Below are 121896 nucleotides of genomic sequence, written 5' to 3'. Positions count from 1 at the left end.
ATGGAGTTAAAAACGAAGGGGATGGCTATCTTCCTAGGATATCTTCTGCATCATTTCTTGGGACGCTTATGGCTACAATAATAGAAAGCTTAAATCAAAAATGTTTGTGCAATACAAAGAATTTATTATCTCATATAGCAAGAAGGTCCAAGGTAAGAATCTAGGTTTGGCTAAGTCAGTGGCTCATTGACATTACTAAAAGCTCAGCTTCTTTCTCTTAAAAAAATCTTTTTTAATGTTTATTTTTTTGAGAGAGAGAGAGAGAGAGAGAGCATGAGCAAGGGAGGGGCAGAGAGAGGGCAACACAGAATTTGAAGCAGGCTCCAGGCTCTGAGCTTTCAGCACAGAGCCCAATGTGGGGCTTGAACCCATGGACTGTGAGATCATGACCTGAGCCAATGTTGGCGCCCCTAGACTCGGCTTGTTTCTACCTTCCAACCCTAGCAAAGAAGTTTTGTCTTCATGGCCTGAAAATGGCTGACATGATTTGAGCAGTTCCATCATGACATAAGATGCCCAGTTCAAGAAGACATGTCTTCTGATGATGAAGAATGAAGGATAAAGAAACCTTTGCCTGAAGTCATGTCTATCAAAATACTTTCCTTCAGGATTTATTGTCCCCAAATATGTCAGATGTCATGCATAAACCAACTGCTGGCAAAATGAAATTAAATTACCATTACTAACCTAAACTAATTAAGATTCATTCTCTGAGCTAGGGATAGAGATCTCTTCCTGAAGGACAGATTTCTCTAGATAATAGGGGCTTTGGTAACAAATGTGGTTGGTAGTCAGTCAACCATGTCTTGGACAACATATACCAATTATATAATTGAATTCCTCAAATTAACCCTTGAACATAAGTGGGAAGTTCTTGAAGCTTATGGTTTTTTATCTTTTAAGAATTTTGTTGAGCTCTTCTCTCCATGTGTTGGATTAAGGCAGACCGAAATACTTCCACTGCAAAATGAACATCTGGTTTAGTGATGCACATCGAGGGCGCGATGCGGAAGGTCTGGGGAGACAAAGGAAAATAGAGCAGCAGATCATCCTAGAATCAAATATAACTCTGAGAAAATGCACCAAGCTAAGAATCTAAAACCTTATTTTTATGACATTTCTTGCGTTTCCCTCCTGGGTTGGTCTCCTTCCTTCCCAATGCCATACCCAAGCCATTCATCTTTTAGTCTCATAAAAATTCTGGTACCATCTGGCTCTGCCCCTCTTCCTTTTTTTTGTCATCTGCTCACCTCCTGGTTTTTCTACCTCCTTCACTGAGGTCTTAGGCACCGATCTACACTCCATTTCTGCAGGCACATGAGGGTGACCTCCATGTCCTGGATACAGCCCTACAAACTTTCTTGATGGCCACAACTCCCAGAAACTTCATCTCTGCATCAGTTCCCACCCAAAGCCAGTGCTGCGAGCTTCCTCTTTGCCAGGGATAACCCAATTTCTGACTCCCATGACATCTATCCTTTTCATGAAAACTTCAGTCTCCTTAATCCTCCATAGCTTCAGGTCTTTGCCCCATTCAGTGTCTTCCCTTTTCCTGCCCAGCCAGTGTCATTGATTGTTGGAACTACTTTCTCACTTGCCCCCTCATTTCGTGTGCACCCCACCCTCTGCTGCTGCACCCACACACACAGGTTCCAACCTTGGTCAAAGCTGTGATTGAACCACACGGCTCCAACATGGCAGGCGGGAAGTGTTGGAGAAAACCTTACTGCTGGGGAGACTGACACCATTAGATTGTCAGTCTCCAACTTCTGCTGGTCCAGAAATTTCTCTGGTCTTCTGTCAGCTTCCTTCCCCATTCTAAACCTTTATCATCTTTCTCAATTTTCTCCAACTCCTACGCCTCTCACTCTGTTTCATAGACAACCTTGCCTCATGCTTCTCAGAAGCTGTCAGGAAAGATCTTTCTATAAACTTGTTTGCTCCCACATCCATTCTTCCATCCCCGCCTGAAGGTGAACAGAACTAGGTGTCTTTACTATTTAACTCCAAAATTTCTGCCTGTGCCCTTGGCCCTGGATACTCCTGATGAAGGAGCAAAAGGCAAGCTGAGGGAAAGGCACAAACTAACACCCTGTAACCCTCTCTCCCCAGGTGGGATATATGTGTCATTTCTCACGCACTACTGGCTGCCCAAGAACAAAGGAAAGGGAAAACATGGTTAACTGATAGAGATCAGTTAACTGATGATAGTCTCGTCAGTCTGCAACCGTCTTAATGATTTAAAAGAAAAACGACAATCTCCAGAAGCCTATAGACTCAATTTCCTGGAGCCTTAACATCACCCTCCCCTCCACAGGATAGAAATTCTTTTTTTTTTCTTTTTAATATTTTTATTTTATTTTTGAGAGAGTGCAGGCAGGGAAAGGGCAGAGAGAAAGGGACAGAGGATCTAAAGTGGGCTCTGAACTGAAACAACAACAAAAACCCGAAAAACCTCTTTCTGAGCTTTTCATTTTATTTTTTTTTATTTATTTATTTTTCTTTCTGAGCTTTTTAAACAAACTTCCCCAAGATTTAAATTGTAAAGGAAGTCTTTTTGCCCAATTAGGCTTACTTTATTTGTTGTGTTAATTTACTGGTTTACATATTTGGTGTGATATTAATATCTTTAAGATCATAAAACTAAAATGGGTAAGAATTTCTAGAACTAACTAAAAGCTGCATTCAAACTGAGTAAGAATTAGTAACATGGAACTAAATGAACTGAAGAAGATGGTGATTGATAGGTTTTTGTGACTCTGGTTTGAAACATTGCTGGTTCTCTAACGTTTGCTCTTCCAGATTAAGGAAACTTTCTCTTAAGATATCCATGAAATACAGAAGTGTGATAAAGTATTCCTTTGTAAACAAATTGAAGCATTTAACTTTTCTTTCTACCTGAACCCTCTGAAATTCAAAAAGTCTCAGTGAGTATTCTTTCTTCCGTGGCAAAATCACAGTTATTTGCATTAAGTTCAATAAGCATCTGTTCTCCTTGTAACAGGACACCACTGGATACATTGGTCATTTTATCCAGACTTTGACTGGAATGTCATGTTTGAGAGCCATGCATAGACTCAGCTATGACCAGACAGCTTTAAGGAACCAAGGTTGACTTTATGAAACAAGGAGCCATAAATCCCCTTGAAATGTTGGCCTGATACTTTGCTTACAGCAGCCTCACCAGGTGAGTAAAGAAGGTCACTTCCTGGCAGGTGCAGGAACCTCAGGATATTTGGGGAACTCGAGAAGAGGAATTTGCCCACATCTGCAGGTACTGCAGTCCTGTCTGATGGCCTGTATTTGGCTTGGCTTCTGCCTAGAGGGGCTACTAAAAGTTCAGTCGAGATTCCTTACGAAAAGTTCCAGCAAAGCAAATTTTAAAAGGTCTTTATGATCCATCACTGTACTTGCTGAGCTTGTGTATATCATTTTACAAACAAATTAGTCTTAATTTTGGTATCTATGAAAATGAGGGTAATTATAGAGAAAAATTATGTTTCAATAACGCATCTCCGTAGATATTAAATTTTAACACTATTTATTGTAAACTAGACTAGATCCTGAATTCTTCTGGTTTCCTCACGTATTTGGCTATGGCTCTCCAACTAAGATTTCTAATCTTCTTCTATTCTCTTGACTTAAAGTCATTAAACACTAAAACTATCTTTTTCCTAAAAGCCCTAAGAACTGATGCTGGACAACTTGAGGTAAATTTCAAAGAAACTGCCACAATAGCTCACAGACAGACAATTTTCTTGCTTGTCATTCTCTGAGGATAATAACAAGACCCCATGGGCATAGGATTGTTTGAACAACTGGAAAATGGGATGGATTCCCCCAACAGTTGTATATGAAAGGCCTTTTTTCACTATAGACCTATAAGTAGATAAAGACCATAGTGCTTTATTAAATTAGTCGCTTGAAGCCAGGTTAATGAATAAAGCTCTAAATGAATATGCAAACCATATCCTCCCTAAACCTGATCTGACAGTAATGAGCAACTGACCCCATATTAACCCAGGGGACATGGTTTATTTAAAAGAGTGGAAATCTAATACAGCAGGAGACTTAAATCTGAAATGGGAAGGCCCCTACTGGGTCGTATTATGTACCCCCCCCAGGGCCATACAACTAAAAGAACAATTCATGGGGTGCCTGGGTGCTCAGTGGGTTAAGTGTGTGATTTGGCTCAGGTCACAATCCCACAGTTCATGGGTTCCAGCCCTACATCAGGCTCCATGTGAGGATGCTTCAAGCCTACATCTAAACATCTCACTGGCAGCGCTCGGGACTTTGACACTGGGCTTGTAATTTGCTCCAACCATTAACCTATATTTTTCTTTTGTTTCTATAAAATGCACCTCTTATTAATTACCTGATTGCTTACTAAACAAAACAGAGACTATATGATGGCTAACATGAACTGTTACACAGTTAAAGCCTCAAATGACTCTCAAAATAGCATTACATTATTATACACTGAAATAACCCAAATGCATAAAACAGTTCTACGAAACAGAATGGCATTAGATGTTCTAACTGCTGCACAAGGGGGAGCTCGTGCTCTCATAGCTACAGAAAGCTCTGTATACATTCCAGATTGTCACAAAAATATTTCTGGGTTTCTAACTGACATGAATACTCAAATTAGCATTTTAAATGATCCCTCTCTTGCCTTTCATGATTGGTTATACTCCTGGACTGGAAGAGGATTTTTGTCCACTACCAAAGGACTCTTATTTGTGCCTTTTGTTATTTAATTATGTTTTGCTATTTTCTCCCATGTCTCCCTTCCTGGTGCCAAGACCCCATCGCTACAATATCTTCAAGCCAACAGATGATCCTTTCTACTCAAGGAGGTTCATGTATGTTGCCCATGTTGGATTCAGCTGCCTCTGTCCTTCATAACTTTCCTATACATTCTCTGACTGACCAATGTTGACCTGTAGATAGAAATGTCTCTATGCTCCCACTCAGCAGGAAGAAGTTACAGAAGATAAGACCTTCCGCCTTCAACAACTGTAAAGATTTAAGGGTCAGAATTGTTCAGGAGGAAATGCTGAGGGAGCAAAAGTCAAGCTGAGGGCAAAGCACAATGTGTGGCTTTCCTCAGGCACTCCTGACTGGGCAAGAACAAAAGAAAAGGAAAACCAAGTGGTTAACTGATAGATATCACAGTCTGGCAGCATGTAAGTCTCCCTCAGTCTGAAACTGTCTTAATGATTTACAAGAAAAAAAGCAAACTCCAGAAGCCTATACACTCAATTCCCTGGAGCCCTAACATCACCCTCCTCTCCACAGGATAGAAAATCTTATACAACCCCAGTGCAGCTCTTTCTGCCCATGGGTCCTTTCCCTGTGCTTTAATAAAACCACCCGTTTTGCACTGAAGATGATGGGGTTTTGGGTGATGGTGGGGTTTGGAGCTGACGGCCAAGAAAGAATTCTTGAAGACATCTTTGGTGCAAAAAGGTGAAGAATGACCAGTTACATACTGTGAAGTTGGGGGAGGTAAAGTCAAGAGGAAGTTTCTTAAAGGGATTTTCCATATGCTAAAGGCTCATAGATTTCTGGAAGCCTAGCCATTGTCAAGTTAAGGTTGTTTTTCCTCCTGCAAAGCATTAACATTAAGACAGTGGGGGGGGGGGGTCCTGGACTTTAGGGTATTGATAAGATTGCCCCCCTTTTTTGTAATTGTACTAAGATATTAGTACTGATGGAGACCCTATCAGTTTAACCATTTGTTTTCTGTCCTTTCCTTTGTTCTCTGGCAGCCAGGAGCTCCTGAGGAATATTACATGTACCCCACCTGCGGGATGGGGTTGAGGGGTGGGGGTGGGGTGTGTACTAGCTTGTGCTTTTCCTTTAGCTTGCCTTATGCTCCCGCATCAACGATGTCTCAAGCATCCCGTTCTCTTAAATCTCCAATTTCTCAATCCTCCTCAGCCTATAAACAAGCAGACGTAAAGCTCTGCTAACACAAATTCAAACCACACCAGATACAAATCTGTCGACCCCCCCCCCCCCATTCTAGCTACCATACGAATGCTATTGTCTCTTTTCATCCAAACTTACTAAAAAGACTGGTTAATGCTTATTGGCCACTATTTTTCACTCTGCCCTTCATCCCAACCCACTGCAGTCTGGCCTCTGCCTCTGTCAACCTTCTGACAGCACTCCAGCCAGAGCTGATGGGGTTTTGAAGCGTTGGTGGGGGTCTGGAGCGGACAGCCAAGAAACAATCCTTGCGATGTCTTCAGTGCAAAAAAGGTGATTTTATTAAAGCACGGGGACAGGACTGTCGGCAGAAAGAGCTGCGCTGGGCTTGTGAGGAGTGACTGGTTACATACTATGGAGTTGGGGGAGGTAAAGGCAAAAAAGGAGGTTTCCAAGAAGACTTTCATATGTTAAAGAGGACTCTGAAGATGCCAGGGCCCTTGCTATTGTCAAGCTAAGGTTGTTTTTCCTTCTAGCAAATCATTAGCATTAAGACCGTAAGGAGTTCCTGGAGAATACTCTGTATTTGCCTCAAATATTTGTCAGGGGGCTGCAGGTCTTAAGGAAATTTGATTTTATCTACCATTTCCTTCTTGCTTTCATCCCCCACCTTGCTATGGAGAGGAGGGTCATGTGATATGGGAAACAAAGGCAGGAGAAAATGGCAGATAAAATTAAATTTCCTTATAACCTGCAGCCCGCTGACAAATACTTGAGGCAGGCAGAGTAAAAGGTCTCTCCAGGAAGGCCCTCCTGTCTTAAGGCAGCATGTTCAAAGCTGCACTCATCCCTGACACCTCAAAACCAAGTTAGACATGAAGCTCTGTCCTCCACTCTCCCACAGTCTTCATATCCCAAGGCCGTGCACTTCACACTTCCGGAACTGTGCTCTGAATGTGTTCTCCATCCCACCACTATGGGTGAGCTCCAGCAGCATCATCAGCCGCCCCTGGACTCAAGGCCCCCAGGCTTGCCCCCTTGGGTTCTTCTCTTCAGAGCAAAGATTCAGAAATCAGACCGCCTGAGTCTGGATCCTGGTTCTGCCACTCACTGGCTGTGTGACTGGGGTAATTTACCTGACCTCTCTGTGCTTCTTTTGCTTCATCTGTCACATTAGAATAATAATAGTATTTCTTTCATAGGCTGGTTGAGAGCATTCGCTGTGTCAATGCAAAGTGTTTTCAAGAGTGACAAGCATTAAGGCTTTGTGTTATTACCATTCACTGCCTCCCTTCTGCTTCAATCACACTAGTGCCCTCGTAGCTCTTTGCCCTCTGTAATGTTTCTATACATGCTTTGAGTGTTTATCTCATTGTGTAACGCAGGCTCAGCTTAGCTAGAAAGTCTGGGCTGGGAGTCCCTTCTCTTTCCTCCTGTAATACCCCTTTCTATAGCTGTCCATGAGCTTGCTACATTGTATTGTAATTTGCTCTTTCTATGTCTTTCTCTCCTGCCAGCTCCAGTGACTGCATTTTATCATTATAACTTTCGTATCCAGCGTAGCAACTGCTGTCTAGCACTTAATTGTTTTCCATATAACTAAGAGATAACTAAGTAGGTAAACAGTTGTTTCATGTTGATAAGTTACAGGTCTTAGGATTTTCAATCATTAAATTGCTCTGATCTGTACAGAAAAATATTTGTGACCAGGTCAAGGAAAAAAACGTATCAAGACTCTCCCAGCAAAAGTGCTCATTCTGGTTTTGCTTGATGGCCTTTTTTGGGGGGTTATTTCTTAACAGGCTTCAGGGGAAGTTGAGGAAAACTTATAGACACAAAAGAACACAGTGATATCCCCTTGAACAAAGGTAGAGAGTGTCAAGGGTCAAGAGCACAGGTAGAAGATCTAACTCTGAACAGGAGAGACTCCTCATTCCCCGAATCTTCCAGAAAGGAAGTAAACAATGGATGTGGGCTGGGGCGCCTGGGTGGCTCAGTCGGTTGAGCTTCCGACTTGTGCTCAGGTCATGATCTAATGGTTCATGGGTTCGAGTCCCACTCAGACAGCTCAGAGCCTGGAGCCTGCTTTGGATTCTGTGTCTCCCTCTCTCTCTGCCCCTCCCCTGCTCTCTCTCTCTCTCTCTCTCACACACACACACACACACACACACTCTCTCTCTCTCTCTCAAAAATAAATAAAAAATTTAAAAAAATGGAGGTGGGGACAGATGAGTTTACAAACAGACCTTCTTTAAGAGCTTCCATTTTCTCAGAGAAGTAGGAGGCAAGAGTGTTCACTGAACTAGAGAGAGAAGTAGAAATGGAGTAAGGAAACTGGGAAGAATGATCGACGTTGAAAACGGGAAAGAAGACAAAGGACAAAAACAAATTAAGGGAGGAGAAAGAGCTATCCTAAATCTTAAATTTCTGCCCTGGAACCACGTCAGGGGGAGGGCCCCGCTGGTATAAGAGATTTGGGAGAGGGCTCCAGTGACAGCAGCAGAGCATGCCGACAGGGCAGGGTCACACCAGGGGCCCACACCTGACTGGGGCTGTACTTGGCCTTTCCAGGAAGCAAGCAGGGAGAGCTGGTGCCTGCGTCTCCAGCCTCAGGGTGAAGGGCACTGCGAGTGGCAGGTTCTGGGTTCTCATTAGGGACCCAACCAGTGTGGTCCCCCACCTGTCCAGCAGGGTCACCTGGGCCAGCACGTTCAGGTTGCTCCTGGGCACAGTGGCCACTATGTCCCAGCAGGTTTAGGGTCCTCAAAGTCAGAGCCCAAGGCTGGGTTAAGAAGGACTAGCATTGCTTTTACAGGATTAGAACCAATTCATACAGGAGACAAACTAGTTATTGCATGATTGTGATGACTCTACTGTGACCTATACTGGAAATCCTCTGCTTTGCGGGTGCATCTTTTTGTGCCTTGTGAGACCCTCCTCGGAGAGCTGCCATAATGAAACCTCTTGGACACAGCGCCCTCTAGTGGTCTGAAGGCCTCCCTGCACTTTTCTCTTGAAAATACCTGAGCTTTGTGCCCAGAGGAAGTGGGGCCCGGTGGTGAAGCAAAGTGACCAGCACTGGGACATCAGGGAGACGCCTAACTAAAGGGGTAGGTAAAGACCGGTCTTTCTCTTACCTGGGCAAAAATGCCACCTCTGCCAATTATAAGCCCCATGCGTTTGCAGTCCTCATGGATTTGATTTACTTCTTCCTGGGGAAGTGGTTGGCGACCCATCTGCAAACAAAAATATCTCCTATTTGGATTTGAATTGTTAAAGACATCATCTATCAGAGAGAGAGAGAGAACAAAAGCAACTCAAGCAATGAATATTAGTTTTGATTCCAATTCATCCCAAATTCTCAAAAATAAAACTGAAGGCGAATGCAGATGGCCAGTGACTCTTGGCTCTGCTAACGGGTATCCCGGGAGCTTGGTTCTTTCGTAGCCCGATTTGGAGGGGGCTTTATTCTCAACTCTTCACTTTGTTTTGCTCATGTAAAGGGCTCATTTCAAAGTCCAGGAGATGGCTCCAAAGTTATACCAGGGCAGGAACAATCCAGGCCTTCCCTGGGCCACAGCTTGGCCTGGGCAGCTGGGGTGGGAAGACTGTCTCATCTCCCTGGCTTGTGGAATTTGCTCTTTCTCCCCCAACACTTAATCCCCCAGGGTTAGGAAAGGTAAGCACTTTGGGGTGGGGGTGGGGGGCAAGAAGCTCTTTCAGGTTACCAGGCATCTGAAGTTGGTCTCTCCCTGGGGGTCCAGACAGGCCAGTACCGCTTTGGTGGCACTGGGCTGGGGGCCGGTGCCCTTTCTATGTGTCTGTCTTCCGAGCCTGATTCCAAATGCCTCCTGTTGACTTAGTCGTTTCAAGTCTGTGTATCTGCCTGACCTGGAGGCCTGGACCGCAGACATTCGGGGCTCAGGCTCGGCCTATGGGATGAGGAGACTTGGGGCAGGCCTAGGCATCTGGGTTTGTAAAATGCCCAGCAGGTGCCCACCCTGGGAATTACTGCTGCGATCCTGTCTTGGGTGCTGAGCACGGCCACTGCCGCGGGTCTCTCTTCTGTGGCACGGCTGTGGTGAGACATGAGCAGGGGTCTGGTCCTCTGGTTCCAGATGCATGAGGCTTGATCCTGGCTCGTGGACCAGCTCCTGCCATCCTTGTGAGGCAGAGGAGAGCTCCCTCCAGGGGTCCCAGCTTTGTGCTCCTCGGGGCTTCCTACCCACCCTACCTCCAGAGTTCGGTACACATCCCCTCCCCACACTGTCCCCCAAACCTTCATTCTTGCTTAAGTCTCAGTGTCCCAGCATAGAGTAAGGCCACACCTCCCGGAGATGCTCACATTTTTGCCTGACTCAAAGCTTTAAGATAAGGAAAATCATATTTAAACTTGCAGAGTGCTGGTAATGAGGACCTGGGATCAGGGACAAGGCCAGGATCTTCTCATCGATCCTGAAATGTCATCACGCACTCCTGCCTGTCGCTGATGCTCTCATCTAGTGGACTGGGAAGACCAAAATATGACAAAATAATTGAGGTAAACTGTGAGAGCCATAAAGTGGGCAGACGTGGTGTGGGAATAATGGGAGGTCAGAGGGTGCTCAGCACCCTCTAGAAAGGTTTCCTGCGGGGAAGCTGCGGGGAAGCTGGGGCCTTGGTGGCTAGTGAGGATCTGGATAGGTGACATTTAGCCTCTGGACTGGGCCAGCCCCCTCCCTGCTCCCTTGCCCATTTTCTCATCCCCTGGCCTCAGCTGCCATGACTAACTGAACATCTTGTACACATGCCGCAGAGAAAAGCAGGGCTGGAAACTCTGCGGCAAAGCCCAGGACAGCCTGCCCAGGCCCCGTGCTCAAGCCTATGTCCCAGCTGCTTGATAACCAAGTGGGAATGTTAGTAACGGACCTCTCGTTGGGTGTGGAATGTAGCTTCATGTTTATCTTTGTTGCTGTTGTTAATCAGCATTTAAGTAATTATAAAAGTAATCCATGGTTATGGAGAATAAAGCCTTATACCAGAATGGAAGTACATAAAGGAAAAATGGAGCTTCCACTCCCCCAATCGTCCTCCTAGGTTCACCTCCTGTTGATAATTTCATGTGAACCAGACTCTTTTTCTCTCTGCACAAATATATCCCTATGCATATTAAAAAAAAAAAGAAGTCATACTTTATAATGTCTTTCAGTTTGCTTTTTACAATTTACAATATATCATGGACATCTTTCCATGTCATCTTATTTGGACCTCAGCTTAAAGGTTACCTAGTATTTCAGTTCTTTGGCAGAGTAATTTGTTTCATCATCTAACATTCGACAGTTATGTCATTTCCATTTTTTTTATGATTGTAAACAGTCCTGCAAACAACCCTGCTCGTCTATATCTTCACACACTTCTGTGAGTATTTGTTCAGGACATATTTCTAGGTGAGGAATTGCCAGCTCAAAAGGCATATTTAAAATCTTGATAGATTTTTAGGGGCAGGAGTTAAGATGGCAGAGATGTAGGGGGACCTGGGCTTCCCGCTTCCCTCAGACACAGCTGTGTTGAGGTCAGAACATTTGGAATACCCAGGAATACAGTCTGCGGAGTGACAGAAACATCTCCCCAGGTGGACGGAGACAGCTTGGCGGGACAGAGGTGCACGTATGCAGATTGGAAGAGATAAAACAGGTGGGGTAGGAATGGAGGGGAGGTGATCCCTTCTGTGGAGTGACAAAAGGGAGAGAAAGAGAAGCTGTGGATTGTGGTTTTGTGGTTTTGTTAAGACGAGAGAAAAACCTTTCCACACCATGGACCGGGGAACAGGAAATACAGAGGGAGCCTTCTCTGTATTACTCTACTTTGCAAACCACCATAGGAGCTGAAGATCAGAGTTTTCAGGGGTGCCTGACTTTCTCTGGACCAGAGCCACCACCATGTGTGTGGGCCTGGGGCGGGGAGGGGAATAGCAAACTCGGAGTGCCCAGGGAGAGAGCAGTCCCTTCCCTTGAGTACTGTGGGACTGGAGACCATTTGTCAGATGGGCAGAGTGGCACTACCCCAGAAACAGGTCCTCGTGCAGCAGGATCCTTTAAAATATTGGGTTTTCAATCCCAGCCGAGTGCCTGGGAGGTGCTGTAGATTGTGGAGCAAGACAAGCCCCTGCCTGCACGATTCTGTGAGGGCTGCCTGAACGACGTGGCTTGAGACACCTGGTCCGGGGAGAAGAGACTGGGGTGTTGCCGTCTTTCTCCCCATCACCAACACGGGGGGGGGGGGCTTCAGGGAACAGGACAGCGGCCCTCAGTGGAGGTGGGACCTGCTTACATGAAACCCCACCCCTCCGTGCCTGGTAACCACTTATCTACTAGAGCAGGACTGGTGCTGACCAAACCAGATGGCCTCTCCTCCAGACCAGCACAGCTACTGGTTCCAGGCACCAACAGACAATTGTCTTGTGGTTTTGCCTGTTAGTCTGATTGTTTTTTTTTTTCCTCTTTTCTTTTCTTTCCTTCTCTTCTCTTTTCCCTTCTTTTTCTTTCTACCCTCCTCTTTTTTTTTTTTCTTTCCTCCCATTGGAATCAGGCTCATACTTTCTGATTTGATTTTTGGCCAAATCTTAATATCTACCTATCTTTTTCTTTCTTTCTTTCTTTCTTTCTTTCTTTCTTTCTTTCTTTCTCTGTTCTGGTTTTTTGTTTAATCAGGCATTTTTACTCTATTATTATTACACCTTTTCTGTGTCTCCTTCTTTATTTTCCTCTCTCTCTCTCTCTCTCTCTGGGTCAAACTTTATAGTTTCTTTGATTCTCTGCCTGGTCTTTTTCTCCCCCTTTCATTTTTCTCTTTGTGATGGGATAAGGTCCCCCACCCTTTCCTTTTTTCCAGGGTTATTTCAACGAACAAAGCAAAAGCACATGATGGAAGATGCAAACAATCCACCATCACAAGCAGTGGGATAGAGCAGCCCAAGTCACAACAAGAGAGTGCATGCAACACACTCCAAAAACACTTCCTAAAGTGCCAGACCTTGGACAATATACGACCCCTACGACCCCTTTTTAATATAGTAGTACTCACAGATGCAGGATATATAACAAGCTATTAAAACACGTAAAATACAGAAACCTAGCCAAAATCTTGAAATGGAAGAATTCTCCTCAAAAGAAATTCCAGGAAGAAATGACAGCCAGAGAATTGCTCAAAACAGATATAAACAATATATCTGAACAAGAATTCAGAATAACAGTCATAGGACTAGTAGCTGGGCTTGAATAAAGCATAGAAGATGGCAGAGAATCTATTGCTGCATAGATCAAAGACCTAATAAAATAGTGATGATGGGTTAAGAGATGTTGTAAACAAGTTGAAAAATAAAGTAGACGCAGTGACAGCAAGGATGGAAGAAGCAGAGGAGAGAATAGGTGAAATAGAAGATAAAATTATGTAAAATGATGAAGCTGAAAAAGAGGGAAAATGAATTACTGGACCCCGGGGAGAGAATTAGAGATCTAATGATTCAATGAAAAAATAATATCCCTGTCACAGGAGTTCCAGAAGAAGAAGAAAGAGAGAAAGGGGCAGAAGGTTTATTTGAACAAATTATAGATGAGCTCTCCCCTAATTTGGAAAGGAAAGAGACATCCAAGTTGAAGAGGCACAGAGAATTCCTTTCAAAATCAACAAAACAGGTCAACTTCATGACATATTATCGTGAAACTGGCAAAATACAAAGATAAAGAGAGAATTTTGAAGGCAGCTAGGGACAAAGAGGCCTTAACTTACAAGGGTCATAGTTTCTTAACCTACAAGGGTAGTCACATAAAGGTAGTAGCATACCTGTCCACTGAACTTGACAGGCCAGAAAAGAGTGGTAGGAAATGTTCAATGTGCTGAATAGGAAAAATATGCAGCCAAGAATTCTTTATCCAGCAAGGCTGTCATTCAGAATGGAAGGAGAGATAAAGACTATCCCAGACAAACAAGAACTAAGCCAGCCCTGCAGGAGATCCTAAGGGGGATTCTGTGAGTGGAAAGCATGAAAGACCACAAAGGACCAGAGACATCACCACAAACACAAAATCTACAGATAACACAATGACACTAAATCATATCTTTCAATAATCACTCTGAATTTAAATCGACTAAATGCCCCAATCAAAAAGCATAGGGTATCAGAATGGATAAAGAAAGAAGATCCATCTATAGGCTGCTTACAAGAGACTAATTTTAGACATGAGGACATCTGCAGATTGAAAGTGAGCAGATGGAGACCATCTATCATGCTACTGGATGTCAAAAGAAAGCTGCAGTAGCCATACTTATATCAGACAAATTAGATTTTAAAACAAATACTGTAACAAGAGATGAAGAAGGGCATGATATCATAATTAAGGGGTCTATCCATCAAGAAGAGCTAACAATTATAAATATTTATGCCCCTAATGTGGAAATATCCAAATATATAAAACAATCACAAACATAAATACATAATTAGATATAATACCATGATTGTAGGTGACTTTTAATACTTCACTTACAACAATGGACAAATCATCCAGACAGAAAATCAATAAGGAAACAATAGTTCTGAATGACACATTGGACCAAATGGTCTTAACACATATATTCAGAACTTCTCATCCAAAAGCATCAGAATATACATTCTTCTTGAGTGCACATGGAACATTCTCCAAAATAGATCACATACTAGGCCTCAACAAAAAAGGATTGAGATCATACCATGCATATATTCATATCACAACTCTATGAAACTTGAAGTCAACCACAAGAAAAAATGTGGAAAGCCCCCAAATACATGGAACTTAAATAAAATCCTACAAAGAATGAGTGGATCAACCAGGAAATTAAAGAAGAAATTTAAAAATATGTGGAAGCCAATGAAAATGAAAACATGACCGTCCAAATCCTTTGGGATGCAGCAAAGGCAGTCTTAAGAGGAAAATACATTGCAATCCAGGGCCATCTTAAGAAGAAAGAAAAGTATAAAATACAGAACTTAACCTCACACTTAAAGGAACTAGAAAGCTAGCAGCAAAGAAAGTCCAAAGGGCAGAAGAAGAAGAGAAATAACAAAGATTAGAGCAGAAATAAACTATATAGAATCTGAAAAGACAGAAGAGATCAATGAATCTAAGAACTGATTTTTTGGAAGAATAAACAAAATTTATAAACCCCTAGCCAGAGGTCACAACAAAAAAAGAAAGAAAGAGGACCCAAGTAGGTAAAATCATGAATGAAAGAGTAGAGATCACAACCAACACCACAGAAATACAAACAATTATTAGAGAATACTATGAAAAACTATATGCCAACAAACTGGACAATCTGGAAGAAATGGACAAACTCCTAGACACCCCACACACTACCAAAACTTTAAACAGGGAAGAAATAGAAAATTTGAACAGACCCATAATCAGTGAATAAATTGAATTAGTTATCAAAAATCTCCCAAAAAATAGGAGTCCTGGGCCAGATGGCTTCCCAGGGGAATTCTATGAGCCATTTAAAGCAGAGTTAATACCTATTTCCCTCAAGTTGTTGCAAAAAAATAGAAATGGAAGGAAAACTTCCAGACTCATTCTATGAAACCAGCATTACCTTGATTCCCAAACCAGACACATACCCCACTAAAAAGGAGAAGTACAGGCTAATATCCCTGATGAACATGGACACAAAAATTCTCAACAAGGTACTGGAAAATCAAATTCAACAGTATATTAAAAGAATTATTCTGGGGCGCCTGGGTGGCACAGTCGGTTAAGCGTCCGACTTCAGCCAGGTCACGATCTCGCGGTCCGGGAGTTCGAGCCCCGCGTCAGGCTCTGGGCTGATGGCTCGGAGCCTGGAGCCTGTTTCCAATTCTGTGTCTCCCTCTCTCTCTGCCCCTCCCCTGTTCATGCTCTGTCTCTCTCTGTCCCCAAAATAAATAAACGTTGAAAAAAAAATTAAAAAAAAAAAAAAAGAATTATTCACCATGATCAAGTGGGATCCATTCCTGGGCTCCAGGGCCGGCTCAATATTTGCAAATCAATCAATGTGATACATCACATTAATAGAAGAAAACATAAAAATGATATGATCTTGTAAATAGACGCAGAAAAAGCGTTTTGGAAAATACAGCATCCTTTCTTAATAAAAGCCCTCAAGAAAGTCGGGATAGAAGGAACATACATTAACATCACAAAAGCCATATATCAAAAGCCCACAGCTAATATCATCCTCAATGGGGAAAAACTGAGAGCTATCCCCCTGAGGTTGAGAACACAACAGGGATGTCCACTCTTACCACTGTTGTTTAACATAGAGTTGGAAGTTCTAGCCTCACCAATCATATAACAAAATGAAATAAAAAGCATCCAAATTGCAAAGAAGAAGTTAATTTTCTTTACAGATGGCATGCTACTTTACATGGAAAACCTGAAAACCTCCACCAAAAAAACTGCTAGTACTGATACATGAATTCAGCAAAGCTGCAGGATATAAAATCAATTTACAGAAATTGGTTGCATTTCTATACACCAATAATGAAACAACAGAAAGTGGTATGAAGGAATCAATCCCATTTACAATTGTACCAAAAACCATAAGATACCTACCTAGGAATATACCTAACCAAAGAGGTGAAAGATCTGTTTGCTGAAAACCATAAAAAGCTTATGAAAGAAATTGAAGAAGACACAAAGAAATGGAAACATATTTCATGCTCATGGATTGGAAGATCAAATATTGTTAAAATGTCGATACTACCCAAAGAAATCTACAAATTCAATGCAATCCCAATCAAAATAGCACCGGCATTCCTCACAGAGCTAGAACGAACAATCCTAAAATTTATATGGAAACAGAAAAGACCCTAAACCAAAGTAATGTTGAAAAAAAAAAAACCCAAAGCTGGAGACATCACAATCCCGGACTTTAGCCTGTATTACAAAGCTGTAATCATCAAGACAGTAAATTATTGGCACAAAAAGAGACACATAGACCAATGGAATAGAATAGAGAATCCAGAAATGGACCATAAATATATGGCCAACTAAACTCTGACAAAGCAGGAAAGAGTATCCAGTGGAAGAAAGATAGTCTCTTCAGCAATGGTGCTGGGAGAACTGGACAGCGACATACAGAAAAATAAAACTGGATCACTTGCTTACACCATAGACAAAAATAAATTCAAAATGGATCAAAGACCTAAATGTGAGACAGGAAACCATCAAAATCCTACAGGAGAAAACAGGGAGCAATCTCTTTGACTTCAGTCGCAGTAACTTACTTGACATGTCTCTAGAGGCATGGGAAATAAAAGCAAAAATGAACTATTGGGACCTCATCAGGATAAAAAGCTTCTGCACAGCAAAGCAAACAACAAAACTGAAAGGCAACCAACGGAGTGGGAGAAGATCTTTGCAAATGACACATTGGGTATCAAAAATCAATAAAGAGCTTACCAAACTCAACACCCGAAAAACAAATCCAGTGAAGAAATGGGCAGAAGACATGAAGAGACATTTTTCCAAAGAACATACCCAGATAGCTAAAAGACACATGAAAATATGCTCAACACTGCTCATCATGAGGGAAATACAAATCAAAACCACATTGAGATACCACCTCACACCAGTCAGAGTGGCTAAAATTAACAACTAAGGAAACAAAAGATGTTGGCAAGGATGTAGAGAAAGGGGAACCCTCTTGCATTGTTAGTAGGAATTCAAACTGGGCAGCCACTCTGGAAAACAATGTGGAGGTTCCTCAAAATATTAAAAATAGAACTACCCTACGACCCAGCAATAGTACTACTAGGAATTTATCCAAAGGATAAAGGAGTGCTGATTTGTAGAGGCACATGTACCCCAGTGTTTATAGCAGCGCTATCAACAATAGCCAAATTATGGGAAGAGCCCAAATATCCATCAACTGATGAATGGATAAAGAAGAGGTGGTAAATGTATAAATGGAACACTACTGGCAATGAAAAAGAGTGAAATCTTGTCATTTGCAACAACATGGGTGGAACTGGAGGGTATTATACTAAGTGAAATAAGTCATTCAGAGAAAGACAGATATCATATGATTCACTCATATGTGGAATTTGAGAAAGTCTTAACAGAAGACTATAAGGGAAGAGAAGGAAAAGTAAGTAACAAACAGGGAGGGAGGCAAACCATAAAAGACTCTTAAATACAGAGAACAAACTGAAGGTTGATGTGGTGGGGGAGGAGGTTGGAGGGTTGGAGAAAATGGGTGACGGGCATTGAGGAAGGCACTTCTTGGGATGAGTACTGGGTGATGTATGTAAATGATGAATCATGGAAATCTCCTGAAGCCAAGACTACATTGTATGTTGGCTAACTTGTGTGTGTGTATATATACATAATATATATAATACACGTATATATTATATATATGTGTATATACATATTATATATATATATATATAATGCTGATTGACACAAATTTCTGTCTAAAGGGCTCTACTAATTTATGTCCTCACCAACAGGAAATGGGGTTTTAGTTTTGGTGGACAGTGGACAGTGTTAAGGCAAGTTCTGAGCTACTTAATTACATGAATATAGTCTGAAGTGTTGCAGGACCAGAACTCACTCAATAAACACTTTGAAAATACTTATCATCCACATGATTCCTGGACTCAAAAGTGTATAACTTAGGAAAAGAAGGTATTTCTACATGAAAACCAAATCAACAAATACGTGGTTTGAAAGATGTTTTCAAATGAGATTTTTAGGCAGTGGATGCTACAGGGATTCTCTGAGGCCTGGAGCCCCTGTCTAGGGGAGAATCAAAGGCAAGCTTTAGGGAAGAGGTGTGATGAAGAACTGGATCTTGAATAAGGCTAAGATTTCCATAGGTAGATATAGAGAGGAGAGTCTTGCAGTCCATGCTCGGAGAACAGTTTGGGCGACATTGGATGTAGGGAAGTGAATGGCATTGAGCGGGCGTTAAATGGAACTAAGGAATGGACTAGCTGGGATGTAAATCTGGGTGGTCTGCCTTCAGAGTCCATGCTTAAAACTACCAAGTGGCAGAGGAAGAGAAAAATAACTCATTCAATAGATAGTATCGGATAGCCTATTTTATTCTTTCCATAATAGAGTTTGCACATTTTTCCATGTCACACATATATCACTATTGTGGGATGGATGTACCATAATTTAGCTTGGACTGTATCAATGGCCATTTAGGAGGATTCCTATGTTTTACAATGACAAGTGAAGTCCTGATGAACTTTTTTGTTCATGAGTCTCTGAGCACACAGAAGCTAGATTTGGAACAGTGGGAAAGAGAAGAACCCTTCCCCTCTTGTTGGGTTTTCCTCTGTGGAGTCTGGACTTTGGAGCATAGATAGCTTTGAGGGGAGTCCTCGGTTGGGGCCTGGGATGGATTCCCCTGAGCCTTAACACAGACCTTGACTGGGACACCAGGTGAAGATAAGGATGCTGTGACCTGGGAGCCAGAGGGCTGAGTCTCATTTTACTCTCATTTTGCTGTTGTCTTCCCTTGGCTTTAAAATCTTGTTTAAACATTCCAGCTTTGTATTGGCCCCACTGTGTGGCATTAATGGAAGAGTCTTATATCCATGGTCTGGTGTAAACCCTAAAATAATTGAGCATCAACCATCCTAAACTAGGATGCTGTGTTAAGACCAAATAGCAAGAAGCCACTTAGGAGAAGGCTAGAAAAGGGGTTAGTCTGACTCTTCAGCTTGGTGCTAAGATTCTCTCCCTGTTGCTTGCCTCAGTGAGTCTAGACTTTGTGTTTATGGAGGGGAGGGACTTGGGTTGTAGGGGAAGCAACGGAGACACAGGGAAGTATTTGAGAAACATGGTCAAGAAAGGATCAACAGGACTTGGCACTAGAAACAAGGGAGAGAAGGAGTCCCAGGCTATTTTCTGGCATGGAGAATAGGGAACTGGGAGAAGAGTGGAGGGTGAGAAACAGAAACAGTGAACTTGGAGGAATAACTGGTTTGGGGGAAAATGCTAAGTACAGATGTTGCTATATTGAGTTTGAGGTCACAGTGGGGAATGTCATCGGAAAGTCACACCCTGCCTGGTTACTTTGGAGATTGAAAAATATTCACAAACAGACAAACACAAAACCTTATAGATCCTTAACATCCTCACCCCAAACCATCATCACAACCCACTCCTGGCCTTCTCCTTTACTTCCATGAACTCTCCGGGTCACCTGCCCCTCCCCAGATAGCTTCCTCCCTTCCCCATATGTCTAATTCTAAATATTCAGTCATCACCAATGCTCTCTGCCTACTCTGGCAGGAAAAATATCAGCTCCCTGTTCCAAATGCCCTCCCTGACTCCCCTAGAACTCTTGATGACGTGCTAGCATATTGTACTCCCTACTTATCTCTGATGGGCTTTGCTGAGCGCCCCTGGCCTTGTGTGTTCTCTCCCTGAGAATGAATGAAGTGACCTTGTAGTGACCATGCTTCCGACTTTAACTCTTGCTGTCCCCAAGAAGTCACAGAGAGCACAGCAGATCAAAACCTACCTTATCCTTCACCATTTCTATTCCTATCATGAGGCCTTTGCCTCGGACATCTCCAACAATCTCAAATTCATCCCGCAGCTCAGCAAGCTTCTGTAGCATGTAGGTGCCAACTTCTTGACTGTTTTCCTGTAGATTTTCTTCTTTAATCACCTGTTTAGAGAAAAGTCCCAAGTGGCCTTGCATTAAAAAAAAAAAGTTTTAAATTGACTGAGAAACACAGAACAGTAGATGTGCATGACTTTCTTTGTGGAAACTTGACCACACAAATGGAACCCAAAGTCTAGTGTGACCATGCCATGTACTACAAAAAGATTTGCTGTAAGGTGCAAAAGAGTCTTGGTATGGGGAATACTTTCCCCAAACCTTTCTCATCTTCAGGGGTGGTTAAAAACTTAGGAAAGAATAGGGGTGCCTGGGTGGCTCAGTCTTGAGGGTCTGACTCTTGATTTCGGCTCAGGTCAAAGTTCTGGGGTCATGGGATCAAGTCCCACATTGGGCTTTGCACTGAGTGTGGAGTCTGCTTAAGATTCTCTGTCTCTGTCTCTGTCTCTGTCTCTGTCTCTCTCTCTCCCTGTCACTTTGAGTTCTTCTTGCACCTCTCAATTAAACGATTTTTTTTTTATTTTATAAATTTAGGAAAGATAAAAGACATTTCTCAATGCAGTGTATAACACAGATTCCATAATCCTGAGGCTCGTTATTGCCAGGCTTTGCTGAGAACTGGGATACAGTGATTAAGAAGACAAACTCTCTGAGGAAAGATGTCACAGGTTCTTGCCCCACTGGGAGTTTACTGACCTTTGCTTCGTCAGCCCTCAGTCAGACACAGGCTGTCATTACCCAATTGTCCTGCCACAGGGCCTAGGCCTCATGAGCTGAGGGGAGCTCTGTGAGGGCCCTGAAGATATAAAAATATTTTCACCTACTTCCACTCATGGCAGAGACCATGATTCTTGACTACCCACAATATACTACATCTAGATTTAGCTGATAATAATTGCATGAATCCATGACTCTCGATGTTTTTAACCTATTTGTTCACCTATACCCTCTCTACCTGGTCAAGGTGACACAACACTTTTAAAAAGTTGGCAATGTCTACAAAATGAAGTCAATGACACATTCCTGACTGCACTTTTTCATTTTGTGATTTTATCGTATTTGAAGATACTTTTTAATTAGCAAGGGAAGCTTTTACTTACTTATTTTTATTTAAAAATACTTAAACAAAATAAAAATACTTAAAAATTTTTTGAATAGGTGAATCATGGGCCTAGTTCAAAAATCAGTAGAGGGGCGCCTGGGTGGCGCAGTCGGTTAAGCGGCCGACTTCGGCTCAGGTCATGATCTCACGGTCCGTGAGTTCGAGCCCCGTGTCCGGCTCTGTGCTGACTGCTCAGAGCCTGGAGCCTGTTTTAGATTCTGTGTCTCCCTCTCTGTCTCTCTGCCCCTTCCCCACTCGCACTTGTCTCTCTGTCTCTTTCTGAAAAATAAACATTAAAAAAATTTAAAAAATCAGTAGAGGGGCGCCTGGGTGGCGCAGTCGGTTAAGCGTCCGACTTCAGCCAGGTCACGATCTCACGGTCCGTGAGTTCGAGCCGCGCGTCAGGCTCTGGGCTGATGGCTCAGAGCCTGGAGCCTGTTTCCGATTCTGTGTCTCCCTCTCTCTCTGCCCCTCCCCCGTTCATGCTGTGTCTCTCTCTGTCCCAAAAATAAATAAACGTTGAAAAAAAAAATTTATAAAAAAAAAAAAAAAATCAGTAGAATAATTCTCATTGACCCCTGCCCCCCAGCCACCAAATTTCTCTACCCACAAACAACCATTGTTACCCATTTCTTGGACATTCTTTCAGTAATACCTGACACTTTCTTAAACAAGTGCTGTTGTGCATATCAGCAAGGGCACTTAACAGATAAGATACCAGGGAAAATCAATGGAGTAGGGCTGAACAACAGCTAAATTACGTAGTTTGTCCCATAAAACTCAGTTTCTTGTTAGTCTTTCAGCTGATAACTGTACAAAAAAAGGAAGGAAGAATATATAAAGAAAAGGACCAAAATTAGCCTGAAGTCAAAGATGGCAGTTGGTAACTATCCATCAAATACCAGAAATATAAAAAGGAAATGTCAGTGTTACCAGCTAGCTAGCTTTTCTTATATTTCCTAGGCATGTGAGATGTATTATGTATTATTTTGTATCTAATACTTCAAGCATCCCAAATAGATCTTAAAAAGGGGGTGAAGGGGCAGAATAAAAACTGGAAATCTAAATTTGTGGAGTGGTAATGAACTCTTCACGTTAATAATGGGATGTCATAGAGTTTGGATAATGTGTCTCTGGTGCTGAAGTAGTCATTTTGTGAAATGAGAGGAATGACGTGGCTGCTGGAACATACCTCAAGCACGGCTGATCCAATGGCACAGGCCATGGGGCTCCCTCCAAAGGTGTTGAAATGATACATGCATTTAGCCAGAGACTTGGCTATCTCTAGAGGGGGAGAATGAAAAGTGGACAAAGAGTGACACATTCCTATCTATAATCTCCTACCACATCACTTGAATTATATTTACTATCATGTCATATTAATAATATGTTTCATGGCATCGAATCCAATTCAGTCTTCATTCACCAGATAGTGGATGTTATGAATGGAATTATGTGTGTGTCCTTGCCCACCCCCCCCCCCCCGCCCCCGACTCCTCTTCGACTATGTGAAAGCCCTACTCCCATTGTGAATGTATTTGGAGATAGGGCCTTTAGGGAAGTAATCAAGGTTAAATGAAATCATAAGGGTGGGGCCCTCATAATACTGGTGTCTTTATAAGAAGAAAAAGAGACACCAGAGCGCTCTCTCTCTCTCATGTTCTCTCTCTCTCTGAGGAAAAGGACTTGCAAGTACACAGCAAGAAGTTGGCCATCTGCAAGAGAGATTTCACCAGAAGCCAACTTTGCTGGCACCTTGATCTTGGACTTGAGCTTCCATAACTATGAGAAAATAAATATCTGCTGTTTAATTCCCTCAGCGTGTGGTGTTTTGTTATGGTAGCCCCAGATGACCAATCCACTTACTCTGTGGATAAGGAAAAATTGCTTATTTACTGAATTAGAAGTGTGATGACAAAATCTTTAATGTGTTGTGTGAATTCAAAAGTACTTTAACACTTGATTTATGGGAATTTACATGGGACCTTCACTTGGTAACCCTCTTTTCTGTATTATACTCTTGGTTTCAATCTTTAAAAAACCTCGCATCGAGGTTTTAATAACATAATTCCTGGATTGTTTCAGGGTGAGCATATATTTGGTTCATTACATTTCCCTTTCTACACCCACATTTTAGCACCTAGAACAGGGAGAAACTTAACATGTCTGACTCCATGTTGTTTCTATTCCCCTTGCTGCTGTAACCTGTATCTTAGAAATTTCTGTTTCACTCTTCCAGTAGGCATGTTAATCGTAGAAGGAATTTTGCTTATAGCTGAGATTTGCAAAGACTCCTTTTTTGTTTTTTCACTGGAAACCTATATCACTTGAGGAGATAAGGAAGTGCAGACAGAAATGACTATGCTATGTTCAAGATTTACAGGAATGGCATGACCAGATTCCTGTAGGCAAAGATAAAATGACCAAAGACAAAGAGTTATAAGACCTCTTCAGATGTCTATAGACATCAGTCACCTTTGTCTTCCCCCTTTTGCTAACAAACAAGAAGTTGAACATTGACCCGAGGGGAGAAGTTTCTTTAGGATGATAAGCCACCATCCTCTCAGTTTGTTGTCTTTTCTGACCCCAACATCCGGCCACTCAAATGATTGGTTTGTCAGGCAGCGAGCATACCAACTTGGACTCAGTATCATACCTTTATTCATTCAATAAAACAGCGAGATATCACAGGGTACTTAATTATCCTTTAGTATCGCTGAAGCGGATACTACTGGTGGAAAAACGGAACAATTTAAAGATTTTTAACAATAAACTATTCATAAAAACCATTTTCTGTAAAACTTCACCAACATTGAAAATATGGCTCATTCTTATGTTCGCTTTATAGAATATTCTGGCTAAGTGAGATTGTACTGCATTTGTCTGTTTTGTTGATGAGACGTAAACAGAAACCTGTCACTCTGGACCTTGAGTTTATAACATATTGGCATAGTTAGGCCAAGGAAGAGTCTCCTTCAGAATAAGACTCCTCTGGAAATTTCACAGTTAGCTCCAGGTTGGTTAAAAAGGATCTCTTGTGTGGGATTTGTTTTTGTGGTACGGTTGCTGATACCTTGTCAGTGTGTGAGAACCTTGCGCTTCATTGTGGGGGTAGGAGAATTCATCTTCCCTACAGCAAGAGCACAAAGGGCTGGGATTCTTCCATCCCTTCCACAGTCTGACAGGTTGTTTCTCATGATCATTGCTAGGGAAATGCACGTGTAGTTCCCATCGCTGTCTTCAACCCACAGAAATTCCCAACCCCGTGTTTTCTGCCGTCACGGTTACAGGAAACCCAGAAGCAAATGCAGCCTGCCCATAGGCTCTACCTGGAGTTGTCACAACTGCTGCCATGGGAAAGCCATTTCCAATCCCTTTAGCCATGGTGACAATATCCGGCAGGATGTCGTGGGTTTGGAAGCCCCAGAAGTGAGAGCCCAGCCTTCCAAATCCCGTCTGCACCTGATGGAAACAGATCCAAAATCATTTGAAACGTTTCAAGTATGCTGGCTTTTCTGACTCTGATCTCTTCCCTTTCCTCCACTTCTTCTTCAGTATCATCATTGCCGGCCATCATCTTCACCATCTTTGTACAAACATGGACACAGCACTTAATCTGGGTCTGAGCTTTTAGTTACCAGAAACTGTTTACTAGGTTTTTGGATTTTGGATCCCCAGTGCTGCACAAGTTTTGTTATTAAGATGAATGCTGTTAGGCTGGTTTATACTATTTTGGCAAATCGAAGTTGAAAACTTGGTTATGAGGTGAAGTTCTCTATGTGGGTTTTGAACTGTCCCTGATGCAATCCATAATGGGAATTTAAAAAGTGTGTTGACTGATAGCATGTCACCTGTGATGACAGCATCAGCTGTGCCTGTTAGCCACTTATTTGATAGACTTCATTTTGGATATTTGAGTTCTGTGCTTGTTAAAGTTCTATACTTGTTAATCTACTAACCAACCAGTCAATTAGCAAAAGCTTCATTATCTTGGGTTGCAGAGGAAGGTTTAAAAAGTTTTCTCCCTATGCCTTTCCTGTCCTGGCTGCCCTACACCACACTTATTCCACAGCCACTCACCTCATCCGCGATGCACACGCCTTCCCGCTCTCGCACCAACTTGAAGGCTTCCTTTAGAAACCCCTTTGGGTACTGAACAACTCCATTCACCCCCTGCAAAAGACCAAACCAAGGAGTCCTATAACAACAGCATAGCCCTTTGAAAAGAGTTGAAAGAAAGAAAGAAAGAAAGAAAGAAAGAAAGAAAGAAAGGTCATTATCATCATTAGCATTAGTAATACTAGCAATTTTTAAAATGGTCTTTAGAACTGTTCCAACAATGTGTGAAGAGAGGGGCCATTACTCTTATGCCAAGCCTTTTGGGAAAAGGATGCAAATGTTTATTCTCTTCTGAGATTAGAAACAAAGTAGATTAAGGGGATTTGGTAACACTGAAGAAAATCACCCCAGGGCAGTGTGGGTATTAAAGCAACTAAACATTGGTAGGGTTTCCTTTTGTTTAGAATTTTAGGAATTCAATTGTTTCATCTATCTTTTCAGCCGGGCAATGCAGGAGACAGTTTTTGAAGGTCAGTTGAAAATCAGGGCCCTTCTCTTTCAAGGGGACTGAGAAAATGAATTGAATTTGGAGAGAGACACGGCAATGGTCACTTAAATATTTTGGAATTTTATAGAATGTATGAATGTATGAATTAAAATTCTCTGATAATTTAAGCCCAATTAACGTCTAAGCTCAATATACCCACTTGAATTGGCTCTGCAAAAAATCCAGCAATTGATTTGGCCACAGAAGTGTTCAGAGTATCTTTGAACTGTTCAATATACTGGTCTCTTGCTTGGCAGCAGTCTGCGAAGAACAATAAAAACCACAAACAAACAAACAAGCAAAACATAGCATTTGAAGATGTAAGAATGACATTCAGAAGAATGGGAAAAGCACAGAAAAAAAGAATATCCGATGAGTAAATTGACTAGAATCTTTACAACACAGTAAACAGGATATGAGGGTATAAATTTCTGAAGGGTGAACTTTCTTTCAGAACAACCTGTACTTTGGTTTGAGCAGAGAGACGAGGATAGTTGTAAAGGCATAAATGAACCACTTCAGTCATGTCCATCTGGGGGAAAAATGCCCCAAAGTGTCATTGAGTCTGATATACACAGCTGTTTCACCTAAGGATACCATCTTCTCAACGGGGTAGATTTAATTCAGATGTAATTGGGGAGTGGATTTAATCTATTTGATAATAACTCTATTTACCTTTTATTGCCACTTAATCTGATATACAATTTTAAAACTACAAAGTGTCTCAATCTTTCGAGATAATAAATATGGTTACAGAAGAACTAGAATCCAGTCTAAAGAGGAATGTACTGGAGCCGGATCAATTCCATCCATGGTAGCAAAGGAGAGGAAGCCTTCTCTGGAATACTAAGGGTCCCAGATCTATGGCGTCCATACATGACTGAAACTTCAGAATTTTTACCCACACCTCTAATTTGATTCTAAACAGCACCACACAGTTTCTGAACTTAAACTCGTATCCTTGAACAGCAGGAGAAGCACAGAGGGAGATGTGGATGTGACGTACGCCCTGGGCCCAGTAACCATGAGAGCAATTTGAGAGGTGAGTCACCACCTACCATCCTAGCGCTTGCTTAGACGCATGGATACAGACCTGTCTCCTGAAGTGGAGAGATTAGGGACAGAAAATATCCGTCATCGTCATCAAAACTGAAGCATAAATATATTTTATACTTCAGCTTTTCATTTAAAACTGGAAAAAACAGAGGAAAAGGAAGATGGCGGCGTAGGAGGACGCTGTAGATTCCACCTACACCTGCCTAAATAACCCAGAAAACCGCCAGAGGATTAGCAGAACGGAGTCGCCGGAGCCAAGTGCAGACGAGAGGCCCACGGAAGAGGGTAGGAAGGGCGGCGAGGCGGTGCGCGCTCCACGGACTGGCGGGAGGGAGCCGGGCTGAGGGGCGGCCCGCTGGCCAAGCAGAGCCCCCGAGTCTGGCTGGCAAAAGAGGAGGGGCCGGATGAGTGTGTTCCGACAGCAAGCGCGACTTAGCGTCTAGGAGGTCATAAGTGAACAGCTCTGCTCGGAAAGCGGAAAGGCTGGAGGACAAAGGGAGGGAGAGCTGCTGAGCCTCCGGCCGACAGAGCTCAGTTTGGCGGGGAACAAGGGCGCTCGCCAGCGCCATCTCCCTCGCCCATCCCCCAGCCAAAATCCCAAAGGGAACCAGTTCCTGCCAGGGAAATTGCTTGCTCTGCGCAAACACCCAACTCTGTGCTTCTGCGGAACCAAACCTCCGGCAGTGGATCTGACTCCCTCCCGCTGCCACAGGGGCCCTCCTGGAGTGGATCACCTAAGGAGAAGCGAACTAAGCCTGCCCCCCTGCCGCCGTGCACCTTGCCTACCCACCCCAGCTAATACACCAGATCCCCAGCACCACAAGCCTGGCAGTGTGCAAGTAGCCCAGATGGCCACGCCACCCCACAGTGAATCCCGCCCCTAGGGGAGGGGAAGAGAAGGCACACACCAGTCTGACTGTGGCCCCAGCGGTGGGCTGGGGGCAGACATCAGGTCGGACTGCGGCCCCGCCCACCAACTCCAATTATACACCACAGCACAGGGGAAGTGCCCTGCAGGTCGGCACCACTCCAGGGACTATCCAAAATGACCAAACGGAAGAATTCCCCTCAGAAGAATCTCCAGGAAATAACAACAGCTAATGAACTGATCAAAGAGGATTTAAATAATATAACAGAAAGTGAATTTAGAATAATAGTCATAAAATTAATCACTGGGCTTGAAAACAGTATAGAGGACAGCAGAGAATCTCTTGCTACAGAGATCAAGGGACTAAGGAACAGTCACGAGGAGCTGAAAAACGCTTTAAACGAAATGCAAAACAAAATGGAAATGACGACAGCTCGGATTGAAGAGGCAGAGGAGAGCATAGGTGAACTAGAAGATAAAGTTATGGAAAAGAGGAAGTTGAGAGAAAGAGAGATAAAAAAATCCAGGAGTATGAGGGGAAAATTAGAGAACTAAGTGATACACTAAAAAGAAATAATATACGCATAATTGGTATTCCAGAGGAGGAAGAGAGAGGGAAAGGTGCTGAAGGGGTACTTGAAGAAATAATAGCTGAGAACTTCCCTGAACTGGGGAAGGAAAAAGGCATTGAAATCCAAGAGGCACAGAGAACAATCCAAGAGGCACAGAGAACTCCCTTCAGACGTAACTTGAATCGATCTTCTGCACGACATATCATAGTGAAACTGGCAAAATACAAGGATAAAGAGAAAATTCTGAAAGCAGCAAGGGATAAACGTATCTCACATATAAAGGGAGACCTATAAGACTCGTGACTGATCTCTCTTTTGAAACTTGGCAGGCCAGAAAGGATTGGCACGATATCTTCAGTGTGCTAAACAGAAAAAAATATGCAGCCGAGAATCCTTTATCCAGCAAGTCTGCCATTTAGAATAGAAGGAGAGATAAAGGTCTTCCCAAACAAACAAAAACTGAAGGAATTTGTCACCACTAACCAGCCCTACAAGAGATCCTAAGGGGGATCCTGTGAGACAAAGTACCAGAGACATCGCTACAAGCATGAAACCTACGGACATCACAATGACTCTAAACCCATATCTTTCTATAATAACACTGAATGTAAATGGATTAAATGTGCCAACCAAAAGACATAGGGTATCAGAATGGATACAAAAACAAGACCCATCTATTTGCTGTCTACAAGAGACTCATTTTAGCCCCGAGGACACCTTTAGATTGAGAGTGAGGGGATGGAGAACTATTTATCATGCTACTGGAAGCCAAAAGAAAGCTGGAGTAGCCATACTTATATCAGACAAACTAGACTTTAAATTAAAGGCTGTAACAAGAGATGAAGAAGGGCATTATATAATAATTACAGGGTCTATCCATCAGGAAGAGCTAACAATTATAAATGTCTATGCGCAGAATACCGGAGCCCCCAAATATATAAAACAATTACTCACAAACATAAGCAACCTTATTGATAAGAATGTGGTAATTGCAGGGGACTTTAACACTCCGCTTACAGAAATGGATAGATCATCTAGACACACGGTCAATAAAGAAACAAGGGCCCTGAATGAGACATTGGATCAGATGGACTTGACAGATATATTTAGAACTCTGCATCCCAAAGCAACAGAATATACTTTCTTCTCGAGTGCACATGGAACATTCTCCAAGATAGATCACATACTGGGTCACAAAACAGCCCTTCATAAGTTTACAAGAATTGAAATTATACCATGCATACTTTCAGACCACAATGCTATGAAGCTTGAAATCAACCACAGGAAAAAGTCTGGGAAACCTCCAAAAGCGTGGAGGTTAAAGAACAACCTATTAAAGAATGAGTGGGTCAACCAGGCAATTAGAGAACAAATTAAAAAATATATGGAAACGAAAATGAAAATACAACAATCCAAATGCTTTGGGATGCAGCGAAGGCAGTCCTGAGAGGAAAATACATTGCAATCCAGGCCTATCTCAAGAAACAAGAAAAATCCCAAATACAAAATCTAACAGCACACCTAAAGGAACTAGAAGCAGAACAGCAAAGGCAGCCTAAACCCAGCAGAAGAAGAGAAATAATGAAGATCAGAGCAGAAATAAACAATATAGAATCTAAAAAAACTGTAGAGCAGATCAACGAAACCAAGAGTTGGTTTTTTGAAAAAATAAACAAAATTGACAAACCTCTAGCCAGGCTTCTCAAAAAGAAGAGGGAGATGACCCAAAGAGATAAATTCATGAATGAAAATGGAATTATTACAACCAATCCCTCAGAGATACAAACAATATTCAGGGAATACTATGAAAAATTATATGCCAACAAACTGGACAACCTGGAAGAAATGGACAAATTCCTAAACACCCACACTCTTCCAAAACTCAATCAGGAGGAAATAGAAAGCTTGAACAGACACATAACCAGCGAAGAAATTGAATTGGTTATCAAAAATCTCCCAACAAATAAGAGTCCAGGACCAGATGGCTTCCCAGGGGAGTTCTACCAGACGTTTAAAGCAGAGATAATACCTATCCTTCTCAAGCTATTCGAAGAAATAGAAAGGGAAGGAAAACTTCCAGACTCATTCTATGAAGCCAGTATTACTTTGATTCCTAAACCAGAGAGACCCAGTAAAAAAAGAGAACTACAGTCCAATATCCCTGATGAATATGGATGTAAAAATTCTGAATAAGATACTAGCAAATCGAATTCAACAGCATATAAAAAGAATTATTCACCATGATCAAGTGGGATTCATTCCTGGGATGCAGGGCTGGTTCAACATTCACAAATCAATCAATGTGATACATCACATTAATAAAAAAAAAGAGAAGAACCATATGATCCTGTCAATCAATGCAGAAAAGGCCTTTGACAAAATCCAGCACCCTTTCTTAATAAAAACCCTTGAGAAAGTCGGGATAGAAGGAACATACTTAAAGATCATAAGAGCCATTTATGAAAAGCACACAGCTAACATCATCCTCAACGGGGAAAAACTGAGAGCTTTTTCCCTGAGATCAGGAACACGACAGGGATGTCCACTCTCATCGCTGTTGTTTAACATAGTGTTGGAAGTGCTAGCATCAGCAATCAGACAACAAAAGGAAATCAAAGGCATCAAAATTGGCAAAGATGAAGTCAAGCTTTCGCTTTTTGCAGATGACATGATACAATACATGGAAAATCCGATAGACTCCACCAAAAGTCTGCTAGAACTGATACATGAATTCAGCAAAGTTGCAGGATACAAAATCAATGTACAGAAATCAGTTGCATTCTTATACACTAACAATGAAGCGACAGAAAGACAAATAAAGAAACTGATCCCATTCACAATTGCACCAAGAAGCATAAAATACCTAGGAATAAATCTAACCAAAGATGTAAAAGATCTGTATGCTGAAAACTATAGAAAGCTTATGAAGGTAATTAAAGAAGATATAAAGAAATGGAAAGACATTCCCTTCTCATGGATTGGAAGAATAAATATTGTCAAAATGTCAATACTACCCAAAGCTATCTACACATTCAATGCAATCCCAATCAAAATTGCACCAGCATTCTTCTCAAAACTAGAACAAGCAATCCTAAAATTCATATGGAACCACAAAAGGCCCCGAATAGCCAAAGTAATTTTGAAGAAGAAGACCAAAGCAGGAGGCATCACAACCCCAGACTTTAGCCTCTACTACAAAGCTGTAATCATCAAGACAGCATGGTATTGGCACAAAAACAGACACATAGACCAATGGAATAGAATAGAAAACCCAGAGCTAGACCCACAAATGTATGGCCAACTCATCTTTGACAAAGCAGGAAAGAACATCCAATGGAAAAAAGACAGCCTCTTTAACAAATGGTGCTGGGAGAACTGGACAGCAACATGCAGAAGGTTGAAACTAGACCACTTTCTCACACCATTCACAAAAATAAACTCAAAATGGATAAAGGACCTGAATGTGAGACAGGAAACCATCAAAACCCTAGAGGAGAAAGCAGGAAAAGACCTCTCTGACCTCAGCCATAGCAATCTCATACTCGACACATCCCCAAAGCCAAGGGAATTAAAAGCAAAAATGAATTACTGGGACCTTATGAAGATAAAAAGCTTCTGCACAGCAAAGGAAACAACCAACAAAACTAAAAGGCAACCAATGGAATGGGAAAAGATATTTGCAAATGACATATTGGACAAAGGGCTAGTATCCAAAATCTATAAAGAGCTCACCAAACTCCACCCCCGAAAAACAAATAACCCAGTGAAGAAATGGGCAGAAAACATGAATAGACACTTCTCTAAAGAAGACATCCGGATGGCCAACAGGCACATGAAAAGATGCTCCACGTCGCTCCTTATCAGGGAAATACAAATCAAAACCATACTCAGATATCACCTGATGCCAGTCAGAGTGGCCAAAATGAACAAATCAGGAGACTATAGATGCTGGCGAGGATGTGGAGAAACGGGAACCCTCTTGCACTGTTGGTGGGAATGCAAATTGGTGCAGCCGCTCTGGAAAGCAGTGTGGAGGTTCCTCAGAAAATTAAAAATAGACCTACCCTATGACCCAGCAATAGCACTGCTAGGAATTTACCCAAGGGATACAGGAGTACTGATGCATAGGGGCACTTGCACCCCAATGTTTATAGCAGCACTCTCAACAATAGCCAAATTATGGAAAGAGCCTAAATGTCCATCAACTGATGAATGGATAAAGAAATTGTGGTTTATATACACAATGGAGTACTACGTGGCAATGAGAAAGAATGAAATATGGCCTTTTGTAGCAACGTGGATGGAACTGGAGAGTGTGATGCTAAGTGAAATAAGCCATACAGAGAAAGACAGATACCATATGGTTTCACTCTTATGTGGATCCTGAGAAACTTAACAGGAACCCATGGGGGAGGGGAAGGAAAAAAAAAAAAAGAGGTTAGAGTGGGAGAGAGCCAAAGCATAAGAGACTGTTAAAAACTGAGAACAAACTGAGGGTTGATGAGGGGTGGGAGGGAGGGGAGGGTGGGTGATGGGTATTGAGGAGGGCACCTTTTGGGATGAGCACTGGGTGTTGTATGGAAGCCAATTTGACAATAAATTTCATATATTGAAAATAAAAATAAATAAAACTGGAAAAAACACTACCTGGCCCCAAACATGTTTTAAGGTACATGTGATGTTTGGGAAAAGCCGCATGGCTAGGTTAGTTGGAATTAGGGGCTGGAAGTGTGAAGAAAGAAGGAAGGAAAAGGATACCAAATCCAGAAAGCACATTTTTAGCATCGCTTATGTTGCTTGAGGAGAGGATATACTAGACAAGTAAACCCATGCCTGTAGAGAGTCCATTTTTTAGTTTTTATTAAGAAAGGCAGAGAGCCTGGGATGACTCTAAAGGATGGATCACATATGAAAAGAAATAATTTGGAAATTTAGCATGCCCATCTGTAAGGAGAGGGGAGCGTGGAGCAAAGTCAACCCCAATGGCTGACATCTGGCCAAAACCAAACTGAGAGCAGGCTTTGCGTGAACCTGTGATAGACCTTTCATGATTTGTCCCCTGCTTGCCCACGAGTTCAGTGACGAGAGGGGTCACCTCCTGTAATCAGCTGTTTACTTCATTTCACATTTACTTCCTGAGCTCATTGATGTAACTCCAGGTCAGGCTGCCTCTGGAGAGAGACATGGTGCGGTGGCATCACCATGACAAGGGTGTAACGAGTGGATGTTCCCCGTATACCATTCAAACAACTGAGTGGAGATGGAGAGTTTTTATTTTAGCTGGTGGTATAGAAACAGTTAAATAGAGTGAAGAGCCAAGGAAGAACAATGTTTCAGGAAAAGGAAGCTCATCTTGCAAAAGGTGAAGAACAATGACATGACGAGGACGAGGTCTGGGGCATTGTGGGACAGTGGGCTTTGGGAGGTGGATGTCGTCACAGCTTCCGTCCTAAATTCAGGGCCCGGAATGAACACTTGGCAAGACAAAATCCCGGCAAAAGGATAGAGGAAGGTGATGTAATCTACCACAGAAACATCTATATCAACTTCACAACCTGGACTCCTGCTTATGCCCATGTGGGCAATGATGACCTAATCCTGAACTGAAAGAACTTCCACCAAGATTGGTACCTGTAAGCGCCCAGTGAACGCATCCTAAGAGGAACGGAGAACCGGAATCTTCTACACTCAAAGTACTTTACGAGCTGGGTTGCATTTGCAAACGTGTGACTACACCTTTTTGCAACAAAGACCAAACACTACGCAGTTCCCCAAAGCCCTGAAGGAGTGTGGTCTCTTTTTGTATTGCAATTCTGTTTGAATACATATTTCAGTTGTGTCTCTTGAGGATGTGAATTAAGAAAACAGCTGACTTCAGATATGCCAAAGACAACAGTTCAGAGGAGCAGAAGGGTATGTCTGTCACTATCATTAAGCCTCCAGAGGCCACTGGAGAGATGACCATGGGGTTCTAGTATTTTCAAATTGGCCTAAGCAGAGAAAGCCTCGAAGAGGGAGGAAGCAGAGAGGATGGAGAAAGGCAGGGACACAGAGTAGGGAGGGAAGGAGATGGCCAGCTCTTGAGTGCTTCTGCTTGCTAGGCTCTCTGCTGCCCGCGTTGTGGTCAGATTGAGGTCGATGAGGTGCATGAAACCGAGTTTAGTTCTCGATGCCTTCCAGGTAGGATATGTGGGTCCGGCTCTACAGGTACCCTTGGTATTGCTATTATCTGCCTTTCTGTACCCAAAACTCTCCTCTCTTGATCTCATGAAGCCTTGTAATGACGGGTTGGGGGCAGCTGCTGCCATCTGTATCTTACAAATGAGAAAGCCGAGGTGACAGATGGAGCCTTTGCTTGCAGCTGAACCAGCTGGGGCTGGGACTGGAATCCAGGTCTCCTGACTTCGTGGGTCCCCTCAATCCTGGCCAGAACAGGAATTATTATTTTAAGGAATTATTGAAATTATTAATAATTTTAATAATTATTTTGATTATTTTAAAATTATATTATTTTAATTATTTTAAGCAGGTTCATCCTGCTGACAAGCCAGTGTGAACAGGGGTGGCCATAGGTAGGGAGCAGTGGTTTGGAGTCAGAAGGCTTGGGGTCAAGTCCTAGCTCTGCTGCCTCTCAGGTGTGGACCTTGGTTTCCCGATTTTTTAAAGTGGAGGGGGGAGGGTTTTTTTTTAATATAGCTTTAAATTTCCTTAGAGTTTCAAGTTCTGTGACCACGGCATCCTATTTCAATGCTCATTCTTTTATCCCCCTGTCTCCATTTTGCCATTATCCTATCTGAATTTTAAGGTGACTGTGAATCTTCTTTCTTCCTTTCAAAGCTGATTTCTAAGACTTCCATTTGCATTTTTTCAACCCGAGTGACTCAAAACTGTTCCATTAAGCGTCTTGGGCAGAAGCATTGAGCTCTTTCTTTCAGCACTACTTAGAAGCAGCTATTCGGAGGTCCTGAACTGTGCTGACAAGCACAGGGGAGACTGCTGATTAGCAGAGAATTGCTGCTTCCATCCCTCCCCTCTGGTAAGAATAGGTAGAGAATGCAAATATAAATGCGGTTGGTAAATGGGAACTCTCCTTTTGAGAATGCCTTTAAAACATTTGCCAGAGATGTCTACAGACTTTGGCAATGGCCTCAAGTTTTGACAGATGTCCTCATTTTGGCTGGCATTCTGAGTCCCTTGGGGGAACTTCCTGACCGGAGTTTTGAAATGGCTGAAAGTATTCTTTTCCCTCTCCCCCTCCACCGTTGGGAATTGGTAAACAATCCCACCAACCTTGTTCTCTTTTCAAGCTGATAGCAGGGCTATTGCTAACAGAGCTGACGGAACTCCTTTAATGAAGTACCAAGTGGGAGTTTGTTTAGCTTGGCTCTGATGGCCAGAGATGCTCCCCTCACAGCCAGAGAGCACAGCGGTAGTAGGCATGATGCATGTTGACGCTACGAGGCCTTGCTTTCCAGTTTTGTTTCCTTTGGCTCTTCCCTTTTCCATTGGTTCAAATCTGTTCACTGAGTAACGGTTCGGCCTTTCTCGGTTTCGTTACCCACCCTCCCGGCCACCCCGCACCCCCCTCCCTGCCCAGTTGAACCTGGTGCACAGCTGCATTTTCTAATTGTTTGCACTGGAGAATCTCGACAGTGGCTTCCTCCCCAGGGGCCCCGGAAAACATCTGGGCACATTGTCTGCAAATGACAAAAGAAGGCATTTGGCAAAACTGTGAGGACAAGACACATATGATACCAGTCAGGATAGGAGGGCTTCTTAATTTGATATTGAGATTCCTCCCATACTCCTCTCCCACTTAGGACAAAAACCTAATACTTTGGTTTGAAAAGATAATTTTTTCTTAGAAACCAGTTATGTGGGCACTTTACAAAGGAAACTGACTTCAGTGCCAGCCTGGAAACAACTTGCTCAAGAGTTATATGGGTAAGGCATCTGAAAGAATCGGAATAATTAGGTATCTGATTTGATGTTCAGGTGGGTACAGCAAGTGAGAACAAAAGGTGAGTACAAGAATGGCTCTGTAGAAATCTTATGCATTGAAGGCTCTGAGAACTAATCTCAATGCATTCATTTGCGGTTTACCTGATTTTATTTTCAAGCAAAACGAATTGTAAAAATCCCTGTAATTAATTGCTCAGAGTCTGAAGGCCTTTCTACTAAAGGTTTCCTCCAAGGGGGCTTTGGTTCAAGTAAGTAAAATTTGGCCCCTGATGAATGATATTCTTCATATGCGTTTCTGATCCTGATACTGGGAAAATCTGATCGGTCATACCACGTGCAGAGCAGACTTTAGAGAAACCAGACCAAAATCTCAAAACTCACTGATTGGCAGCCCAGCCCACTGGGGAGCTCCATCCTGAAGGACCCTACATTTGTCAAGCCAAGTGTGTATGGGCTGCACCCATGGTAGGCACCTCTGCAGAGAAGAAACAGTGAGAAGATGGGGTCAGGTTCAGTTTTCTTTGATTGCTGGCCTGTGGACTATTGTGTAGGACAAAAGAGAAGATCCGTGAAGCCTATGGAGACAACACAGAACACCATTAATGTGTAACTCCAATGATTTCTAAGAAACCTTCTGAGCCTATGCCAGGAGAATTTACTTATTTGTCTTTTCTGATGGTGTCATAGACATGAAATTGTGAAAGGAAGATCTGGAGAGTATCTGGGCAAGAACTCTGACCTTGGCACCTGCCCTACTTAGTCACTCTTAAGCAAAGAGACTCATCTTTTAGCAACACATCTGGAATTCTATTCAATGAGTATTATTCTTTTAAGCAGTCACCTTGAGAAACCAAATATTTGTTCTGTGATGTTGCTGTTGTGCAAATGCCTCATGAGCCACTTTATCTGGTGTATAAAAAAAACAACAACAGGGGCGCCTGGGTGGCGCAGTCGGTTAAGCGTCCGACTTCAGCCAGGTCACGATCTCGCGGTCCGTGAGTTCGAGCCCCGCGTCGGGCTCTGGGCTGACGGCTCAGAGCCTGGAGCCTGTTTCCGATTCTGTGTCTCCCTCTCTCTCTGCCCCTCCCCCGTTCATGCTCTGTCTCTCTCTGTCCCCAAAATAAATAAAAAACGTTGAAAAAAAATTAAACAACAACAACAACAACAACAACAACAACAACACAGGTTTTGTTTCTTTTTGAACCTGAAACTACCACAGTTAGTATAAATCATTCTGATCACCTGTCTTGGCTTCAAATGGGTTTTGATAATTCTCAAATCAAAATCACCCTTAAATGAGGACTTAGGATTATTAAGACTATTCAAAAGGATGGTCATCTATCTTGAAAGAGGAGACACAACTGTGTGTTGAACCCTAGCAACACATGTCCACTTTGAATAGATCAATACTTATCTGGACATGTATATTCTGGGAGGTTTATTTGGGTAAAACATCAGTCACATTTTTTATTGCCATATTTCTTTGACAGTAAATGTTTCCTTATGCCTATAGTTACTGTGGGGCATATTATATGGAATGTGCAGTATTGGATGTGCTGTCGTCATCAGATCTTCTTTGGAAATGAGACAGAATCTATGGCCAGACAGGTAAAAGAATGGGACTATCTCTTCATTCCATGTACTTTTACTATAAGTCACCCTCTGACATAAACCTTATTAAAAGATAATGCTTGAAAGTGCTATACAGGGGCACCTGGGTGGCTCAGGTAGTTAAGCATCAGACTTTGGCTCAGTACGTGATCTTATGGTTCGTGAGTTTGAGCCCCACATCAGTTGTCCGCTGTCAGTACAAAGCCCACTTCAGATCCTCTGTCTCCCTCTCTGCCGCTCCCCATCTCATGCTCTCTCTCTGTCTCAAAAATAAATAAACATTAAAAAAGGTGCTATATAAAATTACCCAAAGGAAGAAACTGCAAACAAAATGCTAAGTTTTCTATTGTTTTTAATGCTAATATAGCTACCAAGGGTTTATAATTAATCTGTTACGTTGCCAATTTTCAAAAGTCACCCAGAGAAGTAGAAATATACAGGTTCAATATGTATCCTCTGAACTTAGGGAGGAGAAGAGGTGAAAATTTGGTGCCATTGGCACTAGGAAGTAAGTAGAGGGCTCCTGATCATAAGCAGAGATGAAAATGTGTCCACTGTCATATGGTAGAGCTGTGAGCATCTACGCATATAGACCAGTTATTCACCACTTGGCATATATCGTGGTCAATACCACACCTTCAGAGTCCAAAAACTGTCAAATGACCATCTATTTAATTTTATCAGATGATCTATGACATAAGTAGTACTCCAAGCTGTTTTTTACCCCAGTCAGGGACCCCTACCTTGAATGAGGCCAGTTTAGATGGGGTTATCCCGTCATAAAATTCATTTCACTGATACTGCTGTAAAATCAGAATGATACTCCCGGGAAAGCGCCCCTCCGCCTTCCCCATGCTATATTTTAAAGACGCACATTTAGTATTGGGGTAAGTCAATGTTATCAAAGTTGAATATTCCAAGGTGTGATTACCTGAAAGAAATAAGGTCTGTGCGATTTGTGTGTGCTCTGGCCATCAGCATGGCTAGGTCATTGGCTTCGGAGCCACTGTTCACAAAGAAAATGACCTGGAGGGAAACAGAAGACACAAGGCCTCATACATTAATTTATGTCCTTCTTCCCCAATTAATGCAAAATTGCTAAGACTGTGCCCCAGCCTCTAATTAGGAAGGAGGGTTCCTTTTAGAAAAGCAGTTCTATCACTCAAGTACTATATTAATTCTACAGCTTTTCAGTGAGCAGCTGCTAAGTGCTAAAGATACAAAACTGGCTAAGGATTGTCCCAGTTGTGAAACTTCTCGACTTTCACTGGCTTTATTCAATGCTCTACAAAATGCCAAGATGGGGAGACCCGCTGAAGGGTATGTAGTGGTTAGCGGGTGAGTGGATCTGAGGACCGGGTTGCTTAGCTCCTGAACCACAACCACCCGACAGGGTTCTGAAGGCTTGCACAAGGCAGGCTCCCTGGTCCTGTAGCCTCAGAGGATGTCCCTGCTTGTCTGTTTGGTGTGTGTGAATGTTGAGAAAACAAGCGAACACACAAAACATGCAGCTCCTCTTGGCTAAGAGAAAGGGGAGAACTGAAGGGAACTGGGTCCTCCGGGCTCGGGGCCTGGGAAGCATGAGCTTGTGTCCTTGCTAATGTCCCTGCTTCTGTGCCTCTGTGAGCATGACTGGGCTAGACTTAGGTTGCCTCTAGCCCAGCTTTCTTCATCTCTTGCAGAGGGTGAAGTAGATAGAGAAGCTATAGTAAGAAAAGCCAATACCAGGTACTGGGCACTATACATATATTATATATAGTACTATATTTACATGTTATACATCTAAATTATATATATCTACAGGTACTATGTATATTCTTATATATATACTAACTTATTGAATCCTGAAGTGCAAATCTTGGCCGACATTTTAACATCTCAATTCAGTTAAAAACCAGTCATTTCTGATGCAGAAAAACATCTCGTTTAGCAAAAAAATGTCTAAGTGCATCTTAGAGCAAATGAACTGAACAGGATATTAATTTTATCAAAAAATGGCTCCACTTTGGGGGCGCCTGCGTGGCTCAGTTGGTTAAGTGTCTTACTCTTGATTTCGGCTCAGGTCACGATCTCGTGGTTCGTGAGATCTAGCCCCACGTCGGGCTCTGCGCTGATAGCCCAGAGCCTGCTAGGGATTCTCTCTCTCCTTCTCTCTCTGTCCCTCCCTTCCTAGTGCTCTCTTCGTCTCTCTCAAAAATCAATAAATAAACATAAAAAAATTGGCTCCACTCTATAACAGGAGACATACAAATGAATTCGTAGAGGAGCCCTGGAGCAAAGAGATGAAAAACTCTTGAGGAACATAGAGGAGAGTGTCCATAAAGGAGCTCTGGGGCTTCTGCTAAGTGATTTTGCAGAGATGTGGCAGTGAGGAGAACTTCGAGAAGAGGCAGAGGCTTGGAGGTGACGAGTGAACACTGGCTGGCTTCACCAGCAATTCATAATTCCCGCTTTCTCCTCAATTGCTCTCAGAAATGGCTATTAGCTCACTATTTCAGATGTTCGATTCATGGACCAAATTCCCTGTTCATAGTCCTGCTTCCTCGGGAAGCTCTCCTGGGGTCATGAGACCCCTGTTCCTTTAAGCTGGGATCATCATACCTTTAGAGGCTCTGGAAGAAGTGCCAAAAGCTTCTCTGCGAACTCATGGGTTGGAGAGTGGAAAAAGAGGGCGCTTGTGTGCCACAGGCGTCCAAGCTGCTTTTGTGCCACTGCGTTCACCTTCCTGGATAAACACAAGAGCTGAGTTCCCCATGCAACCAGTGGGCACGTTCCTCCAAAACACACACACACACACACACACACACCAGCCATTGACCCTGAATCTATGGCTAGTTCTCAAATAGTTTCAAGAGGCTGGTTTCATCCACATGTGAGGAAGAACTGTAGCCAGTAGAGCTGTCAATGGGATGGGTGCCTTGAAAGGTAATGGGGTCTTCCCCAAGGGAAGTGTTCAAAAGGAGACCAAATGATTATCCCTTACAGATTTTAAAAAAGAAAGTCCTATTTTAGGAGGGAGTTTGGGACATAGATTCTCTTCTGATTAGGATTTCTTATTAAATACCCTTTGAACAGGTTCCAAACTAAAGAGGACTATATCTAAGCCCAGGTGTCTTTTCATTTTATTCTTCTAGAAGTTACAGATACATCACACACATGTATACAAGAGCAGGCCTTCTTCCTTCAGAGGAGGTTCCAATATCTGCTTCCTAATAGTGGTCACTTTGGATGAACGCTTTGTAACTATGAAACCATATCCTGTGAAGGATCAGAAGGTTGGCATTGAGGGATAGTAAGAACTTAGGGTACATAGAGAGGTAGGACCTGACTAGGAATGCCTTGAAAACATAAGCCAGGATGTTTAAACTTGATCCAAAGGGCATCAATGGCTAAAGGTACACACCAGTTCTGTTTGTTACTAATAATTTTCTCTCAAAAAAGAACAGTGAAGTGGTTAAATAAATAATGATTAAGTGATTTTGAGAAGTACCAGTTCAAACAGATTTCCTTACTGCAGGACTTGCCAGTGCTTTTATTAGACAAATACATACTATTTCTCCCCAGGAGGGAGATGGAGTTTACAGGGTTTTTAAAATTTATTTTTTCATGGGGCCCTTTACCAACTAACTTCTCCTGTGGTCTGGGTTTTATGACTCATTTTAGAAAATTGCAGACAATCAATGAACTCTTACAGTTAACAGATAATTGATGAAAGCATTTTTTTGCAAAGTAAATATGTGAGCCCCATGAGGGTAGATTGAAAAGGGTAAGACTGGTAACGGTGAATCCAGTCATGAGGGCAAGGTAGCCTTCCAGGTGTGCCAGAAAGAGAGGTTCTAGAGACTGGGCTTGGTGGGAACCAGCAGGGGCCAGTAGGAGAGGCATTTCAGTGGAGGGAAAGCTAGATCTCAGTATCAGGTTGCCTCTGGGCAGGGAAGAGTCAAAGATGACTTCACCATTCTTGCCTGTGACATTGGGGAAACTCATGGATTAGTTGAGACATGCAGCCAGTGGCCGCCCAGCTCCTTCACATGGTAGGAGGCTCACTTGTGCACTTTGAATACATGCATATGGAAATAGAAATATTATAGTAGAGGGTTTGATGGATTTGGCGCTAATGTTGGATTTTAGCTGATGGTGGAATATCATGGGGTGTGTGTGGGGGGGTGTCCTGGAGGCTGCAGGAAATGTGGGGCGCCTTAATGCCCACTCTGGGCTTATTAGAGTTATTATAGTAGCTTGGCGAGGGAGCAAGATGAAAGAGAGAGTTGGGGGAGGCTGCTGAAAATGTCACAAAATGATCAGGATGGGGAAAAGGGGTGGAGCTGAGACTATGGGCAGAGTATTAATGCACGAAGAGGGTATAGAGAGAAGAGCAGAGGGTGAAGGGAAGAGGCTGGGGCCCCTTGAGTCAGGGGGTCAGAGGGCAAGCTTCAGGGTCAGAGGGAGATCAGGAGAAGCACAGAGGTCATGAAAGCAGTGAGTGGTGGACTAACAGGGACGATGCCAACATTATTCATGAGAACGTGTAAAATGTTTCACTACTTTGTTTACCTTTTCCTTCCTTCATGTGTGTTTATTGTGTGTTTTAGACTGCACCAGAATTTTATCTTATATGCTCCTTAGAACCTCGCATGGGAACAGTGACTCCCGGAGACAGAAATAGGAAGGCTGTGGGAGGAATTGGTGAGGCCAGACCCTGGGATTACAACTCACTCCTATCACCCGACAGCGTCTCCAGAAGACCCTTTGCTCCTACTTTTGACAGAAGGACCCAAACTTATTCAATTTATTTTGGCTTGCTGCTTTATTTTGGTCCCGCTTCGCATGAGTTTTGTTGGTCAGATTATGAAAGACAAGAGAAAAATAGGCATTAAAATGAGATAATGGCATCAAAACCAAGAAGACCACAGAAGACCCTGCCGAGAACATTTGTGTGGGTGCACTGATGACCAAAGATCCAGAGAATCTTAGGATTGATGCATCCATATGTTTCTAATGTAAATTTCCAGCTCTGATTCCATCTTTCTCTTACCATCCTTTCTTGCCTCATCTATCAGTCAGGGGTGATGGAGAGCCTTAGGCTAGAAGTGATTTCTCATTTCATCACCCCACACCCCACACACCTGCCCCATGACTCTCTGAGAACTGCCTCCCTTCCTTTCTTTCTGCCTATTCCTCAGTGTGTTGCTTTTCTTTGGGAAGCTGTTTCTAGCGAGGGCGAACACACACATACACAGCAATGCTCCCATCACATGGTACACGCCATGCTGCCTGGGAATGAACAACCCTTGCCTTGTCAAGAAAACAGAAAGTGCGGTGCAAAGATTTTTTTGTTACCCAGGAAATAGCAGGGAGCGTGTCAGCCAGAAACCGGGATATGCCTAAGGAGAGAGAATTTTTAACCAGGGTTCTGGATCATGAACATGAGCATTAGCCTGTACTCCATATATTCTTCTGGAGTAAAGAGACTGGAATTTGAGGACACTCACGGGTGGCAGTGACCAACACTGACGGTGACAATCCCAGAAAAGCAATCCAGGTATCTGTTTCCCTCATGGTCAAATAGCCATTCCATGTGACCCTGGTGGAGCAGCAAAGGCTTCGGAAAATATGCAGTCGGGACAGGAGGAAGATGCAGCCTGTGGACCTCCAGGATGCGGTCATAGGCGAGGGACTGCGAAAAGGCAAGATTTCAGTGTTTAAGATCTCCCTTTTCCTTAAGAGCTCCACATTTCTTACAAGATCAACAGCAGGTCACATGCCGTGTGCCTTGCCTCTCTACTGACTGAGCATTAGGCTGCTGTGATGTGCCCACAAGTGGCTGTATTTGCCCCATGTCCCCTCTTTGCCCCAGGTCCTTTCTCTCAAGTACAGGACATTATTAATGTGTCCCTTCGATCCCTTTTTAGATCACACATGGAAGAAGGAGGCTGAAATATTCTACCTCTAAATGGAAAGTCTTGTCTTTGAATTCCTTTTAGCTGTAGAATAAAATAAAAAGACTTTGGAAGTAAATGTCTACAGTAATGTCTTTTCTCTCTTTCTTTTTTTCCCTGCAGTTTTTTTTGAGAATAAACAAATGAGGCGCTGGTGGTGTTCATGTCTTTAATTATCAAAATTTTCTCCTATACTGCTCTTCTCTGTGGGCCCGTCCCGACTGCTGAATCTACAATTTCTAATCTATGAGTGTCATGTAGAATAAAGGGTATGGAAAGGAAGGGAGGGAGGAAGGGAGGAGGGATAGACAGAGGGAGAGAGAGCATGAGAGCGCCTGATATTTCTTAGTCTGAGAGCAAAATTATAACTTCCTAGTTTGGAGGGAAGGACTCGTGAAGGTCAGATCGCGTAGTGCCATATGAGGTAATCAAAATCAGAACATTTTATTTATTTATTTTTACAGTTTATTTATTTATTTTGAGAGAGAGACAGAGAGTGAGTGGGGGAGGATGAGAGATGTGCTCTGTTGGTGCAGAGCCTGATGTGGAGATCCAACCCATGAAACCGTGAGATCATGACCTGAGCCGAAATCAAGAGTTGGAGGCTTAAATGACTGAGCCACCCAGATGCTCCCAGAGCAATATTTTATTTTGCTTTTTAAAAATGTTTTTACAGAGAGGGAGGGAGGCAAACCATAAGAGACTCTTAAGGACTGAGAACAAACTAAGGATAGATGGGGGGGAGGGTGGGGGAGAGGGGAAAGTGGGTGATGGGCATTGAGGAGGGCACCCGTTGGGATGAGCACTGAGTGTTGTATGGAAACCAATTTGACAATAAATTATATTTAAAAATGTTTTTAAATGTTTTTATTTATTTGTGTGTCTGTGTGTGTGTCTGTGTGTGTGTGTGAGAGAGAGAGACAGAGCGAGAGAGAGAGAGAGAGAGTGGGGAGGGGCAGAGAGGGGTTTGTGGACAGAGAATCTGGAGCTGGCTCCGCACTGGCAGCAGAGAGCATGATGCGGGGCTCGAACTCACAAACTGTGAGGTCGTGACCTGAGCTGAGATCACGAGTCAAGCACTTAACCGACTGAGCCCCACATGTGCCCCTAGAACATTTTAAAAAGCAAATCTGTGGCACCACAAATGTGATATATGTATTTGTGTGTGTGTGTCTACATCTGTGTCCTTGTGATACAGATGGATCGTCTCTTTCTCATACTCTAGGTCGCTCAGTCTCTGCTCTGTGTCTCTCTCACACACGCCCATTCATGCAGCAGCACGGAGCAGAGTAAGAGGGTTCGGATGCTCCTAGTGACTTGTAGGTAGAATATCTAGGATGCCCTGGCTAAGCGGCAAGCAGGACCTTGGCGGGTTTTTCTTGAGGAAACAATTTTGCCCTTTCAAGAAGAACCACCCTCTTGGGTTTCCCTAAAATTCTGACTCTTACCTGGTATTTTTCAGGTGTGAAGTCACATGGAGGCATTCTGGGTTTTGTGTGGAGACCAAGCTTGGTCACAGACGTCCAGAAAGCACCTATCAAGGGTAAAGTGAACTTAGGGCCCACAGTTGAACAGCAAACTAGCCTGCTTGTAAAAACCACCTATACTAAGTAATCTGAATCAAGACCCTTAGGCAATTTCGTTTATTTCTTAGTTAAAACAAATACTTCAGGGGCGCCTGGGTGGCTCAGTCGGCTAAGCGGCCGACTTCAGCTCAGGTCATGATCTCGCGGTCCGTGAGTTCGAGCCCCGCCTCGGGCTCTGTGCTGACAGCTCAGAGCCTGGAGCCTGTTTCAGATTCTGTGTCTCCCTCTCTCTGACCCTCCCCTGTTCAAACTCTGTCTCTCCCTGTCTCAAAAATAAATAAAAACGTTAAAAAAATAAATAAATAAAAAAAATAAATTTAAAAATACTTCGAATCGACCTTTAGTTAGGACTTAAAAACTAAGGTATCTCAATAACACATTTTCTGAAGGAAAAAAGGAGAATTTCTTTCAACTATAGTAAAAAAAAAAAAATCATGGAGGATATTGGAAGAAGCCATCGTTTTTCCCACTGCGGTCCCTCACAATCTCCCCCCACACCCTGCCAGGTGGACTAATCTCTCTCTTCAGTTGGTCAGACTGCTGCCACTGTGGTGCATGGATCGAATATATCGTCCGTGTCAATAGAGGTGCTTTCTAAGCTTTGAGCTGCTTGGTGCCTGAATCCTGGTGCCAATTTCAGTTCCTGACACCAGGTTGGCTCTCCGTAAACAGTGAACGAATGGCTGTTCACTAGTCTTGTAGAGAATCAGGAGAGTCAGGTGCCAGGCAGTGTCCCATAATAACAAATGCGTGCATAGAGACGTGTAAGACAAAACACAACACAAAGACCTTCCTCCCAAACACAACACAAAGACCATGAGGACCCAAGACCAGACCGTGGCAAAGCAAAGATGAGGTCAGTCAGAGGAATCACTTAATATTTGGGGCTGGAAGGGGCCTCAGGTTTTTGTCGTCAAAATGCTTATGTTCTAGATGAGGAAGGCAGACCCAAGTGGTAAATTAATTTGCTTAAGTTTGCCAAGCTAGCTAGCTGCAGAACAAGAGTGAAACTCCAAATTTCAGGCTACCAGCCTACTTCTCATTCATTGGCCACTTTGGCCCTTCCTTTCCAGCACAGATCTTGACCTGTGTATAGCAGTGGGATGGGACAATAGAGTTAAAGAATATCACAGTGGGAGGAGACGTCTAGAAACCTTGTAGAAAAGAATACAGCTAATTTTGAAGACTTAAGGTCAGTGTCAAGATAATATTACATGTGGAGAGAGCTGAGAAAATGATGTCTCTTACTCAGCATAAAGGTCTGAATCCGTAGATGAAATGTTGGTATTTTGTGTGGCTGTGAAGTCACAGTCCTGAGAAACACAATGAACAATTGTGTTTTAAATGAAGCTGGAAAGGAAAAGCTCTGAATATGTTTTCTTTCAAAGAGGTCCCATTCACTTTTCTGCTTTAAATAATCACTAATGTCATTAATTTGCTCTTACTTTAAAAACAAATGGCTTTCGGCTAGCCAGCAAAGAAATGAGAAAAAAATAACACCTTAAGTTTTCTGAGAATTTCACCTTTTGAAAAGCTTTTCATTGTGTCTATCTACATTAATTACTCTTCTGAAACGGCAACAAAATAGACCGAGTGTTTCTACGAATTCAAATTCCCTTCACTCCTTCAGTCCCGTATTTTCCTGCCTGCACAGTTGGAGCAGCCCATTGAGAAGGCTGGAAGCTCTCTTGACTCCAAACCTATAGCGACTCTGATAGTAGGCTGGCAGTGGGGACAGAGTGGGGAAGAAGGACTGCATAAAGAAGAGCCTAGATTTTAAACAGTCAAGGCAGGTCGATTCAGTCATTGGTTCACCTAACTGAATGGAATGTGACGGTGGAGTGAGAGCTCCAAATGAAATACATAAAATCATGTTGGAAGCAAGGAAGGAAGGGAGGAAGGGAGGAAGGGAGGGAGGGAAGAGGAAGGAAGGAATATTTGAAAATACACAATGGACATAGTTCATAGAACATTAAGGTGATTTATTAAAGTACTAACTATGCCTTATTCCTGCATAGTGTATTAGGTAACCTTTATGTATTTATTTTTTAAGTTTATTTATTTTGAGAGAGAGCGAGCGAGAGAGCGAGAGCATGTGCAGGCAAGGGAGAGAGAAAGAGAGGGAGAGAGAGAATTCCCCACGGGCTAGGCACTGTAGGTGGGTGCTTGAGGCAATGATACTACCTCCTGGGGCATGGTGGACATTCATGAGGAGGCTTTATATCTTTTAAAGTCATCATCCTTGAGTATCTGCTTATTGCAGTTAATGCTTAATTTTGAATTGCTTTCATTTCTTCTTTATGTTACAGCTAAAATACCGCATTGTTTTCATTCTGAAATTGTGCATAGTTGGGTTTTATTATCCATGGGTTTCATTTCAGGGCAAGAGCAGGCCCTGAAAAATACTGGGCACGGACAGGGGGCATGGGGCTGCTCGGGGAAGGATCGCTCTGTCAGATGGCCTGAATCCAAGCCCCCATGCAGGCCTAATCCCAGAATCCCAGGCCACAGACTCTGAGCCCAGCCCAGCCCCTCTCGCCAACGCTCAGCTCACCCCCGTGCCCCTGGTTTCCACTCACGGCTCAAGGAAGGGCACATCTTGGGGATCCTGGAAGAGGAGGTCTGCAGGTGCAAAGCTCTCAGCAAGTGTCTCCCGGCGGGAGTCCTCCCTCCCAGCCAGGGAGCCAGTGCCTGTGGAAGCAGGTCGGGGGAAGGGCTCAAACTGCTCACTGGCCAGATGGACTTTGAGTTTAGGACGGAAGGGGAGGAGCTCGAGGGGGGTTCTGGAGCCTTCACTTGGGCCAAGCCCCAGAGCTTCCAGGGCAGGCACTGGTGCCTTAGGGCAGAGAAAAGAAAACGAAGTGGGAGACAGAAAGGAGAAAGAAGGAGGGCAGACAAAGTATAGGTCTTCTGGACTAGTTTTGTTAGTTTTGTGTTCCAGCAGGTTCTCATCAGGACGCGCGTCACTCTGTGAGGGTGGTGGTGGCTGTGGGGAAGGCTCAAGGTATCGTTGAAGGGGATAGAGATTGAGAAATGAGGGGTGTGAATAAGAGAGAGAGAGAGAAGGAGGATGTGCATGGAGTGGGTAAATAAATGGGTGTTGGTATTGGGGTTCTCCTGGAAGAGAAGGAGGACAAAAGTGAAGGGAGTTGGTACTCTCCAGGGAAGGAGAAGGGAACCCAATAGCGAGGAAGGCCCTGGACAACTGTGCATCTGAATAGGGCAAGAAGGGGAGAGCTGAGGAGTTAGGGTGTTTTAATTTTATTATATTTCAATTTCTAAAATTCACACTTGGCACTCCTGTTGACCCCGCCCTGAATCTCCATGGGCAACTATTTCATGGGGTTAATATATGTCTTTCTGTTGCTTTGTACTCTTGGGAAATGTCTATAATGTTTGCAGCAGAGGCAGTTTTAGTTTATCTAAATGTATGCTTTCTTTTTCGCTCACAGCTATTTTTTTAAGACCCATCCGGGCTGCTATAAGTATCTCTCTCCCAGGTTTTCCACCACTGTGGCCCAGGAGCCCGCGTGCCTGGGCATGGCAGTGACAAGTGGGGACAGCAACGAGGGCAGGTGGAGCTTGGTGGGGAAAAGGTGTTGGTTCACAAACTAGCCCCTGTATGCGGAGGGCGCGGACAGACTGATGGAAGAGGCAGGCCGCTCCAGATTTCTAGGTGGCATGTTTGATGCGAGGGGGGTCACTTAAGAGGCTTGTCCTGGGTGGCAGCCACGAGACCAGTAGGTCTCTACCTCTACCCGCTGGAGTCTTGGAAGTTTACATAGGGGCCTTAACTAGATTCACTGGATTCTTTCTTAGAATCTCCATCTCTCAGGTGTCCCACCCAGATGCTCTCAACAACACTCTCTCGAGGCAGCTGAAACCTTGGCTGTGTTCTTTTCTTCCTCCCTTAGGTGAGGTAGGAAGCAGAAAGACGGCTGGAGTTGGAGAGATGCCCTTCTCGCAGCTGATGCAGGGCTCTGTCCAAGCCGTTTCCCCCAGAGACTAGATCTTTGGGAAAGTGAAGTCTCTGGACATATTTCACAATGGTTACTCTTCTGCTTCCCCGGCCAGCGCGATGAAGGGACCTTCACCAAGACAGCCTGGCGATATTCCTACTGTAGGTACGGCTCATAGCACTTGGGGGTCGTCCTCTGACTCTGGCAACCAGCGAGTTTCTCACTCTCATGCTGGTCCACCCTCAGCCCCCAGCAATTTGTTAAAGTTACTGCGTAAGGTGTTTCTACCAGTAATGGCTCCAGTGGCTGCTGCTTCAGGTAAAGAAGGTCTAGGCTGTGACTTTCAGGGTTTGCCTGTATCCCTAGATTTCACCGTGACAGGTCACTCGGCAACTTCCCTTCCCCGATGGGCTCCAGAAAAGCCATTGGCTTTCAGTTTGTCCAGCTTCCTGTTGTCAGGGTGGTGGTGACACTTCCAAGCTCTTTACGTGTTGAAGTGGAAACTGGAAGTCTCTGTATACTTTGCTTAGTGAGTCCCTATTGACAGACAGTTGTGTTTTCTGCATCATCCTGGGGTGTAGAATCTTGTGCTCTAAACTAACTGTTTTGTTTTTTTCCCTTGGGATGAATCCTTGAAGAGAGGTTTCTAGGTCAGAATGTATGTACGTTATGCTAAGCAAAATAAGTCAGTCAGAGAAGGATAAATACCATAGGATTTCACTCACATGTGGAATTTAAGAAACAGAACAGATGAACATAGGGGAAGGGAAGGAAAGGAAGGGAAGGAAAAATAAGATAAAAACAGAGAGGGAGGCAAAGCACAAGCGATTCTTAAATACAGAGAAGAGACTGAGGGTTGCTGGAGGGAAGGTGGGTGGGAGGTTAGGCTACATGGGTGATGGGCACAAGGAGGGCACTTGTGGGGATGAGCACTGGGTGTTATGTGTAAGTGACAAGACACTAAATTCTACTCCTGAAAACATTATTACACTACATGTTAACTAACCTGGATTTAAACAAAATTAAAAAAGGAAAAAAAATAATGTACGTCCATTTTAAATGCACTCCAGTTAGATGTCATCAACTAACATTGCACAAGAATGTTTTCCAAGATGTTGGGTCTTTGGATCACTTTAGACTTACAGTGATGTCCACCGAATCTGAAAGCTGGGGGGAGGGACAAGCTTAGACTCCCTCAGATCTTCACCGTCTGTCCGGGTGTCCCTTGAAATAGCAATTCAAGATCTTACCCGAGGTTCACAGGCAAAATTAGTATTCAACAGATGTTGCCTCTGACTTATCAGGGACTTTAAGAGACCTGTGCCCTGAGTCTGTTTCTTCTCTTCCCTTCATGCAAATTAGTATAATTTTCTCCATCATAAATGAGATCAGAAAGGTGAGGAATGACCCCAGTTTACATGACTGGTCAATAGGAGGAGCCGGACGTCAGTTAAGAGGGTTTTGCCATCACTATTTCTCAGATAATGAATTACCTTGAAGCTTAAGAATATGTATTATCAGCTAGGGAAATATTAGAATCTCTCTTGAAAAAAGATAATTGATAATTATGGAAATAATCTGGAAATTATGGGAAAGTAAGGGGGAAAATTATTAACTTGACAAATTCGGTTGTCCAGTTGATAATCGTAGGGGATTGTTTTTTTGTGCACAGGTTCACTAACAATTTATCAGTTAACTGTGAGTGAACTTTGCTCTTTGATCCAATGACACAGCAGGGTCCCTGAGAATGACTGAGGATAAATAACAACTCTTGCAAAGTGATCTTTGAGCCGTGGAGTTGAAGAGGAGGGAAAATTCTGGAAGGATTTCAGATAAATCCAATTTACTAGAAATCTCATATTTCAGGTGTCTCATTTCATGGTGACGGCATGTTCAGAATGCTCGGAATGAAGGAAAGAGATGGTTGTGTTCGAGGAGAATAGCTGCGTGGAGATGTGCTCACATACTGTGACCCTTAGAGTTTCATGCAATGCTGATTTTCTTGAAAAATGGTACAGAGTCCAAGTCTTTAACTTATTTAGGAGGAAGAACTCTTTGGACCAAGTTCATTTGGAATTATTAGACTTCGTATTTTTTTAAATTCAATCATTTATTTTTTTTAATTAGAAAAATGTGAAATTTATTTGTTTTTGAGAGACAGAGAGAGCCAGAGTACAAGCAAGGGAGGGGCAGAGTGAGAGAGAAGGAGACACAGAATTCAAAGCGGGCTCCAGGCTCTGAGCTGTAGCACAGAGCCCATCGGGGGGCTTGAACTCACAAACCGTGAGATCATGACCTGAGCTGAAGTCAGACACTCAGCCAATTGAACCACCCAGGCTCCCCTATTTAATGCTTATTTATTTATTTTGAGAGAGACAGAAAGAGAGAGAGAGAGGCAGAGAGAGTGGAAAACAGAATCCCAAGGAGGTTCCGCACTGTCAGCACAGAGCCCAACACAGGGCTCAAACTCAGGAACTTCGAGATCATGACCTGAGCTGAAATCAAGAGTGGGTCACCTAACCGGCTAAGCCACCCACGCCCCTGAGGCTTAATATTTTTTAGAAGTCAGTCTGGAGAGCTGGACACACTGTGATTACCCCAGCCTGCCCGCCTAGACTGTACCGCCCAAGAGGGCAGAGAGAACACTTAAAACGCTTCCTGTATCCCGATATAGTGCCAGGCACAATGCTCATCAAGCGTTGCTCAGTAAGGGGTATGGTCAAGTGATTGACAGATAATTGAGGAAGATTCGTATTTACAAGGAGGCTCTTGAGCATCCAAATTAATCTCTTTGTGATAAAATGTGTATGGAAGACAGTTTTTATTTTCTCATTTTTTTTGCACAGGCCACTTAGCGACTGGACTTCTCAGATTGTTCATTCCCTTGAAAGTCACAACTAGAGAAGAGTCTCTTCCAGCTGCAGCTGGAATTTGGTTCGCTGTGACGGTGGTCGTTCCTGACTGGGAGAAGAGCCACCTCTACTTAAACTTAAGCCCTCAGATACAGTGCATTATCTAACTAAGACCTTTTATTTACATCCCGTTCTTATAATTATTATTACAAAATTGGCTGATTAAATTGCAAATGGCAAATTGATTCACATTGCAAAATAAAAACGAAGGAAGGGTGCACTGGAAGAGCGAAAGGAACTGTCTTATCCCCTAAAGGAAAAAGTTCTCAAATAACATGGGAAAACAAAATCTATCTATGTGCTGTTCATAGAGATGCCCTTAAAACATAGTGACATAGGTCAAATGAAAGTAAGAAAAATGAAAGAAACTCACCAGAGAATTAACCAGTGGAAAGAAAGCTAGTGGAACAATATTAATATCAAAAAAGGAGACTAAGAATCATTCAGGATAAAGGATATCATACTTAACAATGAAAGAGATAATTCTTTAGGAAGATTGAATATTTAAGTCTACATACACCTAATAATATACCCTCAAAACAAAAACTGATAAAATTACAAAGATTTTCTTCTAAAATTTTATTTAAAATCAAGTTAGTTAACATACAGTGTAGTATTGGTTTCAGGAGCAGAATTTAGTGATTCATCACTTACATACAGAACTCAGTGCTCATAACAAGTGCCCTCCTTAATGCCCATCACCTATTTAGCCCATCCCCCACGCCCCTCCCCTCCTCCAGAAACCCTCAGTTTGTTCTCCATAGTTAAGAGTCTCTTATGGTTTATCTCCCTCTCTGTTTTTATCTTATTTTATTTTTCCTTTCCTTCCCCTATGTTCATCTGTTTTGTTTCTTAAATTCCACATGTGAGTGAGATAATATGGTATTCGTCTTCCTCTGACTTATTTCACTTAGCATAACATACTCTAGTTCCATCCAGGTTGCTGCAAATGGCAAGATTTCATTCTCTTTGATGTCTGAATAATACTCCATTTTGTATGTGTATGTGTATGTGTGTGTGTGTGTGTGTGTCTTCTTTATCCATCCATCAGTGGATGGACATCTAGGGAGAAAGAGGAATTTCTATAACCCTAGAAGATTTTGACTTACTTATAAATCACCTCAGAAAATTAGATCTCAAGCAGCAAAAGAGATGAAATGAATGAAGCACGCTTTGTAAAAATATACCATGATGAAGTAGAATTCACTCCAAGAATGTGAGAGTAATTTGACTTTAAAGAATTTTCTCCAAATTAATTCTCTACAATATTTGTGTATTAACTGAGTAAAGGAGGAAAGCCACATTTTTGTATCAGTAGATATAGAAAAAAAATTGGTATCAGTAGATGTAGATGTGTTAACACCCATTCAAGATATGGAATTATTAGCAAATTAGGAATAGAAAGGAATTTCCTTAATATATCTAAGGGTGTCTGCAAAAATACACAGGAAACCCTATACTTAATGGCAAACTTTTAGTAAAATTCTCTTTAAAGTCAGGAATAAGAAAGAATATCCACTACAATCAATATTGTACTGGAAATCCAACTCCAAGAAACAGACCAAGAAAAACATATGAGAGGTATAAAGACGGAAAGAAGAAACAAAGTTGTGTCATTCCGATGATATAAATAAAAATGGAAAATCCAAGAAAAAGTACAAATTACCAGAACTAATAGATTAGAGTTCAATGAGGTTTCAGGATACAGAATCAATATTTAAAAATCTGTGGTTTCTATATATAAACAACAACTTCTCAGACTACAATAATTTTTAAAAAGATACCATTTACAATAGCAACAAAAGTTATATGGCGTCTAGGAATGGATCAACTAAAATGCATGCAGACATTTAAAAGGATAGGATAAAGTGTTACTAAAGACCAAAGTAAATGAAATGATAAACCATGTTCATCATTAAGACACAATATTATAAAGATGTAATTTCTCCCAGAAATAACACATAAATTCAATGAACAAAATCTAATTCCCGGCACAATTTTTTAAAAAAAGTTGATAGGCTTATCTCAAAATTCACATAATGAATAAATGGCCAAGAGTATAGCCAGAATAGTTCTGAAGAAGAGAGAGAAGTGTAGGAATTAATTTCCCTGATAACAGGATTGCATAAAACTAGAGTAATAAAACAGGGAACATCAAGGCAGGGATAGATCAACCGACCACCGACGCAGAGTAGAGGTCCAGATGCAGACATATGGAGACAGACAAATGGAGAAACTGAGCAGATGACAAAAGATGGCATAAAAGATAAGAAGGTAGAGGATGAGTTATTCAGATACTGAGGGAATTCATTAGGACAGTGAAAGTTAAAACAGCAACAATGTATCCTTTATTGCCCATCAAGTTGTCAAAAATTAAAATGTCTGACAACCTCAGGTAATGATTAAGGAAAAAATGGAATCTCCTGCACTGCTGATGGGATATTTATTGGCACAGCTGCTTTGGAGAACAATTTATCAAGTGTGAGAAAACGTTAAGGTGTGTGTTCCATGTGACCCAACACTGACACTCCTAGATGTATATCCTAGAGAAAATATGGCAAATACTTAAAAAAATGAAGCCTGCATAAAATGTTCTTACATAGCCATTTATTTAATTTATTTTTTTATTTTTTATTTTTTATTTTTTTCAATATATGAAGTTTATTGTCAAATTGGTTTCCATACAACACCCAGTGCTCATCCCAAAAGGTGCCCTCCTCAATACCCATCACCCACCCTCCCCTCCCTCCCACCTCCATCAACCCTCAGTTTTTTCTCAGTTTTCAAGAGTCTCTTATGCTTTCTTACATGGCCATTTATAATAGTGGAAATGAAAAGTTGATTAATAGAGGGATTAACAAAAAAACCCTGTGTATATATCCAATAAACTGGAGCTATTTGGATTTCAAAAACCCAATGCTGAAAGAAAAAAATCAACATGCATACGGCATATGTTATTACCTGTGTAAAATAATTCATAGGCACCCACAATAATTATATATATATTTCTATGGGTGCATATATTCAAGGAAAATGCATTTTTAACATGCCAGACAGGATAGACATCTGTAGGAATGTAGTTGCCACTGGAAAGAGGGAGAGAATTTGATTATTATTATTATTATTTTTTTTAAGTTCAGCATTTTATTTTATTTATTTATTTTTTTTATATATATGAAATTTATTGACAAATTGGTTTCCATACAACACCCAGTGCTCATCCCAAAAGGTGCCCTCCTCAATACCCATCACCCACCCTCCCCTCCCTCCCACCCCCCATCAACCCTCAGTTTGTTCTCAGTTTTTAACAGTCTCTTATGCTTTGGCTCTCTCCCACTCTAACGTCCTTTTTTTTTTTTTTTTTTCCTTCCCCTCCCCCATGGGTTCCTGTTAAGTTTCTCAGGATCCACATAAGAGTGAAACCATATGGTATCTGTCTTTCTCTGTATGGCTTATTTCACTTAGCATCACACTCTCCAGTTCCATCCACGTTGCTACAAAAGGCCCTATTTCATTTTTTTTCATTGCCACGTAGTATTCCATTGTGTATATAAACCACAATTTCTTTATCCATTCATCAGTTGATGGACATTTAGGCTCTTTCCATAATTTGGCTATTGTTGAGAGTGCTGCTATGAACATTGGGGTACAAGTGCCCCTATGCATCAGTACTCCTGTATCCCTTGGGTAAATTCCTAGCAGTGCTATTGCTGGGTCATAGGGTAGGTCTATTTTTAATTTTCTGAGGAACCTCCACACTGCTTTCCAGAGCGGCTGCACCAATTTGCATTCCCACCAACAGTGCAAGAGGGTTCCCGTTTCTCCACATCCTCTCCATCATCTATAGTCTCCTGATTTGTTCATTTTGGCCACTCTGACTGGCGTGAGGTGATATCTGAGTGTGGTTTTGATTTGTATTTCCCTGATAAGGAGCGACGCTGAACATCTTTTCATGTGCCTGTTGGCCATCTGGATGTCTTCTTTAGAGAAGTGTCTATTCATGTTTTCTGCCCATTTCTTCACTGGGTTATTTGTTTTTCGGGTGTGGAGTTTGGTGAGCTCTTTATAGATTTTAGATACTAGCCCTTTGTCCGATATGTCATTTGCAAATATCTTTTCCCATTCCGTTGGTTGCCTTTTAGTTTTGTTGGTTGTTTCCTTTGCTGTGCAGAAGCTTTTTATCTTCATAAGGTCCCAGTAGTTCACTTTTGCTTTTAATTCCCTTGGCTTTGGGGATGTGTCGAGTAAGAGATTGCTACAGCTAAGGTCAGAGAGGTCTTTTCCTGCTTTCTCCTCTAGGGTTTTGATGGTTTCCTGTCTCACATTCAGGTCCTGTATCCATTTTGAGTTTATTTTTGTGAATGGTGTGAGAAAGTGGTCTAGTTTCAACCTTCTGCATGTTGCTGTCCAGTTCTCCCAGCACCATTTGTTAAAGAGACTGTCTTTTTTCCATTGGATGTTCTTTCCTGCTTTGTCAAAGATGAGTTGGCCATACGTTTGTGGGTCTAGTTCTGGGGTTTCTATTCTATTCCATTGGTCTGTGTGTCTGTTTTTATGCCAATACCATGCTGTCTTGATGATTACAGCTTTGTAGTAGAGGCTAAAGTCTGGGGTTGTGATGCCTCCTGCTTTGGTCTTCTTCTTCAAAATTACTTTGGCTATTCGGGGCCTTTTGTGATTCCATATGATTTTTAGGATTGCTTGTTCTAGTTTTGAGAAGAATGCTGGTGCAATTTTGATTGGGATTGCATTGAATGTGTAGATAGCTTTGGGTAGTATTGACATTTTGACAATATTTATTCTTCCAATCCATGAGCAGGGAATGTCTTTCCATTTCTTTAAATCTTCTTCAATTACCTTCATAAGCTTTCTATAGTTTTCAGCATACAGATCCTTTACATCTTTGGTTAGATTTATTCCTAGGTATTTTATGCTTCTTGGTGCAATTGTGAATGGGATCAGTTTCTTTATTTGTCTTTCTGTTGCTTCATTGTTAGTGTATAAGAATGCAACTGATTTCTGTACATTGATTTTGTATCCTGCAACTTTGCTGAATTCATGTATCAGTTCTAGCAGACTTTTGGTGGAGTCTACTGGATTTTCCATGTATAATATCATGTCATCTGCAAAAAGCGAAAGCTTGACTTCATCTTTGCCAATTTTGATGCCTTTGATTTCCTTTTGTTGTCTGATTGCTGATGCTAGAACTTCCAGCACTATGTTAAACAACAGCGGTGAGAGTGGGCATCCCTGTCGTGTTCCTGATCTCAGGGAAAAAGCTCTCAGTTTTTCCCCATTGAGGATGATGTTAGCTGTGGGCTTTTCATAAATGGCTTTTATGATGTTTAAGTATGTTCCTTCTATCCCGACTTTCTCAAGGGTTTTTATTAAGAAAGGGTGCTGGATTTTGTCAAAGGCCTTTTCTGCATCGATTGACAGGATCATATGGTTCTTCTCTTTTTTTTTTGTTAATGTGATGTATCACGTTGATTGATTTGCGAATGTTGAACCAGCCCTGCATCCCAGGAATGAATCCCACTTGATCATGGTGAATAATTCTTTTTATATGCTGTTGAATTCGATTTGCTAGTATCTTATTCAGAATTTTTGCATCCATATTCATCAGGGATATTGGCCTGTAGTTCTCTTTTTTTACTGGGTCTCTGTCTGGTTTAGGAATCAAAGTAATACTGGCTTCATAGAATGAGTCTGGAAGTTTTCCTTCCCTTTCTATTTCTTGGAATAGCTTGAGAAGGATAGGTATTATCTCTGCTTTAAACGTCTGGTAGAACTCCCCTGAGAAGCCATCTGGTCCTGGACTCTTATTTGTTGGGAGATTTTTGATAACCGATTCAATTTCTTCGCTGGTTATGGGTCTGTTCAAGCTTTCTCTTTCCTCCTGATTGAGTTTTGGAAGAGTGTGGGTGTTCAGGAATTTGTCCATTTCTTCCAGGTTTTCCAATTTGTTGGCATATAATTTTTCATAGTATTCCCTGATAATTGTTTGTATCTCTGAGGGATTGGTTGTAATAATTCCATTTTCATTCATGATTTTATCTATTTGGGTCATCTCCCTTTTCTTTTTGAGAAGCCTGGCTAGAGGTTTGTCAATTTTGTTTATTTTTTCAAAAAACCAACTCTTGGTTTCGTTGATCTGCTCTACAGTTTTTTAGATTCTATATTGTTTATTTCTGCTCTGATCTTTATTATTTCTCTTCTTCTGCTGGGTTTAGGCTGCCTTTGCTGTTCTGCTTCTAGTTCCTTTAGGTGTGCTGTTAGATTTTGTATTTGGGATTTTTCTTGTTTCTTGAGATAGGCCTGGATTGCAATGTATTTTCCTCTCAGGACTGCCTTCGCTGCGTCCCAAAGCGTTTGGATTGTTGTATTTTCATTTTCATTTGTTTCCATATATTTTTTAATTTCTTCTCTAATTGCCTGGTTGACCCACTCATTCGTTAGTAAGGTGTTCTTTAACCTCCATGCTTTTGGAGGTTTCCCAGACTTTTTCCTGTGGTTGATTTCAAGCTTCATAGCATTGTGGTCTGAAAGTATGCATGGTATAATTTCAATTCTTGTAAACTTATGAAGGGCTGTTTTGTGACCCAGTATATGATCTATCTTGGAGAATGTTCCATGTGCACTCGAGAAGAAAGTATATTCTGTTGCTTTGGGATGCAGAGTTCTAAATATATCTGTCAAGTCCATCTGATCCAATGTCTCATCCAGGGCCCTTGTTTCTTTATTGACCGTGTGTCTAGATGATCTATCCATTTCTGTAAGTGGGGTGTTAAAGTCCCCTGCAATTACCACATTCTTATCAATAAGGTTGCTTATGTTTATGAGTAATTGTTTTATATATTTGGGGGCTCCTGTATTCTGCGCATAGACATTTATAATTGTTAGCTCTTCCTGATGGATAGACCCTGTAACTATTATATAATGTCCTTCTTCATCTCTTGTTACAGCCTTTAATTTAAAGTCTAGTTTGTCTGATATAAGTATGGCTACTCCAGCTTTCTTTTGGCTTCCAGTAGCATGATAAATAGTTCTCCATCCCCTCACTCTCAATCTAAAGGTGTCCTCAGGTCTAAAATGAGTCTCTTGTAGACAGCAAATAGATGGGTCTTGTTTTTTTATCCATTCTGATACCCTATGTCTTTTGGTTGGCGCATTTAATCCATTTACATTCAGTGTTATTATAGAAAGATACAGGTTTAGAGTCATTGTGATGTCTGTATGTTTTATGCTTGTAGTAATGTCTCTGGTACTTTGTCTCACAGGGTCCCCTTTAGGATCTCTTGTAGGGCTGGTTAGTGGTGACAAATTCCTTCAGTTTTTGTTTGTTTGGGAAGACCTTTATCTCTCCTTCTATTCTAAATGACAGACTTGCTGGATAAAGGATTCTCGGCTGCATATTTTTTCTGTTTAGCACACTGAAAATCTCGTGCCAATTCTTTCTGGCCTGCCAAGTTTCAAAAGAGAGATCAGTCACGAGTCTTATAGGTCTCCCTTTATATGTGAGGGCACGTTTATCCCTTGCTGCTTTCAGAATTTTCTCTTTATCCTTGTATTTTGCCAGTTTCACTATGATATGTCCTGCAGAAGATCGATTCAAATTACGTATGAAGGGAGTTCTCTGTGCCTTGTGGATTTCAATGCCTTTTTCCTTCCCCAGATCTGGGAAGTTCTCAGCTATGATTTCTTCAAGTACCCCTTCAGCACCTTTCCCTCTCTCTTCCTCCTCTGGAATACCAATTATGCGTATATTATTTCTTTTTAGTGTATCACTTAGTTCTCTAATTTTCCCCTCATACTCCTGGATTTTTTTTATCTCTCTTTCTCTCAGCTTCCTCTTTTTCCATAACTTTATCTTCTAGTTCACCTATGCTCTCCTCTGCCTCTTCAATCCGAGCTGTCGTCATTTCCATTTTGTTTTGCATTTCGTTTAAAGCGTTTTTCAGCTCCTCGTGACTGTTCCTTAGTCCCTTGATCTCTGTAGCAAGAGATTCTCTGCTGTCCTCTATACTGTTTTCAAGCCCAGTGATTAATTTTATGACTATTATTCTAAATTCACTTTCTGTTATATTATTTAAATCCTTTTTGATCAGCTCATTAGCTGTTGTTATTTCCTGGAGATTCTTCTGAGGGGAATTCTTCCGTTTGGTCATTTTGGATAGTCCCTGGAGTGGTGCCGACCTGCAGGGCACTTCCCCTGTGCTGTGGTGTATAACTGGAGTTGGTGGGCGGGGCCACAGTCCGACCTGATGTCTGCCCCCAGCCCACCGCTGGGGCCACAGTCGGACTGGTGTGTGCCTTCTCTTCCCCTCCCCTAGGGGCGGGATTCACTGTGGGGTGGCGTGGCCATCTGGGCTACTTGCACACTGCCAGGCTTGTGGTGCTGGGGATCTGGTGTATTAGCTGGGGTGGGTAGGCAAGGTGCATGGGGGCAGGAGGGGCAGGCTTAGCTCGCTTCTCCTTAGGTGATCCACTCCAGGAGGGCCCCTGTGGCAGCGGGAGGGAGTCAGATCCACTGCCGGAGGTTTGGCTCCGCAGAAGCACAGAGTTGGGTGTTTGTGCAGAGCAAGCAAGTTCCCTGGCAGGAACTGGTTCCTTTTGGGATTTTGGCTGGGGGATGGGCGAGGGAGATGGCGCTGGCGAGCGCCCTTGTTCCCCACCAAACTGAGCTCTGTCGGCGGGAGGCTCAGCAGCTCTCCCTCCCTTTGTCCTCCAGCCTTCCCGCTTTCCGAGCAGAGCTGTTCACTTATGACCTCCCAGACGCTAAGTCGCGCTTGCTGTCAGAACACAGTCCGTCAGGCCCCTCCTCTTTTGCCAGCCAGACTCAGGGACTCTGCTTGGCCGGCGAGCCGCCCCTCAGCCCCGGCTCCCTCCCGCCAGTCCGTGGAGCGCGCACCGCCTCGCCGCCCTTCCTACCCTCTTTCGTGGGCCTCTCGTCTGTGCTTGGCTCCGGCGACTCCGTTCTGCTAATCCTCTGGCGGTTTTCTGGGTTATTTAGGCAGGTGTAGGTGGAATCTAAGTGATCAGCAGGACGCGCGGTGAGCCCAGCATCCTCCTACGCTGCCATCTTCCCTCCCCAAGTTCAGCATTTTAGTCGAGAATTTGATTATTAAGATATGAACTACTGCATCTGTGATGTTTTACCTCTTTTTTGTTAAGGTATGGAACAGATCTGGTAAAATGTTAGTATTTGTGAAATTTGGGTGTTGGTAAATCAAAGCCTCTTTTTGATAACAAAAACTTTCCACCCTCTGGAATTTTCAAGCATGTGTGAAATGTTTTATGCAACAAATACGAGATGAAAAACGGAAGATTAAATTGTAACTGAAGTTTTAAGTGAAGACATAGGATAACTCGAAGTAGGAAGAATCAAACAAAAGAAAATTTGGATGTTTGGCACTGAGAATTGTGGTTCATGCTTCATTTGGGACAGCTGATCATATATCAGATTTGGGAACTCTGTTTTTGGGTGTTTCTTGGTTGTTCCTAGAAGGCCCAAGGAACTTCTGCGAGCTTCCAAGCCTATTTGCATTTTTTAGGCTCCCAGCTGGCAAATGGGTGACAACTAGGGGAACTTGAGGGCAGTGTAAAGGGGAGGAGTAGTAGTTAGCTGAGTTGGGAGCAAGATGTCCGTTTTGATTTAGATTTAGTGACAACAAAACAAAACAAAAACAAAACAGAGAAGGTGTTGAAAGACCAGCATAAAGGGCATGCCTGAAAAAATGCCTTTGAACAGTGTTCTAAGACAAATATTTCAGCATCTGTATGTATTTTATCTCTAGAAGGGCCTTGCATGCCATTTCCTTCTTCTCTTAAAAAACATGTCCTAATAAAGTTTGTTGAAGCCAAGAAAAACCTTCTCAAAGTTGTATTTTTATAAAAAAACACGCTTCACATGTATATAAAAAGACCCTCCAAAACCATTGTTGAGGAAGTAATTTATTGATTCTGTTTAAACTAAGCATGGTTCCCACTGCCAAAGGAATTGCTCTGAAGATAGAAAAAAACATCAAAAGTTTCCAAAGCTCACTAACAATCTCAAAACTGATCCAATAAAGTAAAGCTACTAGCAAGTGTCATCTAAGCTCATCTTGTAATGTTTAATAATTTATGTAGTGAGTGCGTGTCACCTTAAAAAGTCCCTGTGACATTTACAAATTCTTTCAAACACATTTATCAACATAGTAATAAAAATTCCCAAGCTCCCTTTTCTTAAACGAGTGTTCACCAACCAACATCCACATGGTGTTTTATTTGACTGATATCTTCTAGCCTTTTCTAAAAAAAATTTGTCACATTCCCAATAATATTTGCACTTCAAGTCCATTTGTCAGCCTAAGTTTTATGTGAACCTGGTCATAATAAGAGGAAAATGGTTAATACTTGTGTGGCCAGCAGAAGTCAGGGGATGCGGCACGGTGGGTAGGAGAGGTTATAGATAAAAGAATTCCAATACGGGTGTCAAGACCTCCAAAGTAGAATGTACTTTTCCAATACCAAGAATGGGTTCAGTCTCACCTGTGTGGTTTGGAGGGATTCTCAGAGGTAAATGCTTTCCCTGGCCAGTGAGGTCCCTTTTGGGGCCTTTTCAATAACCCCATTTCCTATATACTTGCCCAGTCCTCCCTACCCCCCAACCCCAAACATTTCAAGATTGCTACTAGATGGAAGCTGTAACTCTCAGTCTGTAAAAAATAGGGAAGATTTAGAATGTATAAAACTTGGTTAGTAAGTTGTAGGAAGTTTGGTGAGGTTAAGGTTTCAAATGTGATTCTGGCAAGAATTGACCATATATAATTTTTCTTTCAGGAAACACATAACAGTAATCTTGGGAAATTGGCTCCATATTTCTTCTCCAGCTCATTATTAATGATATGAATGTTGTGTCTGGTAAGTGACACTCCACATTTTTTTAGTTTAGAAGTAAAAGTGTGCCCAAGAACTAAAGGCAGATGGCACCAACCTAAACATGGGATAGTCAGTGGTTCTTTGATGGGAGTCATTTTAGAGCATGATACTCATGTAAAAAATTCCTCATCGCTCCTGTGAGACATAGTGTGAAAGAACTAGGAGGCAGAGAAGGATCTGTAAAGCCAACCCCCATACTATTTCATTATTCTTAACACAAGCATGAACAGTAGGTGAAGATTTTTAGATATAGATCCGTGAAAAATAAAAAGGTCATCATTTTACATTTAATCCAATGGATTTTGTCCAAAACGATGTTAGTAATGTGGACGAATCATACATACCATTCAAAAGGATCCCATTCTTAAAAAAAATGGTTTGGTCTCTCCTTTATTTCACAATATTTAAATGAGCTTCTCTGGTTTGATCCCCACGTTCCTCATTCTGTGTCGCTCTATTTTTATCAGGTTCTCATGTGAAAGTGATGGGGTGAAGGAAGGAAATTATGTTTTGCAATCGTATGGAAGGATAAGGATAAAGGAGGAAAATTGTTTTGGTCCAATTTATACCAACAATTTCCAGATTATAGATCCCTTAGCAGCAAAAATGCTTCAAGAAATTTGCTTCAGACACACACATATTATTCTGCTTATTTCCATGTCAAATAAAAATAAAGGAAGGGTAGGCAAGGGAAATAAACATTTATTGACCCAGGCACTGAACTAGGTATTGTCAATAACAGGAATATAAATATAATGACCATATTATGCTGGGATGTCTAAGATTTTGTTTGGCAAGCATTATTTTTGGCGTGCAGAAAAAATGAAAATATTATGACAATAGCAGCATAATCTCCCACACTACTGACAAGGATTTAACTGTCCATGTTATTCCCTCAAAATAAAAGGAGGCAAATGAATAAATCCATGAAAACAGGAAGTACAATGTGCAATAACCAAAGATTTACAGAATTAAAAACGCAAGACCAGTCAGCCTATAGTCCTCTATAATTCCTTAAGGCTAAAAAGACAAAAAAGTAGTCATTACAATAAGTACATCAAGAAATGTTTTTAAATAAAAAGAAGACTATTTCTGATATATGGCTGACTTTTCCCATACCATAATATATTTGATGGCTAAAATCAAATAAGGACAACATTTATTTCTAGGGGCATTAGGAAAATAAAATTGTGAAAAATATCATTACCATGGCTTAGGGTAACCATCTTGAGGTGACTCATTGTTAGGAAAAAAATCTGCACTCTATGGTTTTGTTGGTTTTTCATCTGGGGACTTACTAAATATTCTTTTCAGTCTTCATTTGCCAGCCAGTTTTTATAAAATGTAAAAATGGTTATTGAGAAAACCTAGCATAAAACTACAAAGTGGTGAATTAGAAGGTATATTTTCCTATAAAAAAATCAAGCCCAAACAACCCCCCAGCAACTATTGTAACAATCACTTTGAATTTCCCACCTCATGTTGAAGAGTTTTGCTTGGTATTTTCTAGGGAAAGAGAAAAAGTGGAGGTAGTGATAGCCTTGAAAATATGGAACCTTTTACTATTATATAGTCTTTGCTTCAATATGGCTTTACATAAGACACAGATCACACAACATGCTGGCTCTAGATTGCTGTGGTTTCCACATGAAACTGTTTAAATTGTTTAAAATGAATAATCAAACACAAAAGCAAGCCTCATGATGCAAATAACACTCAAGAAGTTATCAGAAGTCACATGAAGCAAAGCTGAGGGTTGACTTTTAAAGGGTTTGAATTGTACTCTAAACACTTAACACCCCAGACCAGCTGTACAATGGCATATGATACTAATTCCAGACAAAGCTTAAGAAAAAAATTAGTACATTCACAGTCTCAACAGAAATATGATTACATTTTTTCAGTTTTGTTTTACAGACACCATCATATTGAAATACATAAGGACAGATTATAAGTCATTATATAATTATTTCCATCTGTATTACATGATGAGTTTCACAATATAAGGAGTATATATTTCAATGTATCATACAGTTTTGAACCACATAAAGCAATATAATATAATATAACAGTTATTTTAAATTCAGGAATGTCACATGACAAGTACATCAAATATGCTACTGAAAAACAGTCAAAGCATTAGATGTGATATCTTTCATTTCTAAACAATAAGCAGCTTTGAAGGAAGGACAGTAGGACAAGAAGGGGGGTAGGACAGTAGGACAAGACTTTTAAAAGTTCAAAATCATCTTATCAGAAATGTTGGAAAACAAATTATTTTTCAGAGGTATCTTTGCCATAGAGAGTTTTGATTTCAGATAACATAATTACAGGGTTTATTTTCTCCAGGATCTGAAATTTGCAAGGAAAAACTCAGACTGTATTTTTTTTTAACTCAGACTGTATTTTGAAGTTTATCCAGGTGAGGCATAATTTAACACAACTCGTAAAGGTTATTTTTCATATTACTACTTCACTACCTAAAGGTTTTTAGGGTGCACTGTCGTTTTTTTTATTTAATCAGGACCAGGTAAAAAGTTAACGAATAGAATACAATGATCTAAGGGTCTCTCCATTCACTGATCACAGCCACATAAACAGGATATGTCCGTCCACTTTACATGTCTCAGTGCTTCTTGAGATCAGATCATAAATCAGAGGAATGGAGGTGGACAAGACAGTGGCAGGCATATGGTGTTGTGAATTATGGATATCTCTTAGCTATAAACTCAGAACACCGAAAAGATTACAGATTTACTTTGTCCAGTAAAATTTGCATTTAGCAGGCTATGGCTGGCATTTTGTGGAATCCTGAGATGCCTAAACCTCTGGAAATGTCCTATTTTCTATTTTTCTCCTTTCATTGGAATAGATACCATGATGGTCTCAGACCAAAAATCACCAACTGAAATACACAAGCCTAGGGAGAGAATTTCTATTTGATTATTTAACAGGAAATTGATGGCTAGAGTTTAAAGGACTTGCAAAAGGTCACATAGCCTGTTTAGTGGTAGCAAGGTGGCCTAGACCTGGAAATTGGGTGCTCCGCCCACACTACTCCAGCAACAATACTATTGTGCTTAAGCCAAAAAGGCAGAACAAGGAATTCGTTCACTGAAGTACACATGAGGCTTTCATCAACGACAAATGCACGTTAGCAACACCGGGGATGGTAATCCAGAGTCATTTACATTTTCTTGCATGTGTGCAAGGTTCCACTGCATGCATTGTCCTTTTCAGGCCCAGGCATGCAATTCAAAGCCGTTCAAAAGCATATCAACATGTTTTAATTTTCTTATTATTAGTATTTTATTATTTTCAAAATATTTATTTGAGAGATAGAGAGGGAGAGAGAGAATGCACGTGCAAGCGAGGGAGGGGCAGAGACAGAGGGAGAGAGAATCCCAAGCAGCCTCCCCACTGTCAGCACAGGGCCCCATGTGGGGCTCGAACCCACGAACTGTGAGATCATAACCTGAGCCAAAATCAAGAGTCAGATGCTTAACTGACTGAGCCATCCAAACTCCCTCAATATATTTTTAAATTGAAGAGTATTAAATCACAGGGTGGCAGGCATATCCCCCAATCCTAGCCAGACTCACTTTCTTATCAGACAAAGTTAAGTTGCACTATTCACATCAGCTCTGTGGTAATTCAGTTAAGCAATAAATTAAATCCACCGGTTACTGGTTGGACCTTAGACCATTCTGTCATTCCCTTTCTGGTTTCTCCAGTTATTTAGAGAAAACAAGTAAAATTTACTTCCCAATTAATACACTTTTCTTGCAAAAAGAAAACAAATTTTTTAAAAATAAAAGTAAAGAAAGGCACTTTGTAAAATATGTACAAATCTGTTTCTTTCTTGTCTACACTAAGGAGATAGGGAAATGAATAAAGGCAGGACTTTCTGCAAGTGACCACAGTGGTGGAGAACCTCAAGAAAGAGCCAGATTTCCCCACAGCCAAATTGCATCCTGGAGTTAACTCACAGTTTTCTCCAATTCAGTTGGGTCCTACGCGACAAGGGTCAAACCCTTTCACCTCATACAGGTGGTAAGGGATTGACCCACTTTGGACCAAACCAGTGAAAGCAAGTTTTTAGTACAATCCCACCTACCAGGATTGGTCTTAGGCACTTAGGAGAATGGACAGGGACGCAGCTGTCCCTGATAATAACTGTGCTTACATTGAGATGCTTTCAACCCATTCGTTAAAACTGACGAGAGCACATTTTGGAGTTTGGGTTATAAGCTTCCAAAAAACACGCATTGACTAACCTGTCTCCATGTGCTTTTTAACTTGAATATTTAGGTGTTTGTTTTACAAAAATATGACTTTTTATAATTCAGAGCGTATGGCTCTTTAAACCAACCTCGCAGTAGTGGTTTATAGTTCATCAGAAAGGAAAAAAAAATCAGCAGTCAGATATAAGAAAAGAGATTTGGGGCTGCTGGACTCAGCAAAAAATAAGCATAGTTTGATTCTGTAAAAGATTTTTTTTTTTAAATTAGAGCCTCATTCAATATGTCTTTAAAAAAAATCTCATGCTTCTTCTCTCACATATATTTGCACATTATCTTAGACTATGATTCTGTACCTACATAATTTATAACGTGTGTGCAATATGTTAAGTCTGCCTGCAACTGATGATCTAAAAGTGGAAATGAAAAAAGCACATCACTGAAGAGTACTTATATTTCTATGATGAAGGGTGATTGTTTGGTGGCTTACTTAAGATCAAGGCGTTGGTTAAATTATCTTGCTGGAAAGTATTCAGTGAGTCATGGAATCAAGAAGCCAGAGTTTAAAAGGATATTAGAGACTGTTTGCCCAACATGTCCTTCAGAGGAAACTGAGGCCCAGAATAGGGAATTGTTCCGTCTAAGGCAACCTAATTAGGACAAGACCCCCCCATTCTGCATCCTTCCATTGCATTGGCTGTCTCCTTGATAGAAAATATGCCACAAGATGAAAAAAAAAAGGAACTTAGTTAAATAGAGTGTTAATTGACCAGAGAATTGTAACCTTGGCTTTACTTAATGAGTGGCTAATTGGGGTATTTTAGGGATTTAATTCAAGTGGAGACTTTAACCGTAACATTTTTTTCTTCACACACGCTGAATCGTATGTCAAAACAGATCAGTTTTGAATTTTCAAACTATCAGAGTCATGATACACAGTTTAGAGAAGGAGGGACTATTTTGTGAAAAGTTTGGTCTGGACTAGGTTTGAAGGGCAGAGTCTTTGGCAGAGTGCTTCCCAGGTGGAATATATTCCCTGGCCCTCTTTTTTTTTTTTTTTAACACTTTGTAAAAAATGTTTATTTTTGAGAGAGAGAGAGGAGAGAGCATCCACGAGAGGGGGAGGGGCAGAGAGAGAGGGAGACACAGAATCCGAAGCAGGCTCCAGGCTCTGAGCTGTCAGCACAGAGCCTGATGCAGGGCTCGGACTCATGAATGGTGAGATCACGATCTGAGCTGAAGTTGGATGCTTAACCAACAGAGCCACCCAGGCCCCTATTCCCATGCCCTTTTTAGAGTTGTGTGTACTTTGCAAGTCGTTCTCTATCATTATGTAAATTTAACCCCCAAATGGATTTTTCAAAAAGTATGCCTTCTCCTTATGAACAGTGTCATTCAGTGCAATTTAGACTTGACCTGTATTTCCAAGAGAGGATTGTTTCTATGCACTAATATAACCTTTAGTGGAAATGGTGACCTAGGGCAGTGCTTCTCAAACTTCATTGTGCACGTGAATCATCTGAGATCTTAGTAAAGGGCAGATTCTGATTCTGTAGGTCTGGGGCAGAGGAGCCGAGATTCTGCATTTCCGAGCAGCGCCCAGGTGAGATGCTGATTTAGCTGGTCCTCCAAGCATACTTTGAGTAGCAAGGACCTAGAGGACTGAATGCACACGGGCAACTTTCCCACAGGATACCTTCGCTCTTCTTGTTATTCTATACTGGGAGAAGAGGAACTCAGATCTATTTACTTTTGCAATTCTGGAAGCTAGCGACATGTTCACTTTCAAACATCTGGCCACCTCGGAGTCCACTTCCAGTGAGCATGGGGTTGCTGGGGTGGGATACTGAACTCATTGAGGGGAGCTCAAATTGACTATATCCAGCTAGTGAGTAAACAGAGAATGGGTCCGCCAGCAGGTGAAATGAAAAACAGAGGGAGGCTTTTTGATGAGTCATGAATGCTCTCTTCAAAATGGAGGGCCAGGCTTTGGACTGCTCTTGGGAAGGCTGCTTCTGGAGCAGACTTGGAGATTCTTACTTCCACACCTTGACCTTTATTCCTCTGCCAAGATTTCGCAAATGGATCTACTTCAGAGAGATACTAACTTCTGGCTTTGCTTAAATTTTCTTTGCTGCCCAAGATTTCTCAGAAGCAAACGAAACCAAACCCTCTCTCTTAAACAGTACGTGAGGGGTCACCACTCACCTTTTCATGCTGGTTTTATGAATATTCACCCAGAGAAGAGCAGAAAGCCCAGACAAGCCCTAAATCACAGAAGTAATTTATGGTCTGTGGAAAGCCCTAAAACTCTAGGCTGGCGACTGTTTCAAGTGTCATGGAGATAAAAAACGAATCAGATAAACTACACCATACTATGCTGGAAACTGAATATAATCATTCACTTCGTAATCTTCAATGGACTTTGGGTTGGGATGGCATTTTCCTCCACAAACAGGGACTGCATATGCTACTATGTACTGCAAATACTCATTATAACCTCATAGCAGAAAATACTGTACGCATTAAATACGTAAACAGCTGTACTGGGAAGATAGAAAATAGTCTTTTATTTTACCTAAGTGATAGAAAAATAGTCTTCAAAAATACATTGTGAAACTTATGGGTTTCTATTAAAGTAGAATTCATATGTACAGTAAGGCAGTATTTCCATTAGCATCCTGCTGTGATTATCTTTTAAATTAACGTTAGTCTTCCGGATTTTTTTTTTTTTTTTTTTTTTTTTTTTACCTAACAGAAGGCTAGGGGGTTTAATAAATTATCTCGTGTACTGAAATGAAACAGGAAAACATTTTAGAAGAATTTACCACACGAAACTCATTTACCTGTAATGTAAGAAAATTCCATTTTCCAAAACTATATTCTCTAGAGGCTTTAGGATAAAATACAATTTAGGGGGGAAAACCCACGCTTAATAAATTCAAACCATTTTAAGAAAAAATTGGAGGCATCATTTTGGCTTGCATATTGGCAATGTATCACTAAGGTGATAGGAACTGATGTAAACAATTTGTCAGGTGTTCTGGAATGCATTCTTTCTTTAAATGTGTTCGGTTCATCCTAATAAAACAAGAGAGGAGTGCAAAGGTCAAGTAAAGGTCAAACAAAGGTCAAGCAAAGGTTCGTTGGTTTTCAACAGTGGTTTTCATGGCATTTGTCTCTCACACCTGTCATCTTCCTGTGGTAAACAACCGTGACTCTCTCATTTCCTTTTGTCACACACCAAACCGTGAAAGTCTCTTCCAGAGGATATACCTGTCGGTACTGTCCCTCGAGAATACTAAACGATGCGCTTTTATTTCATTGAACACATAATTTTATAACTAATAGCAAAAAGTAAATGTACAAATCACGGGAAGCAAAGCGATTTGTTCTGGAATCAGCTGTTGGAGAAAGAGGCAGCTGGTTGAAAATGGAGCATGAAAACGAATGAACTGTGGGCTGTATAGTGTCAATCTAACCACGCTCTCGAGCATTCTCTGGGAGAGTGCATTTCCTGTACTCTGTAGTGTTACCTGAAAAGAAGTCACATTTTAACCAATCGTTCCATTAATCAAGCTATCACTGAAAGGAGTGCATAACACATGTGGGATCCAGGTAATCCAACCCACCCTGCTGGAGTCCACAGTTGCTTGGTGCCGACGTGAGGGAGGCCAGGTCTTCTTCAGCTTGATTCGGTTGAAGGGGCGGTGGAGCCCCCTTGGCTGGTTCTTCAAACGAAGCCAGGTTTTGAGCTTGCGGATCCTGCACTAACACCAGGATGTTGTTATCCATCACCCTGGACACCTTGGCATACTCCTTACTGGTTTCAGGAGTGCTGGGCTTGTCTGTCTGGTTGCCGTTCTCTTTCTGTTTTGGGAGCAATGATAGTGCTCCGTCTTTGTTAACTTTGTGAATCTCCACATAATCCAAGGGTTTCACAGAGATCAAAGAGGTTTTCTCCCGGGTCAACAGCCATGCTGTGCCTTGGTCAGTCTTGGAATGGAAGCTTTCCACTGCCCTCTGCTCAACTGCCACTTTCTCCCCTCCAGTCTCAACATTTTTTGAAGATCTTAAAGCATGTGTGTCTGTTTTGTCCAACAAAGTGGCCGATGCACCTGCTGGGCCCATGGCCAGCTTGCACACATCAGCAATGTTGTGGTAAGAAGATCTGGGGCTGGGATGGCTGGGGGGCTGTGGTAAAGGCCATGTTGAAGATTTGGATCCATTGGCAGGGAAAGAGGGGATTTTGCCTTCCAAGCTTGTGCTCTGGGGGTCCCAGGTGCGGGTAGCATTTGTCTGGGGATTCTCTGGCTTCTCAATGCCCTCAGGAGTGTTAAATGTGGAGGGATTTGCCCGGGCTTCCTCACACTTTTTAGACAAAAGGGAAGGGCTGTCGCAACTACCCCGGCCAGAGTCACTGTCTGGGTCCAGGGGTGTGGGCTTCCTATCTTGACCCGGGTGTTCTTTTGAAAGGGCTGGCATCAGCTGCTGGTCCTCACTGTCATCCACTTCTAAAAACTCCACCAGTAAGTCCTCACAGTCAGAAGTGGGAGGGAAGTCTTGGCACCCCAGGGCACTCAGCAGTTCTTCAGACTTGCCCTTCTATTCAAACACAGACACAAGGAGAGATGGCCGTTAGCTTCCTGACATTCCATGTCGACATCACAGCCAAGCCAGTGGTCATGACTATGGGCAAGTGGGATGTGCTAACGGCCTAGCAGAATTTCCCAAATGTTAGATGTTTGTGTATCAGGCTATTTATAACCACCTCCTGGGCTACTACTCACCTCATAGTTTTCTTTCAATCAATTTATGATTTTAACTTAGTTTCTCCCTAAGCCATAATGATTATGAGTTCAACTGGCAGGTAGTGTATGCACAAATAATAAACACATGCCTAACAAATAAGAGGTTTGTGAAACATGAAATCCACAGTGCTCACGCATGGCTTCAGTGCTCTGGGACCCACTGGCCCTGAGATCTGGTTGCTGGCCTCCTAACCAAGTCCACCACCTTCTGGAGTCTGGCAGTAGTAAGCAGATTCTCATCCCTCCTTGCTGTTCCAGTCTCCTCCCTCTCCTCCTTTTTGTTCTCCTCCTTCTCCCCTTCCTCTTCTTCTGGCTTCCTTTTCTTTCCCACTCTTCTTCCTGATCCCTTGACTTAGATCAGGTACTGGTGCCCAAGTCTTGACTCTATCCCTTATTAAAGGGTATTGACTTTGGATGAGCTGCTCTATGGTCCTCACTTTCTCCATCTGTAAAATGGAAGTAATAGTACCTATCTGGGAGTTCTTTTGAAGATCAGGGTACTGTGATTAAGAATGTGAAAACAAATTTTTTTTGTAACCCAAACAGTAGTTATTTTATTATTCCATTTCTGTGGCTATAAGGTCAAATTTCAAGTTAGACAGCAGTTAATTTACTTAGTTGAGAAGTTCATGCTGGTTCTATGAAGGTCAGTACTAGAGACTAGATAGTGGGGTAAGAAAGAGCACTGGGCCAGGAGCCCAAATTCTGGGGCTCTAATCCCTTCTCCGATATTTGCAATCAAACTGAGTATAGTCAAGCCAAATTCTCTGGGACTCACTTATCACATTCTTGCATTGCTGGTCTCACAGTGGCTGGGTCAAGTGATGTAATGCAGATCATTGCTTTTAGGCACAACAGTGTTAAGATTGAGTCCAACTGAAACTATATATTTCAATCTGGACAGAAGTTTAAAATGATGTAACCCCTCTTTTTATTCAAAACACTTGAATTTAATTCCACCTTGAATCAGTCTAGGCAGGGCCTGGCAAACACGAGCCCACTGTACTGATCCAGTTTCGACTGAACGCTCTCAAAGTGAACAACAATTACAGCAGGATATTGCAATCATGTGAAGAACATTCGAGTGAAAGCTTTAGCCCACGTATGACAAGGGAGGTGGTGGTGGGTCCCTGTTTTGTATTAAGTAAGACATTTACCCTTTTTCTTAATTGATTAATTGTGCAAAATGTTTATTTCTGTGCTTATGAGCATACACACCTGGTAGGCCTAGCAAGCATTATTATGTATCTTCATGTTTTCTTGGCTTTCTCTCCCAAAGGTAAGTACTCTCATGCCTCCACCCAGCTTTCTGTAAACACACTTGCTGAAGAGCGGGGACCCGCTGGGCAGGGACTGAGCTGGCCAGGCTGAACGGATGGGGATTGTGTGTGCATGTGTAAAGGTAATCATTGCAAAGCAGAGGGTCATACTACATTCCCCACTTTTGCCACTTACCTCCAGCAGATGAGTATCAAATCCTTTTATTTTTGGCCCAGGAACTGGTGGAAGGATGCAGGTCACCATGCTATAAAATAATTTGTGAAAAAGAATAGATGACTCACCTTCTCACTTTGTGATTTTTGAAAGATTAGTATCCTCTCCAAATAGCTGCTACAGACTATGGTAGATAGGAGTTAGACTCCTGGGGCTCCACGAGACTAACAATCAATGGTGAAGGCAATCATTTTAAGGGCTTGCATCACAATTAGCTCTGGCTAATAGAGGACGCTGATTCTGAAATTAGCGGATTACTTGAATTTCTTGCTTCTCTTGATTTTAGTTGCTCTTAGAAGATTTTTACTATTTCATAACTGGGAGCCTCAGTCTGATGGAAAGAGCACCAGCTTCAAAGGAGACCGTTCTGCTACTTTTGCTATCACTGATAAAAGATTTTTTTGTGGGTGAACACATTGCAGCTAATGGCTTAAATGAAGTGCTTGAATTATCTGTAGGTTTCTACTATTTTTATACGGTATTTTTTGCCACAATCCCTGACAACCATGATGGGGAGGAAGGATGATAGACAGTAAAGTACCTGTGGCCTTTCAAAGCCACTGCCATGACCATAATCAGACAGATGACCGCAGAAAGAACAGCCACAAAGATCCACACAATGGTATCTTTCATGGTGACATCTAAAAAGCAAACAGTCAGAAAGCTTTGATCACATCAAAGCATCATTAAAAACAAACAAACAAAACTAATAAGCACAAGTTTTGAACAAGAGTCCCCCTCCCCTTACCTACACCTCTTTTGATTTGAACAGCAATCCAAATAGAGTAGCATCGATGACAGGTTTAATTTTTATTATTAAATTTTAATAGTGTGTATATTTCACAGTACTCTATAAACTTCAAAATCCCTTTACATATTATTTTATTTGATCCTTAAAGAGGAAATTCAAGGTCACATGATCTGTTGCAGTAATAATAATAAAGGCCGTCACTTATTAAGTTCTTACTAAAGCCATCCATGGTGTTAAGCTTTTTACATACATTGTCTTGTATGTAAAGATGACGACACAGAGGCTGGAAGAGTGATTTCCCCATGAGCATGTAAACTATAAAATTGTAGTCGGGATTGCAACTCAGGCCTTCTGCTTCCAAACCCGGTGCTTTTATTTATTTAATAAGAGAGAGGGCTGAATGAGATGCATGTGTGAATCTGATGACCCACAGTTCAGTGTTCTTTCCAGTATGCCAAGCCAATGCAAGCCCTGATACTTTGGCCAGGCAAGTTGTCAGTAGAGGTAGGCTTTGTCACGTGGTTCTGAGTAAGACTTTAACCTCACTGAGCTTCAGTTTCCTCACTTTTAATTCCTGATGGTAATCGTATTCTCTCTGAATACCTGAGAGGGTTGGAAGGGCCCAAACCTTCCAACCCTGGTATGGTTTATGGTTCATAAACCATAACACACTTTAGAAATGCAAGATGAATCATTCTGTTGTGAAGCAGAAGCCCCCATGGTTAATGGCACTTGGAATTGAGTGCCTTTTACATACTGTACCTCTGCATAGAGACCAAGATGTAACTGACATCACAGACTGAAAATTGGGTTCATGCCTTTGAGATGGCATACCACTTTACAAATTTGGGGACAACTAGACGATGACCTTGACCAAATTATAGGGATAGGGTAGATGGGGAGGGCAGAATGACTGAGCATGAAGCCCTCTGAGATATGCCAAGCCTATGTTTGCAGCCTTATTCTAGAAACTGGTCTTCACTGACAGTGACCCAGAGAGCAGTGCTACACTTTCAAATGTCTTTGTATTGGATGGAGAGATGATAAACCCACCTCTACTTATTTTTCTGGCTAAGGCTTAACATAGTTTCTCTGTTAGTTGTTATTACATGCAAATTTACTAAATTCTTTCTGTTTTAAAAATATTTTGGAGTAGGGGCACCTGGGTGGCTCAGCTGGTTAAGCGTCCAACTCTCGATTTCAGCTCAGGTCATGATCTTGCAGTTAGTGAATTTGAGGTCCACGTGGGGTTCTATGCTGACAGTGCAGAGCTACTTGAGATTCTCTCTCTCCCTCTCTCTCTGCCCTTCCCCTTCCTGTGTGCACATGTGCTCTCTGTCTCAAAAATCAATCAATCAATCAATCAATCAATCAATAATTAAAAAATATTTCAGAGTGTATGCAAAAGGGAGCCAAGACACTCACCATTAGGTATCTGAATGGAGCTCTCTGGGCTCCACTCACTCCAAAATCCATGGTCTGGCTTGCAGCGAACCTGGACAAGGTATTTCTGTCCTGGATATAAGCTGAGAATCTTAAACTGAGTCTGCTGCCCAGCAAAATGAGTCTATAGAGAAACAAGGAAAACAAGGAAGTCACTCTAACTTGTGTGATGCTTCTTCATAGACTTTCCTTCTAGATAACTGACTGTTGGAGAACTGAGACCAACGAACTAGATTTTGTAAAGAAATCTCTGTTCTCACCATTCCACCCTCTTAACCCATCTTTTTCCTCCTTGCTTTGCTCACACAAAAAGTAACGGGTTTTCTGTCTCTCCATTTGGAGCTCTCTGTCAGAAAGGCAAATATTCTGCCTCCTATCTTCTACCCCCTTCTAAATTCTACTTTATGGAAGACAACCATTTAGTAAAACTGGAAAATTGTTATTTTGTAAACCCTAATGACTTCATTGATTTAAGGATCACCAATTGGTGTAAAACTACTAGATGAAAGAGAACGGGACCTTCAGGATGTTGAAACAATATTGTACAAATGAAACATAAATTTACAATCAAGGGATCAGGTTGTCATCTCTCTAATCCCAGAGTCAGTTTTAGCATCAGGTACAGTGGGTTGACCAGATGATTTCCATCTCCTTGTATGATGCAATATGAAGCAAATAATATCACCTCTGAAGTTCTCTTGCTGAAAATTGTTCCACCTGAATAATCAGATTTTTAGATCTAATGGTCTGGGTACAGGAAATACAGGGGCAGAGAAAGTAGCTAAATGACCTCACAGAGAACTCATCAGACAAATACAAAAGGTGGGACATTCTATGGGACAAGTGGCCCAGTCTCCTGAGCACGTTGAGACCAAAGGGATATAACAACAAGGATATAACAATGTGTGTTCTTGGAGTGGATTGCGGTTTGGACAAACTAGCTTCTACAGACATATTTTGAAGCAATTGGGGGGAATTAAAATATGGACTGGCTGTTAAATGATATTAAAGAATTTTAATTAATTTTCTATGTGTGATCCTATTATTTTGGCTATGTTTGGAAATGCTCCCATTAAAAATTTTATCATTGCTAGTGGGTTTGGAGTATCTTTTTTTTTTTAAGCTTAAGCATACTTAACATACAGCATTATATTAGTTTCAGGTGTACAATATAATGTTTCAATCATTCTATACATTAGTCAGTGCTCATCACAATAAGTGTACTCTTGACTCCCTCTATTTTACCCATGTCCCACCCACCTCTCCTCTGGCAGCTACCAGTATGTTCTCTGTAGTTTAGAGTCTGTTGTTTTGTTTGTCTCTTTTTTCTTTGTTCATTTGTTTTGTTCTTTAAATCCACATATGAGTGAAATCAAATGTTCCCTTTTTGAAAGAGACATATACAAAAATATTTTAGAGTGAACTATTAAAATGCCTATAATTTACAGTATTATTTCTTTACATTGAAGTATTTGAAAGTGAATAAAAATACCATTGACCATGAAGTGGTTACACTGAGATTGTTTTCCTCCTACTTAGTGCCATGTAGGTACACTCACGAGTGTCTTAATCTAAGATATCCTGAGGGAAGTGGGTTGGAAATCTGGTGGAAGAGGATGTTCAGTGCAAGGAACTAGCCCTAGAGAGCTATGAAGATGAGTTCCCATCAACCCCAGTGGAGGGGAGAAGGCACTTCCACATCTGACTAGGTCACATCAGCATCAAGAGGGCAACATGGTTGCCCAATAATGAGGAAGAATCATCTGTTCTCAGCTGTGAGGGCTTCAACTTTGCCAAGGACCTGGTTCCTTCCAAAAGCTTCTAGTTGACTCACCTCCCACTCAGTGGCTTTCTCGGGTTTTAATCGAATTTCGTACTGGAGTGTGAGCCAACCAGATCTTACATCAACCAGGGTGGGTGGGAACCATTTCATCCACAGATATGGTTTTTTGTCTTCTGGCTGTTTTAATTCCAAAGTCAGGTTCACAGGAGGATCTGGTTCAACTGTAGATATGAAAGAAACTACATATTTAGTAAAAGTAGCATTTGAACACAGAACTATGTGACTTAAAGGCAGCTTTCTCTACTATTTCACTCCACCATGGTTATGAGACTCTTTGCATTTGGTATCAGGTGTTGGTAAGAAGAACTGAGGTTAGGTTGAAGCAAGAAAGATGTAAAATTTAAGGAGGCACAAATGACCAACAAGCACAGGAATGATGCTCAAAAGTCATTGGGAAATGCAAGTCAAAACCACAATGAGAGAGCACTTCATACCTGCTAGAATGGCTAGAATTCAAAAACTGAAAAATAACAAGTGTTGGGAAGAACATTAGAGAAGTTGGAACCTTCATACATTGCTGATGGGAATGTAAAATGGTATAGCCATTGTACAAAAAAGTCTGGAAGTTACTTAGAAACTTAAATATAGTATTACCGTGTCATCAATTTCACTCCTAGGTATATACTCAAAAGATATGAAAGCAGGTGCTCACTGCAAAGGAAACAATCAACAAAACTAAAAGGCAACCAATGGAATGGGAAAAGATATTTGCAAATGAGGTATCGGACAAAGGGCTAGTTAAATCTATAAAGAACTCACCAAACTCCACACCCGAAAAACAAATAACCCAGTGAAGAAATGGGCAGAAGACATGAATAGACACTTCTCTAAAGAAGACATCCAGATGGCCAACAGGCACATGAAAAGATGCTTAACGTCGCTCCTCATCAGGGAAATACAAATCAAAACCACACTCACATATCACCTCACGCCAGTCAGAGTGGCCAAAATGAACAAATCAGGAGACTATAGATGCTGGTGAGGATGTGGAGAAATGGGAACCCTCTTGTACTGTTGGTGGGAATGCAAACTGGTGCAGCCACTCTGGAAAACAGTGTGGAGGTTCCTCAAAAAATTAAAAATAGACCTACCCTGTGACCCAGCAATAGCACTGCTAGGTATTTACCCAAGGGATACAGAGTGCTGATGCATAGGGGCACTTGTACCCCATTGTTTATAGCAGCACTTTCAACAATAGCCAAATTATGGAAAGAGCCGAAATGTCCATCAATTGATGAATGGATAAAGAAATTGTGGTTTATATATACAATGGAATACTACGTGGCAATGAGAAAGAATGAAATATGGCCCTTTGTAGCAACGGGGATGGAACTGGAGAGTGTGATGCTAAGTGAAATAAGCCATACAGAGAAAGACAGATACCATATGGTTTCACTCTTATGTGGATCCTGAGAAACTTAACAGAAGACCATGGGGGAAGGGAAGGGAAAAAAAAGAGAGGGAGGGAGGCAAACCATAAGAGACTGTTAAAAACTGAGAACAAACTGAGGGTTGATGGGGGTTGGGAGGGAGGGGAGGGTGGGTGATGGGCATTGAGGAGGGCACCTGTTGGGATGAGCACTGGGTGTTGTATGCAAACCAACTTGACAATAAATTTCATATATAAAAAAAAGAAAGCAGGTGCTCAAACAAAAATTCCTGCCTGAGTGTTCATAGCACACTACTCATAGCATCCAATAGGTGGAAGCAACTCAAACATCCATCAGTTGATGATGGGTTAATATTCACATAACGGAAGACTCTTCCGCCATAAGAGGGGAGGAAGTACTGACATATGCTAGACTACAGATGAATCTTGAAAACATTAGACTAAGTGAAAGAAGCCAGACACAAAAGGCCATATACTATCTGATTCCATATGTTTGAAATTTCCAGAATAGGCAAATCTATAGAGACAGAAAGCAGATTAGTGATTGCTCTGGAGTTGGGGTAGAGTGGGAAATCCAGAGTAACTGGTTAATGGGTATGAAGTTTCCATCTGGAGTGGTGAAAATATTCTGGAACTAGATAGTGATGGTCATTGCAGAACACTGTGAATGAACTAATACCACTGGATTGAACATTTTAAAATGAGTACAAAGGTGAGTTTTGTACTCTGTCTCAAAAAATTAAGGAGGCACTTACTCTGAGGTTCCTTTAAGTACAGGTCTGTGAATCCCTCCTTAAGAGTGAGGTGCCTTGGATACCAACTTGTCTTCCCCTAATCTCAGTCCTGCTGGTCAGTAATATTTTCTCTATTCATTTATTACCTTCTCAAATAATTCTCCATGCCAGGTTTGGGATGTGCGTGTTAACTATAGTGTTTTGGCATTATAATCTACAGTTACCTAAAAAAGTGAACTCTGGAAAATTTGCCACCAATCCTAATGCTTATTTGTTACTAAGTAAATAACTAAGGGTGATTGTACTTCCTGAAAGGATGATATGTACTTACTAAACAAACATCATCTACAAAGGTTTTAAGCTAAACATAATACTGAGAAACGCCTCTGATCAAAAACTATTTGTACAAAACTGCCAACAAAATGTTTACGACGAATCCTTTAAAGCAAAGTTGCTCAACCTCAGCATTATGTATTTTGGACCAGATCCTTCTTTGTTGGCAGCGGGGTGTGTGTGTAGGATGCTGAGCCTTCGCAGCGTTTCTGGCCTCTGCCCGTTAAACATCAGTAATTCCCTCAACCCTCCTCTCCAGGTTGCACTATGTGGAGATGTTTCCTGTAATTGCTAACTATCCTGCGGGGGGCAAAACAGCCGCCAGTTGGGAATCACTCCTTTCAAGTGTCTTCAACATCGCTAAGTATTATTCAATGGCAGTAACAAGATCAACAACAACACAATCTATTTCTGAGACATTATCTGCCAATATTGTCATTCTGTGCCGCAGGTTATCACTGGATGAGACTCCAGCTGATAGAAAATGTACTGTAGTGCACACTGATTTTTATTTTTATTTTTTAAAAAAAAATTTTTTTTTCAACGTTTATTTATTTTTGGGACAGAGAGAGACAGAGCATGAACGGGGGAGGGGCAGAGAGAGAGGGAGACACAGAATCGGAAACAGGCTCCAGGCTCCCAGCCATCAGCCCAGAGCCTGACGCGGGGCTCGAACCCACGGACCGCGAGATCGTGACCTGGCTGAAGTCGGACACTTAACCGACTGTGCCACCCAGGCGCCCCCACACTGATTTTTAAATGAACTTCTACGGCCTGTTACCAGCACTGGATGCTGCAGGGTCATGGGAGGATTTGACCCTCCCCATAGGAAGAGAGTTCCATAAACCCTCCTTCCATTGTTTTGGAAAATACGGCCCAACACTTTTTTCACCAGAGAATTTGTTTTCCAGAGCCCATGTGAAATCGATGCCCTCACTGATTTCACTTTTTAAAAGTCCTACTCTTTTAGTGATTCCATTTTTTTTGTGAATGCTCTCATTATAGCAACTGCTCATTTCAGAACTTTTTTGTTTTTGCTGTTTTGCCCTCACATGTTAAAAATGTAAGAAAAAGCCCACGACAAAGGAATTAGTTGGCACTTAGCATCTTAAAGTCTTCGTATCTCAAGTAATTTATATGACTAGAATTTAATTTATTCCTACTTGCCAGTGGGGTTGCCTTTCTGAGTTTCTTAAACTAAGATTGAATTCAGTTCCCAGCCCATGCTCATTCCAATGATTTGCTGCAGGAAGAAAATATTCAAGCATGTACTGGTTGGTGTTGGAAGCTTTTCTAGTTTTTAAGGATAAGCCACTGATACGATACCAATGGGATGATATATATGCAAGTGAACACTTGAGAACCCTAATCCGATTTTCCTTCTTGAGTGGTGGTAGGTAAATCAGGAAGACTTGGGTAACCATGAGCCTAATTAGCTATTCCCTAGATTATTACCCAAGATGAGGGCTGAACTCAGGCCTGGCCAAGCCATCTCTTGTCCTAAGATTCCCTTTGTCACCCTTGCTAAACCATCCAGGCCACTACAGTTATGCCTAGTTGTCCCGTAGCTCACTGCTGATCATGCAAAGCAAGAAGCAGCTCTCAGGTTGGCTTTGTTTCGCTTTGCTAATGACTTCTCCAAACTTTGTGCTTGTGATCTTGGCCTTCAGACTGCTCTTCAAGTATTCACTCCCCAGATTATTTATTTTTGAAATAATGGCTCCAGTTGCTGAGCACACGTATACTGAAAATTGAATCTGGGGCAAGTCAGTTGGAGTAATTCCTTGGATACAGAAGCAGATGAACACCTCCTGAGAGCTGCTATTCTGTGGGGTAGCTCTGTCTTCCCTTGGGAGGGACAAAATAAGAGAGAAGGGGACATTGGTTGCAGGAGGAGGGCTGCAGGGAAGCATAGATAGAACATTCCTTCTGGATGCAAGAGGATGGGAAGAAGGGTCAAGGGAAAGCACAGAAACACAAGGATCCCGAGGGCCAGTCCTACTGCTATGAATGACTCAATTAAAGTTGGTTTGAAAAACTCAGTTGAGCAGGGTATTGTAAATTTTCTCATCTTTCTTTTGTGGGATGCGTGCAAAAGCCAAGAAGACTCAAACTGAGTTTGACTACTGGCAAATCCATAACGGAGTAACACATTCCTTACCTGTCGCCCTTCCCCTTACCTATGTAAGTCACGTCCACATAACGTGGATCCGAGGAAGTGCTTCCCATCTGGTTTGTGGCATTTATTGTGATGATGTACATTGTCCAGATGGAGGTGTGCTTCTTGTTGAAGTAACAGGAATTGGGGCCACTGGTTGTGTAGTCTGGACATTCATGTGTGAGTGTCTCTCTGCAATGAGTGATATATTAGCAGTGAATAAGAAAGTAGTAAAAAGAGTTTAGTCTTTTTCTTTTCCTATTTATTTATTTATTTATTTATTTTTATTTTTTAGTCTTTTTCTGAATAGATCATTAACACTGGCTTTTGAGGATCAGATGTTCCAATGCAAATACCAGAGCTAAGGAATGGCTCCCCCAACATCTGTGTCCTGCCCATGTCAGCTGGGAGTGAGACAGGAAAGAGGGTGCTGGGGATGGTGGTAGAAGGGTTACATCAGGTCCCCAGCGACCCTGCTTCTCACTGTCACTTCCCTTCGGCAGGTTTTTGTGGGCTTTGTGATTTGTGCCCCTTGCCAATAAACACTTGCACTTTCAATGGCCAAGGTGCCACTCTACTCAGAGAATGGCCACTGGGCCATCTCAGGAAATGGGACTCTCCCTCTTACACACACCCTGCGGGTTGTGCACACACGGCATTTCTTGCACATAGGTGTTGAGTCACATTTCATTAACAAAAGATGAAAGAGGATAAAAATTGATGTCGGTGTATTTCAGACTGCACTAAGTCAACAACAGAGGCAAGTGACTCAGAAAAGAGAGAGTTCAGGACCAGGTGGCTCACTGGGCTGCTCACATTTAGACTTCACAGCCTCACTGCAAGACCCACCACAAGGTGTGAAGGTGTTTTTGATTTCGGTCACCTGTGTGAGTTCCCGAAATCTATTTACATGTACCCTCCTTTGGGTCCCAGAAGGGATGACAGCTTTGTGTCCAACAAAGTGCAGTCCTTGGGAGGTGGGCCAGCTGTTGCAACCACAGGACTACAGCCCTCCTGGGATTTCCAGAAAGGTTTCATTATGAGTAAAACAAAATCTTCCCCTGGAGATGACCTTGTTCAGCCCTCACTGAAACCTTAGCTCCAAATACACCCTCTGGACGATCCTGGATCCTGGATCAGCAAACGCTAAGGAAAAGTCCTTACCTTCCTTTGCTTTGAGGGCTCTTTACTTGGTCACAAAACAAGTTAGAAAACCTAACATTACCATGGTTGTTAAGGATTACATGATAATCCACTTATATCGCAAAAGTAACAATTACAAAAAGACAAATTACACATGGTACAAGGTTTACAGATAAGCATCTAAAATTAATGAGCACTCAGGAACGATTCATATGTGACTTTGGGCTACAACCTAAGCTTCAGACAGGCAGTGGAAACAATGCCGTATTATATTTCTGGGGTGGCGAAAGAGCTTATGCGCATCTAGCGAGCTCCTGAAGGACATTAACACGAGAATGTGGACATGAACAGTAAGTTCTTTGCCCCAGTGGTAGGAGCCTTACTAGTGTCAATCCAGGGAAGTGTGGCAATTCTAACTCAGAACCAGTGTTCTTTGGGCCGGGAGATTGAGAGTGGTCATGTGGGTTGATAGTACAGAAGAAAACTTACCCTTCCTTGTGGTAAGTCAGTGTGTAATTGGTAGGGAGACCTCCATCTTCCCCAGGCTTCCACCAGCAGGTGAATGTCTCCTTTTCAGGAGAACGACATTTAAGGATCTCAGGTTTTCCAGGAGGTGATTGTCCTAGAAAAAGCCAGAAGCATCTGAAGTAAAGATGAGGGTGCATTCAACCATTCGACCATCCTGCTGGTGATAGAAGCAGATTCGTGGGACCAGCCCAGTGATGAGGTCTTGGGGTGAGCAGGCCTAGGGGTGGGTTGCTCAGAAATGCCAAAGTGTCAGCATCCGGCAACATCCCCTGTGGGCTGCCCGGATGTTGGCAGGACTGAGAGAAAGAGCTGTGCGTGTGTGTGTGTGTGTGTGTGTGTGTGTGTGAGAGAGAGAGAGAGAGACAGAGAGAGACAGAGAGAGAGCTGTGTGTGTGTGTGTGTGTGTGTGTGTGTGTGTGTGTTTGTGTGTGTGTATGCCTGTGCTTGTGCATCCTGTGAGGTAAGAAACTAACTGGGATTGGTGACTGACTATAAGGGTACATACACATGGACTGAAGAGGACGTGGCCCTTCCTCAATCCCAGAGTCTATGAAACTGACACCATCTCACAGTATAAGGGTGACTGTGGAAAGAATTCTCCCCCAGGCACCAGCATCCTGGGGACACTCTGCTGAAACAGGGCTCTCTGGCACTTCATCTGCTCACAAATCTCCATCTTTCTGCCATTCCCACACCATTGACTCAATCTGTGGCCTTCATTTTCCTTTGATTCCATTTGGCTTGGACCTCTGACCCAGTCTCACCCTCTGTCTCCTCATTCTTCCACCCCCATTTCCGAATCTTGTTTTTTAGTCCCTTTTGTCTTATATTTTCCCCCTTCCTCTTGGGTCTTTTTGTGGTGAGTGGCAAAGGGCTTCCTTGCAGTTCTATGACCCTTTTGGGGGTGGGAGGCATGGTAAGAGGTGAGGGAGTGGAGAGCTGCCCTCCTGGTTACCAGCTACCATTATTATACAAGAGCTGTGTCTAATCCCAGTTGGAAGCTAGAAGGTCTGAATGAGGTGATGTGGAAAATATAATGTCAAGTGAATGGGGTTTTTACTTGCTTAATCCCCAAAGCTCTTGGTGAGCTTTCCCCCTCTCCTCTTCCTTCTCTGTCAGGTCCAAAGAGGGGAAAGAGTGGCCCTGGGAGTTTGCCCTGTGCTGCTGGGCTAGGAGTGCCACTGTGCCCATCCACAGAACCCCAGCTGATCCTCCTTTTCCCCCAAGCTGGATGCCTGAGCTAGAGCTTAGTGGAGAAAGTCAGCAGCAGAGAGGAGAGCTTTCAAAAGGTGTCAGTCTCAGCAACTGGGTGGGGGGGAGGGTTCTCTCTGTTTTCTCTCACACTTGTCCCCTCCCCAACGCCCCCCCCACCCCCCTCCTGCTGGCTGGCTCCTGGGCCAGAATTTCTTGCTGAGCACCAGATCAGAAAGGGCAAGTCGGAGGAGGACAGGCATGGAAGAAGGGGTACCAGGCAAAACTAGCCGGAAAGAATTTCATGGAATGACATGATGCGGTGCATAGGCTGGGCAGAGGACACTGGGCTAATCATGTCAGCGGGAGCTGAGCTACCTCTGGCTCCCAGTCCCCCTGAAAACCGTCAAAGAACTACAGAAAACCTCGGAATCCATGCCAGCCAGCCTGGGTTTAGGTCTGCCGATATTTGTAACATCATTCGTCCTCCAGGGAAAATTTCTTCAAGACAATCTCACAGGTTGAAACAATTTGTTTGCTGTGTTTTGTTGTGGGTGGGAAGGAGTGTGTGGGACAGAAAGGTTTATTAACCAACTCCCCCCCCCCAAACCTATGGCTCAATAATGAGTATATTCAGAAGACAATTAAGGCAACTGATGCTTATTTGAGCACTTCAAGTTTCCCCATGGATTATACTGATCTCTACTGTCCTTTTTCTCTCTGGAAGCTTATCTCTTCTACATTTCACTGGTTATTCATAGTACTTCTAGGAAACTCAAGAGAGGAGAGCACAGCTGTGAAATTACGATTAGTCAAATGTTCCTTTCATTCACTTTAGCGGACACAGTGAAAATCAATGGACTGTCTCACTATCCTTATAAAGTGCACACAGAGGGACAACCACATAGGCACCATACACACAGGTACACACAAATACCCACATAGAGCCCACCTCACAAACACACACATGCACCCCCCCCGCCCCCAAAGACATACATGCATATGCATACTCAGAGAGCACAGGCAGGTACACACATTGAAATATACACATTCATGGAGGTACACACACAGACGTATACTTACATTGGTATACACAGAGAAGCATTTGCAATCAGATACACATAGAGAAGTTAATACACAGAAGTATATACAAAAGTATCCACACCCAAAGATACACAGAGGTGGCGGCACCGAAATGTACCTACCAGCATGCTGGCTCAAACTTCATTTCTCCCATGGGCACAGACAACAGAGTTGGCTATATGTTTCTGACCATGTAATAGCAATCCCTGTCATCTCTTTACACTTTTTCAAAGATTTTCCACATATATTATTTCATCTGAGGTGGAGGGAACATCATTATCCTCACTTTGAAAAAGCGGAACCCCAGAGAGATTGAGTGATTGGTTCCAGGTTCCATATATAGCTAGTAGTAGCTGGAAAGCTGGACCGAGCCTCTGGTCTTGTTCATACAGCGGCTTCACTGCATTCCCAGAGTGAGGACAGAAGGCACAACATAGGGACATGCCTTTGCATTCACCGCATTGCTTCCTTTGCATTGATTTCTGCATTAATTTTAATGCCAAAAAATACTGCAAATTAATAGCAGCAAATCACTTTGACACTTTTATTTCTTGTAACTGCAGTACAAGAGAACTATATGGACTCTCCGCCCTCTCAAGAAACACCCCATGGAATTAAAGAGAGCAGGACAGTCTCTTACTTACCATTCAGGAGTCTGGTGTTGAGAAAAAGTAGCAAAACGAAAATTGTGGATGCCACACTTTCCTTCATTTTAGCTTCTTTTCTCTTTCTACAGGAAATGTATCAGGCTTTCACTGAAAGAAAAGGCACCAGGCAACTTTTTGTGAAATAACAGTCTGGCCAGGCACATGCACCACTTTATTCTGGGTGTTTGCAACTGATTCTTGCTCCTTGCCTAACATGAATGACAAAACAGCAGGAAAGGAATGTAGGAAAATTGTAACATGGTTGGATGGCTTGGCTCAGAAGCATACATGTACACATGCTAGGACAAATTCTACCACCAGAGGTCACCAGAAGACAGCGTTCAAGGGCAGCTGCTTGGCAGCCGCTCATTTACACACACCTCAAAGAAAAACTGTTCTGTTTCCATTCTTTGCTCACCTAACAATACACCACCAATGTTATGTGACACAGACCGTGTGCCCCACAAGAGAGCCATTCTTGGAGGGCTTTGATCCACCAGTCAAAAATAAGCCAGGCTGAAAAGCCAAGTATACTCAGTAAGTACCCTCAGTATGACTTTAACCTGCCCTCATTGATGCCAAGTTAGGGGGGGGCTTCCTCTGAAGGTGTAAGCTAAGTAAGAAGTCGGCTGGGCCATGGGCACAACTGAGAACCGCCCAGTGAACTCCAGTGAGCCTCTTTCTTTTTTCTCTTTCAAGAAATGACAACCCCCCGTAATAATTCAAGTCTTTTGGTTTTGGAATATTAAGTAAATTTTGAACCTGCAGGGGTTGAGAGTTTTGAGCAATTTATTATTAATATTATTATTTTTACTCTTGGAACAAATTTCAAAGCCTTCTAATGTCCTTCTTTAAAAAAAAAAGCATTTTTAAAGACATTTGAAAAAGCCTCAATAGTCTTGTTGGACTCCAAAACACTCTCAGAAAACAAAAGATTTGATGAACTAAGTGTAAATTCTTGGAAACACATGGCATATATTTTCTTTTAAATTTTATGATTTTTGTAATCAAGGGAAGACCGTCCAGAGGCAAGGCTGCCTGTCTTGAGACATTTGAAATGGCTGAGTGTTGTTTGATGAGCCCTGAAAAGACCAGCCTTCCCCCATTCCTCCTGGCCAGAGTGGGGGTTCCCCACCTACCAGCTGGATACCATCTAAGGGACAACTTCTAGAAGGCTTTCTCCACCTGATACCACTCCCTACGAGGCATACTGGGAAGTAGAAATCCTAGTGACAGCAGAGATTTGGGGTACCTAGGCACCATCAAGTAACCCTCTTATTTTGGGGCTCTTGGTTTAGTAATGGCCTCCTGTGAGGCAGCCAGCATGTCATTCTTTGGGGACCTTCTAGTTACTCTTCCAGGATTCCTTCCTAATGCCTCCTCCTTCCCAGGTTGCACATTCTAAACCACCTGCCCCATCTAAACTCTCAGATCATTTAATTAATTAACTTAAAAAAAAAACATGTTTATTTTCAGAGAGACAGAGAGAGAGAGAGAGAGAGAGAGAGAGAGAGCATGCACGTGTGAGCATGTAAGAGAGACAGTGGGGGAGGCACAGAGGGGGAGAGAATCCCAAGTAGGCTCTAGGCTGTCAGTGCAGAGCCCCATGTGGCACTCGATCCCATGAACCGTGAGATCATGACCTGAGCCGAAATCGAGAATGGGACACTCAACTGACTGAAGCAGCCAGGTGCCTCCTCAGGCCATTTAATTTAAATCAAGTGGTTAGAGGCTCATGATGGGAATAATCATGCCTACCATGTCTGGAGCACAGTCACTGTGCTAAGTGTTGTAATCATTTGCACCTCATCTAGCCTTCACAGCAGCCCCATGAGTGGCACAGACTATTACCTCCCCTTTTAACAAGTGAGGACACTGAAGTACAGAGAGGGGTAACACATGGTCAGTCACATGCCATTGGGAGAGTGAAATGTAGTAAATCTGAGCGCCTCTGAGAATCAGCTTTATTTGCAGACAGTCTGTGACGGACGGGGCAATAATTCCTCCTTCTATGGCAGGGAGAGTGGGGACAAGAGCAAGGGACCCGCGTGAGCAGCACGCCACGCCCCGAGCAGGCATGGAGCCAGGACGGTCAGGCTGCGGGGCCTACTTGTGCTCTCACAATACTTTGCTCTCACAAATCCAGCTTCAATAGGTCCATATAGCCCTGGAAGAGTTCTTTTGTCTTGGAGATCTGATGATCTATCTCATCCTGGCTTGGGGATGGGATTTGGCCCACTGACTGAAGAAGTTCTAGAATATCCTTTTATTGAGACTTCTCTACTCTTTGGGGCATTGCATTAAAATGCTTGAGATCAGCATGCTATAAATCACAATTTTTAGGCAAGGTCAGATGCTGTCTGGACAGCTCTGCCAAGTCAAGGCTCCAAGTGATTTGCAAAAGAAATGACTGGATGGGGAGGGCAAGGTGGGGGCGGGTAAGAGCAGATATTGCCAATGTTCATACTTCCATGTGCTGGTCCAGGCTCAAAGAAACTCTCTTAAATAAAGTTTTCCTATAAAAATGCTTTCAGGAAGTATTTTACGAACTGAAAAGCAAGCAAACAAACAAACTCATTTCCTCTGGGATTTCCTCAGCTGTCTTGGAATCCGGTTAGTAGCCACCACTCACTTTTTGCTGCCCTGAAATCCCCACGCCAGGGAATTAGACAGACTCTTAGCGGTGTTGTCACTGTGCTTCATCAGTAATTTCTCAACTCATCCTGCACCTTATTTGCAGGGCAAACACAGTGGGGAAAGTACACCTTCACATGGCAAGGAAATCACAGCTGCTAACCTAAGGGAGCCATGCCTAATGTTAACCCTGCTCACGTACTGTGTTTTTTCCAGAACTACGCATACTTTTATGTCTGGTAGATGCTAGTCTAGGGATAAATTTGTTTTTTTGTTTCTCTAAGCCACCCTCCCATGCACCCATTCCCAGCCCCCACTGCAAGCAAGATCTTGATCAAGGACCTCCTCATGGATCCCAACTGGGGCTGGAACACCCAAAGAGGGTCCACAGCCTGCTTTTAGAGACGGTTATAGGGGCAAATTGCTCCAAATACATGGATGCATTCCAAACAGGAAAACATCAGCCCCATACGTCAGTTCAAAGACAATTATACTGGCTTCACTCTTCACTAGCTCCCTGGGTGTGACTGTGGTTTAAAAATGCAAGACTTGGAAAGAGGAGTCAACATGGCAGAGAAGTATTGGGACCTGAAGTTCCCTTGTCCCTCAAACACAGCAGTATTGAGGCCAGAAGACTCGGGATTCCAGGAATCCGGGCTACAGAGTGACAGAAACATCTCCAGGGGCCCACAGGGACAACGTGGCAGGCCAGAGGTACGTGATTTCAAACTGGTGGAGATAAAAAGGGCGGCATAAGAACGGAGGGAAGGGATCCCCTTCTGTGGAGAGACAAAAGGAGGGGAAAGAGAGGCTGTGGAAATATAGGATTGTATTTGGACAAGAGAAAAAAAACCATGGACTGGGAAACAGAAAAAAACAGGCAAAGAACCGATTTTTAACTGTGGGGCTTTCTCTGGACTGGAGCCAGCTGCCTATTCGTGCACCTGGGGAGAAGGGGAGCCGGCCTCGGGCTCTGTAGCCAGTCTGAGGTGCAGTTAGAGACAGCAATCCTCTCTGTGCTGTGGGAAGAAAGCAAATAGCTGCTCCAAGGACAAAAGACCCTCCAGGCACCCGCCAGCCAGAGGCTCTTTGTCATCTGGCTGTCTAGGATGGAACCAGGGCACGCGGAGTGGGATCCTTCTAGACATGGAACGAACTGTGCTGCTCGTGTCCACGTGGCACTGTGAGGAACCAGAGGCCCTTTGTCAGCTGGCTGGGCAGAGTGGCGCAACCCCAGGAACAGGGCACACAGAGGGGGATCCTTTAAGACACTGGGGTTTGAATCCCATCTGAGAGCTTGGGAGGCTTGGGAGACTGTGGAGCAGAAAAAACTGGGGCACTGTGAGGATGGTCTGAACAGAGTGGTTTGGGACACCCAGTCTGGGGAGGAGAGACTGGGGTGTTGCCATTTTTCTCCCTATCACCAACAAGGTGGGGCTTCAGGGAATGGACAATGGGCCCACAGTGGAGGCGGGACCCACCTACACCAAACCATGCCCCTCTGTGCCTGGTAACTGCTTATCTACTGGAGCAAGACTGACACTGACTGAACCAGATGGCCCCTTCTCCAGAGCAGCACTGCCACCGATTCCAAGGCACCATCAGATATCGGTTCAGTGGATTTGCATTTTCTGATTTGATTCTTGGTCAATTATATATATATAAATCCATAAAAATATATATTTATTTCTTCCTTTTCTTCCTCTTATTTCTTCCCTTCTCTAGTCTGTTAATTCTGGTTGTTGGTTTGTTTAAGGAGACATTTTTAATCTATTCTTTTTACACCTCTTCTGTATTTACTTCTTCTTTATTTTCCTCTCTCTCTCTCTGTGGATTAAGCCATATAGTTTCTCTGATTTTCTGTTTGGTTAATTTTTTTTCTTTTCTTTTTTCTCATCCCTGTCATTACTCTCTTTGTATGGGATAAGGCTTCTTCCATCCCCCCCACCTTAAAAATGTTTTTTCCAGGGTTACTTCAATGAACAAATCAAAATACACCTCCTCAAAAGAAATTCCAGGAAGAAATGACAGCTAGAGAATTGCTCAAAACAGATATAAACAATATATCTGAGCAAGAATTTAGAACAATAGTCATAAGATTAATAGCTGGGCTTGAAAAAAAGTATAGAAGACAGTAGAGATCAAGGAACTAAGAAATAATCATAATGAATTAAAAATGCTGTAAATGAGGTGCAAAATTAACTAGATGCAGTGACAGCAAGCATGGAGGAAGCAGAGGGGAGAATAAGTAAAATAGAAGTTTAAAATTATGGAAAATGATGAAGCCGAGAAAAAGAGAGATAAGAAAATACTAGACCATGAGGGGAGAATTAGAGAACTAAGTGTTTCAATGAAACGTAATAATATCTGTATCATAGGAGTTCCAGAAGAATAAGAAGAGAGAAAAAGGGGCAGAAGGTTTACTTGAACAAATGATAGCTGAGAACTTCCCTAACCTGGAGAAGGAAGCAGACATCCAAATCCAGGAGGCACAGAGAACTCCCTTCAGATTTAACAGGATTAAGTCTTCTCCACAGCATAGTATAGTGAAACTGGCAAAATACAAAGAGAAAGAGGGAATTCTGAAAGCAGTTAGGGACAAACGGGCCTTAACCTACAAAGGTAGACACGTAAGAGTACTAGCAGACCTGTCCATTGAAACTTGGCAGGCCAGAAGGGAGTGGCAGGAAATATTCAATGTGCTGAATAGAAAAAACAGGGAGCCAAGATCCTTTATCCAGCAAGGCTGCCATTCAGAATAGGAAAGATAAAGAATTTCCCAGATGAACAAAAACTGAAGGAGTTCATGACCACTAAACCAGCCCTGCAAAAGATACTAAGGGGGAGTCTGTGAGTGGAACACTGCAAAGACTACAAAGGACCAGAGACATCACCACAAGCATGAAATAACACAGTGACACTAAATCCCTATCTTTGAATAATAACTCTGAATGTTAAATAAACTAAATGCTCCAATCAAAAGATATAGGGTATCAGAATGGATAAAAAAATGAGACCTATCTATATGCTGTGTACAAGAGACCCATTTTAGACCTGAGGACACCTTAAGATTGAAAGTGAAGGGATGGAGAACCTTCTATCATGCTCCTGGAAGTCAAAAGAAAGCTGGAGTAGCCATGCTTATATCAGACAAACTAGATTTTAAAGTAAAGACTGTAGCAAGAGATGAAGAAGGGCATTATATTATATTTATGGGGTCTGATAATGAAGAAGAGCTAACAATTGTAAATATTTATGCCCCCCCACGTTAAATACCCAAATATATTAATCAAACATAAGCAATCTTATTGATAAGAGTATGGTAATTGCAGGGGGCTTTAATACTCCACTTACAACAATTGACAGATAATATAGGCAGAAAATCAATAAAGAAATAATGGCCTTGAATGATACACTGGACCAGATGGACTCGACAGATATTCAGAACAAAAGCTTTTCATCCAAAAGCAGCAGACTACACATTCTTCTTGAGTGCACATGGAACATTCTCCAAGGTATATCATATACTGGGTCACAAAACATCTCTCAATAAATATAAAAGAATTGAGATCAGACCATGCATATTTTCACATCACAATGCTACAAAATTTGAAATCAACCAGAAGAAAAAATTTGGAAAACTTCCAAATGCATGGAGGTTAAAGAACATCCTACTAAAGAATAAGTGGATCAACCAGGAAATTAATGAAGAAATTAAAAAAATATATGGAAGCAAATGAAAATGAAAACATGATGGTCCAAACCCTTTGGGATGCAGCAAAGGCAGTCCTTAGAGGAAAATACATTGCAATCCAGGCCTATCTCAAGAAAAAAGAAAAATCCCAAATATAAAACCTAACAGCACAACTAAAGGAAATAGAAGAACAGCAAAGAAACCCCAAGGCCAGTAGAAGAAGAGAAATAATAAAGATTAGAGCATAAATAAACAATAGGGACTCCAAAAAAACAACAGAACAGATCAATGAATCTAAGAGCTGGTTTCTTGAAAAAATAAGCAAAATTGATAAACCCCTAGCCAGACTTCTCAAAAAGAGAGAGAACCCAAATAGGTAAAATCACAGATGAAAGAGGACAGACAGATCATAACCAACACCACAGAAATACAAACAATTATTGGAGAATACTATGAAAAATTATATGCTAACAGACTGGACAATCTGGAAGAAATGGACAAATTCTTAGACACCCACACACTACCAAAATCAATTGGGAAGAAATAGAAATTTGGAAAGACCCATAACCAGTGAAGAAATTGAATTGGTTATCAAAAATCTCCCAACAAATAAAAATCCTGGCAGATGGCTTCCCAGGGGAATTCTACAAGGCATTTAAAGCAGAGTTAATACCTATCCTTCTCAGGCTGTTCCAAAAAATAGATATGGAAGGAAAAGCTTCCAGACCCATACTATGAAACCAGCACTACCTTGATTTCCAAACAAGACAGAGATCCCACTACAAAGGAGAATTACAGGCCAATGCCCGTGATGAATATGGATGCAAAAATTCTCAACAAGATACTAGCAGATCAAATTCAACAGCATATTAAAAGAATTATTCACCATGATCAAGTGGGATTCATTCCTGGTCTGATAGCTGGTTTGATATTCACAAATCAATCAATGTGATACATCACATTAATAGAAGAAAGGATAACAACGATGTGATCCTGTCAATAGATGCAGAAAAAGCATTTGACAAAATACAGCATCCTTTCTTAACAAAAACCTTCAAGAAAGTTGGGATAGAAGGAACATACCTTAACATCATAAAAGCCATATATGAAAAGGCCATGGCTGGTATCATCCTCAATGGGGGAAAAAATGAGAGCTTTCCTCAGGAACAGGACAGGGATGTCCACTTTCACCACTGTTGTTTAACATAGTGTTGGAAGTCCTGGTATCAGCAATCAGACAACAAAATGAAATAAAAAAGCATCTAAATTGGCAAAGAAGAAGTCAAACTTTCACTTTTTGCAGATGACATGCTACTCTACATGGAAAACCTGAAAGATTTCACTGAAAAGCTGCTAGAACTGATACATGAATTCAGCAAAGTCACAGGATACAAAATCAATATACAGAAATCGGTAGCATTTCTATACATCAATAATGAAACAACAGAAAGAGAAATCAAGAAATTGATCCCATTTTCAATTGCAACAAAAGCCATAAAATACCTGGGAATAAACCTAACCAAAGATGTAAAAGATCTGTATGATGAAAACTTTAGAATAAACTTATGAAAGAAATTGAGGAAGACACAAAGAAATGGAAAAACATCCCATGCTCATGGATTGGAAGAACAAATATTGTTAAAATGTCAATACTACCCAAAGCAATCTATACATTCAATGCATTCCCCTCCAAATTACACTGGCATTCTTCTCAAAGCTAGAACAAACAATCCTAAAATTTGTATGGAACCTAAAAGACCCCAAATAACCAAAGTAATGTTGAAAAAGAAAACCAAGTGGGAGGCATCACAATCCTGGATTTTAGCCTCTACTACAAAGCTGTAATCATCAAGACAGTATGGTATTAGCATAAAAACAGACGCATAGATCAATGGAACAGAAAAGAGAACCCAGAATTGGACCCACAGATGTATGGCCAACTGATTTTTAACAAAGTAGGAAAGAATATCCAACGGAAAAAAGACAGTCTCTTTATTTATTTATTTTTTTAATTTTTTTTAATGTTTATTTATTTTTAGAGACAGAGAGAGACAGAGCATGAACGGGGGAGGGGCAGAGAGAGAGGGAGACACAGAATTGGAAGCAGGCTCCAGGCTCTGAGCCATCAGCCCAGAGCCTGACGCGGGGCTCGAACTCACAGACCGCGAGATCGTGACCTGAGCTGAAGTCGGACGCTTAACCGACTGAGCCACCCAGGCGCCCCAAGACAGTCTCTTTAGCAAATGGTGCTGGGAGAATTGGACAGCAACATGCAGAAGAATGAAACTGGACAACTTTCTTACACCATACACAAAAATAAACTCAAAATGGATGAAAGACCTAAATGTGAGACAGGAAACCATCAAAACCCTGGAGGAGAAAGCAACCTCTTTGAATTCGGCTGCAGCAATTTCTTGCTTGACAAGTCTCCAAAGGCAAGGGAAATAGAAGCAAAAATGAACTACTGGGATCTCATCAAGGTAAAAAGTTCCTGCACAGCAAAGAGAACAATCAACAAAACTAAAAGGCAACCGATGGAACGGGAGAAGATATTTGCAAATGACATATCGGATAAAGGGTTAGTAACCAAAATCTAAAAAGAACGTACCAAACTCAACACCTGAAAAACAAATAATTCAGTGAAGAAATGGGCAGAAGATATGAATAGACACTTTTCCAAAGAAGACATCCAGATGGCCAACAGACACATGAAAACATGCTCACCATCACTCATCATCAGGGAAATGTAAATCAAAATCACATTGAGATACCACCTCACACCAGTCAGAGTGGCTAAAATTAAGAATTCAGGAAACAGATGTTGGTGAAGATGTGGAGAAACGGGAACCCTCTTGCACTGTTGGTGGGAATGCAAAGTGGTGCAGTTGCTCTGAAAAACAGTCTGGAGTTTCCTCAAAAAACTAAAAATAGAATTACCCTATGACCCAGCAATAGCACTACTAAATTTATCCAAAGGATACAGGAGTGCTGATTCATAGGGGCACATGTACCCCCAATGTTTATAGCAGTGCTATCAACAATAGCCAAATTATGGAAAGAGCCCAAATGTCCATCAACTGATGAATGGATAAAGAATATATGGTTTTCAAGAAGCATAAAATACCTAAGAATAAATCTAACCAAAGATGTAAAAGATCTGTATGCTGAAAACTATAGAAAGCTTATGAAGGTAATTGAAGAAGATATAAAGAAATGGAAAAACATTCCATGCTCATGGATTGGAAGAATAAATATTGTCAAAATGTCAATACTACCCAAAGCTATCTACACATTCAATGCAATCCCAATCAAAATTGCACCAGCATTCTTCTCAAAACTAGAACAAGCAATCCTAAAATTCATATGGAATCACAAAAGGCCCCGAATAGCCAAAGGAATTTTGAAGAAGAAGACCAAAGCAGGAGGCATCACAATCCCAGACTTTAGCCTCTACTACAAAGCTGTAATCATCAAGACAGCATGGTATTGGCACAAAAACAGACACATAGACCAATGGAATAGAATAGAAACCCCAGAACTAGATCCACAAACGTATGGCCAACTAATCTTTGACAAAGCAGGAAAGAATATCCAATGGAAAAAAGACAGTCTCTTTAACAAATGGTGCTGGGAGAACTGGACAGCAACATGCAGAAGATTGAAACTAGACCACTTTCTCACACCATTCACAAAAATAAACTCAAAATGGATAAAGGACCTGAATGTGAGACAGGAAACCATCAAAACCCTAGAGGAGAAAGCAGGAAAAGACCTCTCTGACCTCAGCCACAGCAATTTCTTCCTTGACACATCCCTAAAGGCAAGGGAATTAAAAGCAAAAATGAACTACTGGGACCTTATGAAGATAAAAAGCTTCTGCACAGCAAAGGAAACAACCAACAAAACTAAAAGGCAACCAACGGAATGGGAAAAGATATTTGCAAATGACATATCGGACAAAGGGCTAGTATCCAAAATCTATAAAGAGCTCACCAAACTCCACACCCGAAAAACAAATAACCCAGTGAAGAAATGGGCAGAAAACATGAATAGACACTTCTCTAAAGAAGACATCTGGATGGCCATCAGGCACATGAAAAGATGCTTAACGTCACTCCTCATCAGGGAAACACAAATCAAAACCACACTCACATATCACCTCACGCCAGTCAGAGTGGCCAAAATGAACAAATCAGGAGACTATAGATGCTGGAAAGGATGTGGAGAAATGGGAACCCTCTTGCACTGTTGGTGGGAATGCAAATTGGTGCAGCCACTCTGGAAAACAGTGTGGAGGTTCCTCAAAAAATTAAAAATAGACCTACCCAATGACCCAGCAATAGCACTGCTAGGAATTTACCCAAGGGATACAGGAGTACTGATGCATAGGGGCACTTGTACCCCAATGTTTATAGCAGCACTCTCAACAATAGCCAAATTATGGAAAGAGCCGAAATGTCCATCAACTGATGAATGGATAAAGAAATTGTGGTTTATATACACAATGGAATACTACGTGGCAATGAGAAAGAATGAAATATGGCCCTTTGTAGCAACATGGATGGAACTGGAGAGTGTGATGCTAAGTGAAATAAGCCATACAGAGAAAGACAGATACCATATGGTTTCACTCTTATGTGGATCCTGAGAAACTTAACAGAAACCCATGGGGGAGGGGAAGGAAAAAAAAAAAAAGAGGTTAGAGTGGGAGAGAGCCAAAGCATAAGAGACTGTTAAAAACTGAGAACAAACTGAGGGTTGATGGGGGGTGGGAGGGAGGGGAGGGTGGGTGATGGGTATTGAGGAGGGCACCTTTTGGGATGAGCACTGGGTGTTGTATGGAAACCAGTTTGACAATAAACTTCATATATTGAAAAAAAAAGAATATGTGGTTTATATATACAATGGAATACTACTTGGCAATGAGAAAGAATAAATCCTGCCATTTGCAACAACGTGGATGGAACTGGAGGGTATTATGCTAAGTGAAATAAATCAGTCAGAGAAAGACAGATATCATATGTTTTCATTCATATGTGGAACTTGAGAAACTTAACAGAAGACCATGGGGGAAGGGAAGGGGAAAAAATAGTTTCAAACAGAGGGAGACAAATCATAAGAGACTCTGAAATACAGAGAACAAACTGAGGGTTGATGGAGTGGGGCGGGGGAAAGGGAAAAATGGGTGATGGGCATTGAGGAGGGCACTTGTTGGGATGAGTACCGGGTGTTGTATGTAAGCAATGAATCATGAGAATCTATCCCTAAAACCAAGAGCACACTGTATACACTGTATGTTAGCCAACTTGTCAATAAATTATATTTAAAAAAACCCTCAAAAAATAAAAATAAAAGTTCAAGATTTGGAAATGAAGAGCAGGTTTGTGGGAAGTCAGCCACAGCTGTCCATGACCAGCTGCCTTGCTTCTGAATCCTCAAAGACCAGGCCCCACCCCATCTTCATGCTCTCCCACCTCCGATTATCTTATTCAAATATACTTTCCCACAATGCTATGTCCCACGGTGGTATGATCTCCACAAAATCTCCCTTCTTCCTCATTTTTGTTCTGCATCAACGCTGATGCTGTCCAGGCCATGTTTTCTGAAAGCTTCCCTTCATCACCCTCTTCCATTAAGCCAAGTCTCTTCTACACATGCCAACAGTTGGAAAAAAAAAAGTCTGGAAATTTAGGCCTCACAGCTTGCCTTTATAAGAAATAAGACCTACTCTCCCTGGATGGAAAATCAGGGCCACAGTCCCACAGTGTGGGCTGATTCCACTGTCCAGAGTGGAAAGGGTGAACCATAGGAGGGGAGGCCATGTGGCCCCTGAGAGTTAAAAATAAGAGCTCTCAGTTCCCAATGCACCACTCCCCATTGTCTATCCACTGGTAGACCTACTGTGTACTCACCATCTGCATATTCTGCCCTACTTAGCCCCTGAACCAATCTTGAATGCCAGGGATTTCAGCTCTACTGCTCTGTGGGACTTGCTCCCCAAAACCTGGTGATCCCCTGAGTGCAGTACCCAACCTGGCCTGCCTCATCTGCCACTATTGTCCCAGTGTTCTATTCAGAATTTTGACTCACTTCCCCTGACTCTAGAAATGGATCATCATGCTAGGCAGTTGTTCTGAGGACCTACGTAGCTCTGGCAAGCTCAATTCTTTTTTTAAATATTTTTTTTTTTAATTTTTTTTTTCAACGTTTATTTATTTTGGGGACAGAGAGAGACAGAGCATGAACGGGGGAGGGGCAGAGAGAGAGGGAGACACAGAATCGGAAACGGCTCCAGGCTCTGAGCCATCAGCCCAGAGCCCGACGCGGGGCTCGAACTCACGGACCGCGAGATCGTGACCTGGCTGAAGTCGGACGCTTAACCGACTGCGCCACCCAGGCGCCCCGCAAGCTCAATTCTTGATGGATACAAGTAGGGCCCAATTCAAGATTTGGATTTCTTTAAAGACTGTCACACATAAGATTTGCCCAAATCATAAGTATTCTCTTCAATGAATTATTGCAAAGTGAATATGCCCATGTTATAACCAGGTTAACAAATAGACCACTAATAGCACCCCAGAAGGCCCCCTAGCGTCTCCTCCCAATCTCTACCCACTCAACAGAAACCATTCCTCTGACTTCTAACACCACAGTTGACTTTTGCCTACTTTTGGACTTTATAGAATTGGAATCACACAACATGCATTTTCTGAGCTTGTGTGTCTGGCTTCTTTAATTTCATTAATTCCACAATGCTGAATGACTTACCCTTTCACAAAATTTACAAAATTTTATAATTTTTGTCATTTTACAAAATTCATTTTCACTGCATCTCATTTATCTTCCCTAATGTCATATTGAATGAAAGACCATAAATAAATTTATTTATTCATTCTCCACTTGATGGATATTTGAGTTGTTCCAGGCTTTGGCAAACTGTGGATTTTGTTAAGACTGATCAAAACTCACATGGCAAGGCAAATACCGTGTGATCTCTCTTATATATGGAATCTAAAAAAAAAAAATATCTGTCATCTATCTATATCTATAAAATTAAGCTCCTAGATGTAGAGAACAGATTGGTGGTTGCCAGAGGTGGAGGGGTGGGGGTGGGAAAAATGGGTGAACTGGTTTTATTTATTTTTTTGGTTGGTTGGTTTAAACGCATTGAATAAAAGACATAAGAAATTAGAAAATAAAATTTGATGAAGCTCCTGATTTTAAATGGATATATTTACCTTATTTACCAAAAAGGGATGAAATAGAAAAAGCCCACAGTATTGCAGCATATAAATTGGATGGAACAATGAAAAAAATAGTAAATAGTAAATAGTAAATAAGAACAAATGACCTGATGAGTTTTGTTGGGTAAAATGTGTTTCAAGTAAGTTATTCTGAATATTTACATTCTTATATATTTACATTTTACACTAAGAAAAAATCAGAACAAAAACTATCATCCATTTGCTGTATTTTTCTAGATACCCAGTAAAGAGTATTTTCACAATTAAGAATGTTGTACAGATATGAATCAATTTCAAGTCTCAACACTTTTGAGTTTATTAACTCTAAGAAGAAACTTTGAACAAGAATACAGGAAATTAAAAAAAAAACAGGTCAGGAAGTTCTGAGCACCTCAGATCCTCTTGCCTTCCCCCCCTCATTTTGAGTCTGCCACCATAAATGGTTAGGACACTGCCTGCCACATCTCCTGACTTGAATGCAAATCAAATTTCAAATGTCTCTCTTGTCCTAAAAATGTAAAAAGATTTACTTCTTGGGAACAAATTTTACATGCATTGATCCATTGTTTTTAGCGTTAGGAAATGTATTAGGTGCCTCCTTTGGGGTCTGCCTGGTTGGGGTTCTCTGCCCGCCAGGTCTCTTTACCTGCTGTTCCACCCGGGTTACATGGCCTGAGGCTAAAATAACAGGGAGAGAACCCCATAGGTACGCTTTGATTTCCAGGAGTCCCACTCATCTTTCCAATACAGAATGCCAACATTTAGTTTGGAAACCAGAAGACATACTTTGTGTAGGGTGGGGAGAGCATCAGGAGGTGGAGATTAAGGCTCAAGATTAAGACCATTATGTAAACTTTGCCCAAAGTCAACGGTCAGTGACTGCCTGTAGAATGAGTAAGTGAATCCAAGATATGGGATGACACTTTGCATACAAGAGAACAGGTCCTATGTTAGTGTTATCAAACACCAGATGTGGAGCCAGCTTAGTCTTCTGTCTTTGAGAGAGGAGGGAAGAAGCTTTAAGGAGAACGTGGCAGCGGCTCTTTGAGGCAGACCCGCAAAGCTGGAGAAGTAGTGCTCCGGAACCCCGGTCTGAGTGTGGGAAACGAAGGCATGCAAACGTGTGCCCACACGTTTATCTGTCCAGAGCCCAGACAACATATTTACACATTTGCCTGTGAACTTCCATAGCAGGGCCCTTGCTCACGTGACCATCCGTTATTATTTTTTATCACTGCAATTATCCAGTTCACATTTTATCGCTTCTCAGTTTTCCATCTTATTCCCTATTGTGAGATATCCTTTGGTGGGAAACTTCTGGAACTTGCCACAAGGGAACTAGTTTTACATAAAACGACCATCCCATGAGAGCCCAGCAGTTTAGTCAGAACATCATGGCTGTGTGAAAGCTATTAGAAACAATACAGAGACCGATATAAAATGCCCACCTCTGATTACAGATGCCCTCCCTCCCTCCTCTCCCAGGACTCCCAGAGGTGCCACCCGGGGAGAAGTTGGTGAAGACTGTGCTCTGTGAAGATGCATCCAGCAGGAGGCGTGTGCCATGCTGTGAGAGGCAGATGATCCGCAGAGGCTGCGTTTGTCTAAGCTGGAGTGGACCCTGGGATTGGTATCACATACAGGGGCTTCGATAGAAAGCTCTTCTGGCTCCTGCCGCCTGTAAACTGCCACCTGTCCTGCATGTGCCTTTGCACTGGAGTCCCTTTAATAAAGCAGAGCGCTGGGGACACCTGGGTGGCTCAGTCAGCTGAGCATCCGATTTCAGCCGATTTCAGGTCATGATCTCAGGGTTTGTGAGTTTGAGCCCCGCATTGGGATCTCTGCTGTCAGTGCGAGGAGCATGACTCAGATCCTCTGTCTCCTTCTCTCTCTCTGCCTCTCCCACACGCACTCTCTTTTTCTCAAAAATAAGTGAACATTAAAAAAAAAAATAAGCAGAGCGCTGAATGCATCCCCATGGCTGGAGGCATTGCTTACACACTTCCACTCACTGGCTACAGCATCCCAGCAGCATCTCTGACTGGAGGGAGGCTTGTGTTTGCGCAGCCTGCTTGGCTTGAAGGCAAGAATAACATGTGGGTGAGTTGCAATCCTCCCCAACAAGGGCACGCTTTGGACAGATGGTGGAAAACGTTGGCCTGATTTTCACGGTAATTAGTTTCTTTTGAGATCATCTATCAACTAATAACGTTTTAAAAAAACACCATAAATTGTGGATTGTGTTTTATATAGCTGCTACACAGAAATCAGTGGTTTTCAATCCAGGATTTCCATTAGGACCACATAAGGAACTTGGTTTTAATTTTTAAGTTTATTTATTTTGAGAGAGAGAGCATGAGCAAGGGAGTGGCAGAGAAAGAAAGGGAAAGAGAAAATCCCAAGCAAGCTTCACTCTGTCAGTGCAGAGTCTGATGCAGGGCTCGAACCTACCAACTGGGAGATCATGACCTGAGCCGAAACCAAGAGTGGGACACTTAACCTCCGAGCCACCAGGTGCCCCTGGAACTTCTTAAAAGTTCTTGGGGGGATGGTTGCTTTGTACGTCCTGGCTCCTCCTGATCGGACCCCTCTCATTTCTAGAGAGAGGGAGAGCAGGAAAGCAAATACTCTTCTCCTTTTGCAGTCTTGATATTAGTCAGGTTAATCTCTGCACACCACCAAAGTCTTCGCACTCTCTCATTTGCTCATTGATCAGTAATTCTATTAGCTCCGTCTGTTTTTGTATCTGGCTCACTACCTCGTTGAGCAAAATATGCTCAGCCTTCTCTGAGATGCAATATTAGATGTACTAACAACAACCTAAATCAACCCCTCTCCTCTCATCCCACCCTCCCCACCCCCCCGCCGCCCCAGAACAATGTGAACAATGACCTCTGCATATTCCCAATATCCCCTTCTGTCCTGTAGGAAATCCTTTGGTGGAATGGGTGTTGCCACAGCCAGTTGAGAGAGAAGAGGAGCTTGACTTACACCAGGGGAGAGGATAGCTTGGATGGGTATGTAAAGTAATAAATAATCCTTTTTTTTTTTTTTTTTTAAGGTTCATGGGGATAGCTAGATCTGCTTGAGCATTCATTTATTCATTCATCAAACACTGATCTCCCTTACTTCTTTTGTACCATTGTTCAAATGTCACATTAGCAAGGTTTGCACTGACCACAATCTTTAAATTGCAATCCATCTCCAGCACTGCTCTGTATTCTTCATTCCCTGGTCCCGCTTAATTGTTTTCCATGGCACTTAACATCATATGACCTATGATATTTTTTCCTTAGCTATTTGTCAATAGTGTGTCTCCCTCCACTAATGTGTATACTCCATGAGAGAAGAGATTATGCAGGATGGTGCCTAGGACAGTGGCCTATATCCCAATGATCCGAGAATGTCCAGTTTTTTGGTATGTTTTGAAAAACATACTTGCAATGTCTTACTGAAATAATGTCTGCCCCTTTCAGACATTATTATTATGTCTCCCCTAAAAGCATAGCTTACTAGCAACCAGCTCACCCATGGCGTCGGAACCATCCATTTCTCTTCCCTTCATTGTGTTTACGAGCAGGGATTTTGGAGCCAGAACATCTGGGTTGGAATCCTGTTTCTGCCACTGATGAGATGTGTGTTCACAGGCAACTTACTTAACTTCTTTGTGCCTTAGTTTCCTCTTCTGTAAAATGGGAATAATACTAGGACCGACTTCATAAAGCTGTTATGAAGATCAGATGAGTCACTTTTGGCAATGAGCTTAAAACAGTGCCAGCCTATAATGAGGACTAGCTAATCCCTGTATTTCCCTGGGGCTGATGGCTTCTCCCTCCTAACTGTCTCTAACCCAAGAACTTTCCACCACAGAAGGAGGGAGGTACAGTGGTTTCGTCTCCATGAAAAGTGTTGCATTTAGAACTTCAATGGAGGTAGTGGGAGTATAAGCAGACTGGATTATAATCCTCAAATACTTTCTCTCTCACAGTCACAGGATTGCATATTGCCATCCATTGTCATTGAACATAATCCTATATCCTGTGGGAGGAACACACATCCCATTTCAATGCCATGTGGAAAGCTTTGGTCAATGGAACGTGAATGGTTTTAATTGTTTTTGCTGTGTGAACAGAAGTCTTAAACAATTGCATGATTTGGCTTAGGCCTTCTTGTTCTTGTTCTCCACATGCCCTCAGGATGTCCCAGATAGTGGCTACTCCCTTAGTCTGGGTTCTAGAATGAGAAGACAGATGGAACCTAGATAAGCCTAGCAGAGTCCATCCCATCCTAGCACAGCCATTGCCAGCCCACAGCGGATCCTCTGTTTTTACATAAAGTGAGCAAAAAGCAAATGTTGTTGTAAGCCACTGAAATAGTACTGTATGTTATCACTACAAAACTGACTAACACAGGGCAGGAGAGTAGGAGGAGAATATGTTTTGCAAGACTGTTCAAACAAGATTATTTTTTCACAGAGGAACCTTTGTGTGTGTTATATACGTGTGTGTGAATGTGCTATTCACCCACACACAAAACTTTATTTTGCCATAAAAAATCACTATTATTTGGTAACAACCTTGTCTATTATATATATATATATATATTGGTAACAAACTTGTCTATTATATATATATATGTATATATATATAAAATTTTTTTTTGAGAGCGGTTGCAAGTGAGTGAGGGGCAGAGAGAGAGGGATAGAATCCCATGCAGGCTCTGCACTGTCAGCGCAGAGGTCAGACTGGGGCTCAAGCTCACCCGAAGCAGGGCTCAAACTCATGAACGGTGAGGTCATGACCTGAGCCAAAGTCAGATGCTTAACTACTGAGCCACCCAGGTGCCCCTATTATATACATTTTAATTTCTAGAAACCTGGGCTTGGGAAGTAAGAACAGAAATTAAAGTTAAAATAAAAAATAAATTATTGCCCTAGTGGCATTGGCTTCCTGCCTCCCTGCTTATTTGTCTCAGGAGAAAATGGATAGCAGAAGTTCTAGAATTTTGGATATGAAAGGAAAAAGGGCTTGAAAAGATTCGGACCCAACCTCTCACTTTTCTATATGGGGCAACTGAGGCTTGGAAAGATGAAATGCATTGGTCAAGTGCCTGATGGGAGAATCTTTAAAGCATTGACAGTAGGCTGTGTGCATACCTGAGAAAGTTAACATGCCTAAGAAGAAATTCTCAAGAATGTGTGAAAGCATTTTTCCTCTTTATTTACTTTTCCCTACCATCTCAGAATCCTGGAAGACCATTCCCAGGAATGATAAAAACTTCTGCTGTCCATCAGAAATTTGATTCTCCTTTTCTTTCTGGGCACATAGTTAAAGATCACCTCATTGAAGCCCTTGTAATTAGGTGGGATCAGGTGACTGAGTTGTGGCATCTGAAAGTGAGCAGAAGTGATGTACTTCTAATCTGGTCCTGGTATTTAAAACTTTCCACACATTCTCACTTGCTCATTCATTCTCTCTCTTTCTCTCACCCATTACTGGCCAGAGGAAGATGAAATTAAGGACTTAAAGGTCCTAAGAGCCAAGCATAGCCAATAGATGGAAGGATCCTGCATCCCCTGCTGATGCCCAATGAACTGTGACTTGGGTGACAAGTAAACCCTTGGTTATTAAGCTTCCAAGATACAAAGAGGCTGGGCATTGTAGTGACTGAGATGGCAGCTACTATATTTAACCAAGCAGCAGGCCTACAAATAAGTGGGAAATCTCTGACATCTGGCCTACGGCTGATCCATCATGAATACCACCATCAAAGTCTCAGAGTAACCTGTCTTGCTTCCTCTACATTTTTAGCTCCCTCACACCGTCACATTTGTATGTTCACAGGTGTTCAACAGCACTTGTTGGATGACTGACCAAATAGTTTATAAGGCCACATATAATACATTATTTAATTCACAGAACCACTGAAAAAGCACTTGACCTTGAGCTCTGCAACATGTTCTTCCCATTAATCAACAAGCCCTTCCCATTACTGAGAGATATGAGACCCTACTGATTCTTCCAATGAAGCTGTTCATGTGTATTAATTTGAACTCAAAGACGGATGGGTAACAAAGCTAACAAAGATGTGGTTGCTTTATAAGTGAGCTTTGAATACTGATGCATTTCTGTATCCCAAAGTAAGACAGCTGCACTTAGAAAAATCTGCTGAAATATGCTTAACATCTCAAGAAGCAAGTGCCATTGTCAATCTTAAAAGGATCTCTCCATATATTTCTTAATAAGTTTACCATACCATTAGCATAACAAACAGTAGGTCTATCTCTCCATTGGTTGCTAGGCTTCCTGTACCAATGTATTTGCTCACAGAGGTAGAGTGGGCCTGTGCAAATATCTGCATACCTGGCCACCATGACCTTGGCCTGGCAGAACCTGGTAAGTCATTGCTGACTCACCGCTTTACAATAGTAACATCACCTCACGGCACAACATATAATTGATGTTATGTCTTCCAGACAGCCCTCTCTGAGACCACCAAAGGGAAAAAAAAGATTAAGAAGTCAGTATTCAAAAGGTTAGTCAATTTCTCATTTTCTTTGTAACACTCTTCTTGGAAGATTATCCACAATGATTGTCATCCTTGGCCTGGCAGACATCCTATTGTTGCATTCCCATGCTTCTCAACTCGCCATTAGAGACAGAAATAAATTTTAATATTACCACAAGAACAACATGATTTGAAAGGGAAGTTTGCTGCTTTGCTGACACTCAAAGTTATGTTAACTGCCAATTTATTTACAAGTCAAAATATAAATGGCTTGGATGTTTTCCATGGGTTTGCCTAAGCAGAGGGGCTGATAAACACCTGGATTTCTGGAATGCATTTCTGAAGACTGCCTAAAAGACCCCATTATAATCCAGCCTTTTCTTTGAAGCTCTGTGAATGTCTGCTGGTGGGAATGCAAACTGGTGCAGCCACTCTGGAAAAGTCTGGAGGTTCCTCAAAAAATTAAAAATAGAACTACCCTGCAACCCAGCAATTGCACTACTAGGTATTTATCCAAGGGATACAGGTATGTTGTTTTGAAGGGACACATGCACCTCCATCTTTATAGCAGCACTACCAACAATAGCCAAAGTATGGAAAGAGCTCAAATGTCCACCTATGGATGAATGGATAAAGAAAATGTGGTATATATATATATATATATATATATATATATATATACACACACACACATACATACACAATGGAGTATTACTTGGAAATCAAAAAAGAATGAAATACTGCCATTTGCAACTACGTGGATGGAACTGGAGGGTATTATGCTAAGTGAAATTGGTCCCAGAAAGACAAAAATCCTATGACTTCACTCATATGAGGACTTTAAGAGACAAAACAGATGAACATAAGGGAAGGGAAACAAAAATAATATAAAAACAGGGAGGGGGACAAAACAGAAGAGACTCATAAATATGGAGAACAAACTGAGGGTTACTGGCGGGGTTGTGGGGGGGGAGATGGGCTAAATGGGTAAGGGGCATTAAGGAGTCTACTCCTGAAATCATTGTTTCACTATATGCTAACTAATTTGGATGTAAATTTTAAAAAACAAAAAATAAAATTAAAAACAAACAACAAAAAAGTTATTACTTTTATAATTGAGGGGGGGAAGTCTCAGTAAAAAATTTTAATACCACAAAAACAATCTCCTAATAAAAACCTGTCCTTTCATGGTGTAAATACATGGAAAAGGTCCCCACTTTGGGAATACAGAAATGGCTTATTTGCATTGTGGCAAAAGTTTCAGCAGCTGCTGACAGCCAATCTCCCTGTGTTAGTGTGTGTGGTTGAGCATGAGCCCCGTCTCCCACCAAACAGTAAAGAGTGATTGCAATAGTTCTTTTTTTTTCAACTTTTTGAAAATGTTTATTTATTTATTTTTGAGAGAGAGAGAGACAGAGAGAGAGAGAGACCCTGTACTGGTGCATGTGTGAGTAGGAGAGGGGCAGCGAGAGAGAGAATCTCAAGCAGGCTCCATGCTCAGCACAGAGCCTCATGAGGGGCTCTATCTCATGATCCTGGGACCATGACCTGAGCCAATATCAAGAGTCAGATGCTCAACTGATGGAGCCATCTAGGCACCTCACAATAGTTCCTGATGTCCCACAGCCTGTTCCTTTGTTTTTAAGAATTCTCTCCACTTCTCTGAATTCCATTACTGTGTCCACCTGAGGGTTATTTAAAATACCCAGGGATATTTTATTTGCCATTAAGCTTCTGACAAGTTGTTGAAAGGCAATTTCATGGGAAAACTCTTTCAGAGCCTCAGAGAAGGGTGGGGTCATCTTATTCAGGTGGTTTAAGAAGTTCAGTAAGGTTCTCTCAGAAGCTGGGCACTTGTTTTACCTTGGCCCCTCAGCTTCTGGTCATCCTTGGTATATAAAGTAGGAGGATCTGGAAGTTCAAAGGGTGGTGGGGAGGTGGGGCAGCAAATGGGTGCAAGGGTTAAAGCCCCACCTCCTTGCCTGTTGTCAGAAAGTCAGAGCATCTCTGCCACCTCTTGAAACCACTACCAGTCCCCAAGTCCCCTTATCTCCCCTCACTTTGGTTCATCTCTTATACAAGCACATCCCATCTCTACTGGATTAAATCCACCCTTCTCAGTCATGTACAATATGTTCTTTCAAACCTGCTTCTTCATTCAAAACATGTGAGCTACTGATGCAGCAAGATAATTACTTGTCTCTCTTAGCGGCTTATATTCACTCTTTTTTCTTCTTTCCCCTTTACTCAGCTTCCCTCAGAAGAAGCCCTTTCTTAACAAAAACTCACTTGTCCAATCAAAGATGTAATGGCCAAGGTCCTTGAATTAGGCTGGGATTGGGGGTGGAACAATAAATACTCGCAGGACAGACCCAGTAAGTGAGAATGGGGAGGAAGAAGGAAAACCAAAATTCAGCCCTTTTTAATGCATTTTCAGAAAAAGGCAGGGTATACCTAGTGTAGTGGCTAGAACACTCACCCATCCATTTATCCATCCACCCATCCACTCATCAATCCATCTTTCAACAAATATTCACTGAGCATCTATGGTGCAACAGGCATGGGCAGGGCCCTGAGAACATGGTGTTTTGCTCAAACAACCCCCTTAGTACTTAGTCTGGTAGTGGAGAGAAGCTAGTAAAACACTTACATGTACTTGACACAAGTATTAAGGGAGTTCTGCAGGTGCCATGCAAGCCAACAGTGGGAAGATGTGACCTGGTGGAGGAAACAGGGGCTTCTCTGGGGAGGTTGCTTCAGGGATGAGGGGTAGAAAGCCCCTCCTTCCTATCCACAGCTCTGGGTATAACTGGGCATGGCAGACACTGCTGGTTACATTTTCCCCTTTGCTTTTGTCTCCTGCTTCAAAAGGAGCCCACAGAATCCAGGGGCCATACAATGAAGGAAGCAGGACCCAAAGCTGACCCCAGTGGCTCCTTTATTTGCAAGTGTCAACATAGAGAGCTTTGTGATGGAGTAGATGTATATTTGGTTAGGTTTGGGCCTTTGGCAAAGGATATCCAGTTTTCCTTTGGTCCCCCTTCATTTCCCCTTTGGAATTTTGTTCCTTGTACTCTTTCCTATCCCTCCCTACACAACTAGTAATTTTAGGCTTCTTCTCCAGAACCTCCTTTCCAGAACTCCCCATTGCCAGTAACAGCCTCAGGCTAGAGGAGTATGTGGCTATTGAGCATTTGAAATGTAGCCAGTGTGACTGAGGAACTGAGTTTTAAAAGTTATTTTCAAAGAATTTACATGTAAATTGCTGCATGTGGCTAATGGCTAGTGTACTGGACACAGTGGGGCTGGAGTTCAATACCTCCATCACTGCAATCAGGTCAGAGTTGTGCAGATGGGAGCTTGGGAAAAGGCTGGATGTGGGAGAGACGGAATGGGGAGAGCCCAGAGGATGCCAAGCTCTTGCAAAAGAACCTGGCATGCCAGTCAGAGTGACGTTCTGTTCCACCCTTGGGAGGAGGTTGCTAGGGAGAGCTTGTTAGGGAGTGAGCACATTGGGACAAGACTGAAGGGTTAATAATTAAGGTAAAGAGACCAAAAACCAGATTAAAGGCCATAAAATGGACTGTGGCACTTTTGGTGGAATCCTGGCCAGGAACTGCAATCTCTCTTTTAGAGAGATTTTTCTCCCTGGATTCCTTTAAGAACATTGCTTTCTGGATGTTCTTCTCACCCTGAAACTGAGCCGTATTTCTGCTTTACTTGGACAACCGTGCAACTGTTCTTAGATTCTTGCCTGTGTTTTCACAGATACTCATGGGTAGCAGAGGTAGCCTTTCAAACCAAACACTCAGTGGGATAAATGATGGAGGATAAAGAGAGGTGGGTGTGGGGGATGGAGAACAGCCAGGGAAAAAAGAGGCATGCTTGGAGATGAGCAGGAAGACTGTATTCCAATACTTGTACTTCGGGATTTATTCTTGGGGCCTTGGTTCACCACGTGGTACCATGGGTAAATCTGCGGCCACAGCCTCACTTGCTCTACACTCTTTGAGGAATGGAAAAGGGATTTCCTATCAAACCACTGCCAAGAATGGTTTCTACTTGTTGAAAAATATCAAACTTTATGAAATCACTGGAGATCACTAAATCTTTAGTGCAATAATGTGGTCTATAAAATAAAAAATAGCAGCCAAATCCCCCTGGTGCTTTGCAACACAGTTAAGACTACACAGTGCTTTTTCTGGATCTCTTTGCCCTCATGAATGGAAGGGCTACTCACATTATTCAGCGCTACCCTGTTCTCCTTTGCTTGTGTTTCACTCAAACAAATCCTATGAGGCATTTGGCATCAAGGGGCAGAAACCCAGAAAGTAGAAACACATAGAGGCTGGTTGTCTGGCTAGGTTGATTCACCAGCTGCAATGTCATCACATACTCCTGGGCAGGGTACATTATGGCATAGGGTCCTGTTGTGCCACAGCATTCATTCTGACAACTCATGGCGGTCCTTCTGCAAGTCTTTGTTAATTTTATTCCAGATACTATGAATTTCAGTCCATTTGTATGAAAAGCAGAAGTTCTTGCTGGGCTGAGGTAACTTACAGTGGTGGTTCTCCATGGGGCAGATTGTGCTTCCCCCTGCCCCTACCCAGGGGACATTTGGTAATGTCTAGAAGTGTTATTTTATTATCATCACTAGGGGGGACATTTTGTCCTCCCTGGAACCTTAGGGAATATCTGGGGACATTGTTGATTGTTACAAGCAGGGTGGGGTTGGTGTCCTAATGGCATCTAGAGGTTAGGGATGCTGCTGAGATCTCAGGGATGAGCAGAACAGCCTCCATGACAAAGAATTATCTGCCCCAGAATTTTAACAGTGCTCAAGTTGAGAACTTCTGGCCCAAATGGAAAGCTCAGGCTTGGTTTTTGACAGTGAAGTGCCATATGACCTTCAAAGGGCTATCACTTTTTCAATGTTGGAAAACTAGTAAATATCCTGAGGTGGTCTCAGGAAATCCTAGGACAATTTTGGCCACAAGTTTCTTCTACCAATGGCCCAGTCAGTTTCACATCTTCAAGAGTCTTTAACTTCCTCTGAAAGACAAGAGTGAATTCTCAGGGTTACACAGTCACGTTGGTCTCAATGGGTCTAGATCCCATTTTACTGTAGTAGATACAGAGGCAAGCCATATGGCTTGATTTCTCCATATGTAAAATGGAGTCTTAATACTTCATATGATGGATTTGTCAGCTGGGCCTGGTATCCTAAGGAGATGGAATAAGGGCATGGTATTTGAATTGGGATGAAGAGGGAAAATGTGAGTTAAATACTTCTACCAAATTCCGATGCCAAAATGGCAATAGGGTATTGTAGGTGGGGAGAGGCAACCAGTAGCTTGTGAGATCCAAGCCAGCAGATTGTGCCTGGGACTCAGGGGACCATTGGGCCATGAAATGATTTCCCTTGCTAATGGTAGATGGAGAAGATCCAGGGCCTGGCGCATATGAGTCTTTCCATGAGGTCTGTCATTGAGGTGGGAGGGAGGAGACATGCAGCAGTGACAGTATTAGGGGACTAAGAGGGGCACAGAAAGCTATGGCAAGAATTTATGTAGAGCTGCTTGGGAAAACAAGAATAATATTTCTTTTCCTGATTTTGAAAGTAACACAGTTATTGTTGAAAATCTCTCAAGTACAGAAAACAGAAGAAGAAAATAAAAATCTCTCATAAAAGATATGAGATTTTTGGTATATACCTTTAGAAAAAGAGAAGGTTTCTCTGAGCAGAACAGGCTCAGAAGATTAAAGGGTCTTTGAGAACAGCAGCATGAGACCATGTAGATGATGACTGTTTTGGAATTATTTGCTCTGTGAGCCAAGATACGTGAGTCCCTGCCCTGGTTGAAATGGACAGCAGGACCGATGGGTGATGTGACAGAAGGAGACGTGATCAAGTTCCCCTTACCTTCAGGGTTCATGTGGAAACCTTCCTTAGTTTTCACCTCCATGAATAGAAGAGTTCTTTAGCTGAAAGAGAAAATGACTCATCTTAGTTTGAGGATGACAGAAGAGGAGACATCATTTCTGACTCAATCTATGGCCCCAGCTTGACCACCATCACTGCACTTCAGTGACAGACGACAGCCCTAGTTTTTTGCAATTCGTTTTTTGGCAACTTTATTATGAAGTAATTTGAAACGTACAGAAAAGTTGCAAAAATCATAAAAAAGTAAAAGCCCATAAACCTTTCACTCAGATACCCTAACAGTTAAATATTTTACATTTAACTTATTCTTTTGTCTCCGCATACACAAATTATTACTTTTTCTGAATCACTTGAGAATAAGTTGCAGTCATGAGGCCCCTTTTTAAAAAGTTTTTAAAAGTTATTTGTTTCTTTTGAGAGAGAAAGAGAGAGAGCAGGGCAGAGAGAGAGAAAGAGAGAGAGAGAGAGAGAGAATCCCAAGCAGGCTCTGCACCATCAGTGCAGAGCCCAACATGGGGCTCAAATTCGTGAACTGTGAGATCATCACCTGAGCTGAATGAAATCAAGAGTCAGATGCTTGACCAAGTGAGCCAGCCAGGCACCTCAGTCATGGTGCCGCTTAACCCCTAAATATGTCAGTGTGTTTTCCCAAGAATAAGGGTATTCTCTTACCTTAACAGTGTAATGATTAAAATCAGAAAATTGACACTGATACAGCACCACTATCTAATCTTTAGGTCTTACTCAAACTTTGACAGTCATCCTAATTGGGATAGGTTTTATGAAATTTGGTCCTAGAGACCTTGAGTAAAATTTTTTTTTTTAATTTTTTTTTCCAACGTTTATTTATTTTTGGGACAGAGAGAGACAGAGCATGAACGGGGGAGGGGCAGAGAGAGAGGGAGACACAGAATCGGAAACAGGCTCCAGGCTCTGAGCCATCAGCCCAGAGCCTGACGCAGGGCTCGAACTCACGGACCGCGAGATTGTGACCTGGCTGAAGTCGGACGCTTAACCGACTGCGCCACCCAGGCGCCCCTTGAGTAAAATTTATTCACAAGTCCCATCACAGCCATGGCTGACTTTGGGCATTTGGCCACTCCAACATGAAGCTCAGGTTTGATTCTATCTCATGGAACACAGGAGCACTGGCAGAAGAATGCTTTTCAAAGTGTGACTAACTTTTGGTGAGGACAAAGTTGATCATTGGGCTGTCAGGTATGGGCTTGTCCCACTTAGACTATGCCCATCATGGATCACGGTTCCCACCTTGCTCCTTCCAATATATCTGGCCCTGGGTTTTATATAGGACATTTTAAACTCTGGAAACTGACTGGCCTCAGTCTGTGGGGCACAAGGTGACAACTGCTAGTTGTACCACTGTGAGAACAAAAACGATTTCAGGACTTGGATACAAAATTGGCCCATATGTGTCTGCACTTAACTTTTTAAAATTTGCTTTGGTGTGTGGACAGCAATTCCTAATTTAGTGCCCGACCCTGTCTTGCACGTTCCTTGATAAAATAGTCTAGCTAGAGTAGCAGACCAAATAATGCCTTCAAATAATTTTTATGTCTTCAAAATTCAGAACCCTTAGGAATATCCTTCGAGGAATTAAGTGCTGAATACTCTCCATGCTGATTCAGCTGATGGAGGAGGACATGACAAGCGGGCCACTGAGGATCTCTCTCACACACACCCCACTATCTCAACATTACTGATACTACCAAAATGAATGGAGAGCCCAGACATCTTTGCAATAGAAGGCTATGATGTGACGAAGGCCACCTGAACATCAAACAGCCAGCCCCAAGGCACTTGATAATGAGGTGTCTGGTGAATCCAGAGTCTGTAACACAAATGTCTGGGGCAGCTTTCTTGAAAGCCACCAATTTCTCTCCATGTAGTACAGTGATGCTGAATTTTTCTTTTCCTTTTTTTTTTTTAAGATTTTATTTTTAAGTAATCTTTATAACAAATGTGGGGTTTGAACTTACAACCTTGATATCAAGAGTTTCATGCTGTACCAACTGAGCCAGTCAGGCACCACTGGTTTTCATTTATAAAACTCTGAACATTCTAGAATGCATTTAAAATTCTGAGAATAATTTCAGGACTTACTGCCCTCTTTTTGATAATGTCCTAGGTCTGTTCAGAAGGATCCAGACTCTTTTTACACTCTTGCAGGAAGCCCTAAGTGGTCAGCTGAGGCTAGGGAAGGTGCAGAGGGAGTGGAGCACAGGACAAAGGCTCCATTGGGGGTAGAAAATCTGGAATGCCAAGCAGTACCAGTGATAGTTCTGAGGCAAGAGGGCATAAAGGAGATCACTGTCTTCCCACTCATTTTGCAGTTCAACAAACATTAATTGAACAACAGACCTTGGGCTCACTTCATTCATTCATCTGTTTACTCATTCAGCATTTATTAAGTACCTGGCACATCATTTAGCTTTTGTCATTCTCTGCCCCAACTTCTGCATATACTCAGTCTTGCTCTGTGCCCTATGGGGGCACACCCTATGGGGGGTGACTTGGGTGGCCTCTTGCCCTTTAGCTTCAGGTTGGGCTCCATCCATGGCAGCAGAGGGTGGGGGAAGAGCACATCAGGGAAATATTTCCCTCCCTCCCCGCCTTCCTCGTAGCTTAGTTCTGGCAGTGGTTGTGTCTCTACCACCGCAGCTCCAGTTGGGCAGCCCTTCTTCCATGGCTCCAGCTTTCACGAGTCCCAACAAAATCCTTCCCTCCCTATTCACCTTTATGGAGAAAGGGTGGTGACAAATTCCCTTGTTAGTTCTCTCAGCCTTGCCCACAGGTATGTCAGTGGTCTCTTTATTATATTTTCTTAAAAAACACTAGCTTGAGTAGAACATCTTCTTCCTGTCTGACCCTGACCAATACAGCCCTTTAATATACGCTAAATTGTTTTCTGATTTCTCTGGACAGGCTGGAAAGATGGAAAGTTTTGTGCATAGTTTCTAACACTATGCTACACCACTGCAAGGTGGGGATGCATAACTTAACAGAAGCTCCTGGGGAAAATAATCTCAGAAATGGAGTCCTTTATACACTCTAGTATTCTGTGTTAGTCAAAAGCCAACCTAATCTCTGGCCACATAAATTAGAAGTACAGTGTCCAGGACAAGGGAGGTGATATTGAGCCTTCATTAGCTCCTACCCAGAGATCTAGGCACAGTTCTAGGCTTCCCACTTTAAGCGAAGACATATTAATTGTTTCAAGGTCTGCCATATACAGCAGAGATCAAAGAGGCCATAAGTTCTCTATTGCAACTAGTCTGTTATTGTGCAAAAGCAGCCACAGACAACAGATAAACCAATAGGCTTGGCTGTGTTCCAACAAACTTTATTTACAAAAACAAACAAGTAGCTGGATTTGCCTGTAGGCCTTACTTAGCTAACCTCTGATGTATAAAGGAAAAAAAAATTTTCTGGGTGTGTCCAGAAGGCAGAAGTTGGATCAATGTATAGAAATTCCAGAAAGGCAGGTTTTTTTTTTTTTTAAGATTTAAAAAATTTTAAAAATGTTTATTTATTTTTGAGAGACACAGAACGCAAGTGGGGGTGGGGCAGCGTGAGAGGTAGATACAGAATCTGAAGCAGGCTCCAGGCTCCAAGAGGTCAGCACAGAGCGCGACGTGGGACTCAAAAATCACAAACGGCGAGATTATTACCTGAGCCAAAGTCAGAATGCTTAACCGACTGAGCCACCCAGGTGCCCCAGAGAAAGGCAGATTTGTGGTAAATTTCAAGGAAAATCTTTCCAATGGTGACTACCATTTCCAAGTAGAGTGATATGTTTCATGAGGCAGTGGGTTGCTCATTGTAAGGTTTTAAACAAAAGGTTAAGTGTTAGAGAATAATTTTCTGCAAAGCACAAAAAGTCAGTCAGATGATGTGGGAGGCAACAGTCTCTCATATTTTTATTTACGTAGCATAGTACAGCACACATAGGGGGTCCTCTAGATTTTATGTTCCTAGAGGAAAGAGACTATGTCATATCCATCCTTGCGTCTTGCCCACTCCTGAAATCCTAGTATAATGTTTTAAACATGGTAGGTGTGACTGATACATGTTTTGTCAATGTGGCTCTATAAGTAAAATCTTGCTGACAGATTAATGAAACTAATTTGTCTTCTGTACAGCCATAACTACTAGTCATTAAATTAGTTCAATTATCTCTAATAAGCTTCAACATTTGAGGACTTTCACTGAAAAGAATAGATGTAACAGTCAACATTTATCTAGTTCTGAAAATATGGCAGCTACTGTGCTAAGAATTTTAAAACTTTTTTTAAATGTTTATTTATTTTTTAAGAGAGAGAGAGAGAGAGAGAGAGGAGGAGGGGCAGAGAGAGAGAGGGAGATACAGAATCCGAAGCAGGCTCCAGGCTCCGAGCTGTCAGCACAGAGCCTAATGCAGGGCTTGAACCCCCAAGCTGTGAGATCATGACCTGAGCCGAAGTCAGACACTTAACTGACTGAGCCACCCAGGCGCCCCTGTGCTAAGAATTTTAATAGGCATTCTCCCTCTCTCTCTCTCTTTTTAATTTTTGAGTAAACTCCATACTGTTTTCCAGAGTGGCTGCACCAGTTTACATTCCCATCGACAGTGCAAAAGTGTTCCCCTTTCTCTGCGTTCTTGCCAACATCTATTGTTTCCTGAGTTGTTCATTTTAGCCATTCTAACAGGTGTGAGGTGGTATCTCATTGCGGTTTTGATTTGTATTGCTCTGATAATGAGTGATGTTGAGCATCTTTTCATCTGTCTGTTAACTATCTGGATGTCTTCTTTGGAAAAGTGTCTATTGATATCTTCTGCCCATTGCTTCACCGGATTATTTTTTGGGGGGATGTTGAGTTTTTGACAAGTTCTTTACAGATTTTGGATACTGACCTTTTATCCAATAGGTCATTTACAAATATCTTCTACCTTATGACCCAGAATTGCACTACAAAGGATATAAAAATGCTGATTTGAAGGGACACATGCACCCCAATGTTTATAGCAGCATTATAAAAAATAGCTAAATTATGAAAAGAGCCCAAATGTCCACTGACTGATGACTGGGTAAAGAAGATGTGATATATATATATATATATAATGAAATATTATTCAGCAATCAAAAAAATGAAATCTTGCCATTTGCAACAATGTGGATGGAACTAGAGTGTATTATGCTAAGTGAAATAAGTCAGTTAGAGAAAGATAAATATCGTATTTCCCTCATATGTGTAATTTAAGATACACAACAGATGGGGGCGCCTGGGTGGCTTGGTCGGTTAAGTGTCTGACTCTTGATTTCTGCTCAGGTCATGATCTCGTGGCTCTGCCCTGGCAGGGTTGAGCCTGCTTGGGATTCTCTTTCTCTCCCTCTCTCTGCCCCTCCCCCACTCATACTATCTCTGTCTCTCTCAAAATAAATAAATAAATTAAACAACAACAACAACAACAACAGATGAACATAGGGGAAGGGAAGGAAAAATGAGATACAAACAGAGAGGCAGGCAAACCATAATAGATTCTTAAGTACAGAGAACAAACTGAGGGTTGCTGGAGGGGAGGTGGGTAGGGGCTGGGCTAAACGGGTGATGGGCATTGATGAGGACACTTGTTGGGATGAGCACTGGGTGTTATATGGAAGTGATGAATCACTAAATTCTGGGTTCTATTCCTGAAACCAATACTACACAGTATGTTAACTAACTTGAATTTAAATAAATAAATTAAAAAAGTAATAGGCATTCTCTAATTTAATTCTCCCCCAAAACCTATGAGGTAGGTAACATTACCATCCCCATTTTATTGATGAAGAAATTGAAATTCAGAGAAGCCTCATAGCTGGAAAGTGGCATCACCAAACTTGAACAGGAATTTCTTTGATGCCCAAGGCTGTGATCCAACCAAAACTTCACTCTGCTTTTCATTCATTCACTCATTCATTCATCCATTTATTATTCAACAAACATTGATTGGTTGCCTGCTATTTGTCAAGCACAGTGTTTTGGGTTCTGAAGATAGAGCTGTGAATATAAACAGATCAAGTCCATGCTCTGAAGCAACTGACATTCTGGCTGGGATTTAGCAGGAGTAGACAGACTATTAAATAAGAAGATATTAAGTGGTAATGTATCAGAAGGCACAGAAGTTAAAAAGATAATAAATAAGTCTCATCTGCACCAGAACTTCAGGGATAATGCCAATTGGTGACTTTACCAAAGCTCTTTCTTGTTTACTGCCATTGCCCCAAGTTTAGACTTTAGTCTTGATGAATTGTCAGATACACTCAGATTAAGAAGGAAGCTTCAAGAATTCTGGCAACTGAGGGGCGCCTGGGTGGCTCAGTTGGTTGAGTGTCCAACTTCGGCTCAGGTCATGATCTTACAGCTCCTGAGTTTGAGTCCTGCGTTGGGCTCTGTGCTGACAGCTCGGAGCCTGGAGCCTGCTTTGGAAACTGTGTCTCCCTCTCTCTCTGCCCCTAACCCACTTGCATTCTGTCTCTCTCAAAAAGAAATAAACATGAAAAAAATTTTAAAGAATTCTGGCAACTGATACAGATCATGTATGGCAGTGTGTATACATGTGTGTGATAGGTGTATGAAGCCTTCAAAGGGAAAATAACCCAATAAAGCACACAAGAATCATTCTTCAAGGGCAAGTCAAATCTGAGCACTGTTAAAATGGGAGACCAGAGGCAACATATAGAAAGGAATGGAAAGAGCTAGTTCAGTTAACCCAAAAGTAAAGAAGAAAAATAATCCAATTAAAAAAGTGGGCAATAGACATTTTCCTAAAGAAGACATACAGATGGACAACAGACACACGAAAAGGTGCTCAATACCATGCATTATCGGGGAAATACAAAACTACAATGAGATATCAACTCACACCTGTCAGAATGGCTAAAATCAACAACAGAAGAAACAACAGAGGTTGGCGAGGATGCAGAGAAAGGGGAACCCTCTTGCACTGTTGGTGGGAATGCAAACGGGTGCAGCCACTGTGGAACACAGTATGGAGGTTCCTCAAAAAGTTAAAAATAGAACTACCCTATAATCCAGCGATTGCCCTACTAGGGATTTTCTCAAAGAATACAAAAATACCAATTTGAAGGGATACATGTACCCAAAGTTTATAGCAGCATTATCAACATTGGCCAAATCATGGAAGGAGCCCAAATGTTCATCAACGGATGAATGGCTAAAGAAGATTACAATGGAATATTAGTCAGCCATAAAAAGAATAAAATCTTGCCTTGTGCAACAATGTGGTTGGAGCTAGAGAGTGTCATGCTAAGTGAAAGAAGTCAGTCAGAGAAAGACACATATCATATGATTTAAAAAAAAAACAAAAGCACTTAAGCAACAAAACAAACCACAAAGGGGGAGAAAAAAGAGAGGAAGACCAAGAAACAGACTATTAACTATAGAGAACAAACTGAGGGTTGCTGGACGGGAGGTGGATGGGGGGATTTGCTAAATAGGTGATGGGTATTAAGGAGGGTACTTGTGATGAGTGCTGGGTGTTGTATGTAAGTTGTATGTATGAATCACTCAATTCTGCACCTGAAACTAATATTACACTGTATGTTAACTGACTAGAATTTATATACAAACATGGAAAAAAATAAGGAATAAAGATACCTCTGTTTCTCTTTTCTGAAACACAGAAATATGAAGAGCTTATATCCACCTGCAAACCCCAAGTATTAAAAATCAATATTTATAACCAATGCTTCAATAGAGAGAGTGTCTGACCTGTATATAAGGCAGAGGCAGACACACTAATTTGGGTCAAGGGAGAGGGCCTTGTTTAGGGGGAACAGAGCTGCCAGAATGCCTGGAGTACAGGGAACCAAGGGAAATTCCAAAACCATGATGGAGATGGAGATTGAAGGAGAGGGAGTAAGAACGCTAAGGGTCAAATAAGGTAAAGCCAAATACCTTGTCAGGTCCAACAGGCAAGTCCTGACTGGGAATGGGGGACAGAGCCCAAAGGTCAGGGGCTAAGTACACACAAGTTCAGAGAAAGAAAGTGTGTCTTTTTGGATGTCAACAGCCAGGGGCACGTGTGGATGGCCTAGTTAAAGGTACAAGGTAGGAATCAACAGGGAGTAGTAACACAAAGTATTACCCTGGCAGTTGCAGAATTCCTTTGGTTCATAGATTGCAAGGTGATTTTCAGATTAGTGAGTGTCGATGGCATCAGCATAGTCTTTTTAGAAAAATGGTTAGAAACAGAGAACACAAATAATTAGTGAGCATTTACTGATTGCCAGAAGCTGCTTTTCAGGACTTGCATGCGTGGTCCCATTTAATCTTCACAGGTCCGTGTTGAGCACAAAGCTCCTTAACAGAGACCTAATTAAAAAATGATTGAAAATAGGGTAGGTCT

The 121896-nt window shown here is 42.1% G+C and overlaps 2 protein-coding genes across 2 annotated transcripts; both read right to left on the bottom strand.

The window, feature by feature from the left end:
* Positions 1-898: 898 nt before the first annotated feature.
* On the bottom strand, positions 899-69688 carry AGXT2 (alanine--glyoxylate aminotransferase 2). The gene is made up of 15 exons (XM_047077121.1): positions 69608-69688; positions 48456-48567; positions 45739-45824; positions 43844-44028; positions 40953-41076; positions 39283-39377; positions 37122-37215; positions 36382-36475; positions 26443-26543; positions 25757-25849; positions 25006-25138; positions 22869-22960; positions 20473-20622; positions 9078-9176; positions 899-1015 (listed from the first exon to the last, which is right to left on the bottom strand). Exons 1-15 carry the CDS (start codon positions 69686-69688, stop codon positions 899-901), a joined length of 1656 nt encoding a protein of 551 aa, XP_046933077.1.
* Positions 69689-70685: 997 nt separating this feature from the next.
* PRLR (prolactin receptor) lies at positions 70686-87562 on the bottom strand. The gene is made up of 8 exons (XM_047074077.1): positions 87458-87562; positions 84501-84633; positions 82891-83060; positions 78245-78414; positions 76393-76534; positions 74758-74857; positions 74178-74247; positions 70686-72516 (listed from the first exon to the last, which is right to left on the bottom strand). The coding sequence occupies exons 1-8, from the start codon at positions 87522-87524 to the stop codon at positions 71494-71496; spliced, it is 1875 nt and encodes a 624-aa protein (XP_046930033.1). The 5' UTR covers positions 87525-87562; the 3' UTR covers positions 70686-71493.
* Positions 87563-121896: the final 34334 nt, after the last annotated feature.

This window comes from Lynx rufus, unplaced genomic scaffold (assembly GCF_022079265.1).
Source record: "Lynx rufus isolate CCGP_SWC_20201006 ecotype Redwood Valley unplaced genomic scaffold, mLynRuf1.p SCAF_1, whole genome shotgun sequence".
Lineage (NCBI taxonomy): Eukaryota > Metazoa > Chordata > Mammalia > Carnivora > Felidae > Lynx > Lynx rufus.
This window is presented reverse-complemented; position numbering and strand designations above follow the sequence as displayed.

Excerpts from the sequence above, each read along its gene's own strand:
- PRLR (XM_047074077.1), bottom strand. The coding sequence starts at position 87,524 with ATGAAGGAAAGTGTGGCATCCACAATTTTCGTTTTGCTACTTTTTCTC. Across the intron at positions 83,061-84,500 it reads CTGACTTACCACAAGGAAGG|AGAGACACTCACACATGAAT; the intron begins GTAAGTTTTCTT and ends CACTCATTGCAG. Across the intron at positions 72,517-74,177 it reads TTGATACTCATCTGCTGGAG|AAGGGCAAGTCTGAAGAACT; the intron begins GTAAGTGGCAAA and ends GTGTTTGAATAG.
- AGXT2 (XM_047077121.1), bottom strand. The coding sequence starts at position 69,688 with ATGTCGCTAGCTTCCAGAATTGCAAAAGTAAATAGATCTGAGTTCCTC. Across the intron at positions 44,029-45,738 it reads TCACACCTGAAAAATACCAG|TCCCTCGCCTATGACCGCAT; the intron begins GTAAGAGTCAGA and ends GCCTTTTCGCAG. Across the intron at positions 22,961-25,005 it reads AGCAGTTGTGACAACTCCAG|AGATAGCCAAGTCTCTGGCT; the intron begins GTAGAGCCTATG and ends CTCCCCCTCTAG.